This window comes from Microtus oregoni, unplaced genomic scaffold (assembly GCF_018167655.1).
Source record: "Microtus oregoni isolate MIOR12 unplaced genomic scaffold, Mior012 000020F_ref0000438, whole genome shotgun sequence".
NCBI lineage: Eukaryota > Metazoa > Chordata > Mammalia > Rodentia > Cricetidae > Microtus > Microtus oregoni.
Window position 1 is genome coordinate 38,356,328 of NW_024543079.1, and position 122,831 is coordinate 38,479,158.

Genomic DNA, 122,831 nt, shown 5'->3' on the forward strand with positions numbered 1-122,831 from the left:
GAAATAGCTGTGTGCATGTGTATGTTTGTACATGTGTATAGCTGGATAAAGGCTGACTGTGTGCTGTTCTCCAGCACTTTTCATCCCAGAATCCCCCTTCCCTGCCTGGTGTGGCCAGGCTCATCTTCTGGGAACGCAATCCCACACGGAAGGACGAGACAGTAAGCAGCCACCAAAGTGCATGTGGCCATTGGCAGGAAGCTCCTGTTTCCTGTGTCTTTTAGTCCTTTATACTGTGCTCCAAGATTTTTAAACTATCTATTTTTAAGAATATTTTTTAAATTCATTTTTATTTTATATCTATTGTCTATTTTTTTTTTTTTGCCTGCATGCATGTCTGTGAGGGTGCTAGAGCTCCTTGAAGTAGAGTTATAGACAGTTGCGAGCTGCCAAGCGGGTGCTGGGAATCGAACCCTGGTCCTGTGCAAGAGCAGCAGTGCTGTTATCCACTAAGCTTTCTCTCCAGCCCCCTAAACTGTCTTTATAAGAGACTCTATAAATAAGAAATGGTCTTATGATCCCTGTGATTTTAAAATAAATACATGCTTTGTATCTCAGATATATCCTATGCAAAAATATTCTACATGTGTTTCTTGGAATGTGTTGTATATACACTAGACCTTAATCTTGGACTTCTTGAAAGAATTTCCGATTCCAGACCCGTGTCTTCTGACACCAGCTCTTTCCAGTCTTCCAGATGCCTCCAGATTGCAAGCCAATTTAAACTTCCTCATGTAGCCGAACTCAGTTAGGCAAACCTAGAATCAACAGAAATGACCCTAACCTTAGCCAAATGTACATGAAAACAGCCATTGCAGCTCGCAAAGAAGGACTGCCTGGTCCCTGTGAATTCCTTATTGTCTCTGAGACTGAATGCCTGTCCTTATGTGGCTGTGAAGGGTTCTGTGTTCTTGAACGTTGGAGAGGTGATGTGAGCAGCCCCTCAGGAAATAGAAGCTTGCCCAGCCCCTCCAGCCCCTCCAGCCCCCACCAGCTCTTGGCTTCCAGGAGTTCTAGAGAGCTGTGTTCCTTAGGATGCACCCCACAGCTCAGTCTGAGCCAGGAAGATGAAAGATGAGGGGAAAAGCACCCCATTTTAATATGACGTGCAGACTTTCTTCACTGGAGGCCAAGGTGATAGAGGGTTCCCTGGAGCAATTGGAGAGACCTGGGAGACACTCAGGTGGGAGGACACTGCAGGGGCCGTGGCCTTGTAAATCTTGGGAAGAAAGTCATAGCTGTCGGGGCTGGGGAGATATTACAGTGATTAAGAATAGCACTGGCTATTCCAAAGGACCCGGGTTAGATTCTCGGCACCTACCTGGCAACTGATAACTGTCTGTAACACTAGTTCCCTGGGATCCAATAGCACAGTCACACATGGAGGGAAAACACCTATACACATATAAAATAATAATAAAGAATACCATACCTGTGGGTGAGCTGCCATGTGGGAGTTGCATGAAAACCCAATAAACAGACTTCTTTTTTTTTTTTTTTTTTTTGGATTTTCGAGATAGGGTTTCTCTGTGGCTTTGGAGCCTGTCCTGGAACTAGCTCTTGTAGACCAGGCTGGTCTCGAACTCACAGAGATCGGCCTGCCTCTGTCTCCCAAGTGCTGGGATTAAAGGCCTGCACCACCACCGCCCGGCTATAAACAGACTTCTTGTGCCCACCCAGGAATTAAAGTTTGTTGTTCACAGACTTTGTTAATTGGTCACACCTGCTATCTAATGTACAAATGTTGTCATAGCAAGGTCAATTCATGAAGCATCACATACAGGAGTAATGTACGTTATACCCAGTCAGTTGAAGAATTTCCCGGATGCATAAATTAAAAAGGGTACTGAGAATGCAGCTCAGTCGTTCCCTATGCATGGACCAGGACCACAATACGACAGTTGTGTGTCCCATGGCATTGCACAGTTCCTGAGTGAGCTATGTTCTTTTCTAACTTCCAGATTTGAAGATTTTTTTTTTAATTAAATTTATTTATTACACATACAGTGTTCTGCCTGCAGGCCAGAAGAGGGCACCAGAGCTCATTACAGATGGTTGTTAGCCACCATGTGGTTCCTGGGAGTTGAACTCAGGACCTTTGGAAAAGCAAGCAGTGCTCTTAACCACAAAGCCACCTCTCCAGCCCCCAGATTTGAGGATCTTAATTCGTACTAGCTACCAACTCCCCAGCACACGCTTTAAAGCTGGTCCCTACATACTGGTGGATCTAAGGACAGCTGTGGCAACTCGTGTCTGCTCGTGTTGGGAGTTGATGCCCATCAGTCAGAGTCCATCAGGAACCCACTAACTGTCAACAAAATAAGGTCGATTTTGCTACAAAAGAGAGATTGCATATATGGGGGAACTGGGGATACATCAAGAGGAGGAAGCTAAAGATAGTGACTGAGTGTTTGAGATCTCCAGATGATTCTGGAAGGAAAAGGCCAGAGGTCATAAGTAGAAATATTTTTATATTACTAGAAGAGTCTGGTTGGCTGTGGGCCCCAGGGTTAGGAGAGTGTGGGCTTACACAGTTTGGGTGCTCTCGCTCTGAATGAGCACAGTCCAGGAGTGTTGCTGTGGAGGCTAAAAAATGCAGGCCCATTTCCACCTTGTCTGGTGGTCAGACAGTTTGGAAATTTGACAAGCACAGTTGCAGGTCCTAACTCAGGAGGTGATGGCTTGAGTCTTCTGGAATGAAGACAGCTCATTCTAGTAAGTCCACCTCATCCTGACAGGTGTCAGAATATGCAGATGTACTCATGCTCCTTGTATTGTGACTATGAGGTCACCTAGGGGAGGGCAGTCTTCAGCATACGTGACCCAGAGCATATTAGCTACCTAGACGACAGAATGCTAAGGATTTGATGTCTCAGAGTGATAAAGCCATTGACGGTGTGAGTTATCCTTTGTATCATGTTAATAAAGTCTTTTGTTACCTTCTCCCCTGTTCATGTTGGGTATAAAAGCTGTGGAAAAATAAATGCGGGTGAATTTTAGGATTTCAGTCACTGGAATGCCCTCCCAATACTTTCTATATTTTCTGTCTCATTATTTTTATGTGTCTTCATATTCTTTCCTTATATTTCTTCAATTCCCATGCCCCTACCCTGGTAAGAAGTATTTTTGTCAAGGCCCCGAGAAGCATGTTGGTTTCTATCTCAATTCTTACTTGTAGTGATCAGTTTTTCTCCCTATCAGGAGGAAAGTGTAGCAAATGAGTGAGTTGAAGAGACTGAGGAAGGACCTCCGCACCTCACGTTGTCCCCCACCACACAGTGTTGTAAAGGAGAACCTCAGGCCCATCAGAGAGTGGGGAGGTGCCTTCTCGGGAGTGAGGAAGATTGACCTGGGAAGAATTTCTGTGGAATTCCCTGCCATTTGTTATTTGATTCTTTCTTAAACTGGATCTCACTACATAGCCCTGGCTAGCCTGGAATTTCCTGTGTAGACCAAGCTGGCCTCAAATTCAGAGATCCACTTGCCTCTGCTTCCCCAGTGCTGGGAAGAAAATCATGAGCCTCCATGGCCTGGTGTGATTCACTCACACAGTCCTTCCCTTGTTCTATGCTGTCTTCTGAAGCTAACGAAAGCAGAGACTTTGGTGGGGAAAGCAGGCTGATTCTTTCCCTGGTAGACTCTGGGAATGGCAGCTGCCCTGGCTTTCGTCAGGGGATGGCTAGCTAGCTTAGACTGGATGGGTTATAATAACAGAATTTTATTTCTCATCATTTGAGAGCCAGGGAAATGAAAGATCAAAGTACCAGCAGATTCAGGGGCTGGCGAGGGTCCACTTTTGGTTCATAGATGCTACCTCCTCACATGGTGAGAGGAGCAAACAGAGTCTCTGGGTCTCTTTTATCAGGATGGTCATCCCGTGTGTGGAGGTAGCACACTCCTGACCCAATCGCTTCCTGTCCTCAGCTTCTCTTCACCATGATAAAAAAAAACCTCAGAAAAAAATCAACTTAAGGAAGGAAGGAAGGATTTGTTTGGGTCCACGGTTTCAGAGTTTTCAATCTGTTGCCACTAAGGGCATGGAAAGATAGAAACATCATGGAGGAAGTGCATGGTGTAGGAATGCTGTTCACCCTGTGGCCTCCAGGAAGCTGAGAGGATGGGAGCCTTAGAAAACAAACTACTTCAATTACCTCCTAATAGCTCATTACAAACGTGTCAGTAGTGCCCGGCGATGGTGGCACACGCCTTTAATCCCAGCACTCAGGAGGCAGAGGCAGGTGGATCTCCGTGTGTTTAAGGCCAGCCTGGGATACACAGAGAAATCCTGTCTCAAAAAAGCAAAAGCAAAGAACAAACACCCCCCCACCCCCCGCAGCAAAAACAAACCTGCCAGTGGATATGGAGGTTGATGCTGACATCTTGGCAGGATCTAGAATAATCTAGAGACAGACCTCTGAACTTGTCTGTGACAAAGGGTCTAGACTGGAGTAACAGGAGTGGGAAGAACTCCCCTGTGTGTGTCATCATTCCGTGGTCTCTGGTCCTGGACTTAGAATAAAAAGGAGGAAGTGAGCTGGGTACCAGCTTCCATCTTTGTCTCCTTCCTGACTGTAGACATGATATGACAAGCTGCCTCACACTCCTGTGGCCATTCCTTTTCTGTCATGGTGGGCTGTACCTTACAAAAAAATTCATTTTAAAACAATTCTTTGGCAGGATTGGCTCAGTGGTTCAGAGTGTGTACTGCGCTAGCCGAGGGTCCAATTTCAGTTCCCAGCACCCAGGCAGGTGGTTCACAACTGCCTGTAACACCAGTTCCAATGGAACTGACCACCTGTTCTGGCCTCCATGGGCATTCAGTCACATGCCCCTGCCCACACACAGTCACACACGCATAACTAAAAATAAAGCCAATCTTAAAAGTTTCTTTGGTTTATGTTACATTTACAATTTATTAAAGATGAGAGCAAATTTACGTACACATAGGATGAATGTGGATGCTATTTTTATGTAAGAATTAGATATTTGGGGTGGGGAGAAGGCTTCATCAGTGAAGTGTTTTCCACGCAAGCATGAGGGGCCTGACTTTAAACCCTAGCACTCATGTAAAAGCCAGGAGTAGTGAAAGGCAACTATGTAATCCCAGTGCTGTGTGGAGGCTAAGCACCCCATCCCTGGGAATTGCTGACGGCACTGGTGAACCCCAAGTCCAGGAAAGACCCTGTCTCAATAAAGCAAGTGGAGAGTCTGGAGGAAGATGCTCAGTGTTAACCTCTGGCTTCCACACACATGTGCACATACACTCAAGTACACATGAACATGTACATGCACATATATGGCAAGAAGGAAGTGTTAGCCGACTACTTGACAGAGAAGGACATAAATCATCTTTCAGACTTTTCAGTGTTAACTGATATTTTGAGTCTGTCATCGTGTATACTGAATTTGCTACTTCACATAAAATATGGAGTAAAGTGATGCACTATGGTAAAAATATCTCACGTTCTAAGAGACTGAAACTTTTGCTGGACCTCACCTCACAGACAGAGTTAATAATATACTTTGAAGTCACTTAAGACTTAAGGCTGCTACCCTATTTGTCTAGCCTGCGTTTTAAGAGAACGATAAAGCAGACAACCTTCCTCACCCTGGATTTCCTATGTAACCAACATTTACAGCCTATGGTAATGCATAGATGAAATATTGAGTTATTTATTCTTCTATGCCACTGATCCAGAGTAATCACCCATGTTCTAATACTCATCTGCTGAAAGCAGCAAAATAGAGGTTGAAAACAGTTTTAAAAAGGAATATCCATCATAAATGTCAAACACAACATCTGAATATTGCTGGATAAACAATGATGTTTGTAATACTGTTTGTTGTCTAGGTCAGTAAGAACCCGTTGGAGCCAGTGCCTTAATTCCTTATGAAACCTGGTTAAAGGTGTCTGTAAAGGTATCCCATTCCTTCCCATACAATGCTTTCTGTGCTGTTCAGTAAATATGAAACCCTTTATTAGGAAAAGACACACATTCACACTGATATATATACACACAGCAGATAGACAAACACACATGGAGAGAAACAAAAACCAGGACAGGGACAGATTGACAATACAGCTTTCCAGCAGGCACAGATTCGGACCCATCCAGCAAACAGTCAGAGGCAAAAGACACAGAGAGCAAGAAGCAGAGAATTCAAATCAGGGCTCGCTCCAAGAGGAAGTGCTTTTATTTCTTTTCTTAATATATCACCAGCACATTGTTGGTGACTCAGAGTTCATCACTAATGTGTTAAATTCACGAAACATAATACAAAATGACAAAAATATGCTTAGGATCATTTCAGAAATAATTAGAATTTCTTTTTACTAATCCCAAGCTATAATTTACTGATTATTTGTCTTCTGAGACTCAAGTTGCAACTTAAACAATAATTTTCAAAATCAAACATCTTAGGACAATACAATCTAAAGAAAGAATAATTTAATATTTGTAAACAGAGAAATGATAAAGGAAATCATTGCATATTAAAAGTGGCTTATGGGGGCTAGAGAGATGGTTCAGCAGTTAAGATCACTGGCTGCTCTTTCAGAGGACCCAAGTTCAATTCCCAGCACCCACATGGCAGCTCACAACTGTCTGTACTGCCTGTTTCAAAAGACCTGACACCCTCACACAGATATACATGCAGGCAAAATGCCAATGTACATAAAATAAAAATAAAAATATTTTTTAAAAAGTAGTTTGTGTTATCATGATTCTATTATGTTTCTAGAAGAACAGAAAATTTAGTTTGCAAAGCAGAAACTCTGTACTTGGGAATATGACGGCCTCATCTCAGCCCAGGTATTTCAGGTGGTGTTTGTGGGCATAGTGTAGTGTGACAACCTACATAGAGACAAACGCACAGATTGTGTGTTCACAACCAAAGCTACACTGAAGCCGCAGGCATACCTGGAGCTGCCAACACCTCAGATTCACTGCACATTAGATTTTGAATTAGTTTTTGATCATTGCATATTCAGAAGCTGCTAAGAGTTGCCATAGGAGTATACAGCAGGTGACAACTAGTGTTCAGCGGGTCCACCCACCAGACAAATGACTCTGTGATGGGAAGTCCCACCTGGAAAGGCCATGGAGTCACTGACCGTAAATGACCAGCTGCTCTTGTTGGTAATTTCTCTCACACGCCTCTTCATTTCTTCCCTGAGAACTGCATTCCTTCCCTAACAACAGCTACGGGTATTATTCTCACTGCTTATGTGTTTATTTCATGAGTATATTCCATCTTCGGGCACACATATAGCTGTGGATGGTCAGGAAGATAAGTTCTGCTTAACTGTATAATTTTGATGACTAGAAATAACACTAGGAGATTTTTCATTATTCAGACTGACATAGGAAAGTAATAGTACTTTCAGTCACCAAGACAATTAATTTCAGGCTTAGGAAAAAGTTCAAAGCAAATCGGTTGGTTGCCCCTGGAGACAAATATATGAGGTTATTGTCCCAGGTGTTTGTTGCTGATTCAAGGTCCGGCTTGAGGCAACTTTAGTAGACATAACTCTCATGCAGAGGTGACTTTCTGCGTGTACTCCCTGCCACTCAAGGCCCAGCTAACCAATCGTTCTTGTTATTTTCTGTATGGGAACCCTCACCAACTGAGAGCTACGTGCTTGGCCAAGTGTCACTCACTGGCCAGTCCATGGGACCTCCCTAGCCTGAGAAAAACTGTGTGACTTGTCTTGTTTGATGAGACTGGATTGGTCCTGAAAATGTCACACATGATTGTCCAGAGTTTGGCTGTGAAAGGAAGGCCGTAGAGCTAGAGATGTGGAGTCTGCGCAGAGCTAACTGGGGAGGCTGCTGTGTAGACAATGGGGAGCAGTGTTGAGCTAATTAGCGAGGTGTGTAGAGCTATGTAGAGGAGCAGAGAGATTTTTCAGAGAGGACTTTTTTCAAGATGAAGAGAAAGTCACCATCAAAAAGTGTCTGTTTCTTTATTTACTCCTCAGATAGAAAAGTCTAGCACTGCCTCATTTGTGGATTTTTTTTTTTTGCATACCCTGATGCTAACTGAAGGCTGGTTTCCCTAGTTAGCAATAAGAAACCTTGCTGTGGTGTGTGTGTGTGTGTAGGGGGAGCAGGCAGCACCACCTTCAGTTACCATCCCACCAGCAGTTGCAGCCTATAGTCCTGCGGTTTGAGAAGCTGGGCTCTAGGCTAATCCAGGGTTGGGATTAAGAGTCCAGATTCCTCCCTATTTCTTTATTCAATGAATCTCTTTATGAAATCTGCTGATTGAGCCCCTTGTTTTGATTTTTGCTGCTGAAGTAAGCAGAATTATGTCATTATCAGATATAAAACTAGTCAATGTCTCTTTCAGAAAAAGAAAAAAGACTGCAATGTTTAAGACCTGGCCTGCTGAGTGTCCTCCTCTGTACTCCCTGCAAATGGCTGACCTCTCTTACTAAATTCAACAGCAATTACACTAATAAAATCACTGTCTTGCTCCACATTCTTGGCAAAGAAAAGGGTGACTTCGTCGGAAGGGGCACTGTGAAGAAATGTGTGTAGTTAGCAGGTGGTGGTCTCCAGTGTTCCCCAGGATGACTCTCTCCCAGCAAGGGGAGGTGGCAGACACAGCTGATGTTTGGGGGATCTGTGGCTAGTTCCTCATGCTACCTACCATTCCAAAGTCATACAGACTGGGTGGCTTAAATAACAGATGGATTCTCTCATAGTCCTGAGGACTGCAGTCCTAAAAGGTATCAGCAGGGACACCTTTCCAGAAGGGACTTCCTACTGAAGACTCTAGAGAAGACTTTGCTCTTGCCTCTTCCTTGCTTCTGGATGTTTCCAGAAGCCCTCAGCTATCACATGACTGTCGCAGTACAATGGCAATCTGACCACCATCTTTCCTCTCTGTTGTGTCTGTTTTCTCTGAAACACTAGCCACTGAACTAAGGGCCCGCCTCAGTCTAGAATGGCTTCATATTAACTGCTTACATCTGTAGAAGACCTTGTTTCCAGTTAAGGTCCTCTTGAGGGGTGGCAGGCATTAGGACTAAAGGTCCTATGTATGTGGGGTACACGTCCACCCTCAGCACAGGTTTATTATACCCCCCAGGAAAGTGTTTGGGATAAAGCTAGGGATTGCTCTTAAGAACCTTTCCAAATTCATTCTAGCGCCAGTTTTGCAATTTAAAGACAATTTATAAAGCAGGTGGAAGGAGTGGAATACGTTCAGTGTCTTAGTCCACGGTGGGATCTTATTGTCAATGATGGTAGGCATCTTAGTTCATTTCCCCCCTTTTTGTCTGGATTGCAGTGCTTGAGTAACAACACTACAGCCTTAGTGAACAATACCATTTCCACCCATGCCCGTATGCATCTACAGCAGCAGCTCACTGTCGTAACTCAGGAAGTTGAGCTAATGAAGCAACCACCACCCGGAGTGGAACCAGTTGCCACGTGAAGGAGAAGTGCACTCTGGGACTTCCAGCATCTTCAAGCCGTTGTACCACTTTTTCACCCAGTACACATAACTGCAAGGGGGCAGGAAGTCCAGCCTGCCACTAGGCTCCGAGGTGGCCAATTCACTATTGTCAGCCTCAGACGCCAACTTTTCTTCTGTGACCTGTCCATCATCTTGTCCATGGTACAGGCAGGTGCCGGGGCTGCTTCAAGGTGCTCCCCCTAGTGGAGTTGGGATTCCAGCTGGTTCGGTCTGTAAGGATGCTTTTAGCGTCGATGAAACTTCATCTGAAATCACGTCCATCCTCTGTCGTCTCACATAGTAGGAAGCCCAGAGGCAGGAAAGACTCCACGTCCATCCCTGCTGGGAGCCTATCTCCATGTTCTTGGCTCTACTCACCAGGACATTGTGTCCTTTCCTGGCTTCCTTTGTTGCTAAAAAGATGGCTTTCAGCAGCAGCTGTGATGAGATATTTCCTCTCATTGGTGGAAAAGAAAAAGGCCATTCAGAAAGAAAATTCCTTCAGGGGCTGGAGAGGTGGCTCGGTGGTTAAGAGCACTGACTACTCTTCCAGAGGACCCCAGTTCAGGTGAGCACACATGGAGGCTTACAACTTTCTGTAACTCCAGTTCCAAGGAAATTGATACCTTCTTCTGACTGCTATGGGCACACACGTGGAGTACAGTCATACACACAGGCAGAATATCCATACACATGCAAAAAATAATAAAAGTTATTTTAAGGATATTTATTTTAAAATGATTTTCCTCACTTTCCCTAAGACTCTCCCTGTAGAGATGCAGCGGCCGTCTAGGAATGCCATTCATTCGCAGCTGCTCTAGCCTGAGTTTCAGCTGATAGTGACTCACAGTGCTTGCCTTTGGTGTCTGGAGGGTGCCAGGTGAGTTGTCTTCCACGGAGACACAACAACTGCCATCAGAAAGTATCATAGCCTTGATGAGCTAAACCATAAAAGTTCGGGGATGACAACATACAGATCTAGTGAGTAGGCAGCCAGACATAAGCCAAAGAGATGTCACACAAGAAAGCACCCATGGCCACGCCTTGATTTCACGCTTCTAGTTTTCAGAGCTATAAAAGAATATCTTCCTGGTAACTTAATAATAATATTATTATTACTTTTACTTTTATTATTTATGAGACAGGGTCTCACTGTGTGCCCTAGCTGGCCTGGAACTCGCTATGGAGAACAGGTTGATCTCAAACCCACAGAAATCCACTTTCCTCTGCCTCCCAAGTACTGGGATTAAAGGTGTGCATCATACTGACCAGTTTTTTTGTTCTTAAGGTTGTGTGTGTGTGCCTGTGAAATTCAGAAGGGGCCATCAGATCCTCCGGAGGTAGAGTTACAGGCATCATAGGCTGCCTGATATGGGTGCAAGAAACTGAATTCCAATCCTCTGAAGGAGCAGTGAGTGCTGTTTCTTCAACCCCGAACTTATCAGTGCAAGAATTTAGGGGCTCATTCCTGTATCCTCCAGCCACGGAGGGAACATAGCAATCCCGTTTGAAGATGGAGTGTGTGGAGCAGCTCAGTGGCCAACTTTGCACAGCTATGTGTATCCCACGAATAGAAAGACACAAAGGCAAGCTATTTATTCTACAAGTGTACCCATGGTGGCTGTGAGTCCTACCATAGGGTAGAGCCCACTTTCTCCCAAAGGGGACTCTGGGAAGTTTTGTTGGGGAACATTATTTTAAGGTGTGTTTCTTTTGTTTATGCTGCATTTGTTTAACTCTGCGAAGCTGTGATTCTTTGCCTGTTTAAAACACCTGATGGTCTATTAAAGAGCTGAACAGCCAATAGCGAGGCAGGAGAGATAAATAGGAGGGGCTATCAGGCAGAGAGGATAAATATGAGGAGAAATCTGGGAGAAAAAAGAATCCAGGAAGGAGAGAGGAAGGAGGATGACCTCAGGAACCAGTTACACAGCCAGACACAGAACAAGAAGGAAAGAAATGACATACAGTAATAGGAAAGATAAAAGCCCTGAGGTAAAAAAAAATAGATGGAATAACTTAAGAAAAACTGGCAAGAGATAAGCCAAGCTAAGGTCGGGCATTCATAACTAAGAATAAGACTCCATGTGTGATTTATTTGGGAGCTGGGTGATGGGTCCCCAAAAGCCAAAAGAGTAAAAGAGCCAAAACAACCAACAACAAAGTTTCTTTGAGATAAGGAACTAGATGTCTAAGGCCTTACTTTTCATTAGGAGAGGGTCAAACCCACTTGGCATCAATCGGACGCTCCTGTGTAGTAATAAGAGCGGCGGGGCTGCGTTCCCAGCACCCCAGCCGCCTGCTTGGCTAGCTTATGCCCGAAATAACAACACACAAACTGTATTCATTTAAACACTGCTTGGCCCATTTCCATCTAGCCTCTTCTAGGCTAACTCTCGCACCTGGACTAGCCCATTTCTTATCATCTGTGTAGCACCGGTCTTACCGGGAAGATTCTAGCCTACGTCCATCCTGGGTCAGAGCTTCATCGCGTGCATCTTCCTGGGAGCGGGGAGCATGGCGTCTCTCTGAGGCGTCTGCTCCCGAGAGGAGAGCTGTGGAGTCTGAGCTCACTTCCTCTTCCTCCCAGCATTCTGTTCTGTTTACTCCACATACCTATGTTCTAACCAATAAAATGGGCCAAGGCAGTTCCTTTATTAGCCAATGACCTTCCTCCATCACTCCTGTTTGTGAGTCAGCTTCCATTCCCATGGCTCTGCTAATACTGGCTTTTGTTGGAAATCCTTATATCAGAAAGATGGGGCCTGTGTTTCTCATCAAATTTACTTTAAAGAGAACCATTTCAAGTGCCAGCTTCTCCATGAACTATCTGTGACCCTTCCAGGAAATGTCCCTTCTGCTGGAAACTTGAGTCATGGTGTCAGAAGTCCAATTACGTGGAGGCCACCGTGCTCTGAGAGGGGCTAAATCACGCAGAGGCCCCAAGGGTAGGCACCCCAATTGTTGGTCCGTCTTTAACTCAACTGAGCCCACAAGAGTGACCAATCACCCTTGGGTAACCAGAGCCTCAGGCATGGAGTCTTCCCAGCTCAGAAAGTGTTATGGCTGGTGGACACCATACCCTAAGTGCTCTAGATCCAGGCTTCTTCAACGGGGTGATGACCTCATATGCAGCCATAAACTAAAGGTAGGGGTGCAAAATATTTGACACCAGCAGAAGGTTTCTGAGGTGGTAATGAACAAAAATGAATTCACAATCAAGCATGTGAGGAATCTGAGGGGTTTCTGACAGGGCTCACACGTGTTGCGTCATACATCAGTATAGCCTTGGTTCAGAACACACAACAGGTACGTTATGTATCACATATAAGATAGAGTCGTACTACAAACCACCATTGGGTGCTGTCTGAAATACTATAGCACAGATTTGAGATCTTTGTATGTTGTGAAATGCAGTTATTTTACACTTTTTTCTGCCATTACAGAAGCATAATGATTTAATTATGGAAGCAAAGTCTTTTAATATTTTTCTACTCTTTTTTTTTTTTAATGATTCAGCGTGTACTCAGAAACAGTTTTCACGATCTGTCATTTTCTACTCTTAGTACCAGCTTAGTGTATCTTTGGATTGGATTGGGGTAGAATGCTCGATTTTATCATTTTCATCTTTCCCCCTTTTTCGTTTTTTGTGTGTGCATGGTTTCTATCTGTGTACACATTTTTGCACGTATGTGGCCATAGATATGTGTGGGTGGCCATGTACATGCACACAGAGAAGTCCAAGATTGATGCTGGAAGCATCCTTGATTATCTTCCACCTTACTCATTGAGGCAGGGACTCTCAATCAAACCCACAGATTGCCAAGTATGAGTAGTTGTCCTATTTAGCTTTATTTGTCAGCTTGGCAGAGGCTAGAGTCAATTGAAGGACTACCCACATTAGACAGAGCCTAGAGATAATTGAAGAACTCTGCACATCAGACTGGCCTGTGAGCACATCTGTGTGGGATTGTCTTGGTTGTTAGCTGATGCAGGGGGGTTAGGCCCTCCCCAATCAATCACTAATAAAGAAAATATTCTGCAGGCTAGCCTATAGACTGATTCCCTCTTCTGGGATATCCTCTGAGGATAACTGCACTGTCACATGTATATCCTCACCCAGAAACACACACACAGGGACTAAAAAGAGTAAAAATAGTTTTCTTTTTTTTTTTAAAGAATGGAAAAGGTTTAAGAAGCCCCACTCTAACTGAACTCTTGACCCACAGAATACATGATGATGTAGTAAGATAATAACTTAAAGTCACTGAGTTTGGGGCTACTTCATGTAGTAGTGAAAATAGATACTTAGAACACAAAATTATGCACTAATCCTCAGAGTCTGCGTACCCATTTTTCTTCTCTTCCTTTGTTGGCATCATTACTTTCTGTACCCTGACCAGGGGCCTTTTCTTCATGCATGTGAACTCGATGTGATCATACTGGCTTGGGTTTACGTCCTGATTGTGCCTGCAAGAGATTCTGAGCCGTAATCCCAAACACCACGGATGTGTGATCCAACTGCCACCACATATAATCTGTGTTTACAGCATGTAGGTTGCGTGGATGATAGATATTCAGTATTTATATACAACTTGTATGCATTTTTGCATGTTCATAGCCCTCTTTTACTGTTTTAATTTTACTTGTTTATAGAAAGCTCTGTTAAGTTTATTGGAATAGTCAAGACTGTAGCAGACTTAGGGAAATGTAATATTTTCTGACTATTATTTAATTGTTATTATTGTTTTGGAGGAAGGGTCTCATGTGTAGTCCAGGCTAGCCTAGCACTCACTATGTAAGCCAGACTGGCCTTGAACTCCTGCCTCAGCCTTCTAGGAGCTGAGAGTAAAGGTATGAGCCACCACACCTGGCTTGTTTGTGTTCTTGCAGCCCCTGTCCCTCTTTGGTGACGTATTTTCTCATCTTCACATATATTGTAATCTCCTCTGGTAAACATAAGCGTCAGCAGGACGGGATTTAGTGGTCTCATCATCCATTGCATCTTCAGGAAGCAGAGCAGGGCCAAGTCCTCAGTGGATACGCAGGCTGTCTTTGAACAAGCCCAGAGTTGGGAGGGCTCATCTTTCTAGCCCTGCCACGGGGACTTGGCCAAGCTGGGACAGTGGCTGGTGAAAAGGATGCATTCCAATCCCATCTCAGACTATAAACCCGTCAGGTTGATGGTGACCCTGGGATGGCATTTTGGGGTTTGGCATATTTTCCTTTTTGTTTGCTACTGTTGGACAGGTTACAATTTAAAAACAGAGATTTTTAAAAAGCTCACCCAAACTCCTACTTAACTTTCCACTGCTTGACAGCTCATGACCTCCTGACTGGTCGCACTGGTCTTCCTGGTGGACTGCTCCTCAGAGGTCCGAGACAGACAGTGGGGCAGGCTGCAGTCAGCCCTGTACTGGGGCCCGCCTTTTCTTAAAGCAGGGTCTGCTCAGGAAGCAGATGTGGCAGTGGTGTTGTTGGGACCCCCCCACCCCTTAGTGAGGAACAGGGCCTTTTTGGGGGGTGGAAGGCTGCCTACATCTTGTGGAGGAAATATTGGCATCTAAGACATGAAGGCAAAAATATTAAAAGCTACACACACTGACGTAACATTTTCAATGGCAAAGGACTGAAAATGGCCTTGCTGTCATCTCCAAATGACTAGATGAAAAAAACCATGCTAAATTCTCAAAGTAGACAATCAATATGGGATATGGCTATGAGAAGTGATAACCAATGTTATTAATAATAATTTTAAAAAGGTCAAAGGAAGCAATGACTATTATATTATCTATCATTAATTTATATTATTTTACTTTTAATTTTATTGTTATTAACATTAATAATGTATTTGTATTGTTTTATTTTTGTGCGTATGTGTGTTGTGTCTGTACACACAGAAAAGAGTGTTGGATCTCCTGGAACTGTACTTACAGGTAGTTGTGAGCCACCATGTGGGCGCTGCTAGGAATCTAACCTGGGTTCTCTGCACGAGCAGCTGTGATGCTAAGTAGGGAGCGTTACCCCAGTCCCTGGCATCGATCCCAGCGTCCCCAGATCTGGGAGTTGCGTTGGTCTGAACTCCAAATCCCAGCATGCCAAGTCCTGACCCCTCCCCTCAGTGAGTACTGGGTCACACAGGTGGAACACAGACATACTTGCAGAGATAACACATCAAATTCAATTAAATCAAAAACCAAAAATCATGAGCAATTGCTAAAACATCAGGGCCAACAAGATGGCTCAGTTGGTAAATGCACTTGCTGTCAGGAGGGGTGACCTGAAATTGATCCCTGGAGCACTATAGTCAAGGATCAAAGCGACTCTTACAAGTTGTCCTCCACAGGCGCGCTGTGGCATTCGCCACCCCTCTCACAGACGAATAAGTGAAAACTGTTGGAAATTTTAGCAAAATGAAATGTAACTGTTCTGATCGTAGTTTGAGACGGAGACACAAAGAATGATTTGAAGTGATTTGACAAACAAACCAGCTATACAACACTCATGCTTGATGACAACAAACGCTAGGACAAAACAAACAAACAGACAAAACATGAAAGGATCATTGTAACCAGCAGTACTGGCGATGCTTTTCTGGGAGATATTTCCAAGATATAAAATTATTACTGTTTTGTTTTGAGACAGGGTCTCATTGTGTATCCCTGGCTGACCTGGAACTGTGATATGGGTTCTAGGAACCAAACCCAGGTCCTCTGCAAAAGAAACAAGTATTCCTAATGGCTGAGCCATCTCTCCAGCCATAAATATACTAAAATTAATTTTTAAAAAGAAAGAAACAGATACTAGGTGCCTTCCACTTGAGGAACCAGCCACTACTGATAATGTCAATCCAAGTCTCACTAAATATCTGACTAGAACCTCAAAGGTAGATGGAAAAGAGAGGACAGAAGATCACAGTCACAGGTTCTGTAGAATAGCTCTCAGGAGGGGCTGGAGAGATGGCTCAGTGGTGCTCTTCCAAAGGTCCAGCACTCGGGAGGCAGAGGCAGGTGGATCTCTGTGAGTTCGAGACCAGCCTGGTCTACAGAGCTAGTTCCAGGACAGGCTGCAAAGCCACAGGGAAACCCTGTCTCGAAAAGCCAAAAAAAAAAAAAAACAAAAAAAACAAAACAAAGGTCCTGAGTTCAATTCCCAGCAACCACATGTGCTCACAACCATCTGTAATGAGATTTGGTGCCCTCTACTGGCCTGCAGGGATACATGCAGGCAGAACACTGAATACATAATAAAGAAAGAAAGAAAGAAAAGAAAAAGAAAGAAAGCTCTCAGGAAAACCCAGAGTGTGAGGAGGAAATTCTACAAGGATGCTCTAGGCCAGTCAGGACTACTGGGGAGGCTGAAAAATGCAGGCCCATTTCTACCTTGTCTGAAGGTTAGAGAGTTTGGAGATTTGACAAGCACAGTTGCCGTCCTAACTCAGGAGGTGATTACTTGGTTCTTTTAAAATTAAGAGAGCTCAATGCCACCCTGAACAGTAGTCAGGATATGCAAATGTGCTTCTGCTCCTTTCTTTTGTAACTATGAGGTCACCTGGGAAAGGGCTGTCTTCAGTCTCTGTGACTCGGTGGACTTGACATGGCACACCTCACTACCTAGGCAACAGAATATCTTAGAATTAACCTTTCATATCAAGTTAATAAAGTCTTTGTTACCTTCTCCTCCAGTTTACATTGGGTATAAAAGCTGTGGGGGGGAAACGCGGGTGATTTCAGGGCCTGAGTGATTCCTGAAATGTGCCCCCAATACTGTCTTATGTTTTCTGTCTTATTATTTATGTGTCTTCATATTTCTTTTATTTCTTCCCACGCCCCTACCGTGGTAAGAGGTGATTTTATCGAGGCTGGTCCTTGACAGGATACATAGTGAGACTGTCCCCCAAAAAATCAAAAAGCAAATAGAAAAAAGAAAAAAATAAACAATCCAATATTCTGCCTCTAACAAACTTCCAGGCCATTTGGTAGAAGATGAAATGTGAGAATTCCCTGCTACATATTAAAGTTTATCAATAAATTATACTATATGGACCTAATTCAAGCAAAGAAAAACCCCAAGTCGCTCAGAGAAATTTAAACAATGATTAAATGGCTGGAGGTATTGAGGAGTCATTGTTAATTTTCTGTTTTTTAATTGTATTATTTATGTATTCATATATGTATGCATTTACTTATTTGTGGGTGTGTGTATGGATGCACATGTACCACAGCATAGTGTGGGGTCAAAGGACAACTTGTAGAAGTTAATTCTCTTCTTCCACCACGTAGGTCCTGGGGATGGAAGTCAGGCTGTCAGTCCCCGTAGGTAACACCTTTACCAGCTGAGCCATCCCGCAGGCCCTGCTGTTAAATTTCCAGATAATGTTGAGTGCAGATAATGTTGAGGTCATGCTTTAGAGAAATGTTTTAGAAATACACAATGAAATACAGATAGAATGATGCCATGTCTAGGACCTCCTTCAAGTTGTCATGCCGAGGAAGGGGAGGAGGGACTGCAGGCAGGCTTTGACAGAGCTGGTGATAACACAAGGGGGTTCCTTATGCTATTCTAGCTGTGAATCTGCAGCACTTGGATCTGTCTTACCCAGAAAAACGGGTAAACGCATACACGTTGACAACTGGTCACACTGACTTAACAAAGACTGTAGCCTTAAGAGGACCAGGAAGCAGATTTCTGAAAGTAACGAGGGAGCATTGTTGCACTTTGGATCCAGAATGTCTACCCGAAAGCCCATGTGTTTGGAAGTACTGGGGAGAGGCAGGGCCTAATGGAAGATATTTGGCCCATGAGGGCATGTTATTGAAGTAGATTACAAGACACGGTCTTCTGCTGTCTTTACTCCCCGCCACGAGGTGAACAGTCTTTGCTCTGCCTCCTGTCATCATGATGATGTATCACCTCATCACGGCTCCAAAACAAGAGAGCCAGAGGATCACGGACTATTATCTGTGAACAAAAACAAACAAACAAACAAAAACAAAACCCTTTTCTCTATGAGTGGACCATCACAGCTAGTTTGCTACGGGTAGGCCCATATTTCCATATGGCAGGGCAGCCAAGCCATCAAGCCATAGGCCACATCTGAGATGGGTCGCTAACCTAACAAAAGGTCAGGATGTTTTTGTTCCTTTCTTTGTAATTTGGAGGATGCCTGATTGAGATGTGCAAACAGGTAGTTGTGGACATGACAAAAAGCCATTCACCTGGTTACCTAGGAGACAGAATGCTAATGTATTTCCCCTAAGTTAAGTTTTGGTATAAAGACTGTTTGGAGAATAAATGGAGAATTTCTTCAGGATGTGAACTCAGGATTTCATGAGGGACCACTGAGAAAGAATCTCCCTCCCGAGGAAACCGTGTGAGTAGTGTCTTTATTCCCGTCTCCTCCATGCCGGTCCAGAGAGGGAAGAATAGTTTATGTTGGGGCTTCAGACCCTGACAGCTACGGCAACACAAAGCTGACTAACACAGTAGAGAGAAGAGGAGGAAGGTTCTAAGGACAATCCACATGATGGAGCGAGACAGTCAGGCACCCAGACCAGTAAGTACCACAGGGACTGAAGCCAGGTGATTTCCTAAGTGGGAGGCAGCTTTGACGATGACAGATCTCAGTAGAGAAAAGTACTACTTAACACTGTTTGAGACCAGAGTTGCTATCGGACACCATCATGTTACCATCTAGAAACGAAGGCTCTGGATAATGTTTTAACGAGTCACATAACGACGGGAATAGCAGATCTTCAGGCCCTCGCCTGTGGTTGGAGAGCCTACCTCTGCTCCACGGGAAGGGTCTCGGCCTTTGTCTCGGGACAAACTCTCCTAGGGGCTTCACACTAGACTCATCACTAAACCAGGGACACTTAGTTCAGCTTCCTAGCAGCTGCCAGGACAAATGCAAAGGTTTATTTAGATGGGAAACAGGGAGCTGGCGTATTTTCTTGGTTTCTGTTTGATAAGAGTTTCATGTAGTCCAGGCCTGACTCAAACTGGCTATACAACCGAGATATGTAGAACCGTACTCAGTTTTATGCAGTGCCCGAAAATGAACTTAAGCCTTCGTACATGCTAGGTAATAACTCTTCCAAACGAGCTACGGGTCCAGCCCCCTTGTCTTGTTTGGGGCACAGTCCCACTGCATTATCCAGAGGGGTGTCCTCGAACTCACCATCCGCTTGTCCCATCCTCAAGAAATAGTTTTTAAATAAAAGCTATAAAAAGCAATATCAGTAGATTAATGCATATTTGGACTCTGTAACTCCTCTCAACCCATCTAGTTTTAAATTGGAATTGAAGTGGTTTCCCCCATCCCACCCAGTTCTCAGTGCTAGGGAGTTTTCCTGCTCCGTTCATCTAGAAGAAGACATCACCGCTTGGTTCTTCCGGCAGCGGCAACAGAAGAAAACCATGAAATGAAAGACAATTTGAGTATTCTAAACATGCCATGACCAGATGCCATCCTTCCTGATCTCCCATGTGACCAGCCTATAGAGAAACGAGTGAAACAATTGGAAACATTACCTCTCTCACTCTCTTGTCCCTCTATGTCCAACCTGGGCTGGAAGAGAGCTATCCCTTGCCAGAATGCGCTCTCCAGCTCAGGGAGAAGTCAGATGGGCAGAGAGGAGAACTCTTTCCACAGCCATAATACCAGGTCATGTTTTTGAGACATGTTTTCTCTAAAGTGAAGAAACTCTGGCAGAATCCATGATTGAATGTTGACTCCTTGGTCTAGTAGGATCCACTCGGGGTTCCTAGGCTCTCCTACAGCCCCCCCCCCTTCCAAGAAGGCTCACAGGGATGTTAGACTGTTCACAGACCTAGAACATGCTCAGCCAGAACAAGCGTGGCAACCTCAATGCAGAACAGTTGGCCTGTATCTCAGGCAGGCCCCATGAGCTCCTTCCCCACCTCAGCTCGCTCAAACTCACACAATCGTTCACACAACATTTTGAGATTCTGTGCTGTCTCCAGAGAGGAGAGCTGCAGCGGGACTTAGAGCAGAAAAAACGAGAAGAGCAATGGTGGTACAGCATTTGTATTCTGGCTTCCCTTCTGTGCCGGCCCGTGGGACAGAGCACAGCACATTGCTCTAGAAGCCCTGATGAACAGGCAACGTGTGTGGGAACACGACAAAGAGGAGAAATGGCCAATGACCATCGCAACTCTTGCCTACAGCTGTGTCGTTGGAGAAGAGAAATCAACCCAGATCTCAAATCTCAGTCCTCTGACTACCATGGCGTCCTTAGAATTCATAGGGAGACACAAAGATGGTGATTTTGGAAGTGTGGATGGCCTGGTAGGAGCGGACTAGGTATTCTGACATGTCAACGTCCACCTGCACAGTCTGAGGCCCTTTCAGGGTCTGTTTAAGGATGAGCTCCCCTGTCTGCCGGTCTGAGCGCTGTATTACGAAGTGGCCACGGCTGTTCCCACCCACAATTCTGAAGCGCAGGCTGTTGGGCCCAGACTGGCCAGGAACTGAGGCTGTGGCCATGCGGAAGAGCGTGGCGGGCGTCTTCAGGTTGGAAGGTAGAGAGAGGTAGTGGAAGGTGACGGTCTTGGGCATGTGGCGACACAGCCTGTTATCCATGGGACAGGGGCTTCGCTCGCACTGGCTGGAGCAGAAGTAAAATGGAGACGGTTAGGCTTGGGGAAACTCAAGAGGGGCTGCCCCCTCTGCCCTCCTGAAGAGGCCACACTCCTGTAGACTCTAGCATCTCTTTGGAAGCACAAAATGTCTGCGCTTCATGTGAGTTGACAGTTGTAGGAGAAATGGAATCTCAGAGAAGCTTCTCTGTCTCTCCTATTTCCTGTGTACGGTGAAACTATCCTCCCTCCCCATAAACTGCATGCCCAGCCGTGGCCATGGATCCATGCTCCGGATCTACTCACAAGAGAGATGTCTTCACGTAGCTTATGTTGCCGCTGGCCTCAGGGCACTCGGGTTTGACACACTGGAAACTTCCTCCAGTGTTAAAGCATGTGGTCCCTTGGGGGCACGTGTGCTGTGAGCTCACACACTCATCAACATCTGTATTTCAGGAGACACAATGAAGGCTGTGAATCTTCCTGCCTTTCCTGTCTCAATACAGCCACTTGAAACCCCAATACGCAATGGGATGGGAGACTCCACCAGGGATGAACTTTCCAAACACCCAACACTTACTCTGTGTGTCATGCATGTAGCGTGTATGTATGCGGAGACCAGAGGTTGACTATTTGGGTATTTTCCTCAATCACATATCCACACTGTTTTTTTAAGCGGGGTCTCTCACCGAACCTGAGATTCACTGGTTCCGCTAGGTCGGCTGGCTAGTGAGTGCCAGGAGCCCACCCCCTAAGAGCAAGAACCTATCAGGTATTCTGTTTTCTTTCAACATCTGAAACTGAGGTCCTGCAGATGTACTCTAGGACTCTGGGGGTGAAGCCCCTTCCCTGGGATGCTGTCTTCTTTTCCTGGGGTGTGACAAGTGGTAGGGGTTCGTGTCAACACCAAGTGAGTCGCCTGCCTGCTTCTCGGCCCTAAGTGCTTTTGAGTCTCCTTAATGCCATGGTTGTCCTCAGATCAGACTCAAACCTTTAGGGATGCCTGCCTCTCATACTAAAAGCAAACATCCCTGCTCAGTCGTTTTTAATCAGAGATCTCTGTGCCCAGTGAGTTTATCCGGCTGGAGGCTGTCCCTTCCCAAGCCCAAGGACTCCGATGTGGACTCATATGAGCCCTGTGAGAAGGAGATGGAACGGATGGTGGATGATAGATCAATGGGTAGGAGGGTTAGTGGAAGTATAGGTGGGTAGGTGTGATAATAGCTGTCTGGACATCTCCTATTCCCCTGCTGCCCACTCCTCTACATACATTGCAGTTCCATAAGATGTCACCAGAGAACCACCTCTCTCTTTATATTCCAAGTCAGTCTGTGACTTAGCCCCCAGCCCTTTCTCTTTGCCTTTTTCTCCAGTAATTCAGAGCCATTTTTTTGATGCCTGCTGGGTTCCCTTCACTGTGTCTCGTCCATGGAGGAGTCAGGCCTGGACATCCTCCCAGTGTGAGCCTGAGGCAGCCGCATTCTCCCCAGAGGTCCCCCGCAGCCCCAAGCCCCAATGGAGCTAAGTAAGAGGAGACTCTGCTTTCCCTTCAGGCCTGAACTGTGTACAGCAGCCCCAAATGATACATGGTTTGACTTACCTGTGGCCAACTGTAGCAGCTTGAAAATATTAAATAAAAATCTCTATAAACAGGTAATTCATTGGTTTTTTAAATATATTTTATTATAATATATTATAGTTATTTATCTTGTCATTAGTTGTTGTTTTTGCTTGCTCTGCCTACTTTATAAATCAAACTTCACGCTAGGTAGGTACTATAGGACAGAATCGTTGTGCAAGTAGGGTTAATACTGTTCAACTGGATTTGGGTATTGACCCATGGATGGAGGGAGGGGCTGCTGTATTCTGATTGTGTTAATATGGAGAACTGATGTATCTATGTTATTAATCTCTATGTTTGTCTTCAGAGGAGGTGTGGCAGCGGGAGGCCTCCTGTTGGTGTGCCCAGCCTCCACTAGATTTGTCTGCTGTCCATGAAGGGGACTGCAGCTTCAGCCTCTCCTTTCTATGCCCCACTTGTCCTGCAGACACTCCTTGCTGGTGAAGGGGCTATCTGCACCATTTCTGGAAACAGAGAACCCTCAGCCCTGTCATCCAGGGGGTCACAATGGATGGGTGGCCCTTGGGTAGAACCTGAGGTGTTTTGCATTTACACCCCACACTCCGATCTATTCTCTGTTCCTGGGAGACTGACTGGCCCGGCTGTCTGCCTAGGCTCTCAGGCCTTTTGGCCCCCAGGCCCTCTTGTTTTCAGGCCTCAGGTGTCTAGTGGGGCCTGCATATGGAGGCTGAGCAGCTGTGGTCTCTGTTTTCAGCCTGGGGGCAGTCTGGTGGTAGATGTACACTCCAGCCACAACTGTGGTCAGGCTCCTCTGAGGCCGGCCCCTACCCCTTGCCTGTCACTGGTGGCTCTGTCTCTCTGTTGTCCTAGCTAGCCACCACACATGGCCAGTGCTGTAGAGCCTGGCCGTGCTGAGGTACAGCACCTATAGTCAGAGGACACTAGTGGGTGGACACACAGGGCCATGAAGCCTCCTAGGTCCCTTCAGATTCCAGTAGAGTGGACTCTGGCTGGCTTTTTGGCCTTTGGGTTCAGGTCTGGCTGAAGGTATTGCTGAATAAGAGGAAGTGACCTTCCCCAGAAATGTCACTCACATGAGGTCAGAAGAGGCTGGCTGGTTAAACAGCTAATTTGTATAGAAGATATATAACCTGATCTTTGAGAGTTCTCTTTATTAACTTCTTTTTCAAGATTGAATGTGTACCCGGCTTTGATTCTTTTAGCCTAATCACTCCCGAATGGGAATCGGGTGAGAGCAGGGGTGACCTCTAGCCTGGTGGTCACCCGCCTCTGCTGCGGTCTCACTCACCCTCACAGGTCTTGCCGTCAGCCAGGACCCCGTATCCACTGGGGCAGGCACAGCGGAAGGAGCCAGCGGTGTTCACGCAGGTATGCAAGCAGAGCCGGGGGCGTCCCTCCTGCCCATAGATCTCACACTCGTTCACATCTGGGGACAAAAGTGCCCTTGATTCCAGGAGGCTGTGCGGTCTCCATCAACTAGACTTGTTGGCAGCTGTGCCTAAACAGCTGGATGAAGCGACAAGCTACACCTACAGAGGAGCATCTGGGATGCTCCTCTTCCCCCAGTCTAGGGCCAAGAGAGCTGAAGGGAGGATTGGGAGGAGCTGATGTGGGCGACCCTAGGAGGGCTCCTCAGTCTGACTTGGGAAATGTTACAAAGTCTAGCAAGTCAGGTACCCCACTGGGAGAGGAAAACCAGATTCAGACACCTAGCTTAGCCCTCCTCATTTTCAGCAATGGAGAATGAGGTAAGAGGGACCCTGCAGCCTGGGTGTGCTCAGCATTTGGGAGGTTGAAGCATGGATCTCCATTTGAGGCCAGTCTGGGCTGTACATTGAGACTCCTCTTTAGGAGGCGGTGGGGAGTAGTTTTACTTCTAATGCTGTGAAATGAACCTCTTAGCATTAACTGGCCAGATCTCAGGATGGAACTGTTGTCTAGCTGTTATCAAAAGCGGAATCTAGAGTTAGTTAAACTGAGGAGGTGACTAGGGAATGAATCTCAGGTTGTGCCCACAACCATGGCTCTGTCTGCCATAAATGTTCCCAGCAACTCGCTGGCCACACCCCCCAGAGGCGGGGAGGAGGCTGTGGACACTTGTAGGCAAAAGGCTCCTCCAGGCTATCACCCCCTGACTGTCTTCTTCCTCCCCTACCTGCTCCAGTGTTACTGAAGATGGCCTTGAACTTTTGACCCTCTTGCCTCCTTATCTCAAGTGTTGCAACGGCACTCCAAGTTTAAGCGGTGATGAGTTTGCACTAAGGGTCTTGTGCATGCTAGGCAAGTGCTCTAGAGACTGAATGCAAATCCCCAGCACTCTATCTGCTGTCTATACTGTCTCAGAGAAGGCCCTGGGAGCCAGCCGTGGGAAGATAAGCGTGTACACTGGGAGGAGACCCAAGATGGGCTCGCAGCCACGTCTTTCTCCAGAATCCCCCTGAAGTCTACCCGTTAATTTCATTCATCTTGGCAACCCTTACTAAAGGCAAATCACAGATATTTCTGAGACCATGCCCAGGGAGAACCTCGCCCCATCTCGCACTCCGCCCCAGGACTGCAGAGGGGACCGTTTGTTCCCAGGGTCACGTCCTCAAGTCTCCTCCCGTGGTCCCCGCTCCCCCGCGGAGCCCAATCCTACCCAGGCAGACCGCGTCGCTGCCCAGGGTGCCGCTCAAATGGAATCCCGCCTCACAGCTGCAATGCTGCTCCTGCCCCACCTGCGTGCACTGCGGCGGGTGACTGAAGGCGGAGTCGCTGTGCATGCCGCCTTCCGGGGCCCCGGGGTCGCTGATCACGCCATCCGCTGGGGCCTCTGCGGGAAGAAGACACACTCAGCGCCTGACCCGCCCCACCCCTCCAGCACCTGCTGTGCTCCCTCCCAATGTGTACTCCACAGAAGGGAAAGAATGACAAGTGAAAAGTTCTGAGTTCAATTCCCAGCAACCATTACTTTACCAACCATCAGTAATGAGATCTGGTGCCCTCTTGAGGAGGAAACCTCATCAGCTTAGACCATGAAACCCAATTATGGACAAGTTCAACAGAACCGCCATATACAGGCTGCCCACGCATGCTTCAGCATTGCCAGGGCATAAAACTCATTTTCATTTTCAACCTAAAGAGAGGGACTGCGACCCGGATAGGACTCGCAAGAGAGCAGAATGCAATAGCAGGACAGCCAGGTGTACTGCAGTATGAAATCCGAGATTCATTTTACAATCTTGTGTAATACCCACAGTGCAGGGAGCACAATGCCCACAATGCCCACAATGCAGGGAGCTCTAAAGTTTAAAAATTTGAGCCTCTACTTTTTCTGGTGTGTGTGTGTGTGTGTGTGTGTGTGTGTGTGTGTGTCTACACTTGTGTATACAAGCTTGTGGCCTCCTCAATAAAATTGTTCTTTTATTACAGTTTTTGTGTCTTTCCAAGAACAGACAGTAGTTTTCAAACCACAATAAAAATAAAGTAAATGGGAAAAAAACAAAACAAGCAAAACCAGGGTCTCACTATGTAGCCCTGGCTGGCCTAGAACTCACTGTGCAGACCAAGCTGGCCTTTAACTCCTGCCTCTGCCTCCTGAGTGTGGGGATGAAAGAATTTTTTAAAAAAAAAATATTATGGGTAAGTGCCTGTGTGTATATATGTACAGTCTGTGGTGCCTGGTGCCCATGGAGGCCAGAAGAGGATTTCTTGATCTCCTTGGAACTGGAGAGTTAGTTACATGTGGCTGTGGGCACCATGTGGGTGCTGGGAACCCCTGACCTCTGCAAGAATAGTACCTGCTGGAACTCACTAATCAAATGTCTGGTTATTTATATCTAAAACACCTTGCCCTGCTAACTCTGCAGGGTGTGATAGGAATGGGAAGAAAAAGTGATTCTGCTAGTGGATGAAACACTAACCAGGCAAAGGTGCCCCAGTGTGTCTTCCCAGGTCCTAAGTTGGAGTCTATCTCTCCAAAGGAAGGATCAATAATCTTTATAATCTCTGGTTATAAAGAAAGAGCTAATGGGACTGGAGAGATGGCTGAGAGGTTAAGAGCCCTGGCTGTTCTTCCAGGGGACCAGGGTTCAACTCCCAGCACCCCTGTGGCAGTTCATGACTGTTTACAACTCCAGTTCCAGGGGATCTGATACCTTCACATAGACATATATACAGGCAAAATACCAATGCACATAAAATAATAAATAAATTGTAAAAAAAAAAAAGAGCTAAGCCCATCCAAATGAGTACCTTAGGGATCAGTTCAGTGCATGGTAACCAATTCCTGACGTATCTGCCTTTGGTGACCATGACCAGCATCCTTGCCAGCCCCCAGGGGAGCATCCTCACCAAGTCCCGCAGTGGCTACATACCAGGCTGGGTCTGATTCTGACAGTGGTTGCCAGTTTTCCCTGGAGGACAGATGCATCTGTACTGGTTGGCTCCTTCCACACACGTGCCCCCATTGTGACAAGGCTGGCTAGAGCACTCACTGGCGGCTAGGAAAGGAAGTCAACACGTGATTACGCAGATTCCAGTGTGAAATCAAGCAAAAACCAACTACGGGTTTTCCCTTACATGGTAGGACCACTCCAGCTTCCTGTCTGGCTTGGGTTCTGGTTTGTTTTTGAGACGAGGTCTCATTATGAAGCCCAGCTGGGCACCCTTGTTTGTGATCCTCCTGCCTCAGCCTCCTGGGAACAGACATGTTCCACACCACCCCGGCTTTCTCCGTTTTCACCTTGTCCTTGCCCTCTCTCTACCTGTGGGAACTGCGGAGTAACCGAGGAGCTGAGTGCAGCCCCTGCCTCACACTATGCCCACATGGGGCTCTGTGTGCAGGAACTGCCAGAGCACCATCCAGGCTCCGTGAAGAAACCCGGTGCTGTAATTTACGAGGGTATAGTGTACACAGCTGTGGCCAGGTGTTGGCATCTGCTTGTGAGGGAGGCCCTTCTGCTCTGCAACTCTGCTCCAAGGTGGAGCCCAGGCTGGCCTTGAACTCCCTCTCTTTGAAGTCAAGGATGAAACTGAATTTAGGGACTTCCTGCTTCCACCTCCTGGGTGCTAGGATTAACACCTTTGTATCACTATGCCCGTTTTTATTTGATGTTGGGGCTGGAACCCAGGGCCTCATGCCCGCTAGCCTTACTCTAACTGAGCCGCATTGTCATCCCTGGATCATCTTTCAAACAGGAGCTAAGTTCCAAGAAATTAAAAGGGGGAGAGAGGATGGTTCGATGGAACATCCAGAGATGAGGGAAATTAACTCTCTGAATTTATACTCAGTACTCCTGAGCTCCATCAATGGAGGAGCTGTTCCATGAAGAAGAGAGGAGAGAAAAGGAGGGGAGGGGAGGAGAGGGAAACGGAGGCAGAAAGAAAGAGAATTTTAAACGTTCAATAGATTTTTTTTCCCCTCTGAGTTAGGTAGCTCAGCAGTTGCACACCTGCCCTGCGTGCATGAGGTTCCCAGCCCCAGTACTGACCCCACAGGGAAACTTGAGTTTCCAATTTTCTGTGCTAGGTTAATGGGTGTTTTTTTGTTGTTCGTTTGTTTGTCTTTAGTTTTTTCTCATTTATACTTTTTGTATTCTTCCCTTTTCTACAACAAATACTTACAAAATGTCTTACTTTGGAAAAGATGATTTTGTAAAACCTTCACTGTTCCAAATGTCACAGGCCCATTTAAGCACAGGCACGCAGGAGCCATTTCTGTCCAAGAGGAGCTTTGTCAGCTCGCTAACTTCACTACAGTGCAGAACAGTACTTGCTCTTAGCCTCTGAGCATCTCTCAGAGGAGGGAGACACGAGAATGTCCCCTTCAGGCCTAATGACCTTTCTCTGTGTGTCTCCCAAGAGGAAGAAGCAGGGGCTCTGCGTCCAGCGAGAACCACAGCCTCATTCTGGGTCCCTCAAGACTCAGGCTGTCCACATCCACAGAGAAGGCACTATTTCCATCTCCCCGTACCCTCGGGTTGATGACATGCTTCCCAGTCAGCCTGTTTTGGATGATCAATTTCCAGGAATGCACTCAAGACCATACCACACACAATTGCCCCATCCCCCCAGGCCCTGTCAGTCTTCCAAGGTCTCTCAAGGTCCAACCCTATCTTTGCTTACTGCCCCCCTCTGAAAGCGGGCAGATCAATAAACCATGAAGGTACGGGAAGGAAGCCAGAGAGTGTGACCGTTTATATCCCTCAGCTTGGTGCCAGCGCACTACAGCCGTTATCTGTCCTCGGGGAGACTCGAGTGGAAGATACTGAGCTGCGCTTGCACCTGAGCCCGTCAGGAGGGGCTAGGGTGACCGAGATGTGAACAGGTGCCCCGCGTATTCATTTCTCTGCAGGCTCCAGGCAGACGTTCTGCGTTTCTTATCTTGACGGGCAGTCAGAGGTATTCAATGGCCTGATGCCCAGGCAGGCAAATGCTATGTCCCAATTGAAGGACAGTTGTCATCACATTCAAGGGTATCCCAGGATGTGGCATTCAGTTATGACTTTAGAACTGTGAAGAGGGCCATGGCAGTGATGGGAAGAAAGGCTGGCGAGTCAAACAAAGCGTGGGCACAGTTACGGTTCCGTCTCCTGTTTCATGAATACACAACTCATGAAAGTGAATTGTCATAAGTATACTCTACCTTTTTCTCTCTTAAAAATATTTATGTATGCATGTATATATGCATGCATGTATGTATGTGAGTCAGGGTCTCCAGTAGCAGAGGCTGGTCTTGATCTTAATATATAGCGGCAGATGACCTTGATCTTTGATTTCCTGTCTCCTCATCTTGAGTGGTAAGGTTACAGGCCTGAACCACCATGCCTGATTTGTGTGGTGCTGGGCTTTGAACTCAGGGCCTCATGCACAAAGAGCAAACACGCTACCGTAATACAGCTACATTCCCATTCCTTTCCCCACCCCTTTTCCTTTTTCATTCTACTTTTTCCTGGCTTCTGCACTTCGTTTTAAATTTCCCATTATTCCAGTGACTTTATTTGTAAGGTTTTCTTATTTTTAATGTTGCTTTTACGTTTCATTATTTTGATTTGGGGGAAGGGCAGGGAACACATGAATGTCATGAGTGGAGAGGTTAGAGAATAACTTTTTAAGAGTTTGTTCTTTGCATCTACCCTGTGGGTTCCAGGGATTGAACTCAGGTCATCAGGCTTGGGGGCGAGAGCCTTTCCCTGCTGAGGCTAAATGTTTCGTAGTCTTTATATTTTACAACCTTCTATTGACTTGATCCGAAGTACTGGCTTATAATTTCCTTCTGTTTTAAGGGAATGTATTTCTGGCAAGTCTTTGTTATTTATGGAAACTTGTTCTCCATTTTTTTTTTATTTTTATTTTTGTACACCAGCTTGCATGGGTATAGCAGGAGTCCTTTCTTCCCCCACTCGTACTTACATGAAGTAAGTTTCCCGTGGGCCTTTAGCACCTTCAGGCCTCTAAAATTTCCTTTCCTGTTATTTTTCAATCATGACCAAAACCAGAACCTCCTACCTCCTCAGCTCTCTCTTGATGATATCTATTTTATTTTTAGATCTATTTTATTATCTTACGTGTTCGAGTGAGTTGCCTGCATGTATGTGCATGTGTATCCCATGCATGCAATTCCCATGGAGGCCAGAAGAGGGCAAAAGATTCCCCAGGCACTGGAGTTACAGATGACTGTGAGGGGTTGTGCATTCTTGGAACTAAACCCAGGTCCTCATCAAGAGGAGCAAGGACTTTGAATGGCTGAGTCAACTCTCTGACCCTCCTGATGGCATCTTTATGTGAACAACAATATCTTTTTTTTTTTTTTTTTTTTTTTTTTTTTGGTTTTTCAAGACAGGGTTTCTCTGTAGTTTTGGAGCCTGTCCTGGAACTAGCTCTTATAGACCAGGCTGGTCTCGAACTCACAGAGATCCGCCTGCCTCTGCCTCCCCAGTGCTGGGATTAAAGGTGTGCGCCACCACCGCCCAGCGAATAGTAATATCTTATTTGCACTTGTTTTCTTTGTGTTCAACTTGGGTTCTCGTCAACATTTTGGCAAGAAACTTTTGGGGATTCTTGTCCAGACTCCCCCTGGCACTAAGGTTTTCTATTAAAGAGTCCTGGCTCGGGGTATAACCTAGTTGGCAGACTGCTTGCCTAGCATGCATCAGGGTCTGGCTTGGTCCTCAGTATAAAACATGCCTGTGATCAGATGCATAGCTTCTAAAAGAGTCAAGGGAGCAGAAGGTGAGATGGCCAGTTTTACCTCCAATCAAGCTGACCTTTAATAGATTGTCTCTAAAATGTGTGAGCTCAGAGAACTGGCCCTGAATTTTTCTTGAAGAATCAACCAATGAATCTCAGAAGGAGAACCCAAGGGACACTTCCCGAGACGTAAGAGACAGGACAACCAGTTAGAAATACGGTCTGGGTTCCAATTCAAACAGTGTTAAAAACAATAGGGAAAATTGTATTTGAGCTAGACATTTTATGACACTAAGAAATTTACCTTGTGAAAGTTACTGGAGTTTTAGTTTATAAGATCTTCCTTCTTTACTTCTATGTGTTAATTTTTTTTCTTTTTTTAAAGTATATTTTTATTTTATGTCTATGAATTGTATGCCTGCATGTATGTGTGAGTACCACACGTGTGCAGTGCCTGAATCCCCTGAAACTGGAATTACAGACAGCAATGAGCAGAACTGTGGGTGCTGGGAACTGAACCCAGATCCTCTGCAGGAGCAGCTGGTGCTCTCGGCCTCTGAGCCATCTCTCCCTCAATGGTTCTTTTCCTCTCCTCTCCTCTCCTCTCCTCTCCTTTCCTTTCTTCTTCTCTTCCTTTTGAAATAAGGTCTCTCCATTATGTAGTTCGCACTGTCCTGGAACTCACTATGTAGATGAGGCTGGCCTCAAACTCACAAAGATCCATTTGTCTCTGCCTCCTGAGTGCTGGGATTAAAGGCATGCACTGGCATCACCTGGCTGAACTTTTTTCTTAATGAGAGAAAAAAAAATGTCTAAAATGATTGACACTTTTAAGCCTATGAAAACAGGAGAAAGGTTACCTAGGAGAGTATTGAATGGCCCCTGTAGGGAAGTGCTTCATGACTGTGGTAAGCGACAAAGGGGTTTACTGCTCTCAAGTGTCTCCTTTGGTTTTCCCTGGGGTCAAAAGAGTCAAAATGAATGGCTATGACTTCTCCAACTCAGGAAGCCGCACACCCTAAAAAAACCCACCCTTGGACTAGAGCTGACACTCTCTATGGGCAAAGCTTTGGATTTAATCTCTGGCACCACAAAAACTCAGTGCAATTGCAGCAGCACTCAGGAGGTAGAGGCCAGAGGGTCAGAAGATCAGGGTCATCCTTGGCTACACATGGAGTTCAGGGTCAGCCTGGGTTATACGAGGCTCTGTCTCAAAAGGAGCAAGAAAAAGAATAACAACAATGCCCTTCACAGAGACCCGCAATGCCAACTGGCTGCTTTCCACTCTGGATTTCCAGAGCTCCTCTGCCTGCTGCATCGTTAATGGTGCTGTTATATATAATTTCCTTCTAGGCCAATTAGGGTTCATCACCCTCTTTCCAATCAGTTGACTGCGGAGTGGGCACTGGATAGTTATTAAAGCGCTGCCAAGTGTTTCACTGGCACTGAGATTTTGTGTCTTGACGTGAAGGGCCGTAATTAAGATTTTTGTTCCCCGTGGTCACAACACACAGCGACAGAACTGCTGATGTGGAAATTGAACTGGGCACACTCAGCAGTTGCTGGTCACCAGATTGCTGAGCTCCAGCCCAATGGAACTGTCTTGGCAGGAGAGGAGGCGTTCTGAAGACATGTGGAATTGACACTCCCACCCATTGGCTCTCATAGGACTGAGACAAAGGATAGCAAGAATTGGAATTTTTCCAGGAATCTCATCCTGGGGGAAGGAAAGGCTAAAACATGGTGCCAACCAGAGGAGGAACTTGTCTCCCAGGAAGAGACGGTATACAGTTCTTTGTTGTTTGTGTGTGTGTGTGTGTATGTGTGTATAAGCGTCGCATGCCAGAATAGGGATCAGGAGTCAACACTGAGTGTCTTTCTCTACTGCTGTTGATGTTTAGATTATTCCATGTGAATATGTGTTTTGTCTGCATGTATGTCTTGCATCGTGTACATGTCTGGTGTCCACAGAAGCCAGAAGAAAGCATTGGATCCCCTGGAACTGGAGTTATAGACAGTTGGGAGTGAGCCACCACGTGGGTGCTAGGAATTGAACCCAGGTCTTCTGGAAGTGCAGCAAGTGCTCTTAACCACTGAGCCATCTTTCCAGGCCCCCGTCTTAGTTTTTGAGAACTCAGAGCTCATCAATTCCACTAGCTTAGCTGGCCAACAGACTCTGATGACCTGCCTGTCCCTCAGCCCCCAGTGCTGGAGTTACAGATACACACCATCACACCCTGCTTTTATGTGGGTGCTGGGGCCCAAGCTCAGGCCTTTATGCTTGGTTTTCACTACTACTTGTCTGTTTAATTGGCCCATCAAGGACAGGTGGCCAAGTGCAGTTAAGGCTGCCAGGGCTGAGTTCTGATCCTAACAACTCCAGCAACGCTAAGACTCATCCCCAGAATCAGGATGGTCACAGTTCCCTGAGAAGATTAAGTAGCAGCTATCTGGCATTGCTGTGCGGCCCTGGCTGAAGACAGCACCCATGTGTGCCAATGCAGGCACAGCGTGCCAACTTGGAGGAGGCTGAGCCTAGCGGCTTGTTGATCCAGTTGGTTGTAACCTAGTTCGTGCCATCTGAACAGTGTAAACGTCTAGGCCCAGTTTACACTTAGTGAGACGAAAAATATCCAAGATTTCATCTTGAAAAAGAAATTAAATATAATCACTTTATTCTAACCAACTCGCAAGTCAAGCATCACACAGTTGGTTTAAGGCAACCACTCACTGGCCCAGTCCCAATTCTGACCATCTCAGTAAACTTATACACAGAATGGCCACTCTGAAGCCATGGAACTTCGCTTGGGCTTTTACATTTTCACAATCAATTACTTTGCTTATTTATTTATTATTTATTTGTTTGTTTATTTAATGGTTCTAGATACTTCAATACCAAGAAATTCAAATTCACTTTTCCAACATGAATATATATGTGTATGTATACATACATACATACACACACACACACACACACACACACACACACACACACATATATATATATATATATATATATATATAGTGGCTCACAACTATCTATAATGAGATCTGGTGCCCTCTTGAAGAAGAGACCTGGTCAGTTATCCTCGTCAACTTAGACCATGAAACCCAATATGGACAAGTTAAACAAAGCCGCCATGCATGCCTCAGCATTGCCAGGGCATAAATTTCAAAATTCCATATGTATGTATGTACACATGTTTGTATGTATGTATGTACTTATGTGTGTGTATGTATGTATATATGTATGTATATGAGACAGAGTTGAAACCAGAGAATAAAAGCTCCATAGTGTCTTTATGGCTCATGTGTCTTTGCCTCCATTCTGTGTGTCCTTCTTTATCACCTAATATTTTGGGGAAAATTTGAAAATGTTCATTTATGTTATATGCATGTGTGTGCTTGTCTGTGTGTTCATGTACCATATGTGTGTAGTGACCATAGAAGCCAGAATAGGGTGTCGGATGTCTTGAAACTGTCCACTTTATTTCAAGACTTGGAGCCTTCTACTTCAACTAGACTGGCTGGCCAGTGGACTATGGTAACCCTGCAAGTTTGCTGACCAGCCAGCCTGGCATACACAGTGGCAAAGAATGAGACTGAGGACAAACTGACAACCTACGGGTTAATCCATGTCTTTACCTGAACTCTCTGTCTTTCTCTGTCTCTGTCTTTCTCTCTCTCCGTCTCTCTCTGTCTCTCCCTCATACACACACACAAAGAAAAGAGAGAATCAGATGTCTCTGGCATGACCCTTTTTGACCAACACACCCACGCTGTGTGGTGTGGAGGGGGCAGAATGGCCATACCTCTGCAGTGTGGCTTTTCTTCATCCCAGGTGCCGTTAGCAAGACACACCACGCTGCTGGGACCAACCAGCTGGAACCCAGGGTTGCAGGTAAAATGGACTTCATGATCCACTAAGTACTTGCTTCCGAACTTCCTGCCATCAGCGGGGGCATCCAGAGCAGGGCAGGAAACTGTAAGGTAAAGAGGAAGGGTTAGGAGCCCTCCTCCTGGGCTGCAGCTGTGGAGGCTTGGATGCCACTCACAAGACCTCTCTCTCTCTCTCTCTCTCTCTCTCTCTCTCTCTCTCTCTCTCTCATGATTGCTGCAGACTAGGCATGGGGCTACACCTTTTACATGCCACATCTCATGAAGACCTCCCAGTGTTCTTGGAGAGGAAGAGGAGGGAACACACAGTTGGCCCATTGAAAGCTGAGGAAATTGATGCTCAGAGACACAGAGGGTTGTGTGTACAGGGCCTCACAGGGCGGTGCCGAGCATCAGGTTGATGAGACCAACACTTACTTCCTCTGCTCTCTCTTGTCTCCAGCCTAAGTCTCCTGAACAGGCTCAGTCTACCACCAGGCCAGCTTCTCCTTGCTCTTCAGGTCTCTATTCAAATGTCACCTCTTCCCAGAGGGATCCCTGGCTGGCATGCATCTTTGTCCCTGTGTGCTTTGCTTTCTTCTTAGCATTTGTGACTACTGCACATTTGTGTCTTCATGCTTACTGTCAGCGTCCTCTGCCTAAGTGTGATCTGGCCTATGTTCTTTCTGTTGGCCCCAGCCCCAGCCAAGTGCTTGGCACACAGAGTATGTTCTAAAAATGAGCCTTGAAAGAAATGTGATTTATTGAGCCAATGATGAAAGCCTTCCCCAGGAAATGTGACTTCACATAACAGAGAAGGCCTTAAGAAAACAGTCACAGGGGACCAATGATGTCAGGTATCCCACAGGTTCCATCTCCTGTCCCTTAAGCCCCTAGACCAGGAGAAACCCAGTGCTCACCCCCAGGCCTAGAAAGTGAAAAGCATCACCAGGAAAACATGACCCAGTATTAGAGCCCTCCCATTGGTGGAGGGAATTGGGGTGTCTCATTGTCCCCCAGACAAGTGAGACTTACTCTGGGGGCCCTTATTCCCATACCAACTGGGTGAGTCACTGGAGAATGTACTTCCGGGCAGGAAAAGCCAGAGCCATGTTGGCTCGTGGAAAATCACAAGGGCTGTAGTGCCGCGTTCTGGGCAGGTCGGGGTGGAAGTGTGCCTGTGTGGAGGGCACAGGTGGGAAGGAGCTGAGCCTTCCAGGCTGTGAACTTCAAACCAGCCAGACAAAGAGACGTTACACCAAAAATGAAAACAGGGACAGAAGCAGAATGAGAGTGGACCGTGCTCTCTGGGGAGGACAGGGAGGTGAAACGCACCTCTGCTTGCTGAGTGATGCGCCTGACAATTCCGTCAAATTATAGGTTGCTACCTATGTGGCTATTAAGCCTAGAATAAAAGGTGTAAGAGGAAAGGGGCTGGGTGTGGTGACAAACCATACCTCTTGGGAGGCAGAGGTGGGAGGATCAGGAGTTCAAGATTATCCTTGGGGGTCTGGAGAGATGGCTCAGTAGTTAAGAGTAGTAAGGTAGTAAGTAAGTTAAGCCTGCTCTTCCAAAGGTCCTGAGTTCAATTCCCAGCAACCACATGGTGGCTCACAACCATCTGTAAAGAGGTCTGGCGCCCTCTTCTGGCCTTCAGGCACACACACAGACAGAATATTGTATACATAATAAATAAATAATTATTAAAAAAAAAAGATTATCCTTGGTTACACAGCAAATCTGAGGTCAACTTGAGCTACATAATATAAAAAGAAAACAAGGGGGCGGCAGAGATTTCTCAGTGATCAGGAGGGCTTGTTGCTCCTGAGGAGGACCAGGGATCCAACGCCCTCTCTGGCTTTCTTGGGCACATGCACACACATGTGCATACACACAGGCACACATAAATAAATCATTTTTAAAAACTGGAATAAATAAATCATTAAAAAAAACCCGGAAATAGGTGACTATCAAATATAGGGGACAGGAGTAACTTTAATGTGTGCATGTGAACAGACACGCAGACACGCAGACAAGCCAGGGGGAAACTGGATGGAGAGCTGCAGGGAAGGTTCTTGAGTGTAGTAGGGCTTGGCTCTAGCCTGATGATTTCGGACCCACCTGGAGGTGCACCTGGAACCATTTTGTTCAGAATAATTTGCAGCGTGGTCAGCCGACTCTTCATGTTTCGGATGCCTTCCGTGAAGCGGGTCTCCTGGCCGCTGAGCAGCAGCTGCAGCTGGCGGATGGTGGTCAGGAGCTGCTGCTGATTGGGGCAGCTCTGGGAAAAGGAGAGACTGTTATGAGCCTCACTCTCTCACTGTGCTCTGGGCTTCAGAAGTCTGACCCACAGGCTTCAAACTCCCCCGTGCCTTGTAAAACACCTCGGTAGAGCAGCCTCTCCAAGGCACCCCTCCCTGCCAGACATTCTCTCCTCTGTTCTCATCCTCTGTTCTCAACCTGTGGGTTGCAGCCCCTTTGGGGGTTGACTGACCCTGTCACAGGGACTGCCTAAGACCATTAGCAAATCATATAAATCTTATAAATTATGATTTATAAGAGCAAAATTACACTTATAGAGTAGCAACGAAAATAATCTATGGTTGGGGTCCCTACAACATGAGGAACTGTATAAAGGGTCACTAGCGTTAGGAAGGTGGAGAAGCCCTGCTCTACCTGAACAACAGCATCTGCTGGCTTAAGTTGCTAGGTGACAACCCATCAGAGCCCCACTTTACCCCCTGACACAACACAGCCAGGGCAGAATTGGCGACTAAATGACTGGATGCTTAAGTGACCATCTGAACCCAAAGTTCCTCGTAATCACTAGTCTGTTACGCTGAAGGACTCTCTCTAAGTTAAGACTCTGAATTCTGGGCTGGCTGAAATTTTCCTTCCTTTCTCTATTGAAAAACAAGAGAACAGTCAGGGAGGCCTGGTGGTTACTAGGCTTTTAAAAAAGTAACAAGTAAAATAAGGGGAAAATAGAATAAAGAATGTCCAGTTTTGATGATTTTTAATAGCTTTTTTTTTTAAGGGAAATGGGACTGTACTTAACATCAACAAGACTATCCAACTTAAAGCAACTTAAACGTCATACTGGATGATAAAAATTGCAAGGTTTCCTTGCAGTCTCTGTTGCTTACAAAAGTCAGGACAGCAGGGACCAGAGAGAAAGCTCAGTGGTTCCGAGTGCTTCCTGCTCTTGCAGAGGACCCAGGTTTAGTTTCTGTCACACACAGGAGCAGCTTGTAACCGCTTATAAGCTCCAGGGGTCTCATGCCCTCTTCTGGATTCTGAGGCTATCTGCACGCACACAACACACACACAATCACCTACTGCTGCCCTTGCCCCCCCCCCCCCAACACACTCCTCACACACGTATACACATCACTGAAATAGAAGAAATCTTAACGAGAAAAGAGCTGTGGGTGGGGACAAGAGGGGAATTCAGGAAGGAGAAAGGTGAAAAGCCTTGGGTAATTGATTATGGGTTAAGGTCATTCTCGCTCATTTGGGAACTGCACGTCATGAAGCAGAATCTGTCTGACCTGGTTTGTATGACTTGCAGGGGAGGAAAGGCAATACATCATCACTGTGACGATGCATCTTAGGGATATGGATCATTACTTATTTTGGGCTTTTTCACTGAGTATCAGTTGTGTGTACTGTGTGTATATGTTCATTTATGTGGCCACGTGTGTATAAGTTGACATATATAGAGGCCAGAGGTTGGTGTTTATGTTTTCCTCAGTTGCTCTTTCCCTGACCCCAGAGCTCACTGGTTGCAGGAGAACAGCTGACCAGCAGGCTCCAGAGATGCTCCTGCCTTTGCCTACCCAGCTTTGAGAGTCCAGGCTCAGGAGCCTCTAAATGACTTCAGGGGATCTGAACTCAAGACCTCATGTTTGCGCTATGAGCGCTTTACCCATCTCCCCAGCCCATGTCTAAGTTTTATAACTAAAAGAAGTGTGCACAAGCCAGTGGGGCATCTGGGCAGCTGAGGTATGTGGCCTCCACAGCCTGGGTAGTGTCCAACCACTCAGGGGAGCCACTGCGGCCACAGCGGGCCACTCTCCCGGAGAGACTGCCAGGCTGCCGCACCTTGGAGTTTTCACCAAACACATGACTCATGGCTAGATTCAATGGATGCTTTTGACAAAATTGAGTTCCCAGTTGTCCCTGGAACTCGTTAACCCACAGGGGCTCCTCAGCCTCCACCGTAACCGGGTCTTGATGAAGCATATCCCGAAAGGCAGCTGACGGGAAGAGAAGTTTGCTTTTCTACTTCCTCCCCGACTGCTGGCCATCCTTTCCACACAAGTCCTGGGCTCCTGGGCGATGGCCAGTTCTTACCTGCCTGGCACTGCATGACCAACTCTCCCAGACCTGAGCTCCCACATCTATCTTCCTGTGCTAAAAAGAAAACGGATGTCTTTCTGGCTAGTGTCAATTCCATTTGGGATGCACTTCCGCCTGTGAAGACATGCTTCTCTTCCTCAGAGGCTGCTTCCCAGCTGGCTGGCATCCACGTGTGGAGAAGGCAGCCTCTACTCGTGATTATTATTAGGATTATGCTAGTCCCCATGTCACACAGAGGCTGACCGTCAGGGGATTTGACCCAAATTATGTAACCTGGGAGGGCTAGCCTGAGCACCTGCGACTTCCAGCCTTCACCAAGGAGCAGACTCGTGTGCCCTCACGTAGCCCTGGGTGCTGGGGTCTTTCTCAGGAACATGCACTAGGAACTCACACCCCTGGAGTGGAGTTTTAACTCTTGTGCAAGTTGGAGATTTGACAGCAGGGGCAGGATGTAGTAGCCTGGGGAAGAACCTCTCCTGGTCCAGATGTGTGAGGGGCTTGCTGGGTCCAGGGACATACAAAGCTCAGGGTTGAAGTGGAGAATTCTGAATGCCTGAGAAGGGCAAACACATGGGAAGCTGGGGTGGAACCCTGGGACCCCAGGAAGTAACGACAGGAGGATGATGTGTACAATGTGAGGTGGGGAGAAAGGGCCGGCTGTCCTGTGACCACTGGGCGGTACCGTTTCTCTAGCCTTGGCACTGCCCCTCAGGACAACTACACCAGGTGCTTTATCCCTCCAGCTGTCACTGGGCTGACACCAGGCAGTGTTGACACAGGTGGAGAGGGAGCCAGCTGCGAGGCTGTGTGACACAATGAGACGGACTCTCTCTGACCCACCCCTGTCTGTCCTGTCTCAGGTAGTGCAAGGAAGATCTCGGGGGCTCTTGGCAAGCTGTCCTGCTGGATGAGAGGCAGGGGCTGAGCGAATGGGGGCCTTCCACAGGGAGTCTGGGGGTCCTGGCTGCTGCCACTAACCAGGCAGGTCTGTGGTCCCAAATGTTAGCTATGGAGCTGGTGGGAGCCAGGCTCAGAATCTGCTTCCCTAGTCCACCTGAGAATGGGGTGATGGCCCTGGAACCTCTGTTCAGCCAGGGCAAATGCTCAAGAAGCATGAGTTTTGGGGATGAGTGAGTCATGGAAGAAGATAAAGGGCCCAAATGGTCCCCATTTTCTAATTGAGATAGGATTAATCATCTTCACTTGCTGAGGGAGAGCATCCACCTTGAGAAACCATCTGAAACACAAAACTAATCCAAGCAAAGAGACATGAATGTTAACTTCCTACTCCATGTCACTTTCTGAGTTGGACCAAACACACACATCTGCTATACTGTCCGGCCAGGCTCGATCACCACACTGTGCGGTTGGTTCCTCCTTTTGTGGGATGTGGTGTCCCTTTCAGCTCAGTGGGCACTCAACTTCACTTCCATTTCTCTGTGGACTTTTTTAGTGTGTGTGTGTGAAGGGGCTCCTTTTCACCATCCCTCTGTCCACTGTGCCCTTCCACCCACTACCCTCGCCTGCTCAGAGTGCAAGCACCTGAGGCTTGAGAACCAACCATTTTCCTATTTCTTAAATTATAGGCTTTGCTGAGGTTGCCTGATTGACTGCAGAGGGTAAGAGGTAAGCCAGCTTGGCAGCAAAAGGCTGACCGGGCCTAGTCCTTCTCATTAGAAGATCCCAGACTCAGCCTGTACAAGGTGACCCTAGGCCCCCTATAACCTTCAGCAACAGACCTCCCATTCTGAAGGGGAAAATTCAACAAGGTTGTCACTAGGCAAGGTCAACCCCAGTCAGGGCTGCAGGAGACCCCACAACCCAGGAGGATAAAGGAACCCATTCTGTCTGGGCTTTCAATCTCAAGGGCTTTCCCCAGAACCCTCAATACCTTGTTTGTATGTTTGTTTTTGAAATTTCTTTTGAAGAGATTTCCCTAGGTTGATGTGAGCATTTGTCCCTGGCTGTCAGGCTGGAAGGACAGGACAGTGGGACAGCTCTTACCTAGCATGGTCAAGGTCATTAGTTCCAAGACTACAGAAATAACAGTGAAAGCCAAAACACAGCAAAACACCCAGGCTTCACACCCAGTGCTACTGATAAGAACCTGTGGGAAAATCATCTCTTACTTTTTAATAACATTTAAGGTAAAGTCAAGATGCTTAGAGAAATTTTTCCATTTCTGAGGGAATAAAAAGATCAGAGCTTATCTCCTCCCTCTCCACCCGAGACAGGGTTTCTCTGAATAACAACCCTGGCTGTCCTAGAACTCGCTTTGTAGACCAGGCTGGCTTCAAAGTTGCAAAGATCCTCCTGCCTCTGCCTCCCAATTGCTGGGATTAAAGGCGGGAGGCACCATGCCAGGCTCAGGGTTTCTCATGGTTGTTATGCAACTTTTGAAAGAGACAGCACTTGACCTAACTCAAACCCAGACTCAGAGTTGACAGATATGAAGCCTTCAGTGAGGAGCAGGGTCCTACCATCAGCTCTTCCCAGGCATAGATGGTTCTAGAACATGATATCTGTGCTGAGAGCTGGGCAGAGGAGCCAGAAGGGTCTAGAGAATGATGGGAATACTCTCTCTGGAGCCTAGAGAGATGGCTCAGTGGGTAAGAAGGCTTGTCTGGCACTCAAGTACTGGGCATGTGTGCATGTATCTCTAACTCCAGGGCTATGGATGCCGATGGCAGGAGGGTCACTGGAGTGGGCCCCAACCTTGCTCCAGATTCACCAAGAGAGTCTGTCTCAAGGAAGTATGGTACAGAGTGATGGAACTGGGTACCTGGTGCCCTCTTTTGGCTCCCAGGAGCAAGTGTATGTGCACATGTACACGCATACACGCGCACACACACCACACACATCCCATCTCCCGGGTCCTCCTCAGGGAAGGCCTTGCCAACCCTTTACATAGTTGGCTCCCTCACAGTATTTTCTCACAGTCCCTCAGAATTTGCTATGCCCCTCTTTCTCTGAGAACCAACCAGGAGTCTGCAGGGACCTTTTATACCCAGATCCCACAAGTTGATTGAGGGGGCCACAGCTAAGGATTGTGTGTGACCCCAAGATCACCTGTCTTCATCCCAGAATTTATTAGGCCTAGCCCTTGCCATCTCATCCAGGCCTCTTTGCTATTGGGCTCAATTTATACATAAAGTCAAGGCCCAGAGTCTGCTGTCAAGACTCCCACAGGCAGGGCGTGTGGGGTGAGGGCTCCAGACGGTGCTTGAGGCTTTTCTGTACCCAGCTGAGGGGGTCTCCTTCACAGTGCCGACATGAACTAGCATGGCAACAACTTCAACAGCTACCTTGCTGATAGAGCCTTGGGCTCTCAGGCGGCCACAGATGACCCCTCAGGCTGGGAGGGGCTGCCTCTTATGCTCCTTTCCCCTAAGCCACAACTATGTGTCTCGTCAGCATATTCTTAATGGAAACACAGATGTTTTGGTGCCTTTAGGTCTCTGAGAGGACAGATAGCACTTGCCAACTCAGGCCTGAGAAGCCAAGGCTCGAGGCCATCACCACTGAGTCATGGTGAAATTCCTGCACTGCTTTTCTCTGGAGCTTTGCTTTTGCACCCAGTGGAGGGCTATAACTCCTCCACTGAGCACGTGCATGCGAGTGCGTGTACGCACATGCGTGCACACACACACATACATACACACACACAGAGGGAGAACCGAGAATTCACACTGGGAGCTGCCCACAGCCCTTGCATTAGGCATCTCCAGAGAAACAGAGGCAATAGGAACAAGAATGAGCCACACAGTTAATATACTAGGATATGCATAATATCTAAGCTACAACATGCATATTTGATATATATCACATTTTTATAGTTAAGGTTGATTTATTTTTAAATTTGATGTGTATAGGTGTTTTGCTGGTGTTTATGTTGTACACAAAAAGCATGCAGTGCCTATGGAAGCCAGAAGAGGGTGTTGGAGTCCCTGGAACTGGAGCTACAGATGGTTGTAAACCACCATGTGGGTGCTGGGAACTGAACCCAGGTTCTCTGCAAAAGCAGAAGGTGTTCTTAACACTGAGCCAACTCTCCAGCCCTTGATGTATAGACCGTGTGTGTGTGTGTGTGTGTGTGTGTGTGTATGACCTGCATTCCTGCTCACGAGGGAGAGAGAGATGTGAGAGCTGGGAAGAGCTCGTTGGTAATTGTGGGGCAGTCTATGGTGCTGTTGGACCTCACATTCAAAGACAGTCTGGAAGAAGTTCCTCTTTCCTTGTTTACATAAGACAAAGACTCCACATTAAGGAGTAATCACTTTTATTGAGGCCACTGCTATAAAGGTTAATCACACCTATGTAACACTTTCCCGGGTCATAGAGGGAAGCCACGGCTTAGCTAAACTAACACAGGATTCATTATGCCAGGCTTCCAGCTGGAGTCTCCCTTTAAGGGCCGGAGCCCAGGGTATTTTGAGGTTCTCTGTGCTTGTGGTGCAGGGATAGAATCAACACACGGGAGGCAGGTGTCTACCGCTGTTCCACACACACAGCCTGTGGTTTGAATTTATACCCTGCTGGCTGTCAGTGATTTTATATTCGCACTAAAACCGTCTTCTTTGTTTTCTCGGTCAAGGGAACAGTAACAGTGGCTCCTCCTGTTTCTCTCTCACCCCTCAGCAAGCTGTGTGACGGCAGGAGCTGAGCCACCTCACCCTTCTCTCTCTAACATGTGCCAAACACGCGGCACGCATCTTCTCGTCTATGTATTTCCTCTTTACCATACCCCATGATCCAGGAATGGCTATTGTCATCACTATTTAGAGAAGGAAACTGAGTCTCAAGAGGCAGAAACCTGCTTCCCTTACCCAGCCAGGAAAAGGCTTAGCAGGACAGGACATGGCCAACCACAGGGAGTCCATACCACCTGGGCACTGCTGCCTTTTGGGACAGTGCCTGTCCCGGTGGCGAGCTAAGCTCCCAGGCTATGGTTAGCGACATGCTTTCTTTTCATGAAGTCAGGGACAGATGCGTTAGGGTGATACTGGCATGGTCACGTGACACCAGCATACTAATGTGTTTTTACACTAAGTTGTAAATGACTTACTTCTCTACAACCAATCTTTTCTCCTTCCTTCCTTCCTTCCTTCCTTCTTTCCTCTCTTCCTTCCTTCCTCCCTTCTTCCCTCCCTCCCTCCCTGCCTGCTTGTCTTGCTCACCCCTAACCCAGGTCTGGCCCCTCAATTCTCACGGCCAGTAGCTCCCTCTGGACGCATATGCTCCTACAAATGGTGACTCCCTAGACATATACATTGCACTTTTTGAGACTGGTGGCTTTGAGCGCTATCAGATTAGGAGTACGATTTTTCCTTAGTGAAAATATGTGCAGGTGTGCATCCCTCTAATCCCAGTAAGAGGCAAAGGCAGGAAGATTGCTTCTAGTTAGAGGCTTGCTTGGTCTACATAAGAGGTTCAGGCCTGCCAGGGAGTACGTAATGAGATTCTATATTTTATTCTATGTTTTCAGATGACTTCGTTTACAGAGGAACTCGGAAGCTCCTCAACAAGCAGCAATGAAAGTCTGGTGCCAGCTCACTTCCTAGGCTGATTCTCCAGGAGCCTTGTATTCTTCCACTCAGTCTTGGTCCTCCACTTCTATAAGAGAAGTCCCAGCTAGCCTTGTGGAACAGAGCCATGATATCCGATATAAGAGCCACATACTACTCCACTAGCTGACTTGACAGCTGATCCTAGAGAAAGAGCAAGCCCTGTCCAGAGGAGTGGAGGACCCGAGTGTCACAGCAACCCACCTGAACCTAACTCGGATTGCCACCCTAGACTGCCTATACTAGGTTCTAAGGGCCCTATTCAAACTCAGGGTCCTTGTTTGTTTTGCTTCTGCTGTGGGAGCTGTTGAAGGCATCAAATATTTGTTTCATAGCATACCCCATTTGGATCTGGATGGCCCATTAGATAAGAAATTTCAATTAATTTCTATATATTTTGTCTAAAACTCCGTACTGAAGGGCTGACAATCTTCTAGTGCTGTGACCACAGAGACATCACTGATCAAGCACAACCTTCCTCAATAGAGAAGGATCCGTCTTCACTTAAGGGTATAGGAGTGTCTGTGCTCCTCTGCTCGCTGCCAAATCTGCTCTCAAGAAGGACCTGTGCCTGCAGAGTCGAGCTGTTTGACCAGCTCTGAAGTAGTGGGCTTGAAATAATTTCCATAAGGAGAGGCTCATGATGTAGGAGAGCAAACCAAGGAGGAGGATCAGAGCCTCAAAAAGTTCATGAAGAGCAGAGAGGGCCTGTCCTCAGCCTCTAGGTCAGCAGGCAGGACCACAAGTCCAGCAAACCGTAGAGGGTTGGAAAGCACAGGCCAGCAAAGAGATGTCCTGGCTGAATGGCTAATAGGAAAGAGCAATAGGAAGTAGTTATGGCAACGTTTATGACAGACAGACTCAGCTGAGGGGAATCCTGCCAGGGAACTTGGAAAGTTAGACAAGGTCTAACCGCAGTAGACCACCTGGCCCTGTGGTGACCATGGAACAAAGTGCCCACCTGTGTTGACATTTGGTGACAAACAGGTGTCTACCTGTTTTAGACAGGGTATTTCAAAGGAGCAGAGTTATGAGTTCATTCCTTTCACCTTTTAATGAAGAGTCTTGCTGTGTAATCCAGGCTGGCCTCAAACTCGAGACCCCCCTGGTTTCAACCTCTCAACTGCTGGGATTACGGTGTGTGCAACTCTGCCCAGTTACTTATTTCTTGAGAGAAACACACTTCCCAAAGGGAATGGTTCCACTCTGTGGAAGGAATTGAATTTGTAGGTGTGATCTTCCAGAAAAAGAGTCTCCAGGCCTCCAGGGTCTCATCAGCAAATGCTATCACATATTTCAAAAACTATCACCAAGGCTGGGCATGATGGCACATGCCTTTAACCCCAGCCCTCAGGAGGCAGAGACACAAAGATCTCTGAGGGATCTCTGAGTTCAAGGTCAGCCTTGTCTACAGAGCAAGATCCAGGACAGCTGGGGCTACACAGAGAAGCCCTGTTTGAAACAAACAAAAACGGTCACCAGTTTCTTTAAGGGACTGAAAAACTACAAGATTGTTGGAACTGAACAAGATAAAAAAAGTGTGTTTCAAACTCAACATCATTGCTGGTAACACTGAAGCAGAAGGAAGAGGAACCGCTGACCACACACATAGCAACCATACACCTAGAGCTAGCACCACTTGATGCTGGGATGCACAGTGCTTTCCGGAACTAGACTAAGATGTGGACTCCCCTGTGAACAATGGAAGTTCTATGCACAAATGTCAAGCAACAACAACAGCAACAACAACAAAAATCTTCACAAAAAACAAGATACAAGGTCAACACAAAAAGCCCAATTGCTATGTTCTAGAAACACACCATTTGAATTGTTTCCTATATGTATATATGTGAGGTATACATATGCATGTGTGTTTTTGCATATATGTGGCACATGTGTATGTGCATGTGTATGTGGAGGTAGGTACAACATTGACATAAGTGTCTTCATTAGTCACTCTCTGTGGAGGACATGGGAGTATATAGCAGGTGACAATTAGTATCTAACAGGTCAATCTACCAGATGAATAGCTCTCTGATGGGGGAGCCTTACTTAGACTGTGGGGTCACTGACTGTAAATGACTGGTTATTTCTGTCTGTAATTTTTCTCATATGCATACATTTCTTCCCTAAAAACAGCTCTGGGTGTTTTCTGCACTGCCTGTGTGTTTATCTTGTATAAATATTTCATCTACTGGGCACACGTATAACTGTGGTCAGGAAGATGATTTCTTCTTAATCTGTATAATTCTGATGAACAGAAAAAATATTAGGATATTTTTCATTTCTCAGACTGACATAGGAAAGGAATAGTATTCTCAGTCACAAAGACAGATGTTTTTAGACTTCAGAGCACATTCAAAGCAAACTGGCTGCCCCTGGAGACAAATACACAAGGATGAACTCCCAGGTGTTTACTGCTGAATCAAGATCAGACATGAAGCAACTTTAGTAGATATAACCCCCTGCAGTAATGGACTTCCTCCACGTACTCCTAGCCTCAAGGTTCAGCCAACTAACTTTATTGTTTAAGTCCTGAATTTCAGTGTCGCTTTCTGTCTGGGACTTAGAGCTACATGCATGGCCAAGCACGTGCTGGCTGGTCAGCGTGACATCTGTAGCCAGAGAGAAAGTATGTTATCAGTGTGGCTCTGTTTCTTATTGCTCACTCAAGAAGTGCTGTGTGTAAACCGGGCGGTGGTGGCGTGCGCATTCGGGAGGCAGAAGCAGGCAGATCTCTGTGAGTTCGAGGCCAGCCTGGTCTGCAAGAGCTAGTTCCAGGACAGGAACCAAAAAGCTATGGAGAAACCCTGTCTTGAAAAAGAAAAAAGAAAAAAAAAAAGAAGTGCTGTGTGACTCTGGAATGTGATTCCTATTTGTCCAGAGGCTCTGCTGTTGTAGGGGAAGGATGAGAGACTGAGAGAGGAGTGCTGTGCAGCTGTGTGGAAAGAGATGAGATGTAGCTGTGTGGAGACCGAGAGATTTTCAGAAAGAAAACTTTTTAAGATGAAGGTTGGCATCAGAAGGTGTGTGTGTTTCCTTATTTACCCTCAGAAAGAGAAGAATTTTTTCCAAGTCCCAATACTTTGAAGGCATTCTTTCTGTAACCCTGGGTCCAGACCTGGGAGTTGGTCTCCCAGGCTGTCAAAGCTCTCCATCCTATATATTGAACCTGGAGCTTGACATTTTGGCTCACTTGGCGATCAGCTTGCCCTGAAGATTTCTATCTCTACCTCCCATGTGCTGGGACCACCAGAAAGCAACCAACCTGCCCAGTATTTATATGGGCACAGGGATCTGAATTTTTATCATTACACTTGCAAAGCAAATACTTTACCCACTGAGCCATCTCTTCAAATCAATTAAAAGCATTTTACATGACTACAAATTAAAATAACTAGATACAAATATAATAAAAACACATTCTGTTAAACTAAAAACACTGACAGTAAAAAAAGTCAAGTAATAGCTAAGCAAATAGGAAGACATACTGTATCTATACACAGAAAGCCTGTTGTTCCATAATTGATCTGTAAATGTAATATGATACCAATCAAAATTGTGCAGGATTGTTCATATATAAAGAAGAGCTCATTCTAAAATGTTTTTAAATTTTGTTTTATTTATTTATATACTCTGGTGTGCATGTGTGTGTGTGTGTGTGTATTTGCACATGCATGCCATGTATGTGTAGCTTAGACCAGAGGCCAAGTTTTAGGGGTCAGTTCTCTCCTTCCCCCATAGGGGTACCAGGAATCAACTTGGGTTGTCAAGCTTGGTACCCAGTGCCTCTACCTGCCTGTCCATCTTTATCAGTCTTCACATAAAACTTTTCGTGAAAAAAAAATGAAGATGCTAAAATAGTTAAAAACAATCTTGGAAAGAAATTATAAAGATGAAGGACTGTTTTTTCCCACTAATCAGTTTCTAGTAGCACATGAAGGTCACATGCATGAGCGTGTATGTGAGCACACATACACAAGAGGTGAATAAATACATTTTTGAGAAAAGATAGTGATCTGGGTGAGGTGGCGCACACCTTTAATCCGAGCACTCGGGAGGCAGAGGCAGACGGATCTCTGTGAGTTCGAGGCCAGCTTGGTCTACAAAGTGAGTTCCAGGACAGAGAAACCCTGTCTTGAAAAAAAAAGAAAGAAAAAAGATAATATACTATTGACACAGAAATAATCCCATATTTGTAAGAGAATTAGCTTTTGACTGTTGCTAAGGCAACTCAAAGATAATTTAGTGGCATTTCCATAAATACTATTAAAATAATTGAAAATCCATATGCAAAAATGTGATTTTCACATAAATCCCACACTATTAAAAGAAACACAAAATGAATTATAGGAAAAAAGTGCAGAGCTATGAACATTTTAGAGGAAAACAGAAAAAAAATGTTTTGGCCTAAAAAGTTAGGCCAAAGGTTCTTAAATTTGATTACTAAAATTCAGGCCAATAAATAGGGCTTTATTAAACTTTATTATAATAAATATTATGCATATAAAACTTTATTATTCTGTTCTATAGAAGACATTTTAGCTGGGTGCGGCTGTGCACACCTGTGACCTCAGTACCTAGGAGCAGAGAGATTAGGAGTTCAAGTCCAACCTTAGGTACGTAGGTAGCTCAAAGCCATCCTGGGCTACATGAGACCTCATCTTTGAAAGAAAAAGGAAAAAAGCAGTTTAAAGCTACAAATGGAAAATGTATTTTTAGTTCGCTTGTATTTAGAATCTGTAAAGAAAGCTCTGAACTGAACAAGAATACAAACAATCCATCTCAAAACTGGTCAAGATGGGCATGGCATGTCATGACTATAGTCCAGGCTGCTGGAAAGTCTGAAGTGAGAGGGTCACTTGGGCCCACAAATTGGACATATAGTGACTTCCATCTCACAAATAAAACCAAAAGGAAGATAGTCTGAATGGCACTTGCCTCAGGCATTCACAGGGCAACCAGCACCCGAGAAAACATCCTACACCATTTGCCAGTTATTAGAGAAACAGAAACAGAAACCACACAGAGGTCCCACTGGACACCTGTTGGAATGATCTAGGGTGAAAAGCCTGGTGAATGCTAGCCCTGGCAAGGGAACAGAGTGGCTGGGTCTTTCCTAGGTAGCTGGTGGAACACATCAGCTGTGAAATAGAGTTTGAAATTTTCTTGCGACGTTACACATTTATTTTCCACTTGATTCAGCAATCCCACTCCTACAAATTTATAGTGGAGAAAAAACTTGTGCACAGTTCTGTGTAAAACTTAAATTTTTTTAATCTATTTGTGTGTGGAGATCACCTAACCTTGTTTGTTTGCTTGTTTTATGAGACAGGATTTCTCTGTGTAACAGTCCTGGCTGTACTGGAACATGCTTTGTAGACCAGGCTGGCCTTGAACTCACAGAGATCCTCCTGAGTGCTGGGATTAGAAGAGTGTGCCACCATGCTGGGCTGATCATCCAGCCTTCAATGGCAAATGCTTTTACTTGCTGAGTCAGCTCCCTTCCCTGACCCATGATGTTCTGCCCATGATAGCCAAAATCTAGAAATGACACCACGGATGCTGTTCTATGAGAGAACTGATAACGTGTGTTCATCCCTAGACTGGACAGCATGTGTCAACACAATGACAACATGCTGGTTTTGGTTAGGGTTTTATCACAGCAGCAGATGAGAAACTAAAATACCACCATTGCATGCAACCATGTTTTCACCACATGCACGTATGTACTTTAACATATGTACATACATTCACACACACACTGCAACACTCAAATACCTCAACACACGCACACACACATACCCACCACTACAACACAACCATGCATTCATATACACACAGAAAGACACACATATGATAACACACATACTAACACACACTCCCTCATATACTCTGACACATGCAAACACCCATTCACCTTCATCACACAGAAGGCAATTGTGAATTCACAGACACATGCATGCACTCATACACTCATGCAGATATACACCTATAATGTCATTCTTAGAAGTCACAAAAGTCAGCAAAGTGAGGACATTTACATACAAAGAGGAACCCCAGACAGGGATCCTGTATAGGAGCTCACACTGGCTCCGCTTCGTGGCCCTCTGGCTTCTGATGATGAAGTTCCCTTGCCCATCCTAGCCAACCTCCCCCATGAGAAGGGGTGGTTCTGTGGGAAATTCCATTCTTTCTGCTTGCCCGCCGGTCTCATCACTGGACCTGAGAGCCTGGGGGTTTATACTGTCAGGTAGACCTCAGGTACACCATGTCACCTGATTCCTCGTGAGTCCCCTACTGAATCCGCTGTGAACTCTCCTGACCTCGATCCTCTCCTGAGTGCTAACTGACTCCGTATTGTGACTCTGAGAGCTAGGATTGCTCTGGGTCTCAGGCATCGTCTCTGTAAGAGTCACTAGGGATGTCTTTAACAACAGCCCTTCCTGAGATGCAACGTAGACTAACCAAACTTTGGAGCCGTCTTCAGAGTAAGGCTGGCAGCAGGACTTCTAGAAGTCCCTTGGGTCATGTTATGCACAGCCAGGATCTGCCCGGAGACTGCCTGACACTGACTAATGTTGAGCTGCCCTTCAGGAGACCACAGCAGGAGAAAAGCAGATGCAGGGAAGGATCTATGTGGAGCAGTGGGCCAGGAAGCCTCTGTGAAGGTGTGCGTATCAGAACAGAGACGAGAGGGACTGGGTAACATGAAGACTTCCTGTGGCTCCTTCCTTGGCTTGCCCAGCCTGGAGCTGGAAGGACAGGGGAGCTCCAAATACTCAGTTTGGGTGAAGGTCATTTTCACTAGAACTCCTCCCCAACCCCAAACAGAGTTTCTCTGTCTAACAGTTCTGGCTGTCCTGGAACTTACTCTGTAGACCAGGCTGTCCTTGAACTCGTAGAGATCCACCTGTTTCTGCCTCCAGAGTGCTGGGATTAAAGGCTTGTGCCACTATCACCCATCCTAATTTCACTAGAACTTTGAAACAGACATCTATGGCTGATCCTTTTCATTTCCTTTGGCTTTACCGGCAAGAGCTGTTTTGCAGATAAAGAAGGCAACGCTGAGCAGCAAGGGGGTGAGAAAAGCTGGCCAGGGCAGGGCTTAGATCTCTCAGTAACTCAGGAACATGTTCAAGCTGAGGCAAGTTCAGGGCTGCCTCTGCACCAGATCCACCAATTGCCCTGATCTCACTGTTTCCCATGTAACCCCATGTGACAGATGTCCACCCAATGACAAACCCTGCTGAGACCAGGAGATGGCTGAGCTCTGGAGCATCTCCTCTCTTGCCCTGCCCATCTGCAGCCTGGGATGGAGGAGCCCATGGGAGATGTATCTTCTGTGCTTCTGGCATGGGGCATGGGATGAGGTTTAGTTTGGTTTTGCAATCTACAAACCTGGGGCGATCCCATTGCTCTTGTGGGTGGGTTCACTTTCACCCCAGGCTGGGCCTCTGCCATTTGGCTGCTCAGCTGCTTCCTGTGACTCCCACTCATTACCTTCTGCAGGAACATGAGCAGGTCTGACCTAAACCAAATTCTCCAGGCATGGAAACTTGCTGTCCCCCCCAAGGGGCTTCTCAGTAACCTCAGGGCATCCTTGCCCGTGCCCAGCAATTTAGCTCCAGGACATGCAGTATGGGACAAGGATCAGGAGGTCAGCGACAGAATTTATACTACCCCTTTCTGACTGGGTGGCCTTCTAGAAGACTTAGAAGACCAACAAGAATCTCGACATTCAGCAGGCACCCAGTGTCTCTCCACATCCTGCAGCAGTTTATGATGCTGTTGGCATGGTTGGAGAAACTGGTGGGTTACTCCTCCGCCAGGGCTCTCAATGGGGTAAAGGGGCTCTCTCTGGCTGCTGGACCCGTAACTTGGCAATACCAAGTCCCTAAAATGATCTTTTATTTACATTTTTAATTTTAAAAATTAGCTTCCAATGGTTAATGTGAAAAGAAAAGAAAAAGAATATGATTAAGTAAATAAATCCAGTGGGATTCGGGCACATAAATGACAAAAAAAAAGAAAGAAAAGAAACCAAAAACCGACGCTGCCCATAGGGGTAAGAAAATGTAATTGCAATTCTAAGACCTCCAGTCCTCAGAATAGGACCACCTGAGGATATTCCAGGTCAATGCTATGTAGTCCTAAGAATGGTTAAGATCCATGGTGGCGGCAAGAACATTTCAGTTTGAAATGTAAACGCTCGGTTTGGAAGGCGAGAACATTCTCTAACAGAATTGGGCGGCCAGGTGTTCTCACCGAGACCCACAAAAGACCAATGTCTCAGAAGTCCCCGGGCAACAACTTTCCTGTACCGGCGATTCCCACGCGGAGCCGCTTTCCCCTGCTGGGCTGCTGCAGCCCAGGTCCTCCCAGGTCTCCTGGCCCGCGCAGTGCCTCTGCGATGACAGATGGAGGACCCCACTCCTCTCTCCAACATCCGAACCCCAGCCCGAGATTCCTCTCCAAGCCCCCAACTCCAGCACACGAGTGGGACCTGGCATGCCCCAGCCTCGGCGTTACCTCCTCGGGAAGCGGGACCCCGGGAGGGGCTGCGGGGACACTGACCTGGGAAGCCCGCGCTCTAGGGCAGGCAAGGAGCAGCAGGAGAAGGACGAGCGCGCGCTGAGAGCCGGGTCCCATCTCGCCCAGCACAGTCTGGCTGCTGAGGAAGGCAGGTAGCTGTTCCCTGACGGACCCTGAGTCCCCGCGGTGCGCCAGTCTTTTTAAGCTCCCGCGGCCACCAGAGACCGTAGCCGGCGGCGGCACGAGACTGTCCGGACGACGCGGGGAGGCGCCAGCCCCGTGGCGGAGGCCGGGAGAGGAGGGGCTGCTGAGCCTGGAATGCGCCTGGGAGCGCGCCCAAGCCACGACTCCTGGAGGAGGCCGGGCGCGACCAAGGGTGGCCGGTGCCCACCCTGGATTGCCCTACTGCCTACTGTCCCTACTTCCCGCCGGGAGCGACCCAGGCTTTCGCCAGCCACACGTGGCTGACTGATGAGCCAAACTTAGGTTTGTCCTACCTCAAAGCCCACACAAGGACACCTTCCTCCAGGACAGCAGAGAATAAGGCAAGTGTGGTAGGAAGAGGGGCTTCATAAACTTGGCCTAGGTTAGACCACGTCTTTTTCAACTGTGTACCAAAATATGGGAGTTGAGTTGCTGAATTTAGCAAATTGTAAAAGCACAAGACCAAAAAATGAATCCAAGGGGTCCTTGGTCACCGTGACTGGTGCTGGTCAGTTGTCCCTGGACACCACGTGAATGAGACATCTACGACACTTGGCTCAGATCCAGACTATTTATGTTATGAAATAAAGTGGGTTTTTTGTTTGTTTTTGTTTGTTTTTTTCCCCGCACAAACAACGTTTTCTGCCACTTTGTACATATTTCTGTGAAGTGATGTGCTTGGTGTAACAATTATCAAACTATAGATCAATTTGGGAAAAAAAATGTCAAAAATGCTTCTTGTTCAATATCAAATAGTCAGACAAGATTTAGTTCTTCGTGTAAAAATAAATAAGCACACCAGATTTCCTTTAGTCTTTAATAAATGGTAAAATTACATTTATAGCAAAGAATTACTTTAAAATCAATGGAAACGTTTTAGAAGAGTACTGTCCAGGGTTTAGGAGCGAGCCCCGGGCGACTAAGAGTCCACAGCCTTCCTTCTAGTGTGCAGTCTGTTTCCCCAGAGTATCAGCAGAGACCCCATTCTAGAACTTCACTAAGGTCTGGGTGGGTAACAACCCGAGGATGGACAGGCACAAAGTTGAAGTCCCTGCACCCAGGCTATGGGTGAAGCAGGTGCTTCAGACCCCTGGAAAATGTAACTTAATTCTCCCTGGAAGAGCATCTTGGGAAGCTCCCTCTGATTGTACAGAATGCTTCTGAAGCCCACAGCCCCTGAAACGGAGCTGTTTTCAGTGGGAATCAGGACGGCAAGCCCGGTGTCCTCTCTTGGCCTATGAGGGCTGCTATGACAAAGTGCCACGGACTAGGCAGTGTCTAACAATACAACCGCGCGCCTCGAGACTCGGGGAGCTGGGAGTCAGGATCAAGGTATTTATTGGCAGATTTGGTGGCGATGCGGGTTTGCTTCATCCTCAATTGTGGAAATAGGCAGAGTAGCTCTTTGAGGCCTCTTTTCTTGGGGGGGGGGGTCAGGTGGGTGGGGTTTCAAGACAGACTTTCTCTGTGTAGCCCTGGCTGTCCTGGAACTTGTTCTATAGACCAGGCTGGCCTTGAACTTGGAGATCCACCTGCCTCTTTCTCCTGAGTGCTGGGATTAAAGGCATGCGCCACCCCCACCCTGCATAAGGCCTCTTTTGTAACAACACCTCAGTGATCTAATTCAGAAATATCCTAATACTACCATACTGAGGAGGGAGTTCAAATTATGACCATAGCCGGTTCCCTGGAAAGCATGGAACCATGGAACACAGGGCATTGGGCATTGGGCATTGGGCCTGGGGACCACCCAAACTTTGGCTCCCCAACAAATCCCACTGAGCTGTTTCCTCTGGCTTCCTGAAGCAGAGCAAGGTCCATGTCCTTGTGCTTTGGAAGTGTTGCAGAGAGACGTAGTCAGAACACTGCTTGGCACTGTCCAGGTAGGGAGGAAAGGACAGCAGCCAAACCAGGGTAGGCCGGAGAGATGATGGGCCTCTGTGTCAGTCTCCAGTGTGTCCGCTGTCTATGAGCGGGCCACCCGTTTCCTGGCTGCGCTTACCTCCTGGGAATGAAAGGTTCCATTCTGCTTGGAGTGGCTATTTATTTTGAGTTTTCTCCTGCCCCGTATTTACATGGCAACCCCCAAGCACGCTTAGTTGGTTCTGGCTGCACACTGGACACCAGAGGCTGGGCAGATGTGAGCAAGCCCTCTTTTCTTTCCCATTACCCTCTCCTCGGAGTCTCAAGGCAGACCAGATCGCATAGAAGCAGAGAATGAAGCAAGGTTATAGGTGGTTAAACTTCCTCGTCAGCCTGGCGCGGTTTGAAATCACCTGGGAGACAAACCTCCAGGCACGTGCGTACCCAGAGAGGTTAAATTAGGAGAAAAGACCCGCTCTGAATGTGGGGACAGCCCCTGTCTGAAGACCCCTGGGCGGGCGGGGGGAGGGGGAGGCTGGACTAAGGGAGAATGGGTGGGGAAAGAGGAAGCCCGGATGAACTCTGCCACGCTGCGTTTAACCCAGGAGCCCAAGGAAACCCTTCCTCCTTCAGTTGCCTCTTGTGGGGTATTAAGCCACAGTATTGAGGCAAATAACTAACGCAGCACGGTTGGTGAGCAGCCTGGGGTATGCGGACTCAATTCTAAACGTCTCGGCTCAGAAAGGCGCTTCCAGGACATTTGGTCTTGACCTAATCCCTACTTTACTTTATGGAATCTCAGGACTGCAACAATTTTACTCAAAGCGACACAGCTGCCTCTTGGGTTTGCTGTTCTGCGTTTCTAAGGTTTCTAAACATCAACAGGAATTTTTGCTTTGGTGTTGTCCCTATTTGCTAACTTCCATTTGTGACTTTGGCCCTATGGCTGACTCCGCTTCGTGCTCAAGGTTCATCTGAATTAGTTTTCTGAGGCCTGGCTGCCCTTCTTTCTCTGTCGTCCGCTACGGTGATCTGCAGTAACCGAAGCAGATGCCCACAAGCAGAACTTGCGGGGGCTCTCTCCAGAGTGACTGACTGTTGGAGCCACGCTCAGTGGTTCAGAGCAGTGCTGGCTGCTCTTGCAGAGGACTCGGGTTCAGTTCCCACTACCCAGATGGTAGCTCACAACCATGCCTCCTTCCAGTTCCAGGGGATTCAGCATCCTCTTCTGGCCTCTGTGGTCACTGGCATGGATGTTGTGTACACACATATGTTCAAACAAAACACTCATACACACAAAACAAATCTAAAATGGAGAAGGCTAGGAACATTAGCTGTTCGGTTAGGGCTTCCCTCTGCCCTAATAAAATGGTTCTATCAGCTAGTTTGTGCCCTCTGTTTTTCCTCTATTGTTTCTTGGGGAGTATCTGTGGGGTACTGGGGCTGTTTTGGAGACTGTGAGATGGATTGGCAGATAAAGGTTCTTGTCACCGAGGCTGATGACTTGAATGTGGTCCTTTGAATCTACACAGTAGGAGAGAACTAAGTCCCGCAGGTTGTTGCCCACCCTCCATATGAATGCCATCATGTGCGAGAGAATGCGTAATAAATAAATAAAATAAAGATGATTTTTTTTTTAATGAGAGAAAGACTCTAGGAGCTGAGGGTGTAGCCCAGTTGGTAGGAAACTTGACTGACATTCGTGAGGATTTGAATTGGATCCTCAACCCCACACAGCCAGGTGTGGAAGTACACCTATAAAACCAGCACTTGGGAGGTGAAAGCAAGATATAAAGTTCCAAGTCATCCTCGGCTACACAGCGAGTTTGAGGCCAGCCTGGGCTACATAAGATCTGCCGTAATATCCTCAGTTCTCCATATGATATGGGAACGCAAAGAAAGAAGAAGGAAGTTGGATTTTAATTATTAATATTCTCTCCTCCCCTCCTGTGCGCTCTCTCTCTCTCTCTCCCTTCCTCTCTCCCTCTCTCTCTCTCCCAGCCTCCTGTGTCATTCTTCAGGCCCTGCGCACCTTTTCCTTTAGAGATAGGATCTCTCATTGGCCTGGAATTTGCTGAACAGGCTAGACTGCCTGGCCCCAGGGTTCCCCTGTCTCTGTCTCTCTAGCACCGGGATTAGAAAGGAGCCCCACCATGCCCTGGCTTTATATACACGGGTTCTGGGGCACAAACTCAGGTCCTCATGCTTACAAGGTAAGCATTTGTTTTTTAGAGACAGGGTTTCTCTGTGTAACCACCCTAGCTGTCCTGGAACTCTCTCTGTAGACCAGGATGACCTCAAACTTACAGAAATCTGCCTGCCTCTGTCTCCTGAGTAACAAGGCAAAGCATTTTACCGCATGAACCACCCGCTCAGCATTTAAAATTCTATTTGTTTGTTTGTTTGTTTATGTCTGATAGGCTCTTATTAGTAGCCCAGGCTATAGTTCTAGAAGCCACACTACTCTTGGCTGAAAGAGAAGGATTTGTTGTTGAAATCTATATCGGAGACCTGGCAACTGGCAGCATACAGTGGGAAGCAGTGACTCCCTGCTGTCCTGTGAGGCCCTCATGGTCTCTTATGGTGCCCACATCATGTTGCTTCCCTCCTGATGCATCTGTGACCTGGTCTTGCTGTTGGCACAGTCACAGTCCCGCATCTGTCTCTGCTCTAAGTGTCATCAAGCCTCTAAGAAGCTACTCTCTAACGGTCACAGGAACAAAGACTGGCATGTTAGTCTGACCAGGGATAACAGGGCAAGCGGAGGGAGGGGATCACTCAGCAGGAGAGCCATGACTTCATCCAATTCCTTCATTATACAAATATTTATCAAGTGCCAACTGTAGGCCTGGCTCTGAGCCAGGCACTACATTATGCTCACACGTTATAACCAGCGATTCTGCCAGCAAGCCATGCAGTCACGTGTAGAACATTGAAGACATTGTCTGCCTGTGGACAACATCAGGACAGACAGTAGAAGCTGCTGGCCATGCCCTGAAGACCATTTCCAATAATATAATAAAAAAAAAGGTTAGACTTCACTGTGTCATAATTATAGACCAAGCATCATTCAATGTCTGCCAAGGGGAGAGAAGCTTTGAAAGTCCACAAATGCCATTCCCCAATGAAGTCCAAATGTCTGTGGAAGGGGCAGAGTAGTAGGCCCAGTTGGTGGATGATGTAGTTCTTGGAGTCAGATGTGCCTGAGCCAAACCTCACCACCTGCAGGGACCAAGAGGGACTTGCATCTCTCCGTTCTTTGCAGGAATCACTTTCAACATTTACATGAGAATAAAGACATTTATCATAGTCAATAAGACATCCTAAATTATAGAGTCAGACATGATGAAGGAGCTGAGATAAATAACACTATGGATGGTTGAAGAAGCCGTAGGAAATTATTTTCTGTTTACTTAAAGTTATGTACCACCCCTCCCCAATATATCATTTAATTGAAGTTATACCACTTGGGGTAATAATGCTCTTCCCCTAAAAGTCACAGAGTATCTAACAAAAACCCCAGGGCCAGGCATGGGACACTTCCTTTTGAGCTGTTGGTCACAAGAGTCTAGGAGACTCTCCAAACCATAGAGGCTGTTGCTGTTGTCCTTGGTGCCTTCCAGAAAAAGATGCTACACACATTGTGAACACAGAACTTAAAGAGGTGGAGCCGAAACTGACTTGGAAGCCTGGGACTAGCCTTGGATGGAGCCATGACACTGCCAAGGGAGAAAAGCAATCAGGAGTTCTATCTCGCTGTAGGCACCTACAGACCACGACGATCATGGGCATGGCGAGATAGTCTGAAAGGTACCATAGTGGCACTTACGTCCTGGGAGCAAAGAGCTGTCTAATTGGACTTAAGGCTGGTTCAGTAGGAAGGAATCCATGCCTGGTGCCATAAACTAGTCAACTCCCTGTGTTTACAGAGTCCATGAGATCTGAGGAACGCCGTGGAATAATCCTCCACTTATAATTAATATTAAATCTCTGTGCATTGATTAGAGCAGTCGGCAGTCCCGACAAAAACCTCCACTTACAGAGGAGAATCTATTGTTATCAGCTTACTGAACCAGGGTGATTCCTAACTGCACTCTAAACACCCATTCTTATACCCACAGATCAGTGTAGCTCTCTCTCCCCCATTGTCACAGAAGCTTCTTTTGCAGCAAGTGGAGACCATTGCAGAAACCCACACGTTGTCAGAATGCAAAGATCACCCGACTGTGGGGTGTGTGTCTCCAGCCAAGACTTCACAACACAACTCCTAAGGCTCAGGGAACAACAAAGAAGAGGAGGGGGAAAGATTGTAAGAGTCATAGGATTAGGACATCTGCTTTAAAATAGTCTCTTCTAAAAAGAAAGAAGATGAAGTATTAGAGGGGTGGGGAGGAAGTGGTGGGGGTGGGAGAAGGGGTGGATATGGGAGGAGCTGGGGGAGAGTGGACGATGAATGTGATCAAGATACAGTGTATGAAATTCTGAACGAATTAATAAAAATGTTATATATTTAAAATAATATTTAAGATATATATATCTCCAAGTTCTATCTTCGGAGTTGGAGAGATGGGTCAGAGGGTAAAGGTGTTTGTTGGCTGTCTAGTCTGACAACATGAGTTTGATCTCTGGGAACCACATGGTAGAAAGAACTGACTCCTGGAATTTGTCCTCTGACTGAAAACACACACATACACACACACACACACACACACACACACCCTCAACACACAACAAACAAAAAAGTGAACAAAATGTAAAACAATTTCAAAAATTACTTTTGTCTTTGCCACTTGATGATGCAAATTCGTATTTTATATGAATCGCTGATTTTATTTTACAGAAATTTATTAATCATTTGATTAATAATTTTTTTAAATTATTTTTGTTATACTGTATATAGGTTTCTACTCTTGTTTAAGGTATTGTACCTATGTAGCTCATTTAAAAAATTGAAAATTATTCAGTGTTAAAATTAGGTAGGCAGAGAACACAGGATAATAAAGAAATACATGTTAATAGTAATCTATAATAATCAAACTTATAGTCATGTTAGGTATGGTTTTTAAGGTCAAACAGATATATTTTAGATAGATAGTCTTCAAACATTTTAGGGATCTACAAAATATGACATTTAAAGTGTTAAAGACAGTGAGACACAAGACTCCTGGTAGCACCAATTTACTTCAAAAACAGATGATGGGCATCGAAAAACCTCCATATGCTGTTTGCTTTCTTTGTGGCAAAAGCTAACTATTTGGGCAAGAAACTACCCTTGCCTCAATGTTATCCAAATAAAGAGGACACACACACACACAAAAAGGAACTGCCAAACTTTGTCAAGACAGGGTAGGAAGTTCTTCAAAAATTCCTACTTCACAAAAAATATTTTTAGGCCTGTAGGCCAAAGATGGATGCCCCAATGTTGCAGAAGAACCTTAGGTCACTGTTCAGGCAGTCAGCTGTTTCTGTCATTTCCAGTTTTGAAAGTTGTTTGCTCTGCACTTCCTGTTTACCCGGGTAATATTATATCCTTCTCCGATCTCTGATGGAGCTGAAGATTAGATAGTTATAATTACAGTTTTCCTTGTTACTAAATTCAGAAAAGAAACTCACAAAAGAGGTTTAAAGTATATAAGGCTGAGAGGCATAAAAACTTAAATTGTTTATCTACAAAATGTTTTGAGGTCTAAAAATATAGTTTTAGGTTTGTAATACAAGTTAGGATAGACAGTGAATTGGGTATAATACTTTGGACTTACCAAGCAGGATAGATAATGGAATATTTTCTCTAAATTTGCCAATGCAAGTGGACTGTATATTATGAATGCTATTCTTACCTGATAATTGTTCTTAATGTATGTAGTTTTACTATGTTAGAGTTAAAACCTTTCTTCTTTATTTAGACAAAAAGAAGGAAATGTTGTGGAATAATCTTTTTGTACTCTTGGGGAAGATGTGTCTTCCCCAAGGCACCTTCTGATTGGTTTAATAAAGAGCTGAATGGCCAATAGGTAGACAGGAAGAGGTTGGGTGAGACTTTTGAACCGAGAGCAAAGAAGAGATGAAGCTAGGTGTGGGGGAAATGCCAGAGGAGATGGAGAAGAAGCAGGACATGCAGGAGGAGATGTAAAAGCCACAAACCATGTGGCAGGACAGATTAATCAAAATGGGATAGCTTAAGTCATAAGAGCTAGTTAGAAACAAGCCTAAGCTTTCATAACTAATAATGTCTCTGTGTCATGAGTGGGGGCTGGTGGTACAGAGACAAATTGGCTGACTACACATGCCTCATATATTTGGTTCTGCTTCTCTGAGTCCCCAAGATGTCAACCTCAGTCCCTTAAGGCAATACTTGGGCCTGACAGGTGAAGGTGGAAGATATGGAAGAAACGCTGCCAGAAGAGGCGACACCCTCTTCTGGCAGTGCAGCCTCCTACTGTGTAGGGCAGGCAGGCATGGGCTGACACCAGGACTGTCACAGTGTGAACCACTGTGCAGACCTTCAGGGCCTGCAGGAGTGAACAGTGGGCACATGAGCAGCAGGAACAAGCCAAGACTGACCTCCGAGACCTCCAACCACCTGCCTGTGATGATGGTCCCACAGAAACCAGTGTCTAGAAAGACCATGGAAAGAAGAAACCCCAAAAGGTTGTAGTGTAGGTACTCACTGAAACAGGACCATGAGTTTGGACAGGACTATCAGGGGTCTCACTTTAATGGGCAGATCTTGAAATGTCGGGTCTCAACGGTCAATTCAATTGGATTGAGAGACACCTAGGTGATTAGTAAAACTTCTGCGTGTGCCTTTGAGGGTGCATTCAGAGGCCATTAGATCATGGATTCTCTGACCAAATCAAGGTCCAATTCACAGATGGATTTAATCCACGAAAGGATTATCAGGAAGGGGTGGATCTTAGGAACGTCCTGGCTAAGATGCATCTTCCCTCAGCCCCTTCCATCATTTCTTCCTGCCTCCTGGTCACCATGAGGTGGCCTCTGCACATACTCCTACTGCCCATCCATCTCTCTCTGCTTCCCGGCCACCGTGAGGTGAGCCTCTGCACACTATTACTGTGATATATATTTATATACACACACATGAATACAATCTGTGGGTACATTTAATGTTGCTTGCATGTACATGTGTTTAAGGCTGACCCCCTGGGACCTATCAGGAGGTTATTCCTTAGAGAAGAGTGATTATCCATCTCTCAGCAGCCACTAATGGTCTGTAGTTCTTTACCTGACGGTGGAGTCTTCTGAGCGTTCCCCCACCATATCAGCATATCAACTGGCATTGTATCGGGCAGGTCTTGTTTAGACAATCGTATCGCTGAGATTTCATGGAGATACTTGTCATATATAGGAGATACTCTAGCAAATGCCCTGGCCCTCTGGCTCTTAGAATCTTTCTGTATCCCCTTTGACAATATTCCCTGGGTTTTAGATGTAGGGGTTGTGTTGTAGCTGGACCAGTTAGGGCTGGGCACCTTGTGGTCAGCTGTTCTCTGATCTTTGACCCGCTGTGGATTTCTGTAATAGTCTCTATCTACTGCAAAGAGATGCTTCTTTGATGAGGAGTAAGAGCTAACTTACCTTTTGGTACAAAGATAAGTACTTAGAATGCAGCTAGAAATTATACCAGGGGCTAGTGGGATGGCTCAGTGGTTAGAGGCAGTGATTATTCTCCCAAAGGGCACTGGTTCAATCCCAGCACCCTCATGTCAGCTAACAATGACTTGTAGCTCTAGTTCTAAGGGATCTTATGCCCTCTTCAGCCTCTGGGCACCAGGCATGCATGTGTGCATAGACATACATGCAAGCAAAACACCCATTCACATAAAATGAAAATAAATTTTTTAAAAAAGAAATTATACTGGTTTTGGAAAGTAGTAATAGCAGGCTCTCCTCTAGGGTCAATGACCTCACAATGAAGTTGGTTGGGTTTACAGTATCAGAGATGAATTCCCCTCTATTGAGTGTCCCTTACATCCAAATGTGTGGCTTATACCTTGGTTACCCCAAGATATAAGCACTACTATTGCACCTTGGGAGATATCTTGTCATGCTGGTCATTGTGTTTTGTGTCATAGCAAGGAAGGACTATTGATTGCACAGTTTAGGGACAAAAGTTTGCATAGTGACTGCATATTCTGAGAGATAGTCCTCAAGGCAGGGGCTTCTAGGTCAGTTTCATGTACTGTTTCCAAAGTGTGTGGTGTCCTCAGCAATAGGGTCTCACCTTTAAGTTCTGGAAGATAAGAAATGGCAATGGCAATAGCCTATATTGTTTTGGGAGTCATCTAGATTTCCCCTAGTCAAAAATTTGAAGGGAGAATTCCTATGCTTGACACTAAGGTTTTTATTAGTCTATGGTTCTTGGGGAGAAAATGTCATCCTACGTGGCATACTCCATTCAAACCCTGCCTGTCATCTATCATCTATCTAATCTATCACCTATACACACATATGTATTTTTAAGTTAACATAAAACAATGCTTCCCTAAGGCTTTTTCAAACACCCTTAATATTATGTATCTCCCCTCCTTCTTTCCCTTTATAATGGCTTCCCTCACCAGTTTCCAGCTAAATTCTTCCTGCTGAAACCATCCTGTAAGAAGTAGACAGGAATCCACTCACTATTCTTGTCTGGTGCTGACATTTAGTTTGTCTATAGTTTGTGTGTGTGTGTAGAAACCTTACTCTTTATTTTGAGACATCTTTGAAAATATCAAGAGAATTGACATCATTCAAAGGTCTTAAACATTGCTGGATATTTCACAAAGACTGAGTCAATGATGTCATCAGGAATGAGTGCTCTCATTTCACTAGATTGAGAGATGACAGGTCTCTCTCACATGAAAACATATAAACACACACAGGTGCACAAACTTAGGTTAACTTGATTTAAATATTTCCATTTTGTTCTGATCTAGCACAACTAAGGCTCAATATTTTTCTGACTTTTAGCTGTACCTCCCCTTTAAAGAATCCCACGCCCTGCCCTCTCCGGGAGAGCACATTTCCTACAGATTTTCATGAGGTAGCGCTAACAGATAATCTCAGAAAACAATCTCCAAACATCAGAAAGCAATTTATTACAAAAAAACAAATATTAAGGCATAAAAATACATTTTTCAAACAAAAGTTCTTTAAATTGCTATTATATATTCAAGGAAATTTTCCCCAAATAATAACTTAATCTTTTTAAATAGTGAATATATTTTTAACCTCTAAACATTCTCCCCCAAGAATGAATGTTTTCCTAGTTCTAAAGAAGCTTAATACAGTATCAAGTTCCTGTCCTATGACATACACTTCCTTAAAAAAATCTATTTTTGTCACTTAAATACATTTAAATGTTCAGAATTTTGTATATTACACTTCCTCTGACAGATGTAAGGCTTGGTGTTTTGTATTGCTTACTGCATGCTGTCAATCACTCACAGACATAAGTATCAGAACAAGAGACAAAAAACCTAGCATGGTCTCTCTCAGCTTTAGTCATAGACAGCCAGGTCAACAGCCCCAAACTTCCTTGAAAAAGGGTGTACAAATCAACTTTGTATGCACACTTTAAGCCAAATCTTGACATTATTGTAGTCTAAATATGATGTACCATAATCCAGAGGGAAAGGTGGCACTTTCTACAAGATAGGAAAAGTTAACCAAAGCAAAATCCAAAAACCAACCAAACAAACAGGAAAAGCATGGGGGCATCCTACCACCTCCCAAGCTTATAATTTCCATCTCTTGTTTCTTACTGAAATAACATAACTACCCCAGAAGGCACATATTTCAATATTAACCTAATTCAAATCATGAAAAATGTCTCAAGCAAACCTCACACGTCACCAAAATCTAATTGTATTCAAGAAGTTCTGAGCACAAAACTGGAGCCTTATCCTCAGACCTCGACTAAAGGGGAGGTCTGTCCAGCAGCATTCTGAGCAAACTGAGCTGGGCACCTGCAAGTCCCAACGTTGTCTGGAGCCTCGGAGCAGATGGGGAAGGAGGTTGAAGAACTGCATGGTAGCCCTGGGTGGATAACCTAGTCCTTGTAAATTACACCGACATTGTAGGATCCCCCAAGAAAAGCTCAACACAGGTCATTAAACATTAGCAACTGGCACCATTATCACTAAATGCAACAGACAGCACACACAAAACATTTCTAGTGAGGTTGTCAAGATGAAACTCCACTCTCTGGAAAGAAGTGTTGATTTCAACCTGGAGCTAGGCCAGAGGCAGCATCCTTTGTCTTTCCTGGTTTGTTTGTTTTATTTTGTTTTTAGAAACACTACTGATATTGTATCAAAAGCATTTCCCTGGCCAGCAACTCCTCCCCCCACACCCACTCTATGTGTAACCCCTGCTAGCTATAAGCAGAAATATCAGCTGCAGGCATGTGGGTTGTGGCTCAAGTGCCTCCTCCCGTGAAGGCAGGGTATTAAATACACATGTGAAGTGGGCTTCAGTGGTGCATGCCTGCAATCTTAGCAAGAGGTTCTCAAGTCTAACGTCAATCAGTGTGGGCTACGCAGCACCCTGCAACCTCCGACTCCCACCCTGCAAGGGTGTCTCCAGTTCTCGAACAACTGGATTAGAAGGTAGACTATGCCAAAGCAAAATGTACAAGCTTGCAGGGAAGCATAGTGGACAGGAGAAGCCCATCACTGTGGCAGAAACTGACAGAAGCAATGGACCCACCTTGGTTGAATTGGCCACTCTCCCCCAGGAAGCACCAGGAAGCAGGGGGGCTGTGAACCAGCCTCTCTCCACCAGGGCTGCCAACACTGCACCATTTCCCAGTGTCCACTATGGGAAATTTTCAAGAGATACAACTACAGAAATGTATCTCTACCAACCGCTATGGAATGAGTACGGAGGAAATAAACTCAGAAGAGTAAGCTTTTGAAAGAAAGGGTTGTTTTGTGGCATCAAAGTGAAAATCACTGCAGGTTGTGGTTAAGTGCTCCTGGTCAGATTTTCATGTTTTCTCAATTATTCCACATTATTCTAATTCACAAGGCCAGACATCGTCCAGAGAAAAGCCACAGACCCTGCCTTTCATCACTAATGCCTGCCAGTCTGGTGTCTTTGGTCATGAGAGCAGCAAAGCATTCACATCTCCAAACTACATTCAAGTGCCTTTCAAGTTACAACATTCTATATTTAAAAAAATATCAGAATAGAAATTTTCAATCATACATTATGAACATAATTTAACAAAACGAGGTGTAAAATATGATTAAGGGCTGGTTAATTACATGTGGATGCATGGTATAGTTAGATGTTTTTATCCTGAAACGGAAAACACCGAGAACGTGTAGCCAACCTGATACTGTGCAAGTCCCCACAAAGCTCACAAGGAATGGTGCACCAAGATGCTTGGAAGGAAGTGCTTTTGGGGAGCCACATGGCCAGGGGTCATAGCGGAATTAGCAGCAGCACGTGTACCCATAGCCTGAAAATCTTTGGACGTATCCTCAAGACGTCTCTCTTTGTGCACTCGTGTTCCCCTGAGCTCATCATACTCCATGACGTGCAGTGCATGGTGGTATTTACAAATAGGAGTTTTGTGTACACCAACAGAGGGGACAAGATAAAACATATGAACATGCTCACGTTCCAATACGATGTCACTTCAGTATAAAAAACTGAATAAAGTTATCACTACAAAAGATGAACACTGCTGTGGAGCATTCAGGAGAATCAATCTCGAAGGTGCAAGGGAAGGAGTGGTCACAGAGAATCTTTTTCATTGTTTGTTTTCTTTTTTTGTTTTGTTTTTTGAGACAGGGTCTCACTCAGTAGCTCTCTCTGGTTGTCCTGGAACTATGTAGACCAGGCTGCCCTTGATTTCACAGAGATTCAACTGCCAGGCATGTGCCACCACACCCAGGTACAAATTCTTTTTTTCTGGAGAAAACCTGAGACCCAAATCTGCATGCCTGTAGCTGTCACCTATCACACTTCTGTGTACACTTGGTTAAGATGTATCAGATTATTTCCAAATTCAGGCAACTTAACGGCAATTAAACTGACCTTATGAGTCAGTTTTAAAGATGGCTTTATGAGGGTGGCGGACCCTCCCACACCTGATTCTTCATTTGCACACACAGATCTTCATGACAACACAATAAAACGTATCATAGTGAAGCCGTCAGTTTTGATGAGACAGGCTTTTCCCATCACTCAACTGCAGGTCCCAGTCACATTATCTTTTCTGAAGAGAACATTTTTTCAGCTATTTCAGATCTGGTCATAATTTCCTAGAGGGGAAAAAGATATGTGTCAATTGTTGGGGCTACATCCAGAACCTACCAAGATGTTCTAATCTTACAAGTCACTATATTTACTCTTTTTAACAGACCTAACTTTGGGGAAGTATAAGATAAAACCATGGTCCCCACATAATTCAACAGGTCAATAATCAGCCAAAGTTGGAAAAAGTCAGCTTCCTTCTTCTACAAATGAGTTTAGGTTCTATGTAAGAGGCAGAACCAGAGCTAATAGGGATCTCATATAAGATTTGTCTCATGTTACTGGACCCAAGACAGTATTTATCATGTCAAATGAACTAAGTGCACCACTAAATAGCCTCCCAGCATATCCCTGTGGGCTGTAGATCCCACAGTGTCGTGTGGGAAGGCCTTCTCCACCCTTGTCATCCTGCTACAGAGGAACACAGAACTGCTTCAGAGGCATCTCCTTTCCAATTCTTCTCTTGCTCTACTGGAAACACAGAGTACACCCACTGCTAATAGCCACCCTCCTCTGTATGAGCCATGGTTATCCTTTAATCCATATATTGAAGATGAACCCTACCTTGGGCTACCCTGCAATGTCTAGCTGACCAAAATCTAACCCCCCCCCAAATCCTTTATTTAAATTTCATGCTTAGTAAGTAAAGCTGGAAACTAGTCCAATAAATTATACGTGTCAGAAGCTAAACAATGGACACATAATGCCTTAAAAATTGCACTTTCAAACAAAACCCTCATGAAATGCCTCTTCTCTTCATTTATATCAAGTGTCTTTTATTCTGCTCCTGCCGGCAGTGAATCTTCGCCCACAACCCTCACGTCAAGCCAGCCCTGTGTTCTTCTGTCTGCTTAGTTGGTAACTACTTCAAAAGGTTATTTTTGAATTAGCTTCTGAAATACAGTGTAAAAACAGAAACCGCTCTAAGGAGATTTGTAAAAGGAGGCTTACCTCATCTGAGTCCACTAACACTGGGAGAGCGCTGAAACAAAAGAGAAATAACAGTGAACTCTACAAGAACTCTATACAGCCAGAGCTGCGGGGCAGCAGGGCATCTGGGAGGGACCAGGGCTTAGTGTTCTGCCTTCTGATTATAGGATGTGTGCAGTTTCCAGAATGCATGTTCCTTTGAAAAAGTTCAGTCTAAAGTTAAGAGAAATACTTTAAAGATCTGAACTTTAAACAGAAACAAGCTGGTACTACAAGGGCACTCCTACTACATATGGGGCAGTGAGCTGAACTCACAGGAGCATTCATTCAAACACACCCCACTCCCTATTTACTTTTCAATCCTCGACAATTGGCTGGGTATCTGCCACTTTAACTACAAAACTAAATTTCGTGCTTTTGTGAAAATGAGAGAGAAGCACATTATCAAACATAGTATTTTTTTTTTTCTGGAAAACATCTGCTTGGAGATGTATTTATTTACTGTACATGATAGCAGGTGTGTGTGATTGGAGCACAGGTGTGGACATCAGAGGGCTACTCGGGCTGGCTCTCGCCCTCTTCCCCACAGGCCCTGGGACTGAACTTCCTGCCTTTGTCTGCTGTTCCAGATACAAACACACCTAAAATTCTCAGTATTCAAGGATGAGATGTAAAGAACCTTGATGCTTATGAGGAATATATAAGAAAGCAAATATATAAAAAATAAAACTACCACACAAAATGAAGTCCACAATACACACAGGGGTGACAACAAAAGCAGACTCCCCCTGAAGCCGTGAAAGCTTGAGCTGGTAAGACAGCTCAGAGGCTAAGTATGCCACCAACATGGTGACTTGAATTAAGATTCCTAGGCCCATATGGAAGGAGGGAACCAACTTCTACAAATTTTCACCTGACCTTTACATATACAAATGGATGTAAAAAAATAGTTTTACATGTCTGAACTTTTCTGTGGTAAAATATTAAAATGAGGGCTGGAGAGATGGCTCGGTGGTTAAGAGCATTGCCTGCTCTTCCAAAGGTTCTGAGTTCAATTCCCAGCAACCACTTGGTGGCTCACAACCATCTGTAATGAGGTCTGGTGCCCTCTTTTGGCTTGCAGACATATACACAGACAGAATATTGTATATATAATAAATAAGTATTTTTAAAAAATTAAAATGAAGCCGGGCGGTGGTGGCGCACGCCTTTAATCCCAGCACTCGGGAGGCAGAGGCAGGCGGATCTCTGTGAGTTCGAGACCAGCCTGGTCTACAAGAGCTAGTTCCAGGACAGGCTCCAAAACCACAGAGAAACCCTGTCTCGAAAAACCAAAAAAAAAAAAAAAAAAAAAAAAAAAAAAAATTAAAATGAAATAAAAAGATTCTGAAAACTGTAACCAGGAAGAGAGCGAATTGGTTACAGGTCGCTAGTACTGAAATGGCTGTACAGTGGAAAGGGGTTGGGGTTATGTTCAGTTCTGCAAGAAGTTTACACACACACACACACACACACACACACGCGCACGCACAAATACACGCTTTGAAAAACACCCAATAAAAATCTCCTTAAACTACAGCCTCAGGTTCAAACTTGGAACAGAGGATATTTACACATCTGTGAATGAAGAGGGAATATTTTCTTCCACCCACTTCAAATCTTCATCCTGTAGAAATAAATATTTTATTTAGTATTTGCTAAATGTCACCTGAAAACATACATTGTTTGGTAGCATGTTTCCTTACAAACTTAAATCAGCTGTATGGGATCTGTTAGTTGTGACACGTGCTGGCTTAGAATGTCACACACAAGTGTGACAGTGTTTCATAAACAGACAGAACATTACTGATTTTTCTGTTTCTTGGTTTTAACTAAGAATATTACTGATCTTCCCCATCTCCACTTTTGTTTATTTGCTTTTCATTGGTTTAAATTCAGGAAGGGTACAGCTTCACAAGGATTCTGTGTCCAATGGCCTTTGCAGGAAAGTTGCTTCAGAAATTGGCAGGAACCATGCCACTGTTTCCATGGGCCTGAGTTACTTTTCTCCCGATCCCTCTGGTTTTGTTTGGTTTGCCTCCAGGCGCTACTGTGTTGTGTTTTGCTTTGTACACATAAGCACATCTCTTTCCCAAGTAGAACTCAGTTTCATCTCGGGCATAAGCACCTTCAATTTAAAGAACAGCTGTGAGCTCTCTCTGGTTCTGGAGACCTCATCTATAGCCAGCTGAAATGGATTTGCACCACTGCCATTCCCAGCAGGCCCCAGGAATCTGCCTCTAAGGTCAACAGCAAGAACTTCCCTCACCTCCACAGGTACCAAGATGGCGGAAAGAGCTTGTTCGTTTTTTGTCTTAAGAAGTCAAACTAAAAATGTAGAATTGATTTTTAAGACAGAAAACGGCAAGGTCCACTATTTTTGCTTCTATCCCTCATTATGCCTAATTTGTACACATTCTTGGGTTTATATTTATATTCAATTGAAAACAATAATGGACAATGCTCTAACCTCAGCAAAGCACTGAAATGGAGTGTTCACATTCCTATACCAGACAAGGAAGGCCAATCAGCTGGAGTAGGTATAGGTTTCCCTTCTAAGTAGAAATTTACACTGTATACATAATGAATGTTTTTTAAAGAAGGAAATTTACTTCTAGTTGTTACACTCAAATCTAGTTTTTCTTTCCTGTGTACCTGGCTATCTGGGCCGTTCTACTTGCGGCAATAAGCACCTTGCTGACTGAGACAAGGCAACAGAGTCCTGTTTCTGGTCCTAGGTAGAAATTAGTAACGACAAATAAGACCTCTAATTTCTGATCAAAAGCCGACAACACTGAGTCTAGAAAAATGAGTAAACTCCACTGACATGTTTGTGACTACCGAGTTTTAAATAAACTGATACACATCACTACAGGGGAACTAACAAGTTGGAACCGTTAACACAGCTTAAGTATCCCTCCCTCATCTGAAATTCTTGGAGCCAGAATTTCATATATTATATTTCCAAGTATTTACATACACACAGTGAAAAGCACAGGGATGGGACCCAAGTTGAAACATGAAATTCACTTATGACTCCTCTACTTTGCACACAGAAGCGAAGGCAATTTTATACAGTATTTGTAAGAATCTGGTATATGACATAAAGTTTCACAGCAAGTTTTTTATTGTGCCATGTTGATGCTCAAAAAGTTGGGGGCTTTGAATTCTCAAATTAGAGTGCTCTATCTGCAGCTTTAAGAGAAACTGAGTACAACTAGAGGTTTTTAAATTACCACGAAACTACTCAAAGGATATATTTTACAACTGCCAAAGTAAAAAATAAGAGAATTTGTCAAATCCTACTGAGAACAGTGTTGTCTGCCACAGAGCACTTGTTCCGTGGAACACCCACACATATGTAATTTTATGTATCACTCATGGCAGCAGAGTGGAAGAATGTGTAAGGTTCATTGTGCTTGGCTGTCATCACCATCACGTTCGTGCACAGCAACATGTGTAAGGTGTTTTAAGACTCGTCTTTGAGCCAGGAGTGGTGGTGCAGGTCTTTTATCCCAGCACTTGGGAGGCAGAGGCAGGCAGATCTGTGAGTTCGAGGTCTATAGAGTGAGCTCGAGGCCTGGTCTACAGAATGAGCTCTGGGTTTGGTTCCTTGCACCCCAGTGGTGACTCACAATCAACCATCACTGCAGTCCAGCGGCTGATTCTCTCCTCTGACCTGAGGGCACCAGGCACATACATGATGCACATCCATGCAACAACACTTTTATACATAGAAAGGAATAAATAGTTTATAGACTCATCCCTGCCTTAAGGTCTACATTTGACTTATGTGTTCATGGTTTTAGAAGTCTGTTGTTTTAGAAAGTGAACAAGGCATAAATTCTTTCCCCAACAGGTGACAACCTGGATCTAACACAGCTTCAGAAGAAATTGCTTGGATGTGCTGAAGAGCTACTACTGACTTTACCAAGACAAAGCCTCTCCACCTGGGGTGAGTCTGGTAGAGCCTTGGCCAGATGTGGACTGAGACCCAACAGGGCTGGGAAGCCTGAGGTGCTGCACCTCCAACAAGCGCCCGACCTCGGGCTGCTGGCCCAAGCATAGCACCTGACAAATGAGGACAGACAGCAGCGACATTGCAGTTATGGGCCTGAACCTGCAACCAGTGCCTGGACACAGCTAATTTAATAACAACAAATCATAGAAAAGCTCCCTTGACAATCAGCGACTCTGACATGGGCAGACTCTAAAGTATCAGACAAAGATCCATTAAATACACAGATACTCACGAAATTCTCAGAAGTAGGTTTAGCTGTTCCATTAGAAACTGTTTTTGAGGCTCTTAGTTTTATTCCTTCAGCTACAATGAGAAACATCACAGAGACATATAAAAGATTACTAATTATACTTTCCTTTATAACTTCACACTTAATACCCCAATAAGAAAAAAAGATAATTTTTTAAAGAGTAAGCAGTAGCCACTTTGGCCAGGGGAATAGCTTTAATATGCCGTTTTGGAATGAGAAAAGAGGCACTGGGAAAGCTAATAGGCTTTTGAATTGATATGTACCAGTTGAACATTTTATGGGTACAGTGGTATTTCAACCCACACACATACCCAGTGTGTCAGAAACACATCAGGGCAGTTCATCAAATGTCACTTCAAAATGATCGTTTCTCTGTGCTGGGAACAGAGCCCCCCTAGCTATTTGAAAAAACAATGAATTAATAACTGCAGTCACCCCACTGTACTACCCACTAGGACTTATCCTTCTGTCTAACTTGAATTCTGTCCGCCCCCGTTCTGTTTTTCGAGACAGGGTTTCTTGGAGCCTGTCCTGGAACTAGCTCTTGTAGACCAGGCTGGCCTCGAACTCACAGAGATCCACCTGTCTCTGCCTACCGAGTGCTGGGATTAAAGACTGCACCACCACTGCCCGGCTGAATTCTGTCTGTTTTAAACAACTGTTGTCTATTATTGTTCCTGTTTTTTCTCCTCACCTCAACTTGTTACTCCCTGCATCCAAGATCAACTGTTTTGCTTCTCTATTGGTACGAACATGTTTGTCTACCTTTCTGTCCCTGGCCTAATTCACCGAGTAGTATCCTCCAGGCTTAGGTTCTGGTAACTATTTCACAACAAGCAGGTTTTCAACTTGCTGGTCTAAAATGCACCTGCAGAGGAGCTCAAGCATATATACTTCCCTAATTCAACTTTAAGTTTAAGGACAAATGTGTAAGGCTTACAGTATTTCAAAAATAAGACATCTTGGGAACTTGGGATATATCTCAGGGGTAGAGCATTTGTGAATTGTGAAAAAAGCCCTAGATTTTATCATAACACCCCAACACACACACACATGTATCTTAGAAATTTTTACTTGCTTGACATAGAAACAGCAGGGTATGCTTATGGTATAAAATATGATATGAAAATTATTTTCTTCATATTGACTAAAGTTTTAGATTTTTTAAAAAATTATGCACGTGTGTTGATGTGGGTATGTCACAGTTCTCTTTAAGAGACTTTACACTGTCCATGACTTGTAGTAAGTAGTGTGTGAGGAGTCCTCTCCAACTGGCTATCAGTCACGCTGACTGTGAGCAGTGGAGTTGTAGTAGCTTACTGCTGTCTTGTGTCCCTGATTACTGAGAACACTGAGCACTTTCAATGTGCACATTGCCTGGCCAAGTCTCCTGTTCACTGTTTACCATGCAGGAAACCTTTCAATGGATGTCTTCCTTTATCATTCTCCACCTTATTTCTTCTCGGGGTGGGGGTGGTGGTGTCTCTCACTTAGCCTACAGTTCACTATTTCGGGAAGACTGACTGGCTAAACAGACCTGTCTGTTTACACCGCCTCTCCCCTCCATCCCCAACTCTATCACGTTGTTGCACCTGGCTATTATGTAGGTGCTATGATCCAAACTCAATTTCTCATATGTACTTAGCAAACACTCCTGAGCTTCCTCCCCAGTGTGTGTGGGTGCTGGGCACCTGTGTGTGTGTGTGTGTGTGTGTGTGTGTGTGTGTGTGTGTGTGGTGGTGGTGGTGGTGGTGGTGGTCAGAGGACAACCTCTGGTGTTGTTCCTTGGGTGCCACCCACTTACACTTGCCTGGAATCAGCCAAGGCCAGGTTGGCTGGCAGTGAGCCCCAGTGATCTGCCTCCCCTGCACATGGGTTAAACATGCATGCTACCCAGCATTTTCTTTCTTTTTTTTTTTTTAATATTCGTTCTGGGGACTAAACTCATATCCTCATGCCTGCAAGGCAAACACTTAACAAGCTGAGACATTTCCCCAGTCCTCATAGGAAAGATTTTAAACAACACGTGTGACCTTGCATCTCAAGTAAAAATTTCTTTTTTTTAAAATATGTATAATAGTCATTTTGAAAAAAAACCCCACACATCACGCACTTAAATTTTCAGATGTTACCATGAATTCCTCAACTTCATCATCAGAATCATCTATCAAAGGCATGAAGGCATACCTAGGTAAAAACAAAGGAGTCTTTAAACCTGATCACTGTCAGTCATGGCATATAAAAAGCTTATTGTCCAAGTTTCTAATGCATTAAGATAATAACTAACCTTCCACCTCATTTTAGCGTTTTTCTGATGAAAGGAAAGTGCTAATCTGATTTGTGAAATTAAAGATCAAATACTTTCTCAAAAATACTGTTGATGACAAAATTTATTTCTACAGATTGTCCTATATAGCAAGGAGGAATTTTTTTTAAAGATTATGTGTATGAATATATTGCCTACTAAATACATTGCAAGCCTGATGTCTGCAAAGGCCAGAAAAGGGGATCAGATGCCCTGGAGCTGGAGTTATAGGTGGTTGTGAGCAGCTATGTGGGTAGTGAGAGCTAAACCTGGGTCCTCTGCAAAAGCAACCAGTGTTCTTAACCACTGAGCTTTCTCTTTAGCCCTCAAGGAGAAAATGTTTTTCTTTCTATTTATTTATTTATTTATTTATTTATTTATTGTGTATACAATATTCTTTCTGTGTGTATGCCCGCAGGCCAGAAAAGGGCACCAGACCCCATTACAGATGGTTGTGAGCCACCATGTGGTTGCTGGGAATTGAACTCAGGACCTTTGGAAGAGCAGGTAATGCTCTTAACCTCTGAGCCATCTCTCCAGCCAGAGAAAATGTTTATAGACAAAAAAAAAGCATTACATTTAGAGGATTGATGTTCTATTTTTATATCACCAAATGAATCTATATTTAAACAAACATTTACATTTTAGAATCCTCTAAGAATTTTTATATTTTAATTATTAAATACATCATATATTAAACATCTTTCCAAAGGTAAGTGCCTCCAAAAGCATTCAGGAAATATTGCTGGTAATAGCAAAAGTCAAATGTCCAGTAATTTTGGAATATGTGTGTGTGTGTGTGTACACATACATTGTCTCTCACATTACAAAATACTGCACAGCCCCTGGTTACGGTGATGCATCTATCCACGGTGATACCCAGATATATTTTTAAAAAGAAAAGTGTAGAAGAGTATTTTATTTATTTTTAATTCTTTTGGGAGGGGATTCAAGACAGAGTTTCTCTTCATAACAGCTCTGGCTGTCCTGGAACTCGCTTTATAAACCAGGTTGGCCTCGGCGAGATCCACCTGCTTCTGCCTGTGCTAGAATTAAAGGCATGCACAACCACTGCACAGTTTAAAAATTCTTTTTTTGGATTTTCGAGACAGGGTTTCTCTGTAGCTTTTGGTTCCTGTCCTGGAACTAGCTCTTGTAGACCAGGCTGGCCTTGAACTCACAGAGATCCACCTGCCTCTGCCTCCCGAGTGCTGGGATTAAAGGCATGCGCCACCACCGCCCGGCTAAAAATTCTTTTAAAGATAGGGTCTTTTTTTTTTTTGGTTTTTCGAGACAGGGTTTCTCTGTGGTTTTGGAGCCTGTCCTGGAACTAGCTCTTGTAGACCAGGCTGGTCTCGAACTCACAGAGATCCGCCTGCCTCTGCCTCCCGAGTGCTGGGATTAAAGGCGTGCGCCACCACCGCCCGGCTTAAAGATAGGGTCTTGATGTGTGTCCCAGGCTGGCCTTGAACTCACAGAGCTTCTGCTTCCTGATTGTTCTGACCCAACACGCCCAGTTATTTAAATTTTTATTATTTATTTGTGTGTGTGCCCGTGCTCACACAACTGAAGGTGAGAGGACAACTTTGAGGAGTTGGTTCAGGCAATGAACTCAGGTCCACAGACTTGATAGAAAGAGCCTTTACCTGCTGAGCCACCTCACTGGCCCAGTATTTGTTAAAGGAAGAAGGAAACACATTTCCTAGTATGCCTGTCTCATTTTCCCTAGAGGGATACTCAAGAAACTCAATAGTTCTCTCCTTGGAGAAGGTGGGAATGGCCGCCACCACAGTCCAAGATACAGATTTCTGAACTGGAACTCAGTCTTGTGCCATTCAGTCCCGCTCTCCCTGTCCAGCTTTCCTGAAATAAAGAATAGGCTGAATACCTTGACTCTCAAACTGCATACTTGCCTGTCTAAGCATCAGGTCAATGCTCTAGAAGTTTCTGGCTCCGTGGATCCTGGATTTCAGATTAGGATGTTTAGTCGGTAAAATTTATGCAAATATTCTAAACTAAAAGCACTTCCAAGAATGTGGGATAAGAATGCTGCACCTGAACACAGCAGAGCGGGTTCTGAAGGTGCAGGTGTGGGCGAGCTGACCCTGAGGATGTGAAAGCAGGAGAACTTGCCCCACCCCTTGCTCACTGCTGCAAGGGTGAACTAGCTAGGGCAATGGGGGAGAGCTCACCCTGGTGGTGAGGATAGGGGAGAAATGGCGGGCAAGAACCAGGGTTGATTTGACCTACTTCAACATCTACCACCCATAATCTGCTGGAGCATGTGAAGGGGCCTGACACACAGAACCAAAGCCACAGGATCTCCACAACACAGGGCAACAACAAGACATCCTAGAAGAGTACTAACGAGGGCCCAGCATTGACAGTGCAGCAGAAACCAGAGGCCTCGAATCAGATCAAATGACTCTTTGCAACAAACACTTGCAAGTAAAGATATATGGACGAAGGGGTTTACTGTGTGACACACTCTGTCACACGGCAGCGTCCATGAAGAGATTTTTAATTTTTTTCTTTTTTTTCCTCTCTTTTAAATTGTTTTATTTTGAGGGGAGTTATAGGGGCGGAGGGTGGATGTGAGGGGATAGGAAAATGAATGGGATCAAGATGCATGAAGTGAAAGACGCATGGGATAAATAAAACAAAAGAAGGAAAAATGCTGCCCCTGCCATACTAGCTATACTGCATACTTTGCTGACTTCTATGTACCATGACTTTTCTCCCCATCTCAATCTTTCGCTGTTTTATTGCTATTTTAAAGCTTTTCCATAAATTCTGGCTCTTCACAGAATCTGTTTAGTTTTGTTTTTCGAGACAGGATTTTTCTGTGTAGCTTTGGATCCTGTCCTGGAACTTGCTCTGTAGACCAGGCTAGCCTTGAACTTACAGAGATCTGCCTGCTTCTATCTCCTGAGTGCTGGAATTAAAGGCGCCACCACCGCCTGGCTCTTCATAGAGTCTTTATCTTCCTCCTGGACTGCTTAATGCCTCCTACTGTCTTCCATTTGCTATGCCTGTTTTCTCACTTGACTATACAGCTGCTTAAAAACAAAGTACTTCCCAGCAGTCTCCATGTGTGTGGGGTCCCTGCAAGCATCAAGACCAGCACGGACCCCACACACATGGATCTGTGCGAGGGAAAGGATGAAACTTGGGTCAGCACCACTTTTTAGTAAGTGGCAGGTCAACACTTAAGGAGTCTGACCTTGAGGTTTCTTTTTCTTACACATTTAAGCACAGTAAAACTTTGGGGGAAAGTCTCTATGTAACAATTAACACAACAAAGCTTCAGGGATGGCTATATCAAAACTCCCTAGCAAAGCATACCTCTATAGGAAAGCACCTGTGATCTTTGCAGTAAGAATGACTTCTATTGATAGTCAGGGCAAGGGTGTAAGGAGGAAGGACTTGTAATAAGTATAAGGGGAACTTTTATTGTTGAAGGATGCAAAGTACATGAGGCCTCTTTCATGAGGAAGGGTTCTATTCACTGAGAGACAAAGTTCAGGATTAGGGTTGAAACAGCTTAGGCTTTTGGAGGACTCAAGTAAAGGCTGGATCCACAGAATAGCCAAAGATCACCAGGTTGTTTGACAACATCCACTCCTACCTTCCAGGTGAATGAACAGGCATCATTTCCTTCCCTTGGGGGAAAAAAAAAGGCCTTTGTGTTTAACAGTTTTGGATTTCCTAATGCTTCCTGGAAGCTGTGCCTCCTAAGGTTCTCAACAGCATGGAAGGTAGCTAACAAATGCCTCCGAGTCATAATTCCCTGTGTTGTTACCTCTGATTATTTGCTGATGGCCTCCATAAGAACATGATCACAATAAGGATGAGTGAAAAGAGGAAGCTCCAAAATGCATCATCAACCCAGAGCTCCATCCAATCCTAGAACAAGGATGATCCAAACATGAACTGTCAACTTTCTGTTAAGTGTGCAAATGTCCATTCAAAGAATACATAGGAGTACTGAGATCTTTCCAGCCTGCCTAGCAAGTAAACATGTAATAATCTTTTTCTAAGGAAACCTATGTTGTAAGCATTGTTTCTAAAGGTAATATACATAATTCCCTTCACAAACAGATTTAGGAAAAAAATCAAAACATGTAACTTCAAGCAGAAAATTTCAAGAGGGAAATATGCCAACCAAAGTTCAGTTTCTTTTCTTCAACTGTCTCTTACACGGCAGATGAGGGCACCTGGCCCTTTGTGAGTACATCGGTGATCTCAAGAAAGAGGTTCTGAGTGAGAACTGAGATGAAGTAGGGGGCATCTCTCCAAAGCCAATGCTAAGTGTGATATCAAAGCAGTACCCCACCTTGGGTGTGTAGTTCCATTCGGTACAGAGACAGGCTGGGGTGTAGCTCTGTGAAGCAGAGCATGTGCAATGCCCTAGGTGCCATCTCTAGCACCAAAAGGTAAAAAGAAAGAAAAAGGGAGAAAGGGGGCACAAAATTTCTTTTCAAATACATAAAAAGAAGTTCAGAAAAGGGGACAACAAATCTGAGGAACTTGCTCAAATATTTATTTATTTTTGGTATTGTGATAAAGGCTCAAATAGAAATTCAAGCCCAGGCTGGCCTTGAACTTCTGATCCTCCGGCCTCCTCCAGCTCCTGAAGCTGGGATTACAGGATTGTTCAACTACTGAGAGTTTATATGGCACTGGGATTAAACCCAGGGTTTGTTCATGTGAGACAAGCATTCTACCAACTGAGATCCACCCCTAGTTTCAGAGTTATTTAAAAGAGAAAAAACTTTTGATAACTCTACAAAAAATAAGTCAAAGTAAAAGGGAAAAACCCAAGAAAATTATTACTTTACAAACCAAATTCTTTGAAATTCTACAACAGTATAATAAAAACAATAACTGCTTGAGTAATTAATTTAAACACTTTAATAGTTTAATTAACCATTGATTTTTTTTTGTCAGCTTAGTGGCTGCATATCAATCTACTCATATTTTAATTATCGTCTGTAGCCCCACAGTTGCTCAGTCAGCACCCCATCAGTCACTCAGGCCAAGGCATAGCAGAGCTTCCTGTCTCACAGCCCTGGCTCTTCCAAGGCCACGATATGTGGTTTAAATTAAGTCTCTATCATTCTATTTATCAATAAGACTCAGGGGTCAAAGGCTGGGGTAAAAACTTGATAGCTCGGAGAAGCTGAGTAGCAATTAGCTAACCCTATTTTAGGCCAGAGATGCCACAAGAGACGGTTGAGAGATGTCACTCTTCCCTCTTCCCAGAACCAAAAGGTTCCAGTCCCTACCCTTTCCTTCCCAAGTATCTTTTCTATCCAAATTTTGGCTTCTCAAAGGCCAATTTCAGAAAGCCATTCGCTGGTTCTGCCCCCTGATTTAGAGCATAACTTTATTGGGCAGTCTCAGGAATGTTAAGAGTGTGATCAAAATAACCCACAACATTTCCCCCCTTTTGTCTAAATAAAAAGACAGGTCTCTTGTGGTGTCTCTGGCCAAAATACAAGGCCAAGCTTGTTGTTACTCCGCCTTTCTATGCTAGCAGGTTTTACCCCAGCCTTTCACTCCTGAGTCTTATTGATAAACAGAATGATAGAGACTTAATTTAAACCTACATATTGCAGCTGTAAGAAGGCTTAATTTAAACCTACATAGTGCAGTCAGAAAAGTAAAACCAGAAGCCCTGCCAGGCCACAGCCTGAGTGGCTGGTGGGGCACTAAGGGAGCTGTGGAACCACTGATAATAATTAAAATATCAGTAGATTTATGTGCAGTCACTAAGCCTACAAAAAAATCATTTGGCATCTTACATTGGATGCCATAAGTAACGAGACTTTTTATGTCTCTCCAGGCAGCTCCCAAATAATAATATAGAGACTTCTTTTGAGTTATAAAAGCTCAGCCTTGTCTTAGGATTTTTCCTAACTAGCTCTTATAACTTAAATTAACCCATTTATATTAATCTATGTTCTATCGCATGGCGTTACCTCTTTTCCACCTCGAAACTCCTGTGTTCTTCTCCATGTCTCCTGGCATCTCCTGTGTACCTAGATTCCTTCTCCTCTTCCTTTCTCTCCCCTATAAATCCCACCTGCTATAAATCCTGCCTAGCTATTAGCTGTTCAACTTTTTATTACACCAATCACAGCAGTATATCTTCACACAATGTACAAATACCCCATAACAAACCACTTTAATTATCTAGCCAATGATTTAATTAAATTTTAAAATACTTAAGACTTTACTTACTGATTGGCATTTTGCAATCCTGAAGGTCTTTGTTGTCCACACCATAAACACTATAGAAGCTGAAAGACAAAGTCACCTTTGAAAGAGCATACAACACTGAAATGGGTTGTTTTAGAAAGACGCACAGATAGCTTACCTAGCACAGCAAAGATGAGTGTATTTGTAAAATGCCTATACAATGAAAATTTCACTGTGTTCTTTCTTAGCCTTAGAGTCTTCATAGTCTGTGCCAAACTTATAAAAATGTGAAAAACTAGTTAAGGAAAAACATGGAAAATGGCAAAGTATAAAGAAAATATAGTAAGAACCTTAAACTATAATCCCAAACACAGCAGTGCTAAATACAACTCTTAAAACAGAACACAGAAAATGAATCTTAATCTATACCATTCTAAAATTACAATTAATTACACAGTTTTCTATATAAAATTTCCATTGTCTAAAATGAATAAACAGACTTTAAGGAAAAAAGGCAAGAAAACCTGTGATGTATTCCTGTGAAACAGGACAGTGTAGTGTACACAGTCAAAGCAGAAACCCTCAGTTAAGATACCTCTTGCTACCTATGACACCATTTCTGTTGCTTTCTTGTTTTCTTTTTCTAGTTGGTTCTTATGTTATTCTCTAAATAGCCATAATTGAGGAGTCAGAGCATCTATCAATTCCTTTTTATAAATTAAAAAACTGACAAAAGAAGCCTGCGTTTAAGGAGACATCTCTTGGAAGGACAAGGGCATGTAAGCTATCCAAGCAACTTAAAGGTCAGGGAGAAAAGACCTGTGGACGGAAGGATGCAAGCACAGAGAGTTGGCTGGGCACAGTGACAACATACAAGTCTTTATGGGGGGGGGGGGGCGGGGGGGCTGATGGTTCTCATGAGGCCCTTTAAAGAGGTAGGTACGTGTTCAGGCTGACAGTGGGTTCAAGGATCGTTGGAGGGAAAAGTCTTTAAGTTTGGTAAAGTTAGTATTTTGTCTTGATTAGACAAGGAAACAGAAAGTTTAGCTAATCATTCATAAGGCAAAGCATGGGAATTTGGAGGGTCTGGGTCTGGCTTAGTCAGCTAAAGCAGGAACATCCTGGACCAAGTCCTATGGAAAGGGACAATAGCCTTTTCCAGAACACAAATGGTTGAGGGAAGATTTTTTTTTAATATTTATTTATTTATTATGTATACAATATTCTGTCTGTATGTCTGCACCCAGAAGAGGGCACCAGACCTCATTACAGATGGTTGTGAGCCACCATGTGGTTGCTGGGAATTGAACTCAGGACCTTTGGAAGAGCAGGCAATGCTCTTAACCATCTCTCCAGCCCTTGAGGGAAGATTTTGAATTGGTTGCTTTCCAAGAGTATCAGGCTCAAGTAAGGCTAATACTATCCAGAAAGAGGAAACAGAGAGGTTTCCTTGCTGAACCCTGAGGTCAGCAGAGGCCTGCAGGTCTCTGCTCACGCAGTTGAGTTCCTCCTTGGGGGCACACCAGGGGCCTTTATTTATGAACCAGATACCAACAGAGAGCAGGGCAAGCTTTGAATTTGTACCTCTTTAAAAGACTAAATACTTCAAAAAGCTGGGTGGTGGTGGTACACACCTTTAATCCCAGTACTTGGGAGGCAGCTGCAGGCGGATCTCTCTGTGAGTTCAAGGCCAGTCTGATCTACAGAAAGAGTTCAAGGACAGCTAGAGAAACCCTGTCTCAAAAAAACAAACAAACAAAAAAAAACTAGATATTAAAAAAAAAAGTTTTCGTTCATTCTAGATATCCAATACTTTTACAATAAAAATTTTCCCCTTTCTTTCTTAAAAATTTTAGTTAATTAAAAAAATGTTCTTTGAAAAAGGGTCTCACTGTGTAGCCATGGCTGGTCTGGAACTCAGAGATCCTTCTGCCTGCCTCTAAGTGCTGGGATTAAGATGTGTACCACTATGGCTGACAAGATCAGCTTCTAAAGTAACACACTCCAATCAAGTAGGCCCTACTGTGAGACCCTACAAAAGTGCAAACACACTGTACTCCTTAAACACATTGGATGAAACAAACAAATCTGTTCTTGTTAGATCATCCAAAGGTGTTCTTTAAGCCACAGGGTTAAAAATATCAAAAGTAAATTTGAAACTGCCTAAGCCTTTACTTACCAAGACACTGTTTAATTGGGTCAAGTTTAACTCACCCCACCGCTACCCCCTGCAGAAGAGAAAGCAGTGATGAAAGTGCACAGGCTCCACAAGGTGGAGAGAGCCAGGGGAGCATGCTGCTGCAGTAAGAAAAGGATATCCACCAGCACAAGCCCGAGTCAAGGAGAGAGAGAGGCAGGCTGGCCAGAAGAACAAGATCAGAGTCATTCGCCTGCAGCAAAACAGCAAAACAAATAACCAAGCAGCAAAAGGGGTATGGGGAGACATAAGAAAGACTACCAACTTTGAATTTCTGTCAGTTAAGATTCTTACAGGATTAACTGTTTTTGTGTTAGGTTCATCAAAATCAAAGAGAGCAAGGTCATTGCCCCAAACCATCAATTTCTTATTCAGCCCTGCTTACATCTGCTTATCATCCATAACCACCCAGGACACTGACTTCTTACTTTACAGTGGTAAAAATGACCAAACAGCAAGTGACAGAAAACTTGGCAAATTCAGATTCAAAGGAAAGGGCTATTATAGTAATTTATTTCTGGTCACCATTCAGTACTGTACAGGATAATTTTAATTTCTGAATTTCTTTATGAACACCGAGTAAATTAAACCTGTCTCCTTGCTTTTCCTACCTCTCCACTCTGTTGACTCACTGTACAGGAAGGTAATGAAGTCAATGCTGTCCAAAGGCGATAGCCTGCCCATATTAACACAGAGATGGGATCAGAAAATACAGAGCTTTTTCCTTGAAAATTTCTGCTAGTTACTACCTGAATGTTTTCCCAATGAATCACCCTGTGGAGAGTTAAGAAGAAATCTTTGGGATATGTATCTGTAAGTCCCAAGAGAAAACAGCACATTTTGTTATTTGTTTGTTTTGGGACAGGGTCTCTTTAAGGAGCCCCAGCTGTCTTTGAACTCTCTTTGAAGCTCAGGCTGGCCTCTAACTTAGAGATCAGCTCCCTCTGCCTCCCAAGTACTAGTATTAAAGGCATGTACCACCACACCTGGCTACAAAATTCTTCTGGATGAGAAGTCTGAAGTTCAATTGCTTAATGCAAGGGCATATTCCCTAACTTGTCAAAAACTCCAGGCACAAACTACTTTAAAAAATAGGTAATTTCAAAAAAGACAGCCCAGGGTCCTTTCTAAATACACAGTGGCATAGGACAAGCCATCAGGGCAGCGATGTACTGCTGAGGGCGGGGTTGCTCCATCTCTACTGTAGCTCTATCAACCTAATTCCAGAGGTGTCTATTTCTTCTGTTCGTTCTCCACAGGAAGGCAAGCATCTCTAAGAAGCCACAGCAGAGGCTGCACAGGACCCATCGTTACATCATTTACATCTTTCGTTCCATCTTTCCCCATGGCCTCATCTGCCATAATCCCCCCACCATATTTACATGTAAAAATCTAATCTGGGACATTCTGCCACTGTCTCCTTTAGCTTTACACTTCCAACTATGCTTTCCCCTCAATTCTCTTCCTACTTACTCAACCATTTCTGTGAAGTCTTTACTTTTATTGCCAGAGTTTTCCTCTTGCCTCTATTCTCACACCAACACTCTAAAATGGCAATTTCTCCTTCTGTGCTGTTCCAGTGAAGTTACATATTTGTCTCTATCAGGCGTGAATTCTGTAAATGCAGAGACAATATTCTCTATTTGTGCCTCACTGTGTCAGGTGTACACTGAGCACTTTATTTAGTGAACTAACAGAAAAATAAAGACATTTCTATCTGGGGAGTTACTACTTTCTTGCCTTTAGCTAAACTACTATATTGAGAAAACAATAATGCACAATTATATTTCATCCCACCATTATTATAAATTAAAAGTAATCTAATTTTAATAAACCACAAACTATTTTGGGAGGACATGGTAAAGGATATGAACCACACAAAAATGGAGTCAATAACTGCTAAAATAATGTCACTCAAAACAACAGCTAAATGTTTAGAACCCTGAAAGATAAAAGTAGGGAAGGTCTAAATTTACACACGATTCACTGCAGTGTATAAGTATCACCTGAAGAGAAACAATTTTGCTTTTTATCACCTACAATACCATGGAAGACTTTATAGCTTGATGGAATTGTGTTTAGCAAACAGAAATCATCTGTTTTGGGAAAACCAAATGTAATTTCTTACCAATTTATTTCATGCTGGAATTAAATAGACTGGCAAATAATAATAATAAAAAAAAATGCTTACCATGCCCCAATCTCACCCGGACCTGCCATTTCAATGCTCGTCCTCGTCATACCAAACCTAGAGCTGATCCTATGAAAGGAACAGACTCCTGCCCTCCCTTGATGGTAAAGGCATACACTCATGTAAAAAAGTCAAAGTAAAGGTAGGATATTATGTGGAAAGGGAGGAACAAACTATAAATTAGATACCTGTTTCAACAGCTACATTGAAAACAGCCAGTATCTAAAGTGTTGGTTGTATAAATGTTAAAATGTATAATACTATATTTATATGCAGGGTATTATTTTTCCTATAGTCTTTTTAGTGAAGACTAATTTTCTGTGAATTATATGTTTACATATATATTTAAACAGATAGGAGGCTAGCCAGGTGTGGTGGCACAGACCTTTAATCCCAGCACTCAGGAGGCAGAAGCAGGTGGATCTCTGTGAGCTCAAGACCAGGCTGGTCTACAAAGAGAGTTTCAGGACAGGCAGGACTGTTACACAGAGAAACCCTGTCGCAACACAGACACACACAAGGGATTCTTCATGATTATGAAAAGAAACAAATATACTCAAAGAATAAAAGAACAGATTCATAACACGGAATGCAGATACATTAGGATAATGGAATGAGGCTTCTTAATACTGCTCAAAAATGTCCTCCTTCAAGAGCCAAACAAAAATATGTGAGGGAAGCTCACGTTAATTGCTCTGTGCAGTGATCTGAGCTACACACTGGATTCAATACATTTTGGGTAAGATGTAAGTCTATGAGTCAGGTAAACCCCAGTAAGCTTCTCAATTCGGCTTCCCAAGAACTCAAGCTCCTTTCACAGGAGCAGTTCAGCTAGTTTTGCTTTTCTCTTAGGGGTTTTCAGAAATTAAAATCCAACATTTCCTCAGAGGACAAGTGCTACTGCCCACATGACCACAGTCTTCCCTGAACATGACCTCCTCCTGGTTCTTCCAACTATAGGAAGCGCTGACTTCCTAGAGAGTAAATCCAGCTAGAGCAAAGTTAGAGCCAAATGAGAGGAGGGATGCTTATATGAGTGAAGGGAATAATTCCCTTTCTGCTCATTTGATCCATTTCTAAGCCCAGGATTAAGAAAGATATGCCTGTGTTCAAACTACGTCAGGGCAGAAATAGACACCCTTAATAATGACCATAGACGTAGACGTTTCTGGAAGGAGCTGCTTCCAAGGATGCTAATCAGTGCTTCCACTGTCCACTTTTAGAAAGCTCTCTGGGCTCTTCCTTCACCAATTTTTTTATTAAAAAAAGACTATTCCATCTGAAAAATAACTCAAATAGGAACTCTCTCATACATTTTTATCTTAAAAACAAAGAGATATTAAGAGATTAAGTACAATTTCATTCCATAGCAACAAAAAGGGGTGATTGGGTTAATGTGGCTTTTACCCCAATGACTCTCATAACGCCTTCAATGGCTGCAAAGATCAAGTAAAGCAGTCCCAGTCCGATCACCCGGTGCATGACTGTTCCTAACCGAGGCCTAGAATAAGCAAGAGTGGGGGGAGAGAAAGCATGGGTCAGGAGAGCACATCTGAACACAGAACTCACAGGGTCTGTACACAGAGAGCACTATTTAGTTACATGGCTATGCCTGGAACTCTGTGTTCTCTTTCACAGGACACCAGGACTTCCCCCTAGGACTTGAAGCTGTGAAGGTGCCAGAGGATTTGAAGTTCAAGCAACAGGATGAACATAACCAAGTACTACTTAGAATTGAGGAGCAGGTTGGTGAATCCAGGCAGGGTTATGTCAGTGTCTAGGGGCTGTTGACAGAGACTATGACTTCCACTAACTATAACCGCAAGCTATATGGAGCACTATCTTGGAGGAGCCCACTGATCTTGTGACTGGACACAGAGCAGGGCATGAGCACAAGGAACCCTAATACCCTCCCTCTCTTTCCTGTTTCTCATCCCATAGCAAGGGTAATAACATAATTTGGCTTTTAATCTTTAAACTTAAAAGTTAAAATAATATTTTTGATTCTTACAACATAAATGAGTAGGGGAAATTTTATTTCTTTTACAATTAACAACCTGAATACAGATGGGATCTACAAATCAGAACTGATTACATATGCTCTTACAATACTTTAAACCCTCTTCTCAGAGTAAGGAAAAAATGGCTTTGAAAACATACCTAAGACAGTCATGTTAAAGCAAAACCTAAGGCAAGGAGCTGTCGGGTGTGGAGAAGGGGACCAGGGTGGTAGCCCCCTTGAGGTTACAGGCAAGAAAGGGCTTGGAATGCTGCCCAGGTTGGCCCTGAACTGGAGGTCATTTGGGGAGTGCTGGGATTACTCAACAGACCTAGCTGTAACCTAACAATTCTATCCAAGGTACTTACTCAAGAAAGACAAAATAAGAAAGCCTAAAAGCCAGTCTGTCAGTGATCATGACAGCTTTACCATTATTGCCAAGAGTTAGGGAGGAAAATTTTTACCAGCTAGTAATAGCCCAACAGCTTTAGGGAGAAAAGCAGCCTCATTACCTTGGGAAAGTTATATAACAGAACTCTTCAGGAAACATGGAAAAACACCTCTGTGTGCCCCTTTAAGATAAAAACATACGCTGTTTCTGTTTACCTTCCTGCCTTTAGGAGGGAAAGAACTGTGAAGAACTACGTGTGGATAATGATCCCCTATTAGAAAGCCAACAAAACCAGGCTTGCTCTCAGCACCATCAAGAGCTAAGCAACTTGGCTAATCCCTACTCTAGCACTATCCGTCTACACCAGCCACATTCAATTAGAAGTAAAATGGGATTAAAAAAAATTATTAAAGTGATCAGAACTCCAAGCCATCTATGATTTAAACTAGTCAATGATCCATGAGAAACTGGGGCTTAAAAGCTAGTAAACTATCTTAGTCCTTATGGCAGTCAGAATCCTCCTTACATCAGAGGGAATGGCAGATCAGAATTACGACAGATAAGAAAGAATGTCTGTAATTCAAAAACATAGCTGAGTTGCCATGTTTGCATCTGGGCTTAGATGGCATTTTCTTTATTTAAATAGTTTACTTATTTTCCTTTCATGTTTTGCCTGCACGTATGTCAGTGTAAAGGTGTCAGATCCCCTGATACTGGAGTTACAGGCAATTCTGAACTGCCATGTGGGTGCTAGGAATTGAACCCGGGTCCTCTGGATGAGTAGCTGGTGCTCTTAACTACTGAGCCATCTCCCTAGCCCCTAGATGGCAGTTCTAAACAGTCCCTCTCCTGTCCTTGTGAATGAAACACCTGACACAGCAATGTCACTCCTGCCTGGATCCCAGAGACAACTGAACCCAACTCCATTTGTTTTAGTTTTACTCCTGTCAACTCTTCAGGAAGGGCCTGGGAGCCTGACATCTTGATGCTAGCCGTGTTCCCAAACAATGAGAATACACAAAGCAGCATAAGGAATACAGATCCTTGAAGTCAAACCCTTAGTACCACTTTTCTACCTTTGTCTTCGCTGTGAACACTTCAGAGCTCCTAGATTTCTCCTAGTTTTTTTTTATTAGCTGACATCAATGTTGTTTCCCCTGCGATCCTACTTTAACTTGAAAATACCCTTAACCAAGCACCTCAAACACCTGCCAAACATTTGCACTGTGCAGAGAACAGCTAAAGTTACTAACAGGGCTTTCTACTTCAAAATGACCTTCCTCTCACCTCTCCCAAGCTGCTTGTGCCTATGCTGCAGTGGTAGGGTTACTCTCAGGTAGGAGGGCTACTCTGGGAGTGCATGGCCTCTGCTGGTTCCCTGGGTAGGTCAATGGTACAAGAGCCCATTAGCGAATCCTTTAGATGAGAGTGACCCAAATGATGACCATCTTCGCAGTCTCCTACCAGAGATCACCCACAAAAGATAGGTAGGAGTTCCTATTGGTTACGAACCTCCCAAGCACTGAGTTCATCTCTAGGTACACACCCCATCCCCAGATTGCTTTATAGACAGTAACAGTATTGCTACCTGGATGGCTAGGGGCATTTGGCCCTCTGCTACTACTGTCACTACTGCCAGTGGAAACCCTCCAAGTTGGGCCCATCCATGTTTCCTGTAGACCTAGGGACATCTTAATGTGCAGTTCTTATATCAGCCCCTAGCCTTTTCTGCAAGCTTGTTAAAACAGAAAAGGCGAGACAGGGTAAATGAGGTCCTGAGAAAGGAAGATTCAAAGTGGTGTGACCAGTTCTCCTGCCTTCACTTTCAGAAAGTTTCTGTACCTTTCATGGCGCCCTCAGTGGCTCTAATGTTATAACAGGGTGTCCAGAACTTCATAGCTTTGTGGTCTGCAGGGCAAGGGAAGATCGTATGTCCAGTGGAAAATAAATGATGGTCCCCAGCAATGATGGTTCTGTACTTTGGGCCTGGATTTGTTGCACCTTTATAGTAAGACACAGACTACTTATAAGGTGTGGTGGCACATACCTATAACCCCAGCACTCTGGGAGGCGCAAGTCCCCTTGGGCTACTGGGATTCAATTCAGGACCTTCATTTGGAGATAACATAAAATAGCTAGTCCATGCAAGGTTTGTATTTTTTTTCTTTCTTTTTCAAGACAAGGTTTCTCAGTAGCTATGGAGCCAGTCCTAGAACTTGCTCTATAGACAAGGCTGGACTCGAACTCACAGAGATCCACCTGCCTCTGCCTCCTGAGTGTTGGGATTAAAGGCATGAGCCACCACCACTTGGTCCATGCAAATTTTTTAAACCCATGCTCTTGCAGGGTTTTCCCTTGGGGATTCAGGCTGTAACACTCACAAGTCCTGAGTTCCACAGAGGTCAGGATGTGCATGGGCAAAAGCACTAGACGGGAGAGTTGGGAGCTGTTCAATACAGCAATACTTACTTCACAATGCCGTAACCCAAGCTCACAATGATCACAAGCAGGCGAGCCAATGTCCTCTTAACTGCAGATATCAACTCTGCAAATATCAGTAAACCTTGGGCTGAGGGGAAGAAAAGAAAAAAAATTTATTATGTTTATTTTTAGAAACCTTTTAACTAAGACTCCAAAGAATTACCACCATATGTAATGACACTGGCCTCAGACTAATTAGCCATATGTGATTTACAAGCCATTTAATCCAACTGATATTTCAGGCCTCAGTGGAAAGCAGCACTATTTTCTAAAGATTCACCTCAAGTCTCATCAGTTCTACTGGGCAGTTTTCTTACGTCAACCTGAAATCTACCGGAGCTCCCCTCCAAGTCATGTTCAGCAAATATCTGAAAGCCATTACGCTCTCTGGAGTTCTCTTTTCTCCGTGTGCCTTCATCATTTATTCATTTAAAAAGCATATTTATAACAGTAAAGTGCTAGCCTAGAATGTGCAAGGCCCTAGGTTCAAACTCTAATACCTCAAAAAGAAATCAAAGTATCTATTGTGCTCCTACCATATTACTGCAGTAATAAAGAGGCCTCTTGATCCCTATCTGCAAAGACTCTGAACTCTGGTTAGGCCATGTAAGCGGACATAACTAAGCATAGGGAGCGCTACATGTGACACAGTAATCCCGAGACTAGGAGAAAGAGCACCTAATACATTATACACTTAGGGGAGGCATAATTGGTCCGGAAAACTCACAGAAGGTGAGTAAACGAGGACTTAAAAAACCAAGTGGACAGGGGCTGGAGAGATGGCTCAGCGGTTAAGAGCACTGACTGCTCTTCCAGAGGACCTGGGTTCGATTCCCAGCACCCACATGGCAGCTCACAACTGTCTGAAAATGCAGTTCCATGAGATCTGACACCTTCACACCAACGAACATAATAAAGTTAAATAAATAAATAAAAAAATTTAAAAAAAAAGGAGAAAAACCAAGTGGACATATGTGGGGGAAGAAAGTATGAAGAAGGGAAAAGCATGGTGTATATACAGCAGACTGCAACATGCCAAGAAAAGAGCACAGGTTAGAGGCTAGGACCACTCATGGCTCTAGGGACTCCATTATGGAGTCTAGACTTAATGCTGAAGGCAGTGAGAAGTCAACAGTAGACAGAGAAGAGGAGGGTGGGATTGAGGCCAGGACCAGGATCACTCATAGCTCCAGGGACTCCACAATGGAGTCTAGACTTCATGCTAAGAGCAGTGGGAAGTCAACAACAGTAAATACAGACAAAGAATTGGTAAACTACAGCCCAGGGGCTAAATCTGGCCTTGCATATCTCTGTAAATCAAGTTTTAACAAACACAGACAGGTTTATTTATTTATTGTTGTCTGTGGCTACTTTCATAATGGCAGAGCTGAGTGATTACAACATAGACCATGTGGTGTACAAAGTCAAAATATTTAGTACGTGGCCTTTACACAACTCTTCAAACATACTAACAGTGGCTCAGTTTCTTTGACAACCCCTTTGGTGACACTTCAGATGAAAGACTTGGATTCCCTGTTAGCTGCAAATGGCCCTTCATCTCTTCATGGATTTCTGGTTTTTGCTGTTCCTCAGTTCATACTGCCCTTGCTCTCTCTAGATAAGAGACCCTTACCAGAACAGAAAGGGAAGGAACTGCCTTCTCTGACACTCAGTAGGTTTCAACCCTCATCATCCATACTACTCCCAGCCTACCCCTACAGTGCTTGGGAAGGAATCCAGGGCCTGCTAGGCGAGTTATCCACCACTGGGATACAACCCAGCACCACACTCTCTTGACTTAGGGCACATACGCAAACATCTGTGTGCATGTATACACAAGCACATATACAGCAGGAACAGCTCTACTATGCAGACCTCCATGTTGGCCTCTTTAGCCTTTTGTGGATATGCCTTTAGCCTTTCTATTTTAATGTATTTTCAACATTCCTCAAAAGAAAGAAATTAGTGTAATAAATTTCTATGAACGCATTGTTTAGTTTCAATAAATAGTAACTTGAATCCAAAGTGGTTTCATGTGTATTTCAATTCAGTTTTTTTTCCTGGAGTGGGCCAGCATCACAGCGTCGATTAATAATCTATGCAAGATCATCTGTAACTGCACTCAAAGGTCATTTTTACCTCTTTGAAATTCTCTCTCCCTTTCCAAAGTGTCTGTGGTAAGACTGAACCCTCACGTTTCCAGCCTGTTTGAATCTATCTTCTACAAGCCTGAGGCACACATCTGATACAACAGTATCCTTCCCAGCTTCAAACAACTGTGCAAACCATGGCAGTGCCGAAAAGCTCATGCAGGGGGAAGGAGAGAAGAACAGACTACAGAGACCACACAATTTGGTGCTACTCATTTTATTCTCTGGGGCCAAAGTGTCTCTCTTTTCTTTTTCAAAGAAGAGAAAAAAATTGGAGAAGGAAAAATATCAAAAGCACTGGCCACACCTAAGGCACCCTTACCCATGTCTTATTGTTTTAATACCACTGTTTCTTTTTCTAGAAACAAAAGTGAAGGGAAAATTAGCAGAAAAAAAAAAAAGCAAATGGAGAACTAGCTCAGATGATTAGAGTCCTCCTCTAACATTCCCACTTCTGCGTAGGGTTGGAGAGTGCACATGTCACTTCATACCTGTACACCGGAGGAAATCAGGTGTCCTCACTCACTACTCTTCACTTTATTCCCGAGACCAAGTCTCTCACTGAACCTACAGCTAGGCTGCTAGCAAGCAAGCCACCCCCGCCAGTGTTGGGGTTAGAAGTTTATGTGCGGCCAAATCCGGCTCTTAAGTGAGTACTGAATTCTGCCTCAGGTCCTCATGTACTGAGCCATCTTCCCAGCCTTCTGACATTCTCCTGTTGGCTTCCATTCTCTTCACCTAGGTATATATAAAAGGGGCCTGCCTACAGCTCTGCTCACATCACATTAGCTAAAATACACTACACATAACTCATGAAACAGTCAAAACTTACTTGACAGTCCAGTGCTGTTGATGTTTTGGTATTCACTATAAAAAACTGCCTTTTCAAGCATTCCTAGGAAAATAACAGCTGCAATCCAGAACTGGATTCTTAATATATCTTTCCAGTAACAGGCAGACCACATGAGCCAGAGGACACCATACAATATGTAAACAATACACATCACCATGTAAAACTGCAGGAAGAGAAACAGTGTTAGTAGCCTCTGACCCTTCGACTCTACAGAGTCGACATCTCAGGAGCTTCCCTTCCCTCAGCCCCTTCATTTCCTCATCACTCTAGAAGCAGAAACAGAGGGCTTGTCAGAGCATCCCTACAGAGAAGTTATACTACTGAACTCCTACAAATTAACTTGAGAAAAATGATGAGACATACTCACAATCATTAGAGGCCAGTCTGATGCAGAGATGTATCCATGAGGCCCCACCATAGAAAGAGAAACTAGTCACAGCAGGAGGGAGGAAGAAGAAGAAATTTAAGAGTTAACTAATAATCAGGGTTTGGGGTTTTTTGTTTTTGTTTTGTTTTTACGAGACAGAGTTTCTCTGTATAGTCTTCCCTGTCCTAGAACTCACGTTGTAGACCAGGCTGGCCTTGAACTCACAGAGATCCACCTGCCTTTACTTCCCCAGTATTGGAATTAAAGGTGTGCACTACCATGCCCACAACAATCAGGTTTTAAAAACATCTTAAACATAAACTCATTTATCCTCATCTATTAAAAAAGTATATTAGTATTAAGCATCAAGTTTTAAGTCTTCAAAATAGATATATGGCAACAAATCCATTTTTGAAAGACATGTTTTAAACAGACAATATAGATTCACATTAATGATAAAAACTATAGAAAACAGAGAATGCATACAAAGGGATTAACTATACCATTCAAATTCCAGGTTGCATCTGTTTTTTCTGTTTTAATAGAAACGATGAAGATATGGAAGCCATCTTTCTGGGTCCTGGCTACAACATCCTGCAATAAGGAGAGTAAGACTTTGTTCTTTTAAACAGATTAGCAAGTGAGATACAGTTAGACACTCAACATCTTTAAACAGTTTTAGTAACTGAACAGATAAAAGAGAGAAGGAATGGCAGACAGTGGATGGGAAGACAGTCCTGCCAAACTTTTTCTTACCCTACACCCCCATACCCAGACGGGGAACAAAAGGTTCTCATCCTCAGGAATCTTCTACTACCTATACTGCCACAGGTTTCCCTTGGATTCTCATTCTATATTTTCTTTAATATTATCACTCAAATATTTTTTCTATGTTGGTCTTGGTAGCACATGCCTTTATCCCAATACTTAGGAGGCAGAGGCAAGTGGATCTCTGTGGGTTCAAGGCCAGGTTGGTCATAAAGCTTCAGGTTATCCAGGACTTCAGAGTGAGACCCTGTCTTAAAAGGAAAAGCATTTGGGCTGGAGAGATGGCTTAGAGGTTAAGAGCACTGGTCCTCTCTTTCAGAGGACCTGAGTTCAATTCCCAGCACCCACATGGTGACCTACAGCCATCTGTAATGGATCTGGTGCCCTGTTGGGGCATGCAGGGATACACGTGGGCAGAACACCGTATAAATAATAAATAAAATCTTTAAAATAAATCTAACATTGGAATTCTCATATTTCATCCTAATATTATTGAGCATTCAATTACAACAAAATGTTGTTTTTTAAAAATTGAGAGAAAAGTGAGATAATGTCAAAATTAAGTCAGACTAGCTAGAGAAGTTGATTCTGAGGTCAGTCTGGGCAGCAGTAAGACTGTGTCACAAAACAAAATTAAACTATAGATAGAATTGGGCCTCAGACTCCACAGGCAAAGGTCCCAGCACCACCCCCAATAGGTTCCAAAATCCTTGAATGCTCAAGTCCTTCATATACAATGCCATGGATGTGCAGTCTCCTGCACACTTAAAATCATCTCTAGGTTGTTTCTTGACCTAACATGTAAGTGCTATGCGGACAGCTGCTACGCGGATTGTCTAGAGAATGACATGAAAAATATCTGTAAAATCAATATGGCACAGTCCACACCATGGAGTACTTTCTTCCTTTCATGGCTTACTCTTCCACAAAATTAGATAGTTTGTGCCAGTCATTGCACTGAATGTCTTCCTATTAGATTTCTCTTTGGAATAGCTGAGCAAAGATGCGATCAGTATATACATGCTACATTTAAGCTCTCCTATCCCCAACTCAGTACCTACACATGACTCCTCCTGACCCTCTATAGTTCTTACTCAGTCTCTGCCTCTGAGTAATTCCCCAAAGGCCACAATTTCTCCCAGCAGCTGTGCTATACTCCTGTTTTCTCATTGTATGGCGACAGCAGCAGCCCACAGCTATACTGTCTTGCACACTGAGAAATTGAATTTTTTTTTAAAGAAAAAAAACTGGCTGCAGAGCTAGTCTTCAAAAAGATTTTAAAACAAAAGCAGAAATAGTATATGTAAAATATATATCGAAATGAAAGAAAATACTGCTTTAAATAGTTTCTCTTTTTCTTTTCCAACTTAAATAATTATCATTCTCCAAGCAGCCATCTGATTGATTTGTCAGTCTCACTATAGTTTGTGCATATTGGATTTAAAGACAAAGGGTTTACCGTTGATCCTTCTTGGCTTGAAACATTTCTGCTGCCTGTTAGCTCTTTATTCTGAAAAAGAGTAAAACAATACCATTCTATATTACTGCAGATAATAATTCATTCTAAACAATGGATTTATTAACTAAGTTATCTAATTATAACAATTATCTAATAATAATCCATCCTAAATAACTATATTTCTATGGAGAAAAGTTGTTTTTAATAACTAAGACAAAGCTTTAGAAGAAAATAGATTTAAAAGTTAAATACGAGAAAATAAGTCTCACTGTACTCTGAACATGAGTTAACAAAGCTCTTCTGTGGGGCTGGAGAGACAGTTCAGCAGTTAAGACTGACTACTCTTTCAGAGGACCAAGGTTCAATTCCCAGTACCATATGCAGCCCACAATTGTCTGTAACTCCAGTTCCAAGGGATCTGGCATCCTTACACATACATACAAGCAAAACAACAATGCACATAAAACAAAAATAAAGTTTTTAAAAAAGCTATCTTAAAAAAAAGTTCTTCTGCTTAAAAGAAAAAGTTCTTGCTTCCTTAATAGTGTGATTAATGTTGAAGAGTGGGTATGATTAGAGAATTGCAGGAAATAAACAGGGGCTCAAAGTGCTAAAGCTCTGTACTTGGTCGAAACCTGCAGTTTCTGAAAACCACTGAGGCACATTTGTGTTCTTTTCTTATGTTTATTATGCTTCCAAACACATTTTAAAAAGAACTTTAAATTTTTTACTAAAGACATTTTCACTTTAGAATTTCTAGGAAAAAGTAAATTATAATGATCCATAATCTCCCTATCTGCTCATCTAAGAATTTCTATTGCTATGATAAACTCCATGACCAAAAGCAGCACAGGGAGGAAAGGGTTTAATTCTTACAACTCTCAGGTCACACTCCATCACTGAGGGAAGTCAGGACAGGAACCTGGAGGCAGGACTGAAGTTGAAGCTATGGAGGAACACTGCTTACTGTCTTGCTCCCCATGGCTTTCTCAGTCTACTTTCTTCTAGAACTCAGGACCACCTGTCCAGTGTCCTGTACCACCACCCACAATGAACTGGACCCTTCCACATTAATCATTAATCAAGAAAATTCCCCACAGACTTGTCTACAGGCAATCTGATGGAGGCATTTTCTCAATTAAAGTTCCTCTTCCCAGATGATTATAGCTTGTGTCAAGTTGACACCCCTGTTCACCTTCCCCCCCCTCGACTGTACCACACCACCCCAAAACCCCAGGAAGTCAGGTATGACTGTTTTATTAACATTTATAAGACCACTTGCTGGAAGACAGAACAAGCGCATAAGAAATGTTCAGGCAGGGGCTGGAGAAATGGCTCATAGGTTAAGAGCACTGGCTGCTCTTCCAGAGGTCCTGAGTTCAATTCCCAGCAACCACATGGTGGCTCACAACCATCTATAATGAGAAGGGATAAATGCAGGCAGAACACTTTATACATAATAAAAAAAATCTTTAAGAGGAATGTTCAGGCTGTTAAATGCTGGTGACAAGGCAAGAAGACCTTTGGTAAGGGTAACAGATCACTGGTCTTAACAACACTGATAATCTTGACCAGGGCTCATATGACAGGATGCTGGGAGCAAAAGCCAGAGAACAGTGAAGAGAAGAATGAGAGATAAAATGGAAGAGAGCAGATCATAAAAACCTCTTGTAAGGTTGAAAAGAGAATGATCTGGAAGCATGGTGGTGCACACTTTCAATCCCAGCAATTTGGAGGCTAAAACAGGTATATCTGGGTTCCAAGACAGCCTTGTCTACATAGAGGGTTCCAGGTCAGTTAGGACTATAATGAGACTACCTCAAATAAATAAATAAAATAAAAAAGGAATAGAATATCAATTTTTTTCTTACATCCTAATGCACGCATGCAAAAATTAAAACCAAGACTTAAAGGCAAACACCTTCCTTTCTGAAAATACTGACAAAACATTATTCAAGCTTGGCGTTTGTATTCACTTCAAGTAAAATCAGTTGATTTTTAACACGGTGAGGGAGATACTTACAGTTAATGAGGGAAATGCCTGTAAATCACTGCTGCAATCTAAGTTCTCACTTTTTGTTGTCCAACAGTCTATGTTCTTGAAATAAGCACAGAAGTCCGCATCAGCATTAAGTTCATGTTTTTGGGACAGCTCCTATCCAAGGTAAAATTCTAGGTTATAATTTACTTCTACACTTTTTTTTTCTAGAAGAAATAAAACTTCATATCTAAAGAATGCCAAGAATTAATTCAGTTTGGAATATTTGAAAATATGCAACAAAATAAAATACCGAAGATAAAAAACTATTAACTGTGATTCTAAGTATAGCTGAAGTGGCCATACCATTTTAGCCATTCCAATGTGTTTGTACCCAGTATCAAGTGCAATCATGGTCTTACTATGAGGAAAGAGATGAAGACACTATCATAGGTGGGCCTGGAGCATAGCTGCCTGGGAAACACAAAGAGACTGTCTCAAAAAAACAAAACAGTAGCTGGGATTAGTGCTATGCATCTTTAACATCAGTACCGTGGAGATAGAGGCAGGTAGATATCTGAGTTCAAGACCAGCTTAGGTAAGTTCCAGGAGAGTCAGAGGTCCATAATAAAACCCTGCTTCAAGACAAAATAAAAATCAATATGCTATCACAAAGAAATAACTTCTAGAAAAATAAAACATGCCCTAGGGCTACTTCTATTTTATCCTATATATAAAAATGTCACAAAGAAAGAGAAAAGTATTTACTTACAAAGACGTAGAAAGCAAATGGTAAATAAACCAAAAGCAGCTAACCTAGTCAAATGCTTCTGGACCAATAACAGAGGACTAAGGTAAGTCACTAACACAAGCACTCCATCTTCCAAGAATTGCCTCTGACAGACCAAATACAGCACAATTGGAGCAGAGCAAATAAAAACACTGTCTCTGGGACACACAGGGAGACTCTGTCTCAAAAAACAAAATAGGTGGAAATAATGGCACACATCTTTAATCCCAGCACTTAGGAGGCAGAGTATCTCTGTGAGTTTGAGCCAGCCTTGTCTACAAAGACAGTCCCCCATCTTGAGAAAACAAAAACATAAAAACAACAACAACAAAAACTAACTGATCATGGCTTATGAAACGAAGTAAAAATTAATGTGTCCATAATGTTGCCTGGGATCAATAGAAAAAAATAGGAAAAACAGGGCAGCTCATTCACAAAGGAAAACACTAAAAAATATAAAAGAAAACTGGAAATAATAGAATCATTGTTTGGCAATTATTAAAACAACTGATTCATAAGGCAAGACTCATAGAATGCTGCTAAAATAAATGGATAGATATTTGATGAAAAAAAAAAAAAACCCGGGGGGCTAGAGAGATGGCTCAGTGGTTAAGAGCACCGGCTGCTCTTCCAGAGGTTCTGAGTTCAATTCCCAGCAACCACATGGTGGCTCACAACCATCTGTAATGAGATCTGGCACCCTCTGGAGTGTGGACATACATGGAGGTAGAATGTTGTATACATAATAAATAAATAAATAAATCTTTAAAAATAAATAACCCGGACATTTATATAGCTATAAAAATACTGTCCTACACACCAACAAAAAGCAGTAACTCTACAGTGGAAAGATCAATAAGTACTTCCTCTATCAACTGTTTGAGTTAACATCACCAAACAAAGGACAATTCGGTATTGTGTGGGATGCCTGCTAGAAGTACTTACCTGGAATCTGATCGTGAAGAAGTAGAGCTAGTCAAATTGAGGGACATTTGCTCTAAATGAAAAGCCAGAACTAATAAAATGGAAACCCAACATTACTCAGGATAGAAGCCAAACATAACAGAGAAGGCTTCTAAGCAATTGTCGTAAGACCCATCAAAGAGCATCTTGCAAGGGGCTACAAGGAGCACCCCCAATCCAGAAGAGGAGACTCCATCCTTAGCACAGACTCTTTCCTCCTCTCTGCCTTTCCTCAGATGTTTCCACTCTCCTCAGCGACTGACTTGAACTCACAAAATCTACTTGTGCCCCTAAGGTTCTAGGTTCCTAGCAACTCATTGTTTGAATGATGAGAAACTTCAATTTCCTTCTCAAATTAAGTTGACTTGTTACAGCCCTCCCACAAGCCTGATTTAAACATTGTTTTATAAGATACCTCATGAGGAGATTACACAGCTTATAGTTTTGTCAAGAAGCATGCACTTTCATTTATTGTCTTAAGTCACAACATCAATTTGGAGCATTTCTCAATTGTGAGCTCCACGTGTACCTCCTCACCTGGTCCTCTATCAAATCCTCTTACTGACAATCCTTCAGAGCTTTGTAGACACTACAGACTTGTTTCCACTCACCTCCTCCAGCTCAAGGTAATCGTTGTGACAGGTGTGATACTTCAAATGCCACTCTATGGTAAACTTCACAGGTGCAGAACAACTGAACGACTTCACTGTTCAGACAAAGAATTTCATTGTACATTAATAACAGTCTATATGGACTTGAGACTTCAGAGTACTGTTTGAAACTGGCTGTTTTAATGCTAACAGGAGTAAAATATTACCTAATTTCTCTAAATCACTGAGAAGGATAAATAAAATGAGAAGGATAAATTCATTGAATTGTAACAGTTGGCCAGAACTTACTACAACGTTATATGTTATAATCAACTAAGCATCCTGGCTTGCTATGCTATGGCCTCTCTTAGTCTAACATATTCTCTCACTTACTCATCCAAACCATGCTGAATGAACTCCTTGCTGTGTAGCACAGAAGGCCAGCAGCTAACAAGAACAGCTCCTTCTTATGAACTACAACCTGTTGGAGTTAACAAGTGGGTGCTCTGTGAGGATGAGAGGCTGAGAACAGGCTGTCAAGGGCACTGGACACCTGGCATGACCCATGATCTAGGGCTAAGGCATGTTACCTGGAGGAAGAAAAGCAGGCTAGTCAAGTGAAGCAGTCAAGCCTAGTCTAGTTGTGAGTCTAGACCAAGGATGACTGCCTGGATACAGGTCGCACACACCATGCAGTCTGACCTTTAGTTTGAATACCATAAAGCGCCACCAATACTTAAAAGTTCTAGGTGGCATGATTAAGACTGAAAAGGGTTAGATCCAAAGCCAGAGAAAGCTCTTGTTGGGAGAGTCTATGCCACTACAGCCGACTTCCAGAGCAATAACCCAGAGCAAATTATCAGGAAAGGGCAGAGAAGCCAGAGCATCTTTCTCCAACATAGCCTCACATTTAAGAGCAACTCTGTAGAACGTGGTGGATGATGAGTACCAGAAGGTGAGGATCACTGAGTATCATCTTTAAAGGATGGTAACCCAAACAGAGCCCACAAATAAGGCTGATAGAATTGAAAAAACTCTATTGTTATACATAACTAAGCCCTGAATGAAACAAAATTCTAAAAAGTTAGAATCAGTTAAAAACAAAAAGTTCAGTGTTGTAAAAATATTATTTTAACTAGTCAAAGATGTGTTACATTTGTTTATGCTGCAGAATATTACTTTGGCTGTGTAAAGGTGTGTTACTTTTGTTTATGCTGTATTTGTTTAACGAAGTAAGGATGTGTTGCACCTGTTTTACCTTGCCTGCCTAAGGCATCAATTGGCCTTATAAAGAGCTGAATGGCCAATAGCTAGGATGGAGAAAGAAAAGGCAGGACTGGCCAGTAGAGAGAAAAAATAGGAAGAGAAATCTAGGCTTGAGATAGAAAAAAGAACCAGGAAGGAGGAGAGAATGATGGTCAGACAGGCAGACACCAATCAGTTAGACATAGAGAAGCAGTGAAAGTAAGATCTACAAAAGTAAGAAAGGTAGGTAACAAGCCCCAAGGCAAAAGGTAGATAAAGAAAAACAGGTTAAGTTAAAAGAGCTAGCCAGAAATGTGCCTAAATTAGGCCAAGCATTCAAAACTAGTAAGTTTCTGTGTCATAATCTGGAAGCTCGTTGGTGGTCTAAAAGAAAAAGCCTGGTAAAATTCAGCTTAATGTATCTTACATTAGTTCATATTATTGGGTTCATTTATAATATGTCAGAATTGTATTAGTATACTTACCAGAAAACTTGATATCAGTAGAGTTAAACATAGTTTTCCTAAATATCAAAGGTCCTGATTTCTAAAATGAAAAACAAATACAGAAATATCTTAGTTAAAACTTTCTTTCTCTATTGTTTAAATCTAGTTTCATCTTCTAAATACAGCACTCTAAATCCTGTGACACTGTCTGAGCAGAGTGATTATCTTTTAAAGTTTCCACATCTAGCTTTTGAGTCAAGACATTTTAAAACCATAAAACTGGGGCAAGAGAGATGGCTGGGTGGTTAAGAATGCCTACTGCTCTTACAGAGGACGTGAGTTCAGTTACCAGCATCCATTATCACAAGGTTCACAACTCCCTATAAATCCAGCTTGATGTCCTCTTCTGACCTCTGCAGGTACCTGAATTCATGTACACATTTTCCCCTACCCCTATACACGTAATTAAAAATTAAAATCTTAAAAATGTAAATTAATCACATCTCTTGCTCGCTTACAATCCCAATGCTATGTCTATTTCCTAGTTATCTTCAGTAAGGATTGGTGTAGGAGGTCCTTCTTTCTATGTGTTGCTTGTATTGGTTAATGAATAAAGAAACTGCTTTGGCCTGATAAGCCAGAACTTAGGTAGGCAGAGAAGACAGAACTGAATTCTGGGAGGAAGAAAGCAGAGTGAGAGAGGAATACCATGGAGCCACATGAGTCAGACATGCTGAATCTTTCCAGGTAAGCCACTGCCACGTGGCGATATACAGATTAATAGAAGCTAGAACAATGGCTTTCTGTAATTCATATCCAAAACTACCTACTGATAATCCCAGGTCCAAATCAAACCCCAAATAGATGGGGGAAGGGTATATATCTGGCTCATGATAAACAATTTAAAAAAAAATCCAAGTTAGGTGATATAATAAACACATTAGTTTAAGTGCTCCGAGCTGCACTTAACAGGAGTCCTGGCAATTGTGCCTATGAACCATAGTGCTCCCTCATGTGGAGCCAAATGGCACCTGCACTGTATAGCTGGCTTCAAACTCTCCTTCCTGAGGGAAGAGGACAGTCTAAAGCTTAAAGTTCACAAGGCTGACAACGGTCCGCCCTGAAGTTACAGGAGCAGGGAACAGTTGCTAGGGTGGAGTAGCTGCCTGCAGGTTGTAGTGTGGATCTTCACTGACATAGCTTTCAGTTCTTACCCACGCCAGGAGCACCCTGGTTCTTATGAGGGACCACAGTGCACTTGCTGGTCCACTAAGCCAGACTCCACAGTCGCCACTTTCATTTGTCACCATCCTATCAGAAACAGTCTCAGAGGAAAGCCACATAACAGCTACCAATTTCAAGAGACACAGCTTCAGGATGCTCTGTCTCCGTCCTGGACTGTAAGGCTAAAGTCTAGTGAAGTAGGCCTACGATGATCTTCGTTCCCCACCTTCCAGAACTTCATTCAACATAAACATCCATAATTTCCCACAATGCTATTGTTCCACACCTTTTCTCACAAAGGAAATAGCTACTCGTCTTTTCAGACTAGCTACACACCTCCCTGGTCAGGATTAGGCTGGCTCCATCAGTACTTGAATACTAGTATCCCAAGAATGCTATGATGTACTAAGTATCTACTCATAAATGTGTTTCCCATACTGTCCGAGCTCCTTAAGAGAAAGCATTGTATCGAAAGTTCATCTTTGAAAGAGTAAAGACCAATCTAGTACACGGCATACAGCGGTGCTCAAATTAGCTGCTGAGTTTTATATCCAAAAGAACCTTTTTTTTCTTCTGATGAACTCAGAAAAAAAATGAAACTCTCATTCTTTCTGTTCTAAAAGACAAATTCTGACGAGTCAACTTAAGAAGAAAATAATCAGCCTGCTTATTACAAAGAAAAGCTTGCTGATGCTCCTGGTCTGAGCTAAACAGGAAATAAACTCTGCCTGACCATAGCAAATGATAATCAAGAAACAAACTTCTCTGCTTGTCAAAAGAGCCTGTCATTCTTCCCCGTGGAAGTCTTACTATCCAAAGTATGCTGGGCAAAGATCTTTACAGTTTTCAAGTAGCTGATTGGCTTGCAGTGTTTTTACTTTGAGTTTACAAACACTGGCTTGATTACATTCACTACAGAGGCAGCAGGAACTGTGAATCGTGCCTCAACAAATGCTTTTTATTGATGAGAAGTTCAGCATCTGGGATGGGCAGCCCCTATCGCTGCTAAGTCTATAACACGGGGCACCGACTCAGAACGATCTTAGAAGAAATGCTACACTGAGCCAGGATACAGAAACAAGCCTACGTTTGACCCCCTCCGTAGTTTTGGGTTTGGACATCTATGCAGCTTCTGATATTACATTTGGTGGAAGAAGAAAAAACTTCATCTTTAAAATTTGGACGTCGTTCTAGTACACCCTAAGCAGATCTGGGTGAGTTATCTGACTCTCGAGAAACTCTCAGAGACAATGTCGCTTCCCGACATCCTGTCTCTTTTTCAAGACTTTCTATAATTCTTCTGCCCCTGCATTTCCCCCACATCATCTCTTAACCACACAGAACATCAAGTTCTCTACTGGCCTGCCCAGTTAAGGAACTTTTCACACACCCAAAGCCTCCAGACTCGCCTTTGAAACACTCCTAAACACACACCTTGCCCCGCCCACACACGCAGAAGTCCCTCAAGTGTGATAGGAGCGCTAAAGAATATGCGGAAACCCCAGTAAAAGAGAGGCGAGGTGACTGTGTGCACGAGTATAGGGCATATTAAATGTACGCTCCAACAGAAGGGCTGGACAAACCTCCCTGCGGCCTTGAGCAGTAATCGAGCCGAGGGGTTCGGTCCCAACGCTGTCGCTGGGAATGCAGAGACTGGGGGCTCTGAACTGAACAAATAAAGGCATGAGCTAGACACACTGTGCCCGGGTACAGTGAGAGGCCAGGATGAAGCCGGGAAGAGACGCACGAGCAGCAAGAGCGTTTGGAAGGGGAAGCGGCCTAAGCACCTTGGGACCTTGGGATCGCTCTTTCCTGAAGCCCACGTCGGGCAGAGGAGGGGACGCTCCTTTCCCAGAGCCCACCCTAGACAAAAGGCTCAGTAAACCTGTCAGAGGACCCACTGCCGGCTCGACAGAGCTCCAGTGAACAAGCCCCGAGGCCAGACCGGTGCGCGGGCGGAGCTACCCTGCCAGGGCCCTGTGAGTCCGAGGAGCGCCACGCCTCAGTCCCCACGGTACTTACGTTATTGACCGTCCTTGTCCAAAGCCCGAGCTCAGGGACGGCTTCCACGGCCGCCGGGGCCCAGCACAGGAGGCACAGGGCGACGCGAAGCAGCTGGGCCCCGGCAGGCAGGCGGCACACGAGGCCGGGGGCGAGGCAGGGCGAAGAGCCACAGGCGGCGGCCATCTTGACGCGGAAGCCGCACCTGCACTCCCGGAACCCGGCCACGCCCCGGGGCCGCCCCTGGCGCAGCTCCGCCCCTGGAGGGACGGGCCCACGCGGGAAAGCGCGCTGGAGCCGGGGGTGCGGAGAGCGAGGAGGAGTGGTCAGAGTCTAGGAAGCGGGGCGGAACCCGGGAGGTGGCTTCAGGGACAGGCCTGGGAGAAACCGAGGAAGCGCGGAGGGGGAGGATGAGAGTCGGGAGACGGACCCGTGGCACAGGAAGGGGCGGGGCCGAAGGAGGAGGCGGGGCCAAGAGCTTAAGTAGGAGGGTTTATGATCGCGGGGCGTGGCAAGGAGGCGGGGTCTTCCCGGGTAGGGGCGGGGGAAGGCAGGGCTGCGAGGAGATTAAGGGGTCGAGTGGGCGGAACTAGAAGCTGCTTGGTGGGGAAGCTTGAGTATCTGGAAGACGGAGGCGGGGAAAGGAAAGGGAGGAAAAAGAGGCAGGGCCTGCAGGGAGGCTAGAAAATAAAGATCTGGTCTGGAGGATAATGGGATCTCTAGTTAAGAGTTGGCAGAAATGAAGATCCCAGAACTGGGAGGTTGGAGGATCGTGGGAATTCAAAGACAGCCTAAGCTACATAGCAAGCTTGAGGCCAGCTTGAGGTGAGCTACGTGAGACCTTGTCTAAAAGCAACACAAAACAACAGAACGCTTGTTAAATAACCATCAAAACGAGCTCTAAAGGAAAAAAAAAAAATCATTCCTAGAGCAATAGTCAGATCTCACCAGTAGGTGGCACTAGTAAGTTGATGTTTTTTTTGTTTTGTTTTTTTTTGTTTTGTTTTTTTTTGTTTTTCGAGACAGGGTTTCTCTGTAGCTTTGGAGCCTGTCCTGGAACTCCCTTTGTAAAGTTGATGTTTTATAGAAACTTGACTCTTCCCTGACGGTCTTTTTAGTCCCAATTAGATAACAGTTGCTAACTTCAGTAGGAGTTGTTGTCCATATCTCTAATTTACGCATTTTTAGTTAATTATTTTGCAAGCACATTAAGTTTACGGTGAAATAGAGAGGACTGTATCTTTAAAGAGTTCTAATAACTTCCTGGTCCCCCCAAAAGCTCTCCCACACCTAAATAATATCCCACGCTACAAGAAGGGCCTTAATAGAGATCATTAAACCAGTTAGCAATTCAGAACACCTGTGTCTTACTGCTCATTAAGTATCCCACAACGGTAGACTCAACAGGGATTTTACACTATTGAAGAGCCGGTCCCGAGGTTAAAGGTACTCGCTGCAAAGCCAGACCACCTGAGTTCTTTCCCTGGGTCCACATGCTGTAAGGAGAGAACAGACTCTGGCATGTTGTTCCCTAACCTCCACATGCTCCCCGCTTGATATAGAAATAAAATGTAATTATTTTTTTTTTCTGGTTTTTTGAGACAGGGTTTTCCTGTAGCTTTGGAGCCTGTCCTGGAACTAGCTTTTTTGTTTTGTTTTGTTTTTTGTTTTTGTTTTGTTTTTTGAGACAGGGTTTCTCTGTAGCTTTGGAGCCTGTCCTGTAACTAGCTCTTGTAGACCAGGCTGGCCTTGAACTCACAGAGATCCGCCTGCCTCTGCCTCCCGAGTGCTGGGATTAAAGGCATGTGCCACCACCGCCTGGCCATAATTACATTTTTGAAAGAGTAATTACTTTTATATAATTAGATGTTTCTTTTTCTAGGGTAATTTCATTGCTAAGGAAGAATGGTACTAACATTGCCTCTTTAAGTAAGTCAGGCTGCCTTTATTACCACCTAGATCCACAGCATTCTACCTGGATAAGATCAATAAAACCCATCATTGCCGGGTGGTGGTGGCACACGCCTTTAATCTCAGCACTCTGGAGGTAGAGGCAGACGGATCTCTGTGAGTTCGAGACCAGCCTGGTCTACAAGAGCTAGATCCAGGACAGGCTCCAAAGCCACAGAGAAACCCTCTCTCTCTCGAAAAAAAAAAAAAAAAAGGAAATAAAACCCATCATACAGCAAAGAGCTATTAGCAGCCAGTGAATATAGCATTTGCCCAATGTACCCTACCCTGGTTTGATTCCCCAGCACTACAGAAAGAGCTAATAGAACTGGAGAAAGTGGCCACATACTGAGGTGTCTGGAGACATGGCTCAGAGGTAAGAGCACAGGCTGCTTTTCCATAGGACCAGGGTTCTGTTCCCAGCATCCTGGCATCAGCTCACAACCGTCTTCAGCTCTACTTCCAGGGCATCTGTTATCCTCTTCTGACCTTCTTGGGCACCAGCCACATTCATACATACAGGCGAAATACTCAAACATATAAATAAAATAAATAAACCTAAAAATATTTTTATTTTAAAAAGTCTATAAGCAGCTTTAAAAAAATCCTTATATTGAGGCTGGAGAGATGGGTCAGCTGTTGAGAGATCTTGAGTTCAATTCCTAGCAACCACCTGGTGGCTCACAACCATCATTAATGAGATCTGATGCCCTCTCCTGGCATGTTGATACATGTGCAGACAGAACACTGTACACAAAATAAATAAATAATTTTGGGGGGGAGTTCTTTGATTTAAATGCTTCTAGAAGTAGTCTCTGGGGTAAAGACTCCACGTTCATCAGGAAAGGATGGTAAACGCCAGTAGATTAGCCTTATGGGGCAGTTACTGTGCCCTGAAATTCCTTCACGTGCTGGTTCTAATCTTCAGTTCAACAAATGTGAACATTTAGAGAGATAATTAAAGTAAGATGAGGTCTTCAGGGTGGGCCCTTATCTAGCCTGACCAGTGTCCCTATCACAGGAGGAGCTCAGGGCACATTCATAGCCTGGGAAGGACACTGTAGACCAAAGGAGCAGTGACAAGCCCAAGACAGGCAGTCAGAAGAATCTATCTGTGTCAATAACTTTGTCTTGGACTTTCGGCCTCCACAGCCACGAGGAGCTCGTTGCTGTTGTCTGAGCCGCCCAGCCTTCTGCTGCTTTGTTCTGTCAATCTTAATAAATCAGTCCAGACAGTGAGCGAATGCGACAGGGATTGGAATGTAAGCAATAAAGACAAGGTCTTAACCCAGCCGGCTACCACGGTGGCAAATGGCATGCAGTCTCAGGGAGACTTTGGAAAGGTGTGTGAGCCATGTCCCTGAGTCACCTCCCCAGGAAGCTGGATTGTGTGTGTAGATGGCTCCCCGGCTTAGGATCCACTCAGAGTTTTTCAGCCTTGTGGTGTTACAGAAGCAGCACACAATCAGAGCACACAAACAGGACTGTGTTTTGAATTTCAATCTGTCCATGACCAGAGCTGTGTGATGTGGTGCCCTTGGTGGCCCTGGGCAGCCTAAAGTCAACTAACAAACAGAAACTCTGTAGTGTGCTGTGCTACTTACCCGGGCTGCTGTAGGTCGGGTGAACTGAATGCCTCTGTCTTCTTTAGCAAGACAGGGTCTCTCTCACTCTCCTTGGATTCACGACCCCTGTTTCCACCTCCTAAGTGCTAGAAACAGGCATATACTATCATACCCAGCTGCTTCCCACCCCTCCCTCTTTCTCGCTGTTTTATAGAGGAAATGATTTTACTTATTGGCAAAAAATAAAATGAAAGAAAATTGGCATTGCTTGCATATATACAATGTATTGTGAGTAAAATTGCCCCTGTCAGTCTCTGCTATCGCCCTTCCTTTCCCTCTCCACTCTCTTTCTTCCCAATCAGTCCTCTCAGACTGGGCCCTTCAGTAGATAGAAGAGATACCCAAGATGTCCTACCCCTTCCTGAGCAGTTGCCGGTTGTTAATGCTTGCCTGCTTTCTTTCTTCCCTCCCTCCATCCTTCCTTTTATTTAACTTTAGCTGTCCTGGAACTCACTATGTAGACTAGGCTGGCCTCAGACTCACAGAGATCCGCCTGCTTCTACCTCCTGAAAGCTGGGGTTAAAGGTGTATAGCACCACACCCTACTCTTTGTATCTTCTAACTGGTAAATATTGGGCCATAGATTTTTACTCGTGTGAGGTGACAGGCATGCGCCACAGTGCCCAGCTAGTGTGATGTGTGTGAATAGGCCTCCCACTCAAGTCTCAGGTTACAGATGCGCAGGCTTGACTTGATGCCTTCTACTTAACCGTAAGTGGCTGTATCAAAACATAACCCCATAAGGGTCAAGGAGTAGAGGCGCTTGCCTCTATTCACCTTGGAGTATGCCTGTCCCTGAAGGGCAGACTAAGTCCTCTGAGTAAGGCAGAATAGCTTTTCCAAACTTTGAGGAAAGTAAAGAAACACAGGGCACGATAGCGGGAAGTCAGCTTAGACATGGAAAGACAAGGACCCCTGGGGAAACTCTCCCTGGAACTCTCACAGATGAAGTCCCATGGTGTTAGGGATTTGCTTCAAAACAGTACAAGAAAGATAGATGGGAATGGGACATAGATCAAATAAGATGACCTAGGAATTAATTTTTAAACTCATTATTATTGTTGTTATTTTATTTTTATGGGTATAGGTATTTTCCTTGCAGATATGTCTATGCATAGAGGCCAGAAGAGGACATCAGATCCTCTGGAACCAGAGTTACAACTAGCTGTGAGCCTCCATGTGGGTGCTGAGAACTGAACCTGGGTTCTCTGGAAGAGAGAGCAGCCAGTGCTCGTAATCACTCATCTATCTCTCCAAGCTGGATTGACTTTTTTTTCCCCTTTAGGCCTGGAGATGGATACATGGGCAGTCACGTAACTCTTCTGCCAACTTACAAGTTTAGGTCTTCAATAGTAATGAGGTTGCATTGTGCTCAGTAGAGATTTTTGCTGGATGTAATAATAGGATCTAAGTTTACACCCCTACACAAAAACAATAAACCAGACCAAATGTATGAACCCATAGTTTTAGGGCACTGGACCCTAGGTGATTAAAGACAGTTATTCCCAAGGAATGGGAAGTATGGATGAAACACATACACAATGCGGGGGGGTTGGGGGGAGAAATTAAGTCCCATGATTCCTCCAGTCTACTGAGAATTTTCAGACTGTGGAACAGGAAGGAAGAATCCAGGCAGAGCCTGGGAGACTCTGAGAAGACGGGGCAGGAGTTCAGTATGAACTAGGGAGCTGAGTTTGCAGGAGGAAATAAGGAAAAGAGAGAGTGGTATAGGGGAAGACATTCTGAGATCTGCAGGGGACCCCTTTAACTCTTCAGCAGAGACCCTGGACACTGCGTGCGGAGAAATGGCCACTGTCCTTGTCCTTCAGAATTCTGATCAGGCATGGAAAACTATGTGTGCTCATGATTCCTAAAGCTGGCCTGGTATTTGCATATAACCCACACACCCCCTCGAGTATCTAGATACCTTATGCTTTCCTTTTTTAACTTGACATTGATTTATTTAACTGTGGAGGGAGCATGCCTGTGCCATGACACACACGTGGAGCTCAGAGGACAACCTTCAGGAGTCACTTCTCTTCTTCCCATGCATGGATCTCCGGGATCAAACTCAGGCCATGAAGCTCAGTAGCAAGTACCTTCACCCACTGAGCATCAGGCCAGTCCTAGAGGTCTTTAAGCTCTAGAATGTCATAGATACTGTGTCAGTCGTGGTCACAATGCTTTGTTTAGAGAGTAAAGAACCAAGGGTGTGGTTCTGGAGAGTACGTGCCTTGCATGTTTTACTTTTTTGTTTCATCCCCTGGCATTCAAGGAAATTTCTATCAGAATATCTATACTGAATTTTGTGAGAGAGTTTTGACATAAATGAGGGTTGGTTTTTACATTTTCTCCATATTTACTGAGATAATTACATGGGTTTTCTCTTTTATGTTATTAGTATTATTTCATTAATTTACTTTTATAGACTGAGATAAAGTTCATACTTTTTATTGTTGCAAAATACTTACAAGATAAAAGATACCATCAACAGCATTCACACGTTCATGCAACCACCACCACCATTCATCTCCAGAATTTTCTCTTCTTTTCCAAATGAAATTCTGTACCCATCAAACACTGACTCTCTGAGTCCGACTATTCTAGGACCTCAGATACATGAAATTATACAATAGTTATCCTTTAGGGAAGAGAGATTGTCTTTTACTTAGCATAGTATCTCAAGGGTCCATCCATATTGTATCTTGCATCAAAATTCCCTTCCTTTTAAAGACAGAATTACATTCTGTTGCACTGATATATCTCTTGTGTTTATCCATGCATCTCTTCATCTCTTCATTTATCTTCTTCCTATCTTTGACTTTTGTGAATGCTGATGCTATGTGGATTTTATTCAAGTTGTTTTTATTTTATTTATTTATTCATTCATTTGTTTGTTTGTTTTTTGGTTTTTAGAGACAGCATTTCTTTGTGTAACAGCCCTGGTTGTCCTGGAACTAGCTCTTGTAAACAAGGCTGGCCTTGAACTCACAGAGATCCTCCTGTCTCGCCTCTGCCTCCCGAGTGCTGGGATTGATGGTGTACACCACCACTGCCCAGCAACTTATTTTATTTAAAATTTTATTGTTAAAAAGTTTACGCACACACACACACCCCACACACATGCACATAATATACCAAAATGAACCAGACTTGAAGACTATACAAGTCAGTGAACTTCTGCGCAGTTAGGATAACCAACCATCAGAATGGAAGCTGAGCTGGGCTGTGGTATTGAACACCTTTAATCCCAGCACTCGGGGCAAAGGCAGGTGAATTTCTGTGAGCTCGAGGCCAGCCTGGTCTACAGAGCTAGTTCCAGGACTGTTACATAGAGAAACCCTGTCTCAAAATTCAAAACCAGAATGGAAGCTGTTTGCTTTTGAGATGGGGCCTCACTGTGTAGCCCAGGCTGGCTTCCAGTTCATGATCCTCTTGCCTCTGTATGCAAAAGTACTGGGACTACAGGAATGCACCACCACACTCAGCTCCTAATACTGCTGGTGTCTGACTTTAGATTGTGTGGGTTCAGGCAGGCGTGAAGTGGTAGCTCACTGAGTTTTTCAACTGACCGACGATGGATGCAGGCAGAGCCTCTTCTCAGATGCTCCTGGGCAGAAATGTGGATTGGAATGGGAAGCCCTTTGCTCTGTGTAAAACTGGGTTATTTGTCATCTTCTTGCAGAGGTGTCACAGTTCTTTATGTATTCAGGATTCATAGCCTTTCTCATTTGACCTGACAATCTGTGGATTTATTTTGTGTGTGGTGGGGGTGGGTGTTGTTGTTGCTGGTTTTTGCCTTTTGATTTTGTTTTGAGGCAGGGTCTCGGGTAATCCAGCCTGACAGCAAACTCACTGAGTAGCTGAGGGTGATCTTGAACTTTTGATCCTCTGGCGTCCACATCTGGTGCTGGAATTATAGGTGTATACCTCCACACCTGGTTTATTTAGCCCTGCGGTTTGAACCCGGGGCTTTACGTCTGCTAGACAGTCATTCTACCAACTGAGCTACATCCCGAATCTAATTTCTATGGTTTGGGTGGAATATTTTAATCTGTTCACATTTAGTGACGTAGGCATCACTTGCTTTAAAAACAAAAAAGGAAATGTGTAAACTTTCTGGACTTGGAAAATGCATTTAGTAAGCCACAAACAGATCCATCCGCAAAATGTGGAACTCTCATCAGCTTAAGGATTTAAGTTCATCATCTCAGTGCTAAACTAGCTGACCCAGTGCTGCCCTTGTAGAACGCCTGGTATCCACCTGCCACCCTGCATCCATCCACCCACCCCACCCCTCCACCCCCTTCCAGGCCGGTGGAAGACAGGCACAGCCCCACCCGGTGCCCCCGAGGCCAGGGTGGGCTGCTGCTGCTATGGCAAACAGGACTGTGGTGGAGAGATTGGAGAGAAGTGGAATGGTTTGTGCGCTGGGGAGAGAAGCAGAACTGAAGATGTGACTGGCGATGAGGAACAGGTTCATTTAGGTGACTATGCTGCTATCTGGAGCCGTGTGATGTCTGTGCAGTGGCCGAGGGTCATATCTGGGTCTGTGGCTCTACCGCAGCTGGGGTCTAGGTTGAAGTCCATGGCCCATGTTACCACAAAAGGCCATATTGATGCCTGTGGGCTGAGCCCCTATCTGAGGCCACGTTGATGCCCGAGGGCCAGTGCTGCCACCAGGATCATACTAGTCTGGGTTGCCTACGCTGCTGACTGGGATCATGGTGATGTCACAGTTTGAGCTACAGCTGATGGCCGTATCTGGGTCCATGGTCCTATCACAGTGGGGTTGAAGCCCATGGCCTGTGTTACCACTGGGGCCCATGGGAGAACTGGCTCCAGTGGCTTGGGCACCAGAGAGCTGGTCCCGTCCCTCACTCACTGAGTGGAAGAGCTGCTGCCCTCCCCTACCAAGAGAACTGCCTCCCTTCCCCCACCCCTACCACAGCCGCTGTATTGGGAGAACTGACTCTGCACCCCCATCCCTCACCATTTGTGGGGGAGAGCTGACCCCAGACTCTTGCCTGAGGGTGGCCATCCTAGTGGCCCAGACTAACCAACTCAGCTACAACCCAGGCCCACATCCAGGGTATCCCATCTATGACCTGATGGAGCACATGAAGGGCTGGGTCTTGCATAACCATAGCTGCAGGATCTCCATGACCCACTGCAACAGCAGGATATCTGAGAGGAGTTTTGGTGAAGGCCAAGTATTTGTGATGTGCCAGAGGCCTTGGACCAGACCAATGACTCATCGCAATGAACGTTTGCAAGTAAAGCCATTTGAGCAAAAGGATATACTTAACTGTGTGACACACGGCAGCTCCTAAGGCCACATGACAAGTGACTACGTGATGGAGAGGCGGGAAAGACAGAGGAGAAAAGTGGCTTTAAAAAAAATCCTTTTTATTTATTATCTTTTTGGGGGAGGTTACAAGGATGGAGGGCAGAAATGGAAGGACTCAGAAATGAGTGGGATTGGGGTGCATGATGTGGAACTCCCAAAGACTCAAAAAAATGTCAATAAAAATGTAAAGGTAAATATAATTTTTTTAGCAGAGATATCAGTCCCACACTGCAGAAAACAAATAGCAAACAAGCAAACAACAACAACAAAAGCCAACTAGAATTGATCCAGGAAAGTCATCAAACAAACATCAATAATTCCCACCTCGGAAAGAAGGGCACACTGGAATCCAGAATTTCTGTAATAATATAATGAGAAACATTCAGTTAAAAGAAAATACAAAACACAGGTAGGCAGTGGTAGTGCATGCCTTTAATCCCAGCACTTGAGAGACAGAGGCAGGCAGATCTCCATGGATCCGAGGCCAGCTGGGTCTACAGAGTTAGTTCCAGGACAGCCAAAGCTACACAGAGAAACCCAGTCTTGACACACACACCCCAAGCAAAACAAAACCCACAAGTAACTGATATTAACCTATACAGGAGAAAAAGGAAGTCAGTGGAATCTGTCCCTTCACACACACATTTGGCCCAGGAAGAAGAAATTAATCCTTTAAAAAAGCCTTCAGCAAATTCAGGGGTGGGCAGCAGCCCACCTGCCTCTAAGCTGCTCAGGCTGCAGGTACAGCGAAGCTGGTGTGGTTTCCAGACTTCAACTGGTGACTCTTTCACTGTAAGCCAAAGGGGCAGGACCTTAGAGCTTGCTTGGGGAAGCTGATCTGTTTCTAGTTCAAAGGTTTCTGAATCGTTCAACAACACAAGTTGAGCAGACCCCTTGGCTGTGAGCACTGATGGATACAGTGAACCCTGCAAAGGAGAGCATTCTGAGGGACAGCCTTGTAGTAATAAGGGTGGCGGGGCTGCGTCCCCAGCACCCCGGCTGCCTGGCTAGCTTATGCCCGAAATAACAACACACAAACTGTATTCATTTAATCACTGCTTGGCCCATTTCTATCTAGCCTCATCTAGGCTAATTCTCACATATTAATTTAGCCCATTTCTAATCATCTGTGTAGCACCCCTAGGTGCGCTTACCGGGAAGATTCTAGCCTATGTCCATCCTGGGTCAGAGCTTCATTGCCTGCGTCTGCCTGGGAGCTGGGAGCATGGCGTCTCTCTGAGGTGTCTGCTCCCGAGAGGAGAGTTGTGGAGTCTGAGCTCACTTCCTCTTCCTCCCAGCGTTCTGTTCTGTTTACTCCTCCCACCTATCTTCTAACCAATGAGGGCCAAGCAGTTTCTTTTTATTTAACCAATGACCTTCCTCCATCACAGCCTGTAGGAACGGACTCTTCTGACTCTTCTGAAGCTGTTTGTTACTGTCTCTGGCTACTAGACAGCAAGGTCTAGACCCAGTCCTAGAGCTGGGCTCCTCCTCTGTGTCCAGATGAGTTCATTGTATGTGACCCATATCCACTGCATGAAAACACTTCCTTGGACAGCCTTATGATTGTGTTCTCTGAACAAAACAAGGGAAATTTATCACATCTTTAAGGAGTGGTAAGTGCTAATCCTTAAATTTAAGAGTACTCTTAAATTTTAGATAATTCTAAAATCTAAAAAAAATCTTAAACTTATTTCAGATAATTCTTTTTTAAATTTACTTCTATTTTATGTACAAGTGCTCTGCGTGTATGCCTGCAAGCCAGAGAGGGCATCATGGTGTGAGTCACCATGTGGTTACTGGGAACTGAACTCAGGACCTCTGGAAGAAGAGTCAGTGCTCTCGACCACTGAGCCATCTCTTCAGCCCTAAGATCTTTTTTTTTTTTAATTTTTGAGACAGGGTTTATCCGTAGCTTTTTGGTTCCTGTCCTGGAACTAGCTCAGGCTGGCCTCGAACTCACAGAGATCTGCCTGCCTCTGCCTTCCGAGTGCTGGGATTAAAGGCGTGCGCCATCACCTCCCAGCCCTAAGATCATTCTTAAATTTCTCCTTTAAATATCTATATGTAGAATCCACATGACCTCTCCACACTCTCTCTCTCTTTTTAAAACTTTTAAATTTTTGTTCATTTTGTCCATTAAGATTTTATTTTAATAATATTTCCATAATAAGTAATCATCAAGTTCTTCAATGTTAGGTCTCACGTAGCTCTTCTGCCTCTACTTCCCAAGAGTTGGGATAGCAAGTGGGTGACACCTTGCTTATTCTATGGAATGGTGGGGATGCACCATCCGCTTGTGAATCCTCGGCAAACATGCTACCAGCTGAGCTTCGCTTCCAGCCCCTTAAGTCCCATTTTAACAAAATGTGCTGTCCATGAAAGAATTCTAAAGCAGTGGGTTACAGTTTCTAGAAATAATCACTGCATTAAATAGGTGAAATAAGTAACTGAACAAACCTTGTGTCAAACACAACAATAGTTTTGCAGATTTTTTTTTTTTTTGCAAAGAGAGGAAATAAAATCTAAATCTAAGCATTGTGCCGTCCTGACATGTTCATTAGAGACCCCCCGGTTTCTCATTTATCCTCTGAAGTAAGGAAAGGTCTCTAGAGAAGTGGGAGCTGCTGTCGTGCAAGTTTTCTGCAAGGCTGGCTGCTTTTCCACTGAGTCAGCACAAGTCCCATTGCTTACGCCATTCATGGGGAGAAGTTACAACATCTTGACTTTGTGAATGAGGACGGCCAGACAGGCCTGATTTCTAAGATAAGTAATGGTGCTGTGGTCATTTCTCACGGAGAACTTCTGCTTGGTCTGGTGGACTCAGACACACACAGACACACACAGACACACACAGACACACACACACACACACACAGAGAGAGAGAGAGAGAGAGAGAGAGAGAGAGAGATATTACATTCTGATCCACCTTGTGTCTTATATCCTTTAGGTAAAGGGGAAGGGAGTTCAAGACTCACATGGTCAGTAACTAGTCAGGACCAGATTTGTGCAAAGGAAGCAACTTGTAGGCACCAGAGCCCAACAGTTTGCTTGAGGTGAGGAGTGGAGTCATCATTTACTCTGAACTTCCTCAATAATACAACAATGCCTCTCTCTCTCTCTCTCTCTCTCTATTTAACACATCAAGGAAAATATTTATTTCTTCTTAAAGACTATTTTATTCACTCTTTAATAACTTCATGTATGTATACAATATATTATATCATACTCATCCCCTCCCCTTCCCATCCCATCCCTCCAGCACATCTCCTTCCCTCCTTCTTGTCCTCTCCTTAAAAAAAAAAAAAAAAAAAAAAGAACACAGAGTTCCAGTTATGCTGCCTGTGCGTGCACTGGCATGGGGCCACCCACCAGAGCGTGGGCAACCTACTGATGGCCGCATGGCTGAAGAAAAGTGGCACCCCCTCCTCCAGCAGCCCAACTGCCAGCAGCTCCTCAACAAGGGGTGGGGCTTCATGAGCCCCTCATCATCCGTGCTGGAATGTTGACTGACTTGCTCCTGTGTAGGTGACCACAGCGGTTGGGGTTGGGAGTTTGCGAGTACAGTAGCCACGTCCTGTTTAGAAGACAACGTTTCACAGCAACCCCGCCCTGATCCCTCAGCTCTTGCACTTTTCCACCCTGAGTCTTCACGCAGCTGATAGAAATGTTCCCGGAGGACCCAGCGTTCAACAGTCATTCTCAGCTCTTTAGCAGTTCCAAATAACTGCGTTGACAGCAGGCTAGCGTGAAAAGAAGTTTCCCCCAGCAATGTCGAGTGCAGCGCTAATCTGTGGATCTAAGTACTTAGAAGGCAACTAGACAGTACGTCAGGGGTGGGGTTTCTGCTATGACAAATGGCCGTGCACTGCATAGTGAATGAAGCCTCAGATTAGGAAGACCCTCAAGCCAGTTTGCAAGGACGGATGGAGTTCTTTCAAAGACTGCCGCATCCTCTTCCTATGCGCATTCTGTAATAGGAGGTACTGGTGTCTTGTCCATGGAAACCTGGCATGAATAGCCTTGAGACAGCCCTTTCTTCTGACCACATGGGCCAGCACTTTATCCAGCCCCCTCCCCAAAAAGGCCCTTACATCTCTCATTAAGAAAGGGAAGAGCTAGAGCAAGAAAAAAATGAAAAGAAAAGAAAGGAAAGGAAAGGGAAGGAAGGAAGGAAGGAAGGAAGGAAGGCAGGCCAGACAAGCCTCACCCTACGATCGCAATGTTTCTGGTGTTTGTTTCCCTATCCTCTTGACCTCCCGGCCCTAATCTGAGCTAAGCAGAAGACAAGGACCCGGCTTGTTTCCTCTCTAGGTTTTCACCATAGCAGCCACTTTGGAAAGGGACCTGAGCGTACACACAGACAAGAGGAAAGCCTTATAGTTGATGCAGAAGACGGTACGGGAGTTTGGGAAAGTTAGTGGTCTCCACTAACGGTCAAGGCTAGCGTTCAAGGCTATGGCTGAGAACCCCACAGACCCTAGGTTCTCAGGCAGGAGGTTTAAATGTGCTGAGTCATGGTAGTGAAGGGGGAAGTATAATAACATTGATTACATACGCATTACTAACAAACTTACTTGGAAAATAGTGTTACATAGAAATAAGGAATTTAGCTAATGGGATCTGCCTTAATTGTTACTCAGATATAACTTTGAACTGGTAGCTACTAACAGGCTTTGTCTAGACAATTTAGAAAACTAAAACAAATAGAGTTGTGTTTCTGATTTTATCAGAATTAACGTTTGCTGAGGCTATATCTTTTGAAACCCTCTTACTCATTAACCCACCTTTTCCTGACAGACTCCCTCTAGGAATGACCCTGGTTGCCAGCTTCCCAGAGAGAGAATCCTGCTTGCTTTAAGATAACTGGAACTACATCTGTTTACTTCATAGAGTGTACTTTTAATTTTAAGATTTATTTATTTTATATGTTCAGTCTACTTGTATGTCTATGTGCCAGATGTGTGCAGTCCCTGTGAAGGCCAGAAGAGGGTGTCAGAGCCCGTGGAACTGGAGTTACAGACAGTTGTGAGCCACCATGTGGATGCTGGGAATCCAACTCTGGTCTTCCGGAAGAGTAATCAGTGCTCTTAATGCTGATCCCTTTTGCCAGCCCCAGAAGTGTAACCATTGCTGTAACCATAGTTCTTTGAGTCTATAAAACTCACTTGATTGCTCAGGAAATGTAATTTGGGAACGGCGGGAGGTACCTAAAAGCCACCTGCAGATTAAAGTTTACATAGGATAGCTAAAAGCCTATATAAACTGTGAGAGGTTTTTTTGACCAGGGCCAAAATCCCTTTGAACAATACTAGTAATTAGGTCTTCTTCTTCTTCTTCTTCTTCTTCTTCTTCTTCTTCTTCTTCTTCTTCTTCTTCTCCTTCTCCTTCTCCTCCTCCTCCTCCTCCTCCTCCTCCTCCTCCTCCTCCTCCTCCTCCTTCTTCTCCTTCTTCCCCATGACACAGTTTCTCTGTGTGGTCCTGGCTGTCTGGAACTTACTCTGTAGACCGGGCTGAACTCAGACTCACAGAGATCTACGTGCCTCTGCCTCCCTGAGTGTTGGGATTAAAGGATTTCTTGCTGGAAGTTCATTTCTCATTGCAGTGGTCCAGCTTCATCCATGACAACACATCACTTTGGAACACTACCAAGGCCTTGGCTGTGTAGCTGGATGGATCAAACATCTCTGCTGTGTTTGCTGATCTCTCAAGAAAAGCCAGAAGCCCTAGCTTGCTCACCCTTGACACCACTACGGCAGCACTGATCCAGGTCACATGGAGAACAGAGTCACCTGGGTAGATCTGGGATGTGGCAGGGCATTTGATTAACTATTCATTATATACTTTTTACAGCATATTGTTAAAAAAAATGTAGAATCCAAGGTATAATAGCTTAGATACTTAATATTAAATTTATAGGAAACTTTACCACAGATATGCACATCCCTTTCTTTATATGTTTTTGTTGTTTAAACTAGCCATTCTTGATCCCGAATCAAGCTTCAATAAAAAATTGTTTTAATTGTTTCTTTTTAGTTCATCTATTTGAGTATTTGTCTTTGTGTATGTATGCACACCACATGTGTGTCTGGTGCCAGCAAAAACTTTGGGTCCCTTGGAGCTGGGGTTAGCAATGGCTGTGAGCCACCATGTGGATGCAGGGGCTGAACTCGGGTCCTGTGCAAGGGCAGCCACTGTTCTCCACTGAGGACTCATCTTTCTTAACGCTCTTCAAACTCTTTAACAGTGTTGATTACCATGTGTGTGCGCCTGGACATACACACACCATGTGTAGGAATGATGGAGGAAGGTCATTGGCCAATAAAGAAACTGCTTGGCCCTGTGGGTGGAGTAAACAGAACAAAATGCTGGGAGGAAGAGGAAGTGAGGTCAGAGTCTCGACAGCTCTTCTCTTGGGGGCAGACGCCGCAGAGAGACACCATGCCCCGATCCTGGGATGAAGCTCCGACCCAGGATGGACATAGGCTAGAATCTCCCCGGTAAGCGCATCTTGGGGTGCTACACACAGATGATTAGAAATGGGCTAAATTAATATGTGAGAATTAGCCTAGAAGAGAATGGGCCAAGCAGTGTTTAAAAGAATACAGTGTCCGTGTAATTATTTCGGGGCATAAGCTAGCCGGGCAGGCGGCTGGGGTGTTGGGGACGCAGCCCTGCCGCCACCCTTATTACTTCATGTGTGTTTGTATCTGTGTATGAGCATGTGCCACTGCCCTTGTGCAGAGATCAGAGGACAACTCACAAGGTCAGTTCTTCCTTTCTACCCTGCAGATTTTGGGGCCTTCGGATTGAACTCAGGTAGCCAGGCTTGTTGGCAAGCACCTTTGCCCCTGAACCATCTCACTGGCCCAAATTCGTCACACTCTTATAGATACCAACAACAAGAGATTTTGCACAACTGTTAAAAGGTGTTTTATTAGCCGGGCAGTGGTGGAGCACACTGTTAATCCCAGCACTCAGCAGGCAGAGGTAGGCGGATCTCTGTGAGTTTGAGGCAAAGGGAGTCCCAGGACAGCCAAGGCTATTAAACAGGTAAATGCTGTCTTGAAAAGCAAAACAAACAAAAATGTGTTTTATTCATTTTTAAAACCAGTCACAAAATTCCAGTAATACATATGTAAAAATATTTTTAAAACATGAATCTTTAAGATTTATTTTATTGGTGTGTGTGTGTGTATGTGTGTGTAAAATTGCATTCAGATGCTACTGGAGGCCAGGGAGTTAGATTCCCCTAGAGCTGGAGTTGCAGGCAGTTATGAGATGCTTGGCATGGGTGCTGAGAATGGATCTCAGGTCTTCTGCAAGAGCAGCAAGCTCTCTAACTACTTAGCTAGCTCTTCATCTCTTAAATGATTCTAAAATATTTGTGTGTTTTTACTTATGTGTATGAGAGTTGTTGTTTTTTTTTGTGTGTGTGTGTGTGTTTGTCTGCATGTACGTATGCATACTATGTGTTTGTCTGGTGTTCACTCTCCACCGGAGAGTGTCAAGTGGGAATCAGATGCAGAGATCCACAGCCAAGCACTGGGCTGAGCTCTGGGAGTCCCGTTGAAGAAAGGGAAGAGGGATTGAATAGGGGAGCGGGGGGGGGGGTTAAGGTCATGACAAGGAAACCACAGAGACAACTGACCTGAGCTATGAATTCCTGTTTTTCTTTTCACTAATAAAATGTGATGTTGTCATGTGACAAGGGTGCAGATTCATCTAAGCTTCTCAGAACCTTTGGAGAGTGACATAGGAGTCACACTGGAGATGGGGATCCTGGCCTGGCCACTGGAGCCAGGACTCAGCTTTGAAAGACTGCAGCCCTGAACCCCGTGTACTCTGAAGGCTGCTGCAGCCTGGGTGAGCTCACTCTCAAGTCTGAAGCCAACAGTTCTGATGATGCCAAGGGTCCTGGATCTGCCCGGTGTTTCCATGGATGACATCAGTTTACTGCCCCCAATCAGTCAGTCTCTTCTAGCCTCAGCCTGCTCACCTGGGGAGCAGGAATAGCATAGTACCTACCATGAAATTAAATGAGTGCCATGCCTGGCACGCAGCGAATGACATTTGTATATATTAAATAAAATGTCTAAGCCAGGTGGTGGTGGTGCACACCTTTAATCCCGATACTCAGCAGGCAGAGGCAGAAGGATCTCTGTGAGTTTGAGGCCAGTCTGGTCTACAAGAGCTAGTTCCAGGACAGGCTCTAAAGCTACAGAGAAACCCTGTCTAGAAAAATCAATAAAATAAATGTCTAGAGACTTTGGAGTAGAACTGTGCTGTGATTTGGGTGAGTGTTCCCCAGGGGGTCCCTATAGTTTTTTTGTTTTGTTTCGTTTTACTCATCACCCAGCTCCCATATAAATATACAGAGATTTACTCTTACTTATGAATGCCTGGCCTTCGCTTGGCCCAGCTTTTCTAATTTAAATTATCCCATTTCACTTAAACTACATTTTGTCTCTGGGCTGTTTGACCTTCCTTTATTCTAAATATCTTTCCTTACTCTGTGGCTGGCTGTGTGGTTGGGTGGATGACCCTTGGCGTT

General features: G+C 44.5%; 2 protein-coding genes across 5 annotated transcripts; both read right to left on the bottom strand.

Annotated features, from left to right (window-relative positions):
* Nucleotides 1–20,514: 20,514 nt before the first annotated feature.
* Nucleotides 20,515–62,540, bottom strand: Fbln7 (fibulin 7). The gene is made up of 11 exons (XM_041670169.1): nucleotides 62,486–62,540; nucleotides 61,804–61,856; nucleotides 61,595–61,751; nucleotides 53,218–53,525; nucleotides 36,836–36,995; nucleotides 34,651–34,821; nucleotides 27,025–27,150; nucleotides 25,308–25,481; nucleotides 23,958–24,095; nucleotides 21,373–21,511; nucleotides 20,515–21,095 (listed from the first exon to the last, which is right to left on the bottom strand). Exons 1-11 carry the CDS (start codon nucleotides 62,538–62,540, stop codon nucleotides 20,723–20,725), a joined length of 1,854 nt encoding a protein of 617 aa, XP_041526103.1. The 3' UTR covers nucleotides 20,515–20,722.
* A 1,777-nt stretch (nucleotides 62,541–64,317) lies between these two features.
* Nucleotides 64,318–105,674, bottom strand: Tmem87b (transmembrane protein 87B). 4 transcript variants are annotated; one of them, XM_041670336.1, is made up of 19 exons: nucleotides 105,373–105,668; nucleotides 102,166–102,226; nucleotides 100,457–100,551; nucleotides 98,138–98,212; nucleotides 96,115–96,165; nucleotides 94,391–94,481; nucleotides 93,888–93,949; nucleotides 93,500–93,683; nucleotides 90,506–90,605; nucleotides 87,054–87,147; nucleotides 85,326–85,397; nucleotides 81,437–81,545; nucleotides 81,301–81,359; nucleotides 78,857–78,960; nucleotides 74,863–74,936; nucleotides 72,732–72,802; nucleotides 70,053–70,105; nucleotides 68,461–68,491; nucleotides 64,318–67,517 (listed from the first exon to the last, which is right to left on the bottom strand). In XM_041670336.1, the coding sequence occupies exons 1-19, from the start codon at nucleotides 105,535–105,537 to the stop codon at nucleotides 67,458–67,460; spliced, it is 1,611 nt and encodes a 536-aa protein (XP_041526270.1). In that variant the 5' UTR covers nucleotides 105,538–105,668; the 3' UTR covers nucleotides 64,318–67,457. The 4 variants fall into 4 exon arrangements, with proteins under 4 accessions (XP_041526270.1, XP_041526269.1, XP_041526268.1 ...); XM_041670335.1 differs by lacking the exon at nucleotides 85,326–85,397 and adding an exon at nucleotides 83,577–83,648 and having other exon boundaries at nucleotides 98,138–98,269; nucleotides 105,373–105,667; XM_041670334.1 differs by having other exon boundaries at nucleotides 98,138–98,269; nucleotides 105,373–105,666.
* Between the last annotated feature and the right edge of the window lie 17,157 nt (nucleotides 105,675–122,831).

What these genes read in the sequence shown, in the direction of transcription:
- Fbln7 (XM_041670169.1), bottom strand. Translation starts at nt 62,540, where the DNA reads ATGCCAGTTGATATGCTGATATGGTGGGGGAACGCTCAGAAGACTCCA. An exon ending in TCAGAATCAGACCCAGCCTG is followed by an intron (nt 25,482 to 27,024) that starts GTATGTAGCCAC and finishes TTCTTCCCGCAG; the next exon opens with AGGCCCCAGCGGATGGCGTG. An exon ending in TACGTGAAGACATCTCTCTT is followed by an intron (nt 21,096 to 21,372) that starts GTGAGTAGATCC and finishes CTTCTGCTCCAG; the next exon opens with CCAGTGCGAGCGAAGCCCCT.
- Tmem87b (XM_041670335.1), bottom strand. Translation starts at nt 105,537, where the DNA reads ATGGCCGCCGCCTGTGGCTCTTCGCCCTGCCTCGCCCCCGGCCTCGTG. An exon ending in ACTCGGGCTTGTGCTGGTGG is followed by an intron (nt 81,546 to 83,576) that starts ATATCCTTTTCT and finishes CTAGTTTTTCAC; the next exon opens with ATTTTTATAAGTTTGGCACA. An exon ending in CCCTCTTCATTCACAGATGT is followed by an intron (nt 68,492 to 70,052) that starts GTAAATATCCTC and finishes CTTTTGTTTCAG; the next exon opens with CGCTCTCCCAGTGTTAGTGG.